General features: G+C 36.4%; 1 pseudogene; it reads left to right on the top strand.

Moving 5' to 3' along the window:
* The first annotated feature begins 53,056 nt into the window (after positions 1 to 53,056).
* Positions 53,057 to 53,794, top strand: LOC123861008 (UMP-CMP kinase-like; annotated as a pseudogene).
* The last annotated feature ends 90,385 nt before the right edge of the window (positions 53,795 to 144,179 follow it).

The raw sequence follows: 144,179 nt of genomic DNA, 5'->3' as shown, positions 1-144,179 counted from the left end.
CCAAATTTGTGGTTATCAAAAATTGTGTAATTTATACCAAGCTTGGATGGATTAGAAAATTCAGAGGTGGTCAAATTTCCAGGAGTGGAAATATAGTTTGTGTTAGCAGCAAAAGTGGGGGAGTTACCATTAAAAATATTAAGAATGGAGGAATTGGTACTAATTTCCAATTCAGGCTCAGGGAGATTAATAATATTGCTAGTATTGGTAGAATTATGAACATTATGGGTATTTGTGGCATCATAATTGGGGTTGGTGACAAGGTTGGATCCAAAAACATGAATTAATCTAGGGTCATGGTTAGTGCCTGAGGCAAAGGTGGTGCCAGCAGTATAACTAGGACTAACGGCATCACTACAACTAGTTGTATTGCTAGTGTCAATGGCATTGACAGTGGTAGCTGTAGAGCTGGGTTTGGCAGCATAACTATTTCTGGCAATATAGTTGGAGTTGAGTAGAAGGCCAGAACCTACTGCATGGGCAAATCCTGAGACACAGTCAAGATCTGAGTCACAGTTTGGGACAGCTGCATAGTTGTGGCCAGTAGCAATGGTGGGTTTTGTATCATACTTGGAATCAGCATACTTGTTAAAACTAATAGCACTACTGTGGCTTGTAGCGTTACTAGGCCTGACATTATAGTTAGAGTCAGGGTCTATTTTAAGGCCAGGGCCATTGTTATTGTGGCCAGGACCATTGTTGTTGGGGCCAGAGACATTCTTAATGGACTCAGAGCTGTTGGGGTTTGATCTGATATTTTGGGGGTCAGAGGCATTGTTTTGGAAGCCAGATCTATTGATTTTAGAGCCAGGTCTATTGTTGGGACCAGTACCATTATTGGAACCAGAAGCATAGTCCAGGCCAGTTCCATTTTGGAGCCCAGAGCTATAGTTTGTATTAGTGTCCCTGTTGGAATTAGCAGTACAATCCTGATCAACACCATTGTCTAGGCCAGAGGTACTGTCTGAATTACTGGTGTGTTTTTCCCCATCAGAATCAGTGCTATGTTTGGAGTTAGCAGCATTGTTAGTGGCGTTATCAATGTTAGAGTCAGGTTCACCGTTGAAGTCAGTTCCATTGTTAGAATCACCATCACTACTGGAATCAGCTCCACTTGTAGGAGGGTCAGCATCACCACTGGGATCAGATCCATTGTTTGTGTCTGCATCTTTTTCGGCATTGCTATCTTTGGAATCACTGTCATCAGAGTCAGACTTATCTTTGGGATCTTTCTTATCTTTCGTGTTGTTGTCATCCTCAGAATCTATTTCATCTTCAGGATCTTTTTCATCTTCAGACTCTGTCTCGTCTTCATGGTCTGTCTCATCTTTGAGAAGAGGCTTCTCTTTGGCATTGGCCTTATCTTTGAGATTTCCAGCACTGGCCAATTTAGTTTCATTGTCAGAATTGACTTCATCTTCAAATTTAGCAGTAAGGTTAAACTTGCCCTCATTTTCAAGGCCGGGAATATTGCTGGTGTAGATAGCACTGTCTGAGTCAGGGGTACTATGGTGGCCCATGGTATTTTGAGGATTCACGGGAAAGGTACTGGTTACAGTAGAGCCTATGAGATTTTGAAGAGCTGAGCAACTTTCACAGTGTAAATAAGAAGTTGAGCCCAAGGAATATTTAGAATCCTCCTGGTGTAAAGGACAGTGGATGCCCACAGGATGCTTAGGATCCAGGGATTGAGATAAAGGGCTATTCCGAGAAGTCTTATGATGTCTAATAGATTTGGGGCTCAGAGAATATTTAGAATCCAAGGGAATTTGGAGATGTAAAGTAGAGTCAGGGTCTGAATCATTATCAGAATTCACAAGACATTTATGGAAGGAATTACTGATTTCCATGAAACATTTGGAACATATAGGAGCTCTAGTGTCCAAAGAATATGTGTTATTTCTGTGAGTCTTGGGGTGTACATCAGGCCAAGGGCTCATGGACATAGGATGGCAGAGAAGTGCTAAGTCTTCGGAGGTATAATCCTCAACATTTAGAGGAGGAATAGGATTCATTTGAGATTGGGAACTCTGAAAACTTTGTGGGAATCTGTAGTCCTTGCAACGAATTTTACATACAGAAGTTTTGTGCCTGGCATTTCTGTGATGTTTATTATCCATGACTGTGTTTGGTTTTAGAGAGAGGCTGTGTCTGTGCTTTTCCTTTAACTTTTTCTGTGAGTTTTGATTGTCACTGAACGTTGGAGATACCTCTTTAAATCTCACAATCTTGTCACCACTCAGATATCTTACAAGTTGAATTCTTGAAACTGCTAGAAAGAGAAGAATAAAACATGAGCAAGAATAACAAAAAATATAATAAAGTTTTACTTTGACATTCACATTACAACACAAATCTCTGCAAAGGAAAAAAACACCATTTCTTTCAATAGATTATTGCTATTTGATATTTCAAAAGGTGGCCATGATCCTAAATTTTCTTCTGTCCTCTTGTGCTCATTAAGACATAAAAAATGAAAGGTGATAATTTATCTTATATTTCTATACTGTCCAGATTCAGAGAGCTTATTCCTTAGGAGATAGGTCATTTAGTAGGAATTCACTGGCACAATGTGGCCAAAATAAAACTTGCTGTACAAAGTTTGGCTACCACAGGTCTATATTTTTTTTTTCATTTTGCTTCTAGAAATACTAGCAGTTTATTATTTCCTGGAATATAATTCCTATAATTTATACAATCTCCCTGTTTAGAGAAAAAAATTTTTCTTTGGCTTGATATGTCAGGTAAATAGGCAGAAATAAAATAAAAATCAACATCACTTAATTTTAAAAACAGCAGGCCTCTTTCTACCATTTCCTTTTTCTTATGTTTTCACATCAAATACAAAATCATACTTGGGAAAGAGTCAAAGAATGCTGGGTGGTAGTTTCCCCTTAGAAATTGATAGTGCCTTTTTAGAGAGAAGGAGATATGTCTTTTCATAAAATTTCCTTTAAGGATATACAGAATCCTCAAGATAAATTTTTAATTGCACACTCATAATCTTTAGGCATTTATAAAAGAGACAACTTTATGTAGATACGTTCTGAAAAGTATTCAATAGGGTATGCTATATATGACAATGAAGCTTTTTTACTGTATAGCCCTCATAGATTTATTTCTATGAAAAGGAGCTCATATTCTTGTAAATACATGAAGTCATTATGTTGCTTTTGATAACATGATAGCATTTAGTGGTGTTCACATAATACAAAAGACATGAGATCTTGATAGTGTTTATTTGCTTTATAGTAAATACTAGAAACACAAATATAAATTTTCTATCCCAAGCCAAGTGTCAACAAATATTGAAGGAAGGTGGTAACTATAATTTTTAATGGCTCTGTTCTTCAATAGCATGTATTATATAATTTACTAATATAGTGCTATTATTATAAATTAGTGACAAAGGCTTAAACCCTGCAGAAACAAAAAAAATGATGTAATTGCACTATTTGTTAAACTCATTCACACTCAAGATAATAATGGAATATACTAAAACAGTTAATAAACAATCTGGCTGTAAAACAAATTGGAAGTATCTGGGCATTCAAGGTATACAAGCTTTTTAAACGCAATGAAAAAAGAACACTGTTTGAAAAAAGTCATATCAAGAATAAGAGTTGTATCACCAAATTGATTAATATCTTATCATGTGATCAGAAGTAAGGCACAACACTAAGAGTGAGATGAAAATCAGACAGCAGTACTCAGGCTGTTCTACAGAGATAGAGAACTTAAATTATAAACAAGATTTTTGTTTGTTTCAAGTTTGTATTTAAATTCTAGCTAGTTAACATATGGTGTAGTATTGGTTTCAGGAGCAGAATGTAGTGATTCATTACTTATAACACCCAGGGCTCACCAAAACAAGTGCCCTCCTTAATACCCATCACCCATTTAGCCCACACCCCACCCACCTCCCCTCCATCAACCCACAGTTTGTTCTTTATAGTTAAGAGTCTATTATGGTTTGCCTCGCTTTCTTTTTTCCCCCTTCCCCTATGTTCATCTGTTTTGTTACTTAAATTCCACATATGAGAGAAATCATTTTGTAAAAAAAATGAATAAATTATAGTCAAGAAAGTATCTCTCAATAAGACTGAAGATGTATCCTTGATTTCAAAAACCAAATGGATATATTCATTTGCATAAGAAAAATAGGGCCTCTATAATGATGAATTTATTCCTACATGATTATCTGTACTTACAGTTTTGGTGTGGCTACAGTACAGAATGCATAAGGCATATGGTAGAGATCTCTATCAGAAATAATCTAGTATTTGGGGCACCTGGGCGGTTTAGTTGGTTAAGCGTCTACCTTCAGCTCAGGTCATGATCTCAGGGTCCTGGGATGGAGCCCTACATTAGGCTCCCTGCTCAGCAGGAAGCCTGCTTCTCTCTTTCCCTTTGCCTGATGCTCCCCCTGCTTGTACTCTCTCTCTCTCTGTCAAATAAATAAATAAAATCTTTAAAAAAAAAAGAAATAATCTGGTTTTTTCTGGGACTGACTGAGCAGAGCATAGAGACTGGAGCAGATCATGGATAACCTGACTACTGCTTTTTGCTGTCTGCCACAATAGATTCAAGCCTCTGCTATAGCTATTCTGGGACAAAGGGGAGTACGGGACTGAGTCAAATGCAGATGGCTGACAACCTGGCTCCAGCTTTTCCCTCAGTGTTACAATAAACTCTAGCCTCTGCACAAACACTGTGACAGATTTTCAGGAATGGGATGGTGCTGGGCACATCCCAAGCCTCCCTGCCTGGGGACAGGAGTGGGTGCTCACATTATGTGGCCCTTTAAAACTTGGAGTTTTGAATCCCAGCCACTGGCCAGAGATAAAATACAGGAAATCTGGGGGTCTGGGTGTGCTGACAACCTGGACACAGACAGGTTAGCGCAGGGAGCTGACAAGGGCCTGGGTCACATGAGATGACTTCCTTTTCTTTTCTTCTTTTTTTAAAGATTTTTATTTATTTATTTGACAGAGAGAGAGACAGCGAGAGAGGGAACACAAGCAGGGGGAGTGGGAGAGGGAGAAGCAGGCTTCCCACCGAGCAGGGAGCCCGATGTGGGGCTCGATCCCAGGACCCTGGGATCATGACCTGAGCCAAAGGCAGCTGCTTAACGACTGAGCCACCCAGGCACCCCGAGATGACTTGCTTTTCTAAGAGGACCTCCTAAGAGCAGCTGCTGGAGTTTTGCTCCCCAGGGACAAGAAGGCAAGGTGATGCCATATTCTACCTTCTCCACCACCCACCCCTCCCCTCTCCTGCCGACCAGCACAGTCAGCCTCCTGAAAGAAACACAGACACTCTAGTGGAGGCTGGAGTGCCCTACACTAAACCCCACCCCCATAACCTGGCAGGGCATCTTTAGGAGGGCAAATCAGATTGTGAGCCAGCATGGCAGGCCTCTCCCTCAGAAGATCAACACAAACCCCCATATCTACCAAGTCTACTGATTAAAGAAAACTCCAAAACATCACCTAATGGCTTAACTTCAAAAACAAATCAAAGCATACCTACTTAAAGGAACAAACATTCCCCACTACAAGCAAGGAGGAACTTGTTAGAGGAAGGACCAGTGGGAAAGAGCAGCCAAAACACAATAGCAGAGTGTACATAGCATACTCCAGAACCACTTCCGGAAGATATTGTTGTTTTGTTGATATTATTATTGCTGCCTTTGCTGTTTTTCTAACTTTTGTTTGTTTGTTTGTTTTTCAAAAAACAAATAATCCTCTCAAGAAACAGGCAGAAGACATGAACAGACATATCTCCAAAGAAGACATATAGATGGCCAGCAGACACATGAAAAAGTGCTCCACATCATTTGGCATTAGGGAATACAGATCAAAACCACAATGAGATTCCCCCTCATACCAATCAGAATGGCTAAAATTAAGTCAGGAAACAATAAATGTTGGTGAGGATGCAGAGAAAGGGCTACCCTCTTGCACTGTTGGTGGGAATGCAAGCTAGTACAGCCACTCTGGAAAATAGTATGGAGATTCCTCAAAAAGTTGAAAATAGAGCTATCCTATGACCCAGATTGCACTACTAGGTATTTACCCAAAAGACACAAACATAGTGATCTGAAGGGGCACTTGCACCCCAATGTTTATAGCAGCAATGTAAACAATAGCCAAATATGGAAAGAGCCCCGATATCCACTGACAGAGGAATGGATAAAGAAGATGTGATATATATATATATATATACAATGGAATATTACTCAGCCATCAAAAAAATGAAATCTTACCATTTGCAATGACATGGATGGAATTGGAGGGTATTATGTAAGCAAAAGAAGTCAATCAGAGAAAGACAATTATCATATGATTTCACTCATATGTGGAAATTATGAAGCAAAACAGAGGATCATAGTGGAATGGAGGGAAAATAAGAAATCAGAGAGGGAGAAAAACCATAAAAGACTCTGAATTATAGGAAACAAACTGAAGGTTTCTGGAGGGGAAGGGGGTAGGGGGATGGGGTAACTGAGTGATGGGCATTAAGGAGGGCATGTGATCTAATGAGCACTAGGTGTTATATGCAATGGATGAATAACTGAACTCTACCTCTGAAACTAATGATACACTATATGTTAATTAATTGTATTTAAATAAAATAAAATTAGAAAAAAGAAATAATATAAAGCCTTTTATTCTTTCTGTGACTTTTAGAGGAGGAAATAAAATGAATAAATGACAACAAAGTAGAATCTTAATGACATTATCAGACAGAACAGTGGTTTCTATGTGATTTAGAGAAGTCAATATTGTATGTGCAAGAAAGAGCATTGGTTTTCAGTCAATAGCCTATGTTTGAGAATTTGGTTCTGTCAGTTTTAGTGATATGATTTGGGAAAGTTATACAATATTCACAAGCCATAGTTTCTTCAGCTCTAAAACAATTATAATTATATCTACCTTTTAAAGTTTTTGTGTGGGTTAAATGAGATACTCTACAAATGTTAGACATTTTTACCTGCCCAAGATAGAAGAGTACAATATTGTTGAGATTGTTGTGCTAAGTTTTTTTACCCTTGTGAATCTTATATACCTAGTGACTAGCAGCCAATTTTGCACTATTACATTAATTCTAATTTTCTGAATATTAGGAAGAACATGATTGTTCAATTACAAAGACTAAATTTTAGGCATTTTTATATAATTATGATACCAATTCTAATTTCATTTATAATTCCAAAAAGTCCAATACCTTTATTTCCCACACTATTGCATATAGTGAAAATAAAGCTGATTTAGGAGGAGCAAGATGGCAGAGGAATAGGAGACCTAAATTTCATCTGGTCCCAGGAATTCAGCTAGATAGTTATCCAACCATTCAGAACACCTACAAACTCAACAGGAGATTGAAGAAAAGAATAGCAACAACTCTCTGAACAGAAAAGCAACCACTTTCTGGAAGGTAGGACATGAGGAGAAATGAATCTGAGGTGATAATATGAGAAGATAGACCGCAGGGGGCGGGGGGCGGGGGGGTGGAGGGAGCCTCCATCAGCCGGGTACAGGCAAGTGATAGAGCAGCAGAGCACAAAATTGGAACTTTTAGAAGTCGGCTCTGCTGAGGAACTTTGCTCCAGTGGCCAAGTGGGGGGATGGAACCCTCACTGGGACAGTGTGGTCGCAGGACCCTCGGGGTCACAGAAAGACCTGGGGTGCCTGAGGGCAGCAGAGCTCCCAGGTATCAGAGTAGGGAAGCCAGCTGCAAAGACAGAGCCAAGGAGTGGGCTCTCAGCTTGGGGTTGCCGTAAACCATGATCCGTGGCACAGGTGGGCCACTGCTCTTCAAGCAGGGACCCAAAAAGCAGCAGATCCAGAGAGACTCCCCTTCCCCCTAGGGGGAGTGGCACAGGAACACACCGCAAGAATCTGCTGGGTTTGGAGACTCCAAACGGGGTTGTGTGCCAGAGATAGAAATGCTTGGTCATAGGCAGGGTGAGCATGGACTGTGGACAGAGACCAGGGAGAGAGGAGTGATTGACTGCTTTTCTATGAGGGCTCACGGAGGAGTGGGGCACCGAGCTCTCAGCATCTCCAGGACCAGAGATTGGGAGGCTGCCATTTTCACTCTCATCCTCCAAAGCTGTACAGAAAGCCTTCAGGAAACAAAAGCTACCAAGAACAAACCCAAGCAGATTACTTAGCCTGGCCCCTGGCAAGGGCAGGGCAATTTCACCTCAGGCAAAGATATTTGAGAATCACTGCCACAGGCCCCTCCCCCAAAAGATCAGCAAGAACGTCCAGGCAAGACCAAGTTTACCGATCAATGAGAAAAGCAAAACCCTAGTGCTAGGGCAATACAGCACATAGAATTCATGGCTTTTTTCCCATGATGCTTTAGTCTTTCAAAGTTAGTTTTTAAAATTTTCTTTATTCTTTTCTTTTTCTATTTATTTAGTTGAATTTTTCTTCTTTCCTTTTTCAACCAACATCTTATCAATTCCTTTTTTAAAATCTTTTTTAATTTTTCATGTTTACAGTCATATTCTATCTCTTCATTGTATTTAACCTTATTTTTGTATATATATAAGATTTTCTTTCTTTAAAATTTTGGGATACAGTTTCTTCTAACAGACCAAAATATACCCTAAATCTAGTGTAAGACATTGTCCTAGTCTCCCACCTGATCACGTTCTTTTTATTTTTTAAATTTTTTTCAACCAACTTCTTACCAATTCCTTTTAAAAAATATATTTTTTTATATATTTACAGTCATAGTCCATCCCTTCATCATATTTACCCTTACTTTTGTATATATATAAGTTTTTCTTTTTTTAAATTTTGGGAGGCAAGTTCTTCTAACAGACCAAAATACAACCAAAATCTAGTGTGTGGCTCTGTTCTATTCACCAGCCTGATCATATTCTTTTTTTTTTTTCCCTTTCTTTCCCCCCTGGTTTTTGGTCTCTTGTGATTTGTTTAGTATATATTTTTCTGGGGTTCTTGTTACTATTTTAGCACTTTTTTAGCATTTGGTTCACTCATTCATCTATTCTCCTCTGGACAAATTGACAAGACAGAAAAACCCACCTCAGAAAAAAGAACAAGAGGCAGTACTGATTGCCAGGGACCTAATCAATACAGACATTAGTAAGATGTCAGAACTAGAGCTCAGAATGACGATTATAAAGATAATAGCTGGGGGGGCTGGGGGGCGTAGTAGTTAAGCGGCTGCCTTTGGCTCAGGTCAGGATCCCAGGGTCCTGGGATCGAGCCCCGCATTGGGCTCCCTGCTCCACGGGAAGCCTGCTTCTCACTCTCCCACTCCCCCTGCTTATGTTCCCTCTCTTGCTGTGTCTCAGTCTGTCAAATAAATAAATAAGTAAATAAAACCTTAAAAAAAAAAAGATAATAGCTGGGCTTGAAAAAAGTAGAGAAGATATTAGAGAATCCCGTTCTGGAGAAATAAAAGAACTAAGATCTAACAAAGTTGAAATAAGAAAGGCTATTAATGAGGTGCAATAAAAAATGGAGGCTCTAACTGCTAGGATAAATGAGGCAGAAGACAGAATTAGTAATATAGAAGACCAAATGATAGCGAAAAAAGAAGCTGAGAAAAAGAGAGATAAACAACTACTGGACCATGAGGGGAGGAATCGAGAGGTAAGTGATACCATAAAGCGAAACAACATTAGAATAATTGGGATCCCAGAAGAAGAAGAAAGAGAGAGAGGGGCAGAAGGCATATTGGAGCAAGTTATAGCAGAGAACTTCCCTAATTTGGGGAAGGAAACAGGCATCAAAATCCAGGAGGCACAGAGAACCCCTCTCAAAATCAATAAAAATAGGTCAACACCCCAACATCTAATAGTAAAATTCACAAGCCTCAGAGACAAAGAGAAAATCCTGAAAGAAGCTCGGAACAAGAGGTCTGTGAGTTTCAATGGTAGAAACATTAGATTGGCAGCAGACATATCCACAGAGACCTGGCAGGCCAGAAAGGACTGGCAGGATATAGTCAGAGCACTAAATGAGAAAAATATGCAGCCAAGAATACTATATCCAGCTAGGCTGTCATTGAAAATAGAAGGAGAGATAAAACCTTCCAGAACAAACAAAATCTATAAGAATTTGCAAACACGAAACCAGCCCTACAAGAAATATTGAAAGTGGTCCTCTAAGCAAAGAGAGAGCCCAGAAGTAACACAGACCAGAAAGGAACAGAGACAATATACAGTAACAGTCACCTTACAAGCAATACAATGGCACTACATTCATATCTTTCAATAGTTACCCTGAGTGTAAATGGGCTAAATGCCCCAATCAAAAGACACAGACTATCAGATTGGATAAAAAAAAACAAGACTCTTCGATATGCTGTCTGCAAGAGACTCATTTTAGACACAAAGACACCTCCAGATTGAAAGTGAGGGGGTAGAAAACCATTTACCATATTAATGGACATAAGAAAGCTGGGGTGGCAATCCTTATATCAGAAAAATTATATTTTAAAGCAAAGACAATAATAAGAGATGAGGAAGGACACTACATCATACTTAAAGGGTCTATCCAAAAAGAAGATGTAACAATTTTAAATATCTATGCCCCTAACATGGGAGCAGCCAACTATAAAAGCCAATTAATAAAAAATCAAAGTAACACATCGGTAATAATACAATAATAATAGAGGACTTTAACACCCCCTCACTGAAATGGACAAATCATCTAGCAAAAGATCAACAAGGAAATAAACTTTAAGTGACACACTGGACCAGATGGACTTCACAGATATATTCAGAACATTCCATCCCAAAGCAACAGAATGCACATTCTTCTCTAGTGCACATGGAACATTCTCCAGAATAGATCACATCCTGGGTCATAAATCAGGTCTCAACCAGTACCAAAAGACTGGGATCATTCTCTGCATATTTTTGGACCACAGTGCTTTGAAACTAGAGCTCAATCACAAGAGGGAAGTTGGAAAGAACTCAAATACATGGAGGCTAAAGAGCATCCTACTGAAGAATGAATGGGTCAACCAGGAAATTAAAGAAGAATTAAAAAAAAATTCATGGAAACCAATGAAAATGAAAACATAACTGCTCAAAATCTTTGGGATGCAGCAAATGTGGTCCTAAGAGGAAAGTGTATAGCAATACAAGCTTTTCTCAAGAAACAAGAAAGGTCTCAAATACACAACCTAACCCTACACCTAAAGGACCAAGAGAAATAACAACAAATAAAGCTGAAACCCAGCAGGAGAAGAGAAATAATAAAGATCAGAGCAGAAACCAATGAAATAGAAACCAAAAAATAGTAGAACAGATCAACGAAACTATGAACTGGTTCTTTGAAAGAATTAATAAGATTGATAAACCCCTGGCCAGACTGATTAAAAAGAAAAGAGAAAGGACCCAAATAAAATCATGAAAGAAAGAGGAGAGATAACAACCAACACCAAAGAAATACAAACAATTATAAGAACATATTATGAGCAACTCTATGCCAGCAAATTAGATAATGTAGAAGAAATGCATGCATTCCTAGAGACGTATAAACTATCAAAAATGAACCAGGAAGAAATAGAAAACCTGAACAGACCCATAACCACTAAGGAAATTGAAGCAATAATCAAAAGTCTCCCAAAAAACAAGAGCCCAGGGCTAGATGGCTTCCCAGGGGAATTCTACCAAACATTTAAAGAATTAACACCTATTCTTTTGAAATTGTGCCAAAAAATAGAAATGGAAGGAAAACCTCCAAACTCATTTTATAAGGCCAGCATTACCTTGATCCCAAAGCCAGACAAAGATCCAATCAAGGAGAACTACAGACCAATATCCCTGAGGAACATGGATGCAAAAATTCTCACCAAAATACTAGCCAACAAGATCCAACAGTACATTAAAAGGACTATTCACCACAACTAAGTGGGACTTATTCCTGGGTTGCAAGGTTGGTTCAACATCCGCAAATCAGTCAATGTGATACAATACATTAATAAAAGAAAGAACAAGAACCCTATGATCCTCTCAATAGATGCAGAAAAAACATGTGACAAAGTACAGCATCCTTTCTTGATTAAAACTCTTCAGAGTGTAGGGATAGAGGATACATACCTCAATATCATAAAAGCCATCTATGAAAAACCCACAGCGAATATCATTCTCAATGTGGAAAGCTGAGAGCTTTCCCCTAAGGTCAGGACTAGAACAAGGATGCCCACTATCACCACTGCTATTCAACACAGAAGTCCTAGCAGCAGCAATCAGACAAAATAAAGATATAAAAGGCATCCGAATCGGCAAAGAAGAAGTGAAACTCTTTTTGCAGATGATATGATACTTTATGTGGAAAACCCAAAAGACTCCACCCCCAAACTGCTAGAACTCATATAGGAATTCAGTAAATTGGCAGGATATGAAATCAATGCACAGAAATCAGTCGCATTTCTATACACCAACCACAAGACAGAAGAAAGAGAAATTAAGGAGTCGATCCCATTTACAATTGCACCCAAAACCATAAGATACCTAGGAATAAATCTAACCAAAGAGGCAAAGGATCTGTACTCAGAAAACTATAAAATAGTCATGAAAGAAATTGAGGAAGACACAAAGAAATGGAAAAACGTTCCATACTCACGTATTGGAAAAACAAATATTGTGAAGATGTAAATGCTACCTAGAGCAATCTACATATTTAATACAATCCCGATCAAAATACCATCAACTTTTTTTTCAAAGAAATGGGACAAATAATCCTAAAATTTGTGTGGAACCAGAAAGGACCCCGAATAGCCAGAGGAATGTTGAAAAAGAAAACCCAAGCTGGGAGCATCATGTTGCCAGACTTCAAGCTCTATTATAAAGCTGTAATCAACAAGACAGTATGGTACTACCACAAAAACAGACACATAGATCAATGGAACAGAATAGAGAGCCCAGAAATGGACCCTCAACTCTATGGTCAACTAATCTTCGACAAAGCAGGAAAGAATGTTCAAAGGAAAAAAATTGGGGAAAATTGGACAACCACATGCAGAAGAATGAAACTGGACTATGTCCTTACACCACACACAAAAATAGACTCAAAATGGATGAAAGACCTAAATGTGAGATAGGAATCCATCAAACTCCTTGAGGTGAACACAGGCAGCAACCTCTTCAGCCTTAGCTGCAGCAACTTCTTCCTAGAAACATCGCCAAAGGCAAGGGAAGCAAGGGCAAAAGTGAACTATTGGGACTTCATCAAGATAAAAAGCTTTTGCACAGCAAAGGAAACAGTCAACAATGCCGAAAGACAACCAACAGAATGGGAGAAGATATTTGCAAATGACATATCAGATCAAGGGCTAGTATCCAAAATCTATAAAGAAGTTACCAAACTCAACACCCAAAGAACAAATGATCCAATCAAGAAATGGGCAAAAGACATGAACAGACATTTCTGCAAAGAAGACATCCAAATGGACAACAGACACATGAAAAAGTGTTCAATATCCCTTGGCATCAGGGAAATCCAAATCAAAACCTCAATGAGATACCACCTCACACCAGTTAGAATGGCTAAAATTAACAAGTCAGGAAACGATAGATATTGGCAGGGATGCGGAGAAAGGGGAACCCTCCTACACTGTTGGTGGGAATGCAAGCTGGTGCAGCCACTCTGGAAAACAGTATGGAGGTTCCCCCAAAAGTTGAAAATATAGCTACCTCATGACCCAGCAATTGCACTACTCGGTATTTACCCCAATGATACAAATGTAATGATCTGAAGGGGCACATATACCCCAATGTTTATAGCATCAATGTACACATTAGCCAAACTATGGAAAGAGCCTAGATGTCCATCGACAGATGAATGGATAAAGAAGAGGTGGTATATATATACAATGGAATATTATGCAGTCATCAAAAAGTGAACTCTTGCCATTTGCAACAATGTGAATGGAACTAGAGAGTATTATGCTAAGCAAAATAAGTCAGTCATAGAAAGACAATATCATATGATCTCACTGATATGAGGAATTTGAGAAACAAGACAGAGGATGATAGGGGAAGGGAGGGAACAATGAAACAAGACGAAACCATAGAGGGTGACAAACCATAAGAGACTCTTAATCTCAGGAAACAAACTGAGGGTTGCTGGAGTGGAGGGGGGTGGGAGGGATGCGGTGGCTGGGTGATGGACATTGGGGAGGGTATGTACTATGGTGAGCACTGTGAATTGTGTAAGACTGATGAATCACAGACCTGTACCCCTGAAACAAATAATACATTATATATTAATAAAAAGAAATTTTAAAAAAGAAAAGAAAGCTGATATATCCTAAATGTTGTTACTAAAAACATTAAATAAAGTGATATTTATTTAAATATAATTTAAGGAAATAGTTATGAAAATAAAGTATAAACACAGCAAAATTATGACAAGTACAAATTCTTACAGTGACCATTTCAGTAATAATAATTGCTAATAGCTTGAATGATACGTAATGATACTCATGTCATTAACTTTGAGAAAAAGTGTTGATATTCACATGAAATGACACAACTTTTTTATGTTATTTTATTTTTTAATTTGATTTTTAAATTTAAATTCAAAATTAACATAGAGTGTATTATTAGTTTCAGAGGTAGAGTTCAGTGATTCATTAGTTATATATAACACTGTTTTCATTACATTATTTTATTTTTTTAAAGGACTAAAAAACTATTGACCACTGTTTACTGGTAGTTATAATAAAGTAAACAATATACAGTTGTATAACATTCTGAATACTACAAATTTATTTTTGCTGGTTTCTGCTGAACCAGTAACTTAAATACAAGATTGAGTTTAGATGTGAGGTATGAGTTGGGGTAAAGATGAAACATGTAGTTCAAGAATTTAGATTACAGATGTTTGTTTACTAACTTATCCTAGCAGGTCTTAAGCTGCCAACATCTCTAACCATCTGATTATGATTAGGTTTCCATGAATGAAGTCTTAGACATTCCATGAATCATGAACTTTTATTAGTCAATGTAGCACAGGAATTTCAACTTCTTGAAAAGGAATGGTTTACTAGAATGAACCTTTAAATGTCCATTTAACTAAGTTCTGGTCACCTACTTAAAACACACCAGAACTTGTTTCGTTTTCTTATTTAGGTGGGGAGGTGGTTGGTAGTGATAAAATTTTCCTTTCAGGGATCTTGCAAATAAACTTGCATTTATATGACTGTAGATATGGCTATGGATTCTGGTATGGCTGTTTTTAAATTGTCCAATTTAAATTGTTTACATTATATTTAAATTGTTCAATTAGTTACAAAACTTGAAAGGCTATAGCTTCAGGAAAAATTACAATTTAACTTTCCATGATTTATTTCTTATGTTGCTGAAAATGATACTATCCCAGAAACATGGGCTTAATGCTGTTTTGTTTTGGTGAATGTTAAACAAAGATAGATAGGAAGGAAGGAAGGAAGGGAAGAAGGAAGGAAGGAAGAAAAGAAAACCATTTATATGTATATTTTTATGTATACACACATACACAAACCCAAATAAACCAAAAACCCAGAATGGTCCTTAGGCATATAGGAGTTAAACACAAAATTCTGACTGAGTAATAACTATGAAGATTTCCCCTAACATTTAGAAAAGGTGTTCTCAAATGCAGGGAATAATATACCATGGTCTCAAATATTTGTATATATATTCTCTCTCTCTCTCTTTCCCTTTGCTCATTTGTTTCTTAAATTCCACATGTGAGTGAAATCATATGGAAAAAATTCCACACTCATGGATTGGAAAAACAAATATTGTTAAAATGTCCATATTACCTAAAGCAATCTATACTTTTAATGCAACCCTATCAAAATACAAACAGAGCTAGAACAAACAATCCTAAAGTTTATATGGAACCACAAAAGACACCAAATAGCCAAAGCAATCTTGAAAAAGCAAAGCAAAGCTGGAGGCATCATAATTCTGGACTACAAAGCTGTAGTCATCAGGACAGTATAGTACTGGCACAAAAACAGACACATAGTTCAATGAAAAAGAATAGAAAACCCAGAAATGAACCCACATCTATATGGTCAATTAATCTTCAAGAAAGCAGGAAAGAATATCCAATGGAAAAAAGACAGTCTCTTCAACAGATGGTATTGGGAAAACTGGACAGCAATATGCAAAAGATTGAAACTGGACCACTTTTTTTACACTATACACAAAAATAAAATCAAAATGGATGAAAGACCTAAATGTGAGAAAGGAAACTATGAAAATTCTAGAGGAGAACACAGGTAGTAACCTCTTTGACATTAGCTGTAGGAACTTTTTTTCTAGCTATGTCTTCTGAGGCAAGGGAAACAAAAGCAAAAATAAACTATTGGGACTTCATCAAAATAAAGAGCTTTTATACAGGCAGGAAACAATCAACAAAACTAAAAGGCAACCTACTGAATAGAAGATATTTGCAAATGATATACCCAATGAAGGGTTAGTATCCAAAATATATAAAGAATTTCTAAAACTCAACAAACAAAAAATCAAATAATCCAGTTAAAAAATGGGCAGAAGACATGAACAGACATTTCTCCAAAGATGACATACAGATAGCTAACATACACATGAAAAGATGCTCAACATCACTCATCATGAGGGAAATACAAGTCAAAACTATAATGACATATCACTTCACACCTGTCATGACGGCTAAAACTAACAACACAGGAAACAACAGGTGTTGGTGAGGATGTGGAGAAAGGGGAACCCTCTTACACTGTGGGAATGCAAACTGGTGCAGCCATTCTGGAAAACAGTATGGAGTTTCCTCAAAAAGATGAAACCAGAGAGAAACTAATCATAAGAGAGTCTTAATCTCAGGGAACAAAGTGAGGGTTGCTGGAGTGGAATGGCAGTGGGAAGGATGGGGTGGCTGGGTGATGGACATTGGGGAGGGTATGTGCTATGGTGAGCTCTGTGAATTGTGTAAGACTGAAGAATCACAGACCTATACCCCTGAAACAAATAATACATTATATGTTAATAAAAAAAAAAGTAGAACTACCCTACGATCCAGCAATTGCACTAGCAAATTAACCAAAGGATATGAAAATACTAATTTGAAGGGGCACATTCACTCTGATATTTATAGCAGCATTATCTAGCCAAATTATGGAAAGAGCCCAAAGGTCCATTGACTGATGAATGGATATGGAAGATGTGTATACACACACACACACACACACACAATATGGAATATTACTCAGTCATAAAAGTGAATGAAATCTTGCCATTTTCAATGACATGGATGGAACTAGAGAGTATAATGCTAAGTGAAGTAAGTCAGTCAAAGAAAGGCAAATGCCATGTGATTTCACTGACATATGGAATTTAAGAAACAAAACAGATGAACATACCAAAACAAAAGAAGGCAAACCAGAAAACAGTCTTACCTAAGAAGAATAAACTGAGCATTACTGGACAGGAGGTGGGGGTGAGGGGAAGATTAAATGGTTGATGCTATTAAGGAGGGCACTTGTGATGAACACAGGGTGTTCTATGTAAGTGATGAATCGCTAAATTCTATACCTGAAAGTAATATTACACTCTATGTTAACTAACTGGAATTTAAATAAAAACTTGAAAAAAATCAATTTTATTTCTATATACTTGCAATGAAGAATACTTAAATAAAATTAAAAATTCCATTTACAATAGAAATAAAAAGAAAACTGCAATAAATTTAATAAAATATGTTCAAAAATCATAATTTAAAAAAGTATAAAACATTTTTAAAAAGATTTTATTTATTTGAGAGAGAGAATGAGATAGAGAGAGAGCATGAGACGGGGGAGGGTCAGAGGGAGAAGCAGACTCCCTGCTGAGCAGGAAGCCTGATGCGGGACTCGATCCTGGGACTCCAGGATCATGACCTGAGCCGAAGGCAGTCGCTTAACCAACTGAGCCACCCAGGTGCCCCAGTATAAAACATTTTTGAAAGAAATTTTAAAAGATCTAAATTAATGAAAAACAGGGCGCCTGGGTGGCTCAGTTGGTTAAGCGACTGCCTTCGGCTCAGGTCATGATCCTGGAGTCCCGGGATCGAGTCCCGCATCAGGCTCCCTGCTCTGCAGGGAGTCTGCTTCTCCCTCTGACCCTCCCCCCTCTCATGTGCTCTCTCTCTCATTCTCTCTGTCTCAAATAAATAAATAAAATCTTAAAAAAAATAAATTAATGAAAAACATTCCATGTTTATGGATCAGAAGACTTAATATTGTTGAATGACAATACTTCACAAATTAACCTACAGATCAACACAATCTCTATCAGAATCTCAGTTGACTTCTTTTAATGAATCAACAAGCTGATCCAAAAACTTATATGTAATTGTAGTGGACCTAAAATAGCCAAAACAGTCCTAAAAAAGAACAAAGTAGGAGTACATATAGTTCCAGATTTCAAAACATACTATAAAGCAATGGTAATTGCACAAAGATAGGCCTATAGATCAGTGGAATAAAATTGAGATCCAGAAATAAAACCATGGATCTCTGATCAACTGATTTTTGACTAAGAGCCAGTATGATTCCATGGGGAAAAATAGTCTCTTCAATACGTGGTATTGAGTCAAATGGACAATCACATGCAGAAGAATGAATTGTTCCCTCACATCATACCATACAGAAAAAGCTAACTTAAAATGCATCAAACACGTAAATGTAAGAACTAAAACTATAAACTTATTAGAAAGTAATATAGCTATAAATCTTCACAATTGTGGATTGAGCAAATGATTCTTAGATATGACACCCAAATTATGAACAAGAAAAGGAAAACAATGGATAATTTGGTATACATTAAAATTTAGAAGTTTTCTATTGCAAAGAACACCATCAAAAAATAAATAAAAAGACAATCCATAATGGTACAACCTATTTGCAAATTATATATCCATTAAAAAAACATGTGTTCAGCATATATAAAGAACACCTATAACTCAATAACAAAAAACAATAAAAATATAAGAATATAAAGGAAAGATGGGAGGAAAAGATGGCAGAGGAGTAGGGAACCCTATTCCAAACTGTCCCCGGAATTGAGCTGGATATCTACCAGACCACTCTGAACACCCATGAAATCAGCCTGAGGTGTAAGAAGATAGATCTGGATCTCTACAAACAGAATATTGCAGGTGGCTGGCTTCGAGGTGTGAAGCGGGGAGCCGTGATTCAGCGGGCACATATCCGAAGATGAAGGGAAGGGGGAGGGAGCTGAGCCATCGGGATCCTGCATGGTCGGTGAGTGATACCCTCCTGCACTGGGGACAGGGCACAGACTCACAGACTGGTAATGGTGGGGAAATGACATTAGGGCAGCTCCCTGGACTGAAACCTGGGGCAGCGGGGCCAGGCATGCAGACAGGGAGCTGCTGGCGGTGTTACAAGTGCAAACAGCAGAGACGTACCCTGACTTGGAGGCAAGGACTGGGAGCGTTGCTAAGGAGTGCACAACCCAGGATGCTGCACTTTTTAGCAGCATAGACAAAAACAGAGAGAGTGTGGCCTGGAGAGCTCACTGAAGAACAGACTGAAATCTCTTGCTCTGAGGCAGAGGAATGGTGCTGTTCTCTTCTGTTCTGACTCTCAGAAGAGAGACGTGGAGAGCTGCCAGGGAAAGCTGCCAGAGAAAAAAAGCCTCAAAAAACAGGTTTTCCCTGCGCCCATTCCCCCCCACAGAGGGCAGGCAACTCTGCCCAAACAGGGTTGCCAGAGTAACAATGAGGCAGGCCTCTCCCCCAGAAGACAGGATGGGAGAACAATAGGCTGGCAACTCTAAGGTCCCTATAAAACAGGTGCATCTTGCTTGGGTTGTGGTCAATAATTTGGACGCTGTACATTCCCTCAACCACTCCTCAGCAGAATGACTAGGAAGAGGAACCCCCAAAATAGGAAAGACTCAGAGACTGTGACTTATGCCACAGATTTACAAGTGGATACAGATATAACCAAGATGTCGGAAATGGAATTCAGGGTAGCAATTGTGAAAACAATAGATAGAATGGAGAATTCGATTAATGGCAACATAGAGTCTCTAAGGGCAGAAATGAAAGCTGAATTGGCAGAACTTAAAAATGCTATCAATGAGATCCAATTTAATCTAGATAATCTAACAGCTAGGGAAAGCGAGGCAGAAGAAAAAATTAGTGATCTAGAAGACCAATTAATAGGTAAAAAGGGAAAAGAGGAGGCCAGGGAAAAACAACTCAGAATCTATGAAAATAGAATCAGAGAAATAAGTGACACCATGAAATGTTCCAATGTCAGAATTATTGGGATCCCTGAGGGGCTGGAGAGAAAGAGGACTAGAAGATATATTTGAGCAAATCGTAGCTGAGAACTTCCCTAATCTGGGGAATGAAACAAACATTGTGTCCTAGAGGCAGAGAGGACCCCTCCCCAAATCAAGGAAAACAGGCCAATGCCCCAGCATGTAATAGTAAAACTCACAAATCTTAGAACCAAGGAAACCATCTTAAGGGCAGTTAGGGGAAGAGATTCCTTACATACAGAGGGAGGAACATCAGAATAATGTCAGACCTATCCACAGAGACTTGGCAAGCCAGAAAGGGCTAGCAAGATATATTCAGGGTACTAAATGAGAAGAACATGCAGCCAGGAATACTTTTTCAGCAAGGCTGTCATTTAGAATGGATGGAGAGAGATGCAGAGCTTCCAAGACTGGCAGAAACTGAAAGGATATGTGACCACTAAGCTGGTCCTGAAAGAAATATTAAGGGGAGTTCTATAAAAGGAGAAAGACCCCAAGAGTGATGTAGAATAGAAATTTACAGAGACAATCTATAGACACAAAGACTTCACAGGAAACATAACAATAAATCCGTATCTTTCAAAAATAACTCACATGAACAGCCTAAATGCTCCCATAAAACAGCACAGGGTTGCAGACTGGATAAAAAGACAGGAACCATCCATATGCTGTCTACAAGAGACTCATTGTGAACCTAAAGATATATCCAGACTGAAAGTGAAGGGATGGAGATCCATCTTCCATGCCAACGGACCTCAAAACAAAGCTGGGGTAGCAATTCTTATACCAGACAAATTAGATTTTAAGCTAAACACTGTAGTTAGAGAGACAGAATGACACTATATCATTCTTAAAGTGTCTACCCAAAAAGAAGATCTAACAATTATAAATATCTATGCCCCCAACATGTGAGCAGCCATCTACATAAGCAAACTGTTAACCAAAATAAAGAGTCACATTGATAATAATACGTTAATTGCAGGAGACCTCAATACTCCACTCTCAGCAATAGACAGATCATCTAAGCAGAAAATCAACAAAAAAACAAGAGCTTTGAATGACACACTCGACTAGATGGACCTCATAGATATATACAGGACATTCCACCCTAAAACAACAGAATACTCATTCTTATCGAGCGCACATGGAACTTTCTCCAGAACAGACCACATACTTGGTCACAAATCAGGTCTCAACCGATACCAAAACACTGAGATTATTCCCTGCATATTCTCAGACCATAATGCTTTAAAACTGGAACTGAATCCCAAGAAAAAATTTGGCAGAAATTCAAACACTTGGAAGCTAAAGACCACTCTGCTCAAGAATGTTTGGGTCAACCAGGAAATCAAAGAAGAACTTAAACAATTCATGGAAACCAATGAGAACGAACACACATAGGTCCAAAACCTATGGGATACTGCAAAGGCAGTCCTAAGGGAAAAATACATAGCCATCCAAGCCTCACTCAAAAAAATAGAAAAATCCCGAATTCACCAACTAACGTTACACCTTAAAGAACTAGAGAAAAAGCAACAGACGATGCCTAAGCCACACATTAGAAGAGAAATAACTAAGATTAACGAAACTAGAAGCTAGTTCTTTGAAAGAATTAATAAGATCAAAAAACCACTGGCCAGACTTATCCAAAAGGAAAGGGAAAGGACCCAAATTAATAAAATTATGGATGAAAGGGGAGAGATCATGACCAAAATCAAGGAAATAGAAACAATTACTAGAAATTATTATCAACAACTATATGCCAATAAACTGAGCAACCTGGATGAAATGGGAGCCTTCCTGAAAAGCTATAAACTCCCAAGAATGAAACAGGAAGAAACTGACAACCTGAATAGGGCAATAAGTAATGAGATTGAAGCAGTGACCAAAAACCTCCCAAAAAGAAGAGTCTAGGGCCTAATGGATTCCCTGGGGAATTCTACCAAACATTAAAGGAAGAAATAATACCTATTTTCCTGAAGCTGTTTCAAAAAATAGAAACAGAAGAAAAGCTTCCAGACTCATTCTATGAGGCCAGCATTACCTTAATCCCCAAACCAGGCAAAGACCCCATCAAAAAGGAGAATTTCAGACCGATATCTCTGATGAATATGGATTCCAAAATCCTCAACAAAATCCTAGCTAAGAGGATCCAACAATACATTAAAAGGATCATCAACCAAAACCATGTGGGATTTATCCCCAGGATGCAAGGGAGGTTCAACATTCGCAAATCAATGTGATAGAACACATTAATAAGAGAAGAGAGAAGAACCATATGGTCCTCTCAATTGATGCAGAAAAAGCATCTGAGAAAATACAGCATCATTTCAGGATTAAAACTCTTCAGAGTATAGGGATAGAAGGAACATTCCTCAAGTTCATAAAATCCATCTATGAAAAACACACAACAAATATCATCCTCCTTGGGGAAAAGCTGAGAGCATTTCCCTTAAGATCAGGAACATGACAAGGATGCCCACTCTCACCACTATTGTTCAACATAGTACTAGAAGTCCTAGCAACAGCAATCAGACAACAAAAAGAAATAAAAGTTATTCAAATTGGCAAAGAAGAAGTCAAACTCTCTCTTTTCGCAGATGACATGACACTTTATGTGGAAAACCCAAAAAACTCCACCCCCAAATTACTAGAACTCATCCAGCAATTCAGTAATGTGGCAGGATACAAAACCAATGCACAGAAATCAGTTGCTTTCTTATACACTAACAATGCAATTGTTGAAACAGAAATTAGAGAAACAATTCCATTTACAATAGCACCTAAAACCATAAGATACCTTGGATTAAACCTAACCAAAGAGGTAAAGCATCTGTACTCTAGGAACCACAGAACACTCAGGAAAGAAATTGAAGAAGACACAGAAAGATGGAAACCATTCCATGTTCATGGATTGGAAGAATAAACACTGTTAAAACGTCTATGCTACCCAGAGCAATCTATACCTTCAGTGCCATCCCGATCAAAATTCCAATGACATTTTTCAAAGTGCTGGAACAAACAGTCCTTAAATTTGAATGGAATCAGAAAAGACCCCGAATCACCAAGGAAATGTTGAAAAAGAAAAACAAAGCTGGAGGCATCACGTTGCCCAATTTAAAGCTATATTATAAAGCAGTGATCACCAAGACGGCATGGTACTGGCACAAAAACAGACATATAGACGAAGGGAACAGAATAGAGAGCCCAGAAATGGACCCTCAGCTCTATGGTCAAATAATCTTCGACAAAGCAGGAAAAAATATACAATGGAAAAAAGACAGTCTCTTCAATAAATGTTGCTGGGAAAATCGGACAGCTATATACAGAAGAATGAAACTCAACCATTCTCTAACAGCATACACAGAGATAAACTCAAAATGGATGAAAGACCTCAAAGTGAGACAGTAATCCATCCAATCCTAGAGAACATAGGCAGTAACCTCTTCGACATCAACCACAGCAACTTCTTTCAAGATACATCACCAAAGGCTAGTGAAAAGAAAGGGAAAATGAACTTTTGGGACTTCATCAAGATAAAAAGCTTCTGTACAGCAAAGGAAACAGTCAATGAAACAAAGAGGGAACCCCCAGAATGGGAGAAGATATTTGCAAATGACACTACAGAGAAAGTGCTTGTATCCAAGATCTATAAAGAACTTCTCAAACTCAAAACCCAAAAAACAAATAATCAAGTCAAAAAATGGGCAGAAGACATGAACAGACACTTCTCTGAAGAAGACATACAAATGGCTAACAGACACATGAGAAAATGTTCATCATCTTTAGCCATTCAAAGCAAAACCACACTGAGATACCACCTTACACCAGTTAGAATGGCAAAAATTGACAAGGCAAGAAACAACAAATGTTCGAGAGGTTGTGGAGAAAGGGGAACCCTGTTACACTGTTGGTGGGAATGCAAGTTGGTACAGCCACTTTGGAAAACAGTGTGGAGGTGCCTCAAAAAATTAAAAATAGAGCTACCCTATGACCCAGCAATTGCACTCCTGGGTATTTATCCCAATGACACAGATGTAGTGAAAAGAAGGGCCATATACACCCCAATGTTCATAGCAGCAATGTCTGCAATAGCCAAACTGTGGAAAAAGCCGAGATGCCCATGATTCTTTAGTCTTTAAACTTTATTTTTTAAAATGGATGAATGGATAAAAAAGATGTGGTCCATATATACAATGGAATATTACTCAGCCATCAGAAAGGATGAATACCCAACTTTTACATCAACATGGATGGCACTGGAAGAGATTATGCTAAGTGAAATAAGTCAAGCAGAGAAAGTCAATTATCATATGGTTTCACTTAGTTGTGAAATGTAAGGAATAGCAAGGAGGACATTACGAGAAGGAAGGGAAAAATGAAGGGGCAGAATCAGAGGGAGAGACGAACCATGAGAGACTATGGACTCTGAGAAACAAACTGAGGGTTTTTGAGGGCAGGGTGTGGGGGGAATGGGTTAGCCCGGTGATGGGTATTAAGGAGGGCATGTACTGCATGGAGCACTGGGTGTTATATGAAAATAATGAATCGTCAATCACTACATCAAACACTGATGGTGTACTGTATGGTGACTAACATAATAAAATAAAAATTTAAAAAAATTAAAAAAAAAAGAAAGGCCAATGCATATGATTCTCACTTGTTCACAGAGAAGGAAGAAGAGCAAGGCTTTTCAACTAGGCTATTACTAGTAAATCACAAGTGGTAGGTGGGGTAGAGGAAAAAAATCTCTCCTTATCTATCACATCCCCAGTTGGCTTGTTTCCTCAGTAAGTGGCTGGGAAATAGCAGGCATTAAACTTTTACCAGAAGAAACATTGAAATGTGGGTTTTGTGAAGGAACAGAAAAGAGGCATGAAAAGCAATAGGGAGGTTGGGGAGGATCAAGATGGTGGAGGAGTAGGAGACCTAAATTTCATCTGATTCCAGGAATTCAGCTAGATAGTTATCAAACATTCAGAACACCTACAAACTCAACAGGAGATTGAAGAAAAGAATAGCAGCAACCCTCTGAACAGAAAAACGACCACTTTCTGGAAGGTAGGATGTGCAGAGAAGTGAATCTAAGACGATATTTGGGAAGACTGAATGCGGCGGGAGGGAACCTCCATCAGCTGGCTACCAGCAAGAGATAGAGCAGCACAGCACAAAATTGGAACTTTTAGAAGTCTATTCTACTGAGGGATGTCACTCCAGTGGCTAAGTGGGGGGTGGAGCCCTCACTGGGACAGTGTGGTCTCAGGACCCTTGGGGTCACAGAATGACCGGGGGTGCGAGTGTGGCAGAGCACCCAGGCATCAGAGGGGGGATGCCGCCTGCAAAGATAGAGCCAAGGAGTGGGCTCTCAGCTCAGGGTTGCCATAAACTGTGATCTGCGGCACAGTCGGGTCACTGCTCTTCAAGCAGGGACCCAACAAGCGGCAGATCCGGGAAGACTCCCCTTCCTCTTCTGGGAGGAGTGGCGCAGGAGACCGCTGCAGGAATCTGCTGGGTTTGGAGACTCCAAACGGGGTCCTGTGCCAGAGATAGAAATGCTCAGTCACAGGCCCGGTGAGCACAGAGTGCAGCCAGAGACCAGGGAGACAGTAGTGATTGACTGCTTTTCTATGAGGGCTCACTGAGGAGTGGGGCACTGAGCTCTTCGCTCTTCCGGGACTAGAGATTGAGAGGCCGCCATTTTCACTCTCATCCTCCAAAGCTGTAAGGAAATCTTTCAGGGAACAAAAGCTACCAACAGCAAACCCAAGCAGATTATTTAGCCTGGCCCCTGGCAAGGGTGGGGCCATTTCACCTAAGGCAAAGACATTTGAGAATCACTGCAACAGGCCCCTGCCCCAGAAGATTAGCAAGAACATCCAACCAAGACCAAGTTTACCGATCAATGAGAAAGGCAAAACCCCAGTGCTATGGGAATACAGCACATAGAATTCATGGCTTTTTTCTCATGATTCTTTAGTCTTTAAACTTTATTTTTTAAAATTTTCTTTTTCTTTTTCTTTTTTTTTTGAATTTTTCTTCTTTCCGTTTTCAACCAACTTCTTATCTTATCATTTCCTTTTTTAAAATCTTTTTTAATTTTCTTTTTTACAGTCATATTCTATCCCTCCATTGTGTTTAAACTTATTTTTTGTATATATATATGTTTTTCTTTCTTTAACATTTTGGGATGCAGTCTTGTCTAACAGACGAAAATATACCCAAAATCTAGTGTATGCTAGTGTATGGCTCTGTATTTTTCACCTGCCTTATCACATTCTCTTTCTTTTTTTAAAAAGTTTTCTTCTTTCATTATTCAACCAACATCTTATGAATTCCTTTTTAAAATTTTTTTAAATTTTCACTTTTACAGTCATATTCCATCCCTTCATTGTATTTAACCTTATTTTTGTATATATATAAGTTTTCTTTTCTTTAAAATTTTGGGATGCAGTTTCTTCTAACAGACCAAAATACACCCAAAATCTAGTGTATGGCTCTGTTCTATTCACCAGCCTGATCATATTCTTTTTTTTTTTCTTTTCCCCTGGTTTTGGATCTCTCCTGACCTGTTTATTAGTGTATATTTCTCTGGGGTCGTTGTTATCCTTTAGCATTTCGTTCTCTCATTCATCTATTCTTCTCTGGGCAAAATAACAAAATGGAAAAACACAAATCAAAAAAAAAAAAAAAAAAGAACAAGAGGAAGTACCGACTGCCAGGGACCTAATCAATGCAGACATTAGTAAGATGTTGGAATTAAAGTTCAGAATAACAATTATAAACATACTAGCTGGGCTTGAAAAAAGCAGAGAAGACACTAGAGAATCCCTTTCTGGAGAAATAAAAAAATTAAAATCTAACCAAGTCGAAATCAAAAAGGCTATTAATGAGGTGCAATAAAAAATGGAGGCTCTAACTGCTAGGATAAATGAGGCAGAAGAGAGAATTAGTGACACAGAGGACCAAATGATGGAGAATAAAGAGCTGAGAAAAAGATAAAATACAACTGGATCACGAAGGGAGAATTTGAGAGATAAGTGATACCATAAAGCTAAACAATACTAGAACAATTGGGATCCCAGAAGAAGAAGAAAGAGAGAGAGGGGCAGAATGTATATTGGAGCAAATTATAGCAGAGAACTTCCCTAATTTGAGGAAGGAAACAGACATCAAAATCCAGGAGGCAGAGAGAACCCCCCTCAAAATCAATAAAAATAGGTCAACATCCCGACATCTAATAGTAAAACTTGTAAATCTCAGAAACAAAAAAGAAAATACTGAAAGCAGCTTGGGACAAGAAGTCTGTAACCTAGAACAGTAGATATATTAGATTGGCAGTAGACCTATCCACAGAGACCTGGCAGGCCAGAAAGGACTGGCATGATATATTCAGGGAACAAAACAAGAAAAATATGAAGTCAAGAATACTATATCCAGTGAGGCAATCCTTATAACAGACAAATTAGATTTTAAGCCAAAGACTATAATAAGAGATGAGGTAGGACACTATCTCATACTAAAGGGTCTATCCAACATGATGTAACAATTTTAAATATCTATGCCCCTAACATGGGAGCAGCCAACTATACAAGCCAATTAAGGGGCGCCTGGGTGGCTCAGCCATTAAGCGTCTGCCTTCGGCTCAGGTCATGATCCCAGGTCCTGGGATCCAACGCCATATCGGGCTCCCTGCTTGGCGGGAAGCCTGCTTCTCCCTCTCCCACTCTCCCTTTTTCTGTTCCTGCTCTCGCTAACTCTCTCTGTCAAATAAATAAATAAAATCTTTTTTTTTCAAGATTTTATTTATTTGCAAGAGAGAGAATGAGAGACAGAGAGCATGAGAGGGAGGAGGGTCAGAGGGAGAAGCAGACTCCCTGCTGAGCAGGGAGCCTGACGTGGGACTCGATCCCGGGACTCCAGGATCATGACCTGAGCCGAAGGCAGTCGCTTAACCAACTGAGCCACCCAGGCGCCCCTAAATAAATAAAATCTTTAAAAAAATAAGCCAATTAATAACAAAATCAAAGAAACACATAGACAATAATACAATAATAGTGGGGGACTTGAACACCCCCCTCACTGAAATGGACAACTCATCTAAACAAAAGATTAACAAGGAAATAAAGGCTTTAAATGACACACTGGACCAGATGGACTTCACTGATATATTCAGAATATTCCATCCAAAAGCAACCGAATACACATTCTTCTCTAGTGCACATGGAACATTCTCCAGAATGGATCACATCCTAGGTCACAAATCAGGTCTCAACCAGTACAAAAAGATTGGGATCATTCCCTGCATATTTTTGGACCATAATGCTTTGAAACTAGAACTCAATCACAAGAGAAAAGTTGGAAAGAACTCAAATACGTGGAGGCTAAAGAGCATCCTACTAAAGAATGAATAAGTCAATGAGGAAATTAAAGAAGAATTAAAAAATCCATGGAAATAAATGAAGATGAAAACACAACTGCTCAAAATCTTTGGGATGCAGCAAAGGTGGTCCTAAGAGGAAAGTATATAGCAATACAAGCCTTTCTCAATCAACAAGAAAGGTCTCAAATACACAACCTAACCCTACACCGAAAGGAGCTGGAGAAAGAACAGCCAATAAAGCCTAAACCCAGCAGGAGAAGAGAAATAATAAAGATCAGAGCAGACATTGATGAAATAGAAACCTAAAGAACAGTAGAACAGATCAACGAAACTAGGAGCTGGTTCTTTGAAGAACTTAATAAGATTGATAAACCACTGGCCAGACTTATCCAAAAGAAAAGAGAAAGGAACCAAATTAATAAAATTATGGATGAAAGGGGAGAGATCATGACTAACACCAAGGAAATAGAAACAATTATTAGAAATTATTATCAACAACTATTTTTCCAATAAATTATGCAACCTCGAAGAAATGGATGCCTTCTGGGAAACCTATAAACTGCCAAGACTGAAATAAGAAGAAATTGACAACCTGAGTAGGCCAATAACCAGTAATGTGATTGAAGCAGTGATCAAAAACCACCCATAAAACAAGTGTCCAGGGCCTGAGGGATTCCCTGGGGAATTCTACCAAACATTCAAAGAAGAAATAACACCTGTTCTCCTGAAGCTGTTTCAAAAAATAGAAACAGAAGGAAAGCTTCCAGACTCATTATTTTTTTTTTTTTAAGATTTTACTTATTTATTTGACAGAGAGACACAGCGAAAGAGGGAACACAAACAGGGGGCATGGGAGAGGGAGAAGCAGGCCTCCTGTGGAGCAAGGAGCCTTATGCGGGGCTCGATTCCAGGACCCTGGGATCATGACCTGAGCTGAAGGCAGACGATTAATGACTGAGCAACCCAGGTGCCCCCTTCTAGACTCATGCTATGGCACCAGTATTACCTTAATCCCCAAACCAGGCAAAGACCCCATCAAAAAGGAGAATTTCAGACTGATATCCCTGATGAATATGGATTCCAAAATTCTCAACAAACTCCTAGCTAATAGGATCCAACAATACATTAAAAGGATCATCGACCATGACCAAGTGGGATTTATACCCGGGATGCAAGGGTGGTTCAACATTTGCAAATCAATCAGTGTGATAGAACACATTAATAAGAGAAGAGAGAAGAACCATATGGTCCTCTCAATTGATGCAGAAAAAGCATTTGACAAAATAAAGCATCCTTTCAGGATTAAAACTCTTCAGAGTATAGGGAAAGAGGGAATATTCCTCAACTTCATAAAATCCATGTATAAAAAACCCACAGCAAATATCATCCTCAATGGGGAAAAGCTGAGAGCATTTCCCTTAAGATCAGGAACACGACAAGGATGCCCACTCTCGCCACTATTGTTCAACATAGTACTAGAAGTCCTAGCAACAGCAATCAGACAACAAAAAGAAATAAAAGGTATTCAAATTGGCAAAGAAGAAGTCAAACTCTCTCTTTTCACAGATGACATGATACTTTATGTGGAAAACCTAAAAGACTCCACCCCCAAATTACTAGAACTCATCCAGCAATTCAGTAATGTGGCAGGATACAAAATCAATGCACAGAAATCAGTTGCTTTCTTATACAGTAACAATGCACCTGTGAAATAGAAATTAGAGAAATGATTCCATTTACAATAGCACCAAAATCCACAAGATACCTCGGAATAAACCTAACCAAAGGGGTAAAGGATCTATACTCTAGGAACTACAGAACACTTATGAAAGAAATTGAACAAGACACAAAAAGATGGAAAGACATTTCATGCTCATGGATCGGAAAAATAAACACTGTTAAAATGTCTATGCTACCCAGAGCAATCTATACCTTCAGTGCCATCCCAATCAAAATTCTAATGACATTTTTCAAAGTGCTGGAACAAACAATCCTAAAATTTGTATGGAATCAGAAAAGTCCCTGAATCGCCAAGGAAATGTTGAAAAAGAAAAACAAAGCTGGGGGCATCACGTTGCTCGATTTCAAGCTATATTACAAAGCAGTGATCACCAAGACAGCATGGTACTGGCACAAAAACAGACGTATAGACCAAGGGAACAGAATAGAGAACCCAGAAATGGACCTTCAACTTTATGGTCAGATAATCTTCGACAAAGCAGGAAAAAATATGCAATGGAAAAAAGACACTCTCTTCAATAAATGGTGCTGGGAAAATTGGACAGCCACATGGAGAAGAATGAAACTCGACCATTCTCTAACACCATACACAAAGATAAACTCGAAATGGATGAAAGACCTCTATGTGAGACAGAAATCCATCAAAATCCTAGAGGAGAACAGAGACAGTAACCTCTTTGACATTGGCCACAGCAACTTCTTTCAAGATTCAACTCCAAAGGCAAGGGAAACAAAAGCAAAAATGAACTTTTGGGACTTCATCAAGATAAAAAGTTTCTGTACAGCAGAGGAAACAGTCAAAAAAACAAAGAGGCAACCCACAGATTGGGAGAAGATATTTGCAAATGACACTACAGACAAAGGGCTGATATGCAAGATCTATAAAGAGCTTCTCATAGTCAACACCCAAAAAACAAATAATCAAGTCAAAAAATGGGCAGAAGACATGGACAGACACTTCTCCAAAGAAGACATACAAATGGCTAACAGACACATGAGAAAATGTTCATCATCATTAGCCATCAGGGAAATTCAAATCAAAACCACATTGAGATTCCACCTTACACCAGTTAGAATGGCAAAAATTGACAAGGCAAAAAACAACAAATGTTGGAGAGGTTGTGGAGAAAAAGGAACCCTATTACACATTTGGTGGGAATGCAAGTTGGTACAGCCACTTTGGAAAACAGTGTGGAGGTCCCTCAAAAAATTAAAAATTGAGCTATGCTATGACCCAGCAATTGCAGTACTGGGTATTTACCCCAAAGACACAGATGTAGTGAAAAAAAGGGCCGTATGCATCCCAATGTTCCTAGCAGCAATGTCTGCCATAGCCAAACTGTGGAAGGAGCTGAGATGCCCTTCAACAGATGAATGGTTAAAGAATATGTGGTCCATATATACAATGGGATATGACACCACCATCAGAAAAGATGAATACCCAACTTTTACATCAACATGGATGGGACTGGAGGAGATTATGCTAAGGAAATCTGTTATGCAGAGAAAGTCAATTATCATATGGTTTCCCTTATTTGTGGAACATAAGGAATAGCATGGAGGACATTAGGAGAAGGGAGGGAAAAATGAAGGGGGTGAAATCAGAGGGGGAGATGAACCATGACAGACTATGGACTGTGAGAAAGAAACTGAGGGTTTTAGAGGGGAGCAGGTGGAGTGATTGATTATCCCAGTGATGGGTATTAAGGAGGGCACATACTGCATGGAGCACTGTGTGTTATACAAAAACAATGAATCGTGGATCACTCCATCAAAAACTAATGATGTATTGTATGGCCACTAATGTAGCATAATAACATAAAATTAAATTAAAATAATATATAAAGGAGAAACTGAATAGACATTTATCCAAGGAAGATATACAATGGTCAAAAAGCACATAAAAATATGTTCAACATTATTAGTCATTAGGGAAATATAAACCAAATAATCAGTGAAATAATATTTCATACCCACTAGGATTGCTAAAATTAAAAAAGTCAATATGGCACCTGGGTGGCTCAGTTGGTTAAGCGTCTGACTCTTGATTTCATCTCAGGTCATGATCTCAGGGTCATGAGAACAAGTCCTCTCTCGGGCTCTGCACTGAGCACGGAGCCTGCTTGAGATGCTCTCTCTCCCTCTGCCCCTCCCCCATTCACGCACGCTCTAAATAGATAAATAAATAATTGCTTTAAAAATAGTCAGTTAATGAAATATGTTTACAAGGATGTGGAGAAAGAGGAATCCTCACACAATGATGGCGGAAGTGTAAATTTATGTTGTAACTTTGGAAAACAACCTGGCAGTTCTTCAAGCAATTAAACGTAGTAACCATGTGATTCAGCAATTCCTCTCCTATGCATATATTTAAGAGAAATGAAAGCATGCTGCATTATGGATTAATCTTGAAAGCATTATACTAACTGAATGAATCCAGTTACAAAGGGCCATGTATTATATTATTCCACTCATATAAAAGGCCCAGGATAGGGATATCTATAGAGACAGAAAGCACGTTAGTGGTTCCTTAGGGCTAGCAGAAATAGGAAGGGTAGGTAGATGAGAACTGGAGGGTACAGGGTTATCTTTTATGGTGATAAAATTTTTCCAAAAGGGATTGTTGTGATGATTGCACATATCTGTGAGTATACTTAAACCCACTGAATTATATAGTTGAATGGATGAATTATCTCAGTAAAGGTGTTTTTTAAAAAAATGCTCTGGATACTGACAATTGAATGGGCTTCCTGGTAGGGAACATTTCACACCTGTTGTCATAACTTGGTGGATAAATTAAATGAATCTTGCGTGACTCCACCGGGAGTGGACACTGGAAACCTTGTACCTAGTTTCTGCTAGTTTTCACTCTATGTGTCTTTTCTCATTACTAATTTTATTTTATTATGTGATCTTTTGCTGTAGTAAATTTTAACCTTGAGTACTACTGTATGCTGAATCCAGTGAATCCTCCTAGAGAATGATTGTACCTTGATATTGCCTTGGGGATCTCTGATACAACAAATTCTGGCTTAAATTTTTCCAAATATTGACAGAAAATATATAAAATCCTTAGACAATTTCTATCAAATATACTCACCTCTGTTATCAATTTGTTGTACAGTTTTTTGTTCTTCAGTTTCCTTTCTTTGGCTAAGTGGAGGTGACTGGAAAACAGGCCTCCAAAAACCTGTAAACGTATTAAATAGACTCAATTATTTTCCAATTCCTAATAAAATAAGATTGTAGAAAGGAAAAGTTTATATGATTCTGCAGTGAAGAAATATTTCTGATAATACTTTTTTCTTCAAATACTATATCTATTAGTAACAGGGATCCTCTTTCCAATTTTCATAGAATTTATTATAGCAATATTGAAAACTGAGTTAAAAATATTCCACCATAGGGGTGCCTGGGTGGCTCAGTCAGTTCAGTCCCTGACTCAATTTCTCCTCGGGTCATGATCTCAGGGTTGTGGGATCAAGCCCTGCATTGGGCTCTGCACTCAGCATGGGGTCTGCTTGAGATTCTCTCTCTCCCTCTGCCTCTGCCCCTCCCCACACCCACACCCACACACTCCCTCTCTCTCAAAATAAGTAAAATCTTTAAAAAAATTCCACCATATACTGGTGATATATTTGACTCATGTAAAAATTCAGCAGATTCTCAGTTCACTTCCTCTAAAGAGTTTTGTAGACAGTTCTTGTCCTAATAAATGAAATACTTGGTGTAAAATTGCATAAGAAGTATCCATTAAGACGACTACTATCAAAAACACAAAAAATAAGTTAGTGGGAATGTAAAATGGTATAGCCATTATAGAAAACAGTATGGCAAATCCTCAAAAAATAAAAAATATAATTATCTTATAATCAAACAATTATTCTTTGATTATATATCCCCAAAATAAAAGCAGGATCTCAAAGAGATATTTACACACTCATATTCTTAGTGGCATTATTCACAGTAGACAAAAAATGACAGCTACACAACACCATCTATCCAGGGACAGATGAATGATTAAGCAAATCTAGTATATCCATATAAAAGAATATTATTTATCCTTAAAAAGGAAGGAAATTCTGACATATGCAACAACCTGGATGAATACAAGGACATTATGCTGATTGAAAGAAGGCAGGCACAAATACACAAATACTATATATGAAGTAAATACTTATATGAGATGCTTAGTCAAATCATAGAGAAGGAAACAAACCAGCATAGGGGAAAAAAGAGAGAGAGGCAAACCAAGAAACAGACTCTTAACTATAGAGAACAAACTGAGTGCTATAAGCAGGAAGTGGGTTCAGTAGGTGATGGGGATTAAGGAGTGCACTCTTGATGAGCACCAGGTGTTGTATGGAAGTGTTGAATCACTAAATTGTACACCTCAAACTAATATTACACCGTATGTTAACCAACTGGAATGTAAATAAAAACTTAAAAAAATCGTAGAGAAAGGAAGTAGAATGGTGGTTGCCAGGGACTGAGTACAGAGGGAAATGGGAGGTTATTGTTTAATGGGTATAAAGTTTGTTTCACAAGATGAAAAGAGTTCTGGAGACTGGTTGTACAACAATATGAATGTACATACCATTGAACTGTACATTTTAAAAATGGTCAAGATAGTAAATTTTATGTAATGTATATTTTACCATATTTTTTTAATGAAAAAATGGCTAACAATAGGCTATGGCAGGGTATGAGGGTGAGAAGATATGGAAATATGTTCATGTTAAACAATGGATATTTCAATTCAATAATGCCAAAATGATAGTACTTGGTATAAAATTTTATTTTATTTATTTATTTTTTAAAGATTTTATTTATTTGTTTGACAGAGAGAGACACAGCAAGAGAGGGAACACAAGCAGGGGGAGTGGGAGAGGGAGAAGCAGGCTTCCCACTGAGCAGGGAGCCCGATGTGTGGCTTGAACCCAGGACCCTGGGATCATGACCTGAGCTGAAGGCAGATGCTTAATGACTGAGCCACCCAGGTGCCCTGGTATAAAATTTTAAAGTGCACCATAAATTCTAAACATCATTATAATATAAGCATAGAAGTTGAGTAAATGAGTTAATATTATTAATGAGCTTTATATTGTCCTCAGGAAAGGCATTTTGTAAAAAAAAAAGATAAAAGAAAAACGTGTTTTGTGGGGTGCCTGGGTGGCTCAGTCGTTTAAACGTCTCCCTTTGGCTCAGGTCATGATCCCAGGGTCCTGGGATCTAGCCCCACCTCTGGTTCCCTGTTCAGCAGGGAGCCTGCTTCTCCTCTCTCTCTGCCCCTCCCCTGCTCATACTCTCTCTCTCTTTCTCTCTCAAATAAATTAATAAAATCTTTTAAAAACATGTTTTTTGTAACCAAGTATTCATTTAAAAAAAACTATTGTCATTTAAAATCCATGGTCAGAGGAATAAAAAGACTTAATTTTCGACCTGGGACATGCAGCAAAGCCATTTTTCCTATCTCTTTACCATAAGACAGCTAGAGAAGGGACAGACAGTGAAAGCTAACTTTAAGAAGAGTGTATTGCTCATTTGGAAGTGAGCATAAGTAGCACAAAGAGTAATTTTTCTATACCCATGGGCTTCAAAATCACATTTAGCCTATCAGTTTATATTTTCAATATACAACAGCTGAAGATGGGTGAAAACAGCTAGCAAAAGTTTGATTTTACGTATGAAAGGGCATCACCTATGGTTGAACCATACCCCAATGCATGTTTTACACTAATAATAATCAACAAATTAGGTACAGTCTAACGGCAAATATTTAAAATGCTTCAAAGCCTTTTATTAAAAAAAAAATTAGACTCAGCTAAAGTGTAATTAATTGACTGGTTTCATGAGGAGTAATATTATTTTCTCAGTTAGATTATTAACTTCATGAAGTCACAGATGTAGTTGAGATACCACTAGACTAGGAGTTTCTATGCTCTAGCTTAACCACTAATTACCTATGTGACATTTAGGGAAGTGGTCTGTTTGAGCCTCAGTTTCCTCAATTTTGAAGCAGGTATAATAATGCTATACTGCAGTAGCTCTTTCTAAACTAGAAGAAGATGAAGTTAAACAACAGTTGAGATATAAGTAACATACTTAAACTTGATTAAGAACTCAGGCTCTGGAATCAGATAAACCCAGTTTTAAAGTCCAGAACAACCCACTTGAATATTTTAGCTTCACTGTTGTCACTGTAAAATTGGGATAATACTTTCTTCTTAGCTGAAAGATAGTATGTCTTCATGTTTAACAACATAGATTTTGGAGCATGGGTTCATGTCCTGTCATTTATTGTGTTACCTTGGTTAATTCTTCTTTGTGCCTCAGTTTCTTCATTGGTAAACTAGAAATGATAATAGTGCCTAACTCCTGGGGTTGTTGTAAGGTTTTAATGAAGTCACATGTGTAAGACTCATCAATTAGCATTAATTAATTTGTGCTGGTGAATTGGTACTAACAAATTAGTATGTGTAAAATGCTTAGAATTCTTCCTGGCAATGCTATATAAAGCTTAGCTATTATCAGTAAAGGATGGGATTAGGTATAGTAATGCATGTGACTTGTGTAGCATAGTGCTTGACACTCAGTATTAGATGGTTTATTATTTTCACAGTAATGGACTTTGAAAGGCTGAGGTGCTATGTAAATATAAGGTATTATACTTTTATGTTTTTATTATAATGTATGCTGAGCATATAGTAAGCATTAGATTGACAAAATTTTATAAAGCACATCAATAACAATGCAGTTGAGTCCCTTAGAAGTAGGTATGCTATTTCAGTGGACACTTATTAGATGTTGTTTGAAAATATCAAAAACTGAAGCTGGGTGAAATATGTAAATCTTTATACCCTCCATGCTAATTAATTCAACTCTTACAGGATTGCTAATATTGCCTTGTTAGAAGAGAATGATACTGGATCAGGAGAGAATTAGTGTTACAAAATTCAAATCCAGTGAAAACATTGGTTTATTATTATTATTACTATGATATGTTAATCACCATACATTACATCATTAGTTTTTGATGTAGTGTTCCATGATTCATTGTTTGCGTATAACACCCAGTGCTCCATGCAGAACATGCCCTCTTTTTTTTTTTTAAAGATTTTATTTATTTATTTGACACAGAGAGAGTGAGAGAGAGAGAGAGAGCATAAGCAGGGGGAGTGGCAGGCAGGCAGAGGGAGAGGCAGGCTCTGTGCTGAGCAAGGAGCCCGATGTGGGACTTGATCCCAGGACCCCGGGATCATGACCTGAGCCGAAGGCAGACGCTTAACGACTGAGCCACCCAGGCGCCCCATGTCCTCTTTAATACCCATCACCAGTCTAACCCATCCCCCCACCCCCCTCCCCCCTAGAACCCTCAGTTTGTTTTTCAGAGTCCATCGTCTCTCATGGTTCGTCTCCCCCTCCGATTCCCCCCCTTCATTTTTCCTCCTGCTATCTTCTTCATTGTTTTAAGGTTTTTTTTCCCCTCTTCATAAAAGGTAATACTTCTTTCACCACCCTACCAATATGTTGGTTTATAAGAGGATCTCAGAAATTCATTTCTGGGCGCCTGGGTGGCTCAGTCATTAAGGGTCTGCCTTCGGCACAGGTCATGATCCCAGGGTCCTTGGATGGAGTTCCACATTGGGCTCCCTCTTCAGTGGGAAGCCTGCTTCTCCCTCTCCCACTCCCGCTGCTTGTGTTCCTGCTCTTGCTATCTCTGTCTCTGTCAAATAAATAAATAAAATCTTTAAAAAAAATTCATTTCTCACATTACTTAATCCTTTCCAATAGAATTGCATTTCTAACTAGAAATCAGAATTTTTGTCAGGGAATATGAAGAATGAGGTGAATATTTTCCTCTGAGTGTTCAAATAAAATATTACACACTTAATCCAACTGAGTTAATGGCTTGAGGATAAAGGTACCTGTCTGACAACTAGGGTGGATCCCAATTTGTGTAGTAAATGCCCAAAAATATATAGTATATTTTTATTGGATTTAATGATCTGCTCTACTTAAAAAAATATGATATGGAGAAGTCAGACCCAAATCTGTTAAAGACAATAGGACAAATTTCAAAGACTTATGTGCAAATAGCATATTAAAATAGGAAACACTGATCATACATTAAATATATATTATTTCAAATACTCTATTTTTGAAAAGTCACTGGAGTTTATTGAAGCACAAAACTTCTTGTTATATTTTTAGAGGGAAGTTTTCTTATGAATGTTTTGGGGTCAAGTTCTTAGTTTTCTTTTCATGCCTTGAATTGTAAGACTCTGTGGAAAATGACTAATATGAAGAAAAACACTTTATGAAATGATAATAGTTCCTTTATATTAAGCATACCTTAATACAATGGCTTAGGAAATGGAGAATTATAATGATTTAGTGTGATAAAGTAAATGTGAGTAAGAAGGTAAATGCCAACTATTTTATGAAAATTATGGAGCTTTTATAATAATTTTGAGAGAAGCAAGTTCAATTGGATGTTTATATAGTTAGGCTTGGATACTTACTTCTTTTCACAGCAACTAATAATAGGGAAAAATTTATAAGCAATCTCTATTCACCCATTTCAGAATAATGGGAACAAAATTTAACGTGTTGTTTTCCAGGCCACAATAACTGTCTTTGCTAATAATTCTCTATTTTTTCTTCTTTTAAGAAGCAGATAACTAAAGAGAGATGATTTGCCTCATTTTTTAAAAAGATTTTATTTTTAGTAATTTATACACCCAACGTGGGGCTTGAACTTACAACCCCAAGATCAAGAGTTGCATGCTTTACTGACTGAGCCAGCCAGGTTCCCCTATTTGCCTAATTTTTAAAAAAGCACTGGGTGTTATATGCAACTTATGAATTATTGAACACTACATCTGAAACTAATGATGTACTATATGTTGGCTAATTGAATTTAAATTAAAAAATAAAATAAAAATAAATAAAAGTGAATGAAAATCTAGGATTAAAATGCCTTTTCTCTGTGTTTCTTATGAAATGATCTCAGACCCAAATCTGTTAAAGCTACTGACATATTGTAAATGTCATCCTGTTATTAATTATACTTGTAAACAAGCTGCTTTCAAAAGCCACACACGTTTAAGCTTACCCTGAGGACGATTACCCTTCTTGCGAGCACCAAGCTGTTGTGCTTCATTTTCTGAGTCAGTGTGGTGTCTTTCATTGTCAGATACAATCTTGTGCTCTTGTTCACTGTCAGACCACATGAGAGATCTTTTCATCTCTTCATCCATTTCAAGTCTCTTATTTTCAAATATCAAACACCGTTCCTTCTCCATCTCTACCATGTGTGTTTCACTTTCAAACTCATTTTGGTATCTTTCACTTTCAGATTTTGCTAGATATTTTCCAGAACTGGAGTCTATTTGATGTCTTTCAAAGCTAACCCAATGTTTTTGAAGATCATCCCTATATTTTCTAGAGCTACGCTGAAGTCTTTCAGACCTAAATTGATATCTTCTAGAGCTATCCCAACATCTACCAGCGTCAAAGTCCAACTTTCGTCCTTCAGAGTCAATCAAGCATCTTTTAGATTCAAACCTGGGGCCCATCTGGAATCCTTCCAAGTCAGAGGCCTTTTGGCAATCTTCAGCCTTCATCATGTGTTTCACGGAATCAGAATCAGAGACCATGCCCAGGCTTTCAGAATCTAAGTCCATTGTACGTTTTTCAGACCAAGAATCCATCCAGTACCCCTCAGTGTCAGCGCTGGCATCCATGACACATTCCACAGCTGCTGAGGCTAGTCCATATCTTTCTGAGTCTGAGTCTATCTCACATGGTTCAGAATCAGAGTCCGTTATATATCTCTTAGATCTAATCTTTTCCTGGTGTTTTTCTTCCATCAGATGTACCTCAGATGCAGAAGCTGAGTCCATTCCATCCCTATCCATTTCTGAGTCCATCACACACTTCTTAGAATCAGAGAGCATCCAGTTTTGTTTGGTCTCCATCAATCTTTTTTCAGATTCCATCAGGCGTTTTACAGAATCTAAAGCTATTTGGCATTTTTCTGCCTTCAGCAGGTGTTTCACAGATGCAGAAGCAATTGGACATTTTTCTGAGTCTGAATCCATCTCTGATCTTTCATTGTCAGAGTTCAACACATATTTTTCAGAGTCTGTCAAGTATTTTTCTGAATCTGAGTCCATCCAGTATTTCAAAGAGTCAAAGTCCATCTGGCATTGTTCAATTCCCTCTAGTTGTTGCTCTGACTCCATCAGGTCTTTCACAGATCCTGAAGCTATCTGGCATTTTTCTGATTCTAGCAGGTATTTCATAGAGTTTGAGGCCATGGGACATTTTTCCGAGTCTGAGTCCATTCCACATATTATTGACTCAGAGTCTTTTGAATGTTCTTCTAAGTCAGAGTCCAAACTAATGCCTCTGTCAGAGTCAGAATCAATCACACATCTTTCCGAGCCAGAGTCCAGTGGGGGGGTGTCATTTTCAATTATTGTTAGGTCTTGGAGACTTTTGTAGTCCAAAGAACCAGCTGAAGTTTCAGAAATTTTTGTATCAGAAGCTTCTGATTCGGACTTGCTTCCTTCATCCTGTGACATCATAACTGCTCTTTCATTACTTAAAGAAAAGACAAACATGAACACCTTAAAAATATTCATCAAATGTTAAATGTCAAATGTTTTCTCTGTTGAAAACCTCACTGTAGGAAAATATTATAGAGTATATATTTCTATCTATTAGAATGCAGAAAGCAAGAAACACCACCAACACTCTTGTGAACAAATTGGAAGAATATCAGTGTGAGCAGATTTTACACTTACTTTCATTTACCCCCACATTAACTGTTCTCCATCACAGCTGAAAGTAATAGCTTGCCTAGGATACTTCCTTGCAATGTACTATTTTCTTGACCTGTCTAATTAATGCATCATTATTTTGGGAATTGAATATCATGTTAAAAATGTAGTGGAAAGTAAAACAAACTATTTCTATATTCTACTCCAAGTTAAGATTGTATGTTTGTAGATCTGGTTATTAGTGAGGCTTACCTTAGAGTATTGAGCCTTTGTAAGGAAAAATATTCAAATTTGTCAGGTGCTATTTCAATTGGAAGGGACACATGTTGAAGTGAAAATATAGGTTCACTTGATGAACTAGTTGTACTTATTGGCTGCAAAACAAAAGCAAAATAAATAAAAAAAACAAGTTATAATTTTTCAGTTGCATTTACCAAGAAACACAGAACACTTAGGAATTTTGATTGGGGGGGATATCACTTAATTAGCTGCACTTGTGCTTAAGGGTAAGTCATGGTGAGAACCTCTTCCAAAGTAAAACTTCAGAATTAATATTTAACTATAAGGACAGACATCATAGATACATTATGAGGTATCTTCCTAGCCTCTAGTTTTCCAAGAACTAGTGGCCATGTCCAATGATGCATTTGTACTCTGTTACCCAGTCCCTTGGTTGGAGGTAGCTGAAATTTGACCCAAATTGGGGCAGATTCTCTTTCCTGGGGATTTAGAGTTAGAATTCAGAAGTTTTTTGTTTGTTTGTTATTGTTGTTTTTCTGCTGGTTGTTTGAAATGGGGATAGGCGATCTCAGGCACCACAAAAAACCAATGTCTGTCACATGCCTAGAGAAGTAGAAAAAAGGTCAATGTGTAGAGAACGTGAAGAATAAAACAGCCATACATAAAGGAAGTTGAAACAAGAGATCAGATGCCTCTAGAGAAACAGATGAAAACATTTTTCTTGATTCCAGCTCCTCCTAAGTATTTACTTTCTACCCTTGAGTTCTCCATGGTAGTCATGATCCTTGACTAGAGTTCTTACCAGACCCTTTTGTTTTTGCTCAAGCTAGTATGAGTAGGGTTTTGTTCTTTTCAAACAAAGGACTCTCATAGACATCATAATTGCTGTTAATATTTTATTGTTAGCTTCAAAGTAGAACATACCTAATAAGTACGTCTTTTAGGCAAAGAAAGTGTCCAAGCACAGAAGAGAAAGTTGAAGAATGATCAAAATGAATTTTATCTATGTAAAAAGATTTATTCCATTTTCAATGAAACCTGAGCAAAAAATTGTAGACTTATAACATGTAATTTAGGTATGATATAAGAAAAACATATTCCATGAGGTTTCCTATACTCTCTAATTGATTATAATTACAAGGTTTGGAATCTTCTGTCTCAGCAGATAATTGTGAAGCTCACATGAAATAATGAGTAAGAGAAAACACTCACTATGGAAACTGGTAAAGACATAAAATGTAAAGGATTAACATAAGAAATAGAAAGGTAATGTTGATTTACATGGCAAACAAACATGAAATTTTCACATCCTAGGGGAGGTAATAACAAATTTCATGTGCTTCTAAACATTGATCTAAAACGTGACAATACTCAGAATTTCTTTGACTCCTATTCTCAAATCATAGTAATAGCTTTTCCATTATTATTGCAATTCACTAGTTTTCATCAGCTTGAAAGTCAAGACAAAAATTAAAGGGTGAGGAAAAATACAAGCAGATTTTATTCAAGGGGCGCCTGGGTGGCTCAGTCAGTTAAGCATCTGCCTTCGACTCAGGTCAGGATCCTGGAGTCCCAGGATCAAGCCCTGCATCAGGCTCCTCTGCTCAGCAGGGAGTCTGCTTCTCCTTCTGCCCCTCATCCTGCTCAGACTCTCTCTCTCTCACTCTATCTTTCAAATAAGTAATTAAAATCTTTTAAAAATATTAAAAGATTTTACTCAACTAGATATAATATATGCCTAATAAAATAATATTTGCCTTTATAAATTGGTAACTAATATCTTTTCATGTATTAGATTTATCAGGCTACCAGGCCTCCTGAGGAACTATACAGATAATGTTTTTACTCTTTCCAAAAGAACCTAGGGCAGCTACATATTCTACTACATTGATAAAAAACTCATATTCAGTAAATATGTAATTCACAGTGGTTATTTAGGATTGGCATACTGCCTGAAGTTTTGGGGACTTTGACTAGAACAAACCTTTATGTCTGCCTTTTGGAGTACTAAACCAAATATCTTCCCTAGCAGGAATACTTTCAAAGATAGTATAGAGCATTAGAAGGTTTAAGTGTTCTTCCAGTAATACCACTTTCCAGAGATGACACTTTTGAAATATATTTTTGGTAGTTAATTAAACTTCACCTAACATCAAAAGAGGGGGAAGGATATTTATAAATTCATTAGAACTCTGTAAAATCTAATCTACCTTTATGTCCAAGACTATCCTTTCCTGAGAACTGTAATTCTGTACAGTATTGAGAAGTTCTAATTGAGAGAAAAAAAAATTGCCGTGAAAACTAAATTCAATTAGATTGTTAAGTGTGTCCAACTAATGAATCTGTATAAAGTTGCCCCCTCTTTCTAGACAGTTGCTTCTTTCCTCTAAAGAATATTAATTCTACAGTTTTTTTTTTAAATTTTCACTTAACCAACATATAGTACATCATTAGTTTTTGATGTAGTGTTCAATGATTCATTAGTTGTGTATAACACCCAGTGCTCATCACAACAAGTGCCCTCCTTAGTACCCATCACCTGGCTACCCCATCTCCCCACCCCCCTCCTTTCTGTAACCCTCAGTTTGTTTCCTGGAGTCCAGAGTCTCTCATGGTTTGTCTCCTTCTCTGATTTCTTCCCATTCAGTTTTCCCTCCCTTCCCCTATGGTCCTCCACACTATTCCTAATGTTCCACATATGAGTGAAACCATATGATAACTGTCTTTCTCCGCTTGTCTTATTTCACTCTACAGTTTTATACTGTACACTAAACCAACTTTCAGTTAAGCCTGTAAGGCTCTGTCTAAAGGTTTATATCCTTGTTTTTCCTTTATTTTTATCTGCTATTTTTACTGCATCTTGTAAAGAACTAAGTTGTAATTTCATTCTATAATCTTAATAGATTAGTCATTAAGATGAAGAAATTTATTAGACAGACCATTTCTTGATCTGATGACATCGGTGTCATGGACACACACACCTATAATATACAGTTGTATCCTAGTTAGTCATTGTTCTAAAAAAAATGGACTCACAGGTTATCTAGGCCTCAGAGTGTAAAAGATGACTCCCAAGTGAACCCCCAGGTGCATGGGGAATGTGAAAATAACAAAAAGGTTACATTAATAAGCTATATTATATAGGAAGCTTTTCCTCCACAATGTGTTTTTTAAGTAGAAAGTATCATTGTATAACTAATGTTAATTTTTAATGCAATTACATGAAAAGGAAGTCATAGCATGTGATTTGCAAAATTTTAAGGATTTTATGGTAAATAGGGAGTTTAAGGGGAGCAGGGATAGTGCAAGGCAAGGAGCCCCTTTATTTTCTAAAAGTAAGGCCTGTAGTTATGAAACGACTCTTAAGTGGTCCTCATTTTGGTAAGCTATCCCCACCATTGTACATTGTACATTTCCCTAGAGGTTTACTTTGGAAAAACATCACTAGTAAAAATGCCCATTTGCAATTTGATGTCAGGGAAAGAAGCCAGAATATCCAAGTATTTTCAACAAGCACCCTAAGAAAGTATAGCCTAGTTTAAAAAAAAGTGAGCTAGATGAAGGGCTGGCAAACTATGCCTTGTGAGCCAAATCCAGCCCACGATCAGGTTTTGTATGCCTCAAGAGCAAAGGAAGACTTTCATGTTTAAAAATTGTAAAAAAGTGAAGTGCAAAAATCTATTAGCCCATCAGTGAGAACAGTTCCTTCAATAGTTGAGAACATAGTGCTGAAAAGCCCCAAATATTTAAGAACTAATTCTTTACAGAAAAAGTTTGCCATCCTCTGAACTACATGAATTCCAATGACTTTTCTGACTCAGAGTCCATGAGCTTATGTTTTTAAGCAAGATTAATAGCCCTTTTTAAGTATTTTGAGATAGTTTTCCCATGTAGAGAAATGATCAATTTGCTTAAATTTCTGAGAGTTCAGAGGCTTCTCTTTGCATCTTTAATGGTGTTAAAGTCATACAGTAGTTTGTCCCTAGAGAAATTTGTGACTTATGCATCTGAAAATGTAATTTGTGAGTTGCCAAAGAGGGATTCTCTGTGGATCCTCTGGACTGAAGAAAAAAAATAACCCAATTAATTCACAAACACTATACATGGAGAAACGTTTTTACATTAAAAGACTTTGTAGAGGGGCACCTGGGTGGCTCAGTCAGTTAAGCGCCTGCCTTCAGCTCAGGTCATGATCTCAGGGATCCTGCTCAGTGGGGAGTCTGCTTCTCCCTCTTCCTCTGCCCCACCTCCAGCTCGTGCTTGTTCTCTCTTGCTCTCTCTTGCTCTCTCTTTTTATCTCAAATAAATAAATAAAATCTTAAAAAAAGACTTTATGGAATTATAGAGTGCTGAACCACCCAAGATTTTTTTTGCCCTACACCCAAAAGCTGATTCTAAGAGATGCCAAGAGAATAAGTGGGTGACTCTTAATAATAGACTCTGTTTCCAGAAGAGTGGGAATGGGGATCTCACATCTAATGGGATGTGGCTACAAAGACAGTGGATAACGAATATCACTCCTCTTTCCTACAAAATGAAAGCTTTCCATTTTAATTTTACAAGCCTTGCAGTGCAACCTTCATCCTGTGAGTGAGATAACTGGATATAATATAAACTAATCACTTCTTCATTTGACAATGTTGTCATCACTCCCTAATAAAATCTTTTAGTCACACATATTTTGTCAAACTACTCTATAATATATGAAATATTACTATTGCCTAAAATGATCACAGATCTAAAAATGTAAGGGAGTATTTCAAGTTACATGCCAAAGAACAATAAACATTATTATGAGATAATTACTTTCTCCTGATCTGATTTTTTCTTATTCCATATACATATATAATTGTTTCCTCAATTTTTTTTCTAGTTACCTATTGCCTTGGTAATATGCTTGAATTATAAGTTCTATATAACATGAATATGATTTTATTATGCAAACATAAACCTTTAAACTAGCAATTCTCAGGTTTCCATCAGCAATACAATATTTCAACCTTTTATAGTTAGTGAGTCATGTTGCACTCTTACAAAATATATTAGAAAGGACACTCCAGAGAAAAATGAATTTATAGTAGGTGCCACATAATCTGTAAGCAAGATATTTATTTATATTTATTTTTAAAAAGATTTTATTTATTCATTTAGAGAGAGAGAGTGAAAGAGAGAGCACAAGCCAGGGGAGGGGCAGAGGGACAGGGAGAGAGAGAATCTCAAGTGGACTCCACACCTAGCATGTAGCCCAATGCGGGGCTCAATCCCAGGACCCTGAGATCATGACCTGAGCTGAAATCAAGAGTTGGATACTTAACTGACTGAGCCACCCAGGTGCCCCAAACAAGATATTTATTTATTTATTGGAATGCTTTTTAGTATTTGTGATTGTGAAAGTATAAGTTTATAAATTAAAATAGATCCATGTTTTATATAAAACATATTTATTCTCTATAAAAATTAAACAGATACATCCTGATAGAAAATTTTAAGTGTGAGAAATCTATTAAAGTAATTTTGATAAAAAATTTCACATCAGTTTTGACTTAGATTTTCTCTCAGCTCTTTCCTAGTATATTTATCATATTATAGGATTCAACCACAGGGATATGATTAACCGTACGGGCTATGAAATTAGACTGAACTGGGTTCAAGTTTGGGCTTTTTTACTTATTATTGTGTAAATTTAGGGAAGTCACTTAACCTCTCTGTGGCTTTGTTTCCTTTTCTATAAAGTGGGGATAAAAGAGTTGATATGGCTTTTGAACAGCAATGGAAACAATCAACAGAACTAAAAGACAACTTACTGAATGAGAAAAGATATTTGGAAATGACATATCTGATAAATGGTTAGTATCCAAAATATATAAAGAACTTATACAATTCAATGCCAAAAAATAATTCAATTAAAAATGGGCAGACATGAACATTTCTCCAAAAAAGACATACAGATGACTAACAGACACATGAAAAGATGCTTCACATCATTCATCATCAGGGAAATGCAAAACTACAATGAGATATCACCTCACACCTGTCAGAATGGCTAAAATCAAAAGCACAAGAAACAACAAGCATTGGTAACAGTGTGGTGATAAGGAACCCTCTTGTACTGTTGGTGGGAATGCAAACTGGTTCAGCCACTGTGGGAGACAGTATGGAGGTTCCTCAAAAAAAATTAAAAATAGAACTACCCTATGATCCAGGAATTTCTCTACTGGGTATTTACACAAAGGATACAAAAAACACTAATTTGAAGGGATACATGCACCCCTACATTTATTGCAGAATTATTTACAATAGCCAAATGTGGAAGCAGCCCAAGTGTCCATAGATAGATGAATGGATAAAGAAAATGTGAGATTCACACACACAAACACACACACACACACACTGGAATATTAATTAGCCATATAAAGAATGAAATCTTGCCATTTGCAACAAAATGGATGGAGTTTAGAGTATAATGCTAAATGAAATTAATCAGTCAGAAAGACAAACACCATATGATTTCACTCATATGTAGAATTTAAGAAACAAAACAAATGAACAAAGAAAAAAGGAGACAAACAGAAAAATGGACCCTTAACTATAGAGAACAAACTGGTGGTTGCCAGAGGGGAGGGGGGTGGGGAGGATGGGTGAATTAGGTGATGGGGATTAAAGAGTACACTTATCATGATGAGCACTGAGAAATGTCTACAATCATTGAATCACTATATTGTACACCTGAAACTAATATAACACTGTATGCTAACTATATTGGAATTAAAATAAAAAACTTCATAAAAAAGAGTTGATGTGAAGATTGTAAGAGATATAATTGGATTATGGGATTATAATTGTTTAACACAATGTTTGGTAAATAATAAAGTGCTTTATATGTGCTTATTGTTATTTTTAATCATTCAGTGCCAAATTATCTTTAAGTTATAATGCAGCTAAGAAAATTCTGCTCTATGGTAATTTGACTGAGTATTGGCTAGTATTTTACTGAGTTAAATAATTAGTATATTATAGGGTAGAAAAAGTTTATAATATTTAGTGACCTAGAACACTCAGTTTTTGTTGTTATATGCCTATTTAGGGAGATAATGGGCTATGTGACCCATGCTTTGCTGATATTACTCAGAACTTTTTCTCTTTCAAGTTAATTTAATTTACATTTGTTTTGTTGGGTTGTTATAATAATTATAGAAGTAATTTTCATCCACAAAATTAAAGAGATTACATTCTGGTTGCTTCCTAGACAGCTTTATATTTTTATATAGTCAATGAATAGCAAATAGCAGGTATGATATACCTTAATACATTTTTTAAGGCTGAGAGGACTAAAATTTTTTAAAAAATAAATCCTCCTTTCCCACTCAAATCAGACAATTCCAAATGAGAAGTAAGATGCAGTAGTTAGACTTCATAGATTGGTGATCTGATGTCATGAACATTGGTTCAACGTGCTTGTGGAAGTTGTCCAACTGTAAATTTCTACAGATGTTCGTGCTTTCTGAAACATAATTATAGGGTCCCGTCTTTCTTAAACGTACTTAAGAGCATAAGACTGATGTAGAAGTAAGTTCTCCAACTGACAATTTATGGTATCTTTGTCATTACATGAAAATGGTAGACTATATGAGTAGCTAAAGATAAAAGATGTCTCATATTCACAAGTACAAAAACATAATTACCAAAGTTATGTAGTGCAGTTATGTTGATTCCACTGTTCAAAATTATAGTTTGTTAGCCTAAATATTTCATTATGACTTTATTACAAGTGTCAATATATGTGTTGATTGAATTTGACTCTCTAAAATAAAATGTAATATTTGTGAACACATAATAAATAGTCCATTTAATTTGGTCATTTATGACCTCAATTAAGGTAGAAGCACTTAAAGGAAATAAATAGTTTTTCTGGTGAAGAAAAGCTAAGCAGTATAACTGCTGAATTTTCTATTTTTCCTCCATGTGTTATAGTTCCTATAATATCTCAGATATAGTTCTTTGTGAATTCTATTTTAAAATAAGTTTACAAAACTTAAATTTGTTACACCAGTTTTTATAAAATCGGGCCCAACTTTGTAACATAATATAGTTTTTGTACTTTTTTCTTTTCTTATTTAAAAAAAAATATTTTTATTTATTTACTTTTAACAATTTTTTTAAAGATTTTATTTATTTATTTGACAGAGAGAGGGAACACAAGCGGGGGGGGGGGGGGGAGAGGGAGAAGCAGGCTTCCCACCGAGCAGAAAGCCCAATGTGGGGCTCGAACCCAGGGCTCTGGGGCCATGACCTGAGCCGAAGGCAGACACTTAATGACTGAGCCACCCAGGCACCCTGGTACTTTTTTCTTTTCACTGCTTTCTTTTGGTTCTTCTGTATTATTGGATAGCAGCAAGAAAGGCTACACAGGAAAGATAATGATACTGAATGCAAGGCCAAGGAATTAAGGCTTGGTATTATGTAGAAAATGTAGATGCTAGGGAACCACTAATCCTACTTCTTCTAGCACATAGTACTTGAGCTCTAAATATAAAAGGACTGTGCTAGCTGCTGCAAAGGAACAGCGAGACAAATCAAGCATGGATCTTCCATCAAATGGCTGCTACACAGGGTTGTGGGAAGGACTAATACAATATATTACTATAGTAGAGATATCAAATATCATAAAGAAGATACAGATAAGTGTAGTAGGGGAAGCAAGGGAACATGGTATCTTGCTAGGGGTATCTTGTATATACTTAGTGGAACAGGTGATATTCAAACTTGAATTTAAAGATGGGTGGAATCTGGGTATGCTTAAATGAGGAAGAGCATAACAAGCAACAAGCATGAGGAAAGGCACAGATGTGACAAAGCACAGAGCATACCGTGTCAAGTTGGCATGATCAAATGGTGAGTGGAGACCAATGTGGGAAATATATTTGGGAAGGTAGGATTAACAATAGATTAGGGAAGACCTTAAAAGCCATTCCAAAGAATTTTGGCTGTGTTCTGTTGACAATTAGGGAAATATTGAAGGTTAAGAAGCACTGACATGATTACGTTTATGATTTGAGTAGATAAACAGCAGCAGAGTATTAAATATACTGATAAGGTATAAAACAAGGGAGAAAACCCAGGCAAATACTTTAAGAGGACTACTTAAAAACTTTTTTTAAAAGGAAAAAAAAAATCTCTACATTTTCTCTGTCAGGCCCATTATCTTCCCTTTCCAAAGGTCAGCATTATCTGGTGTACGTATCCCAATTACATTTTTGTTCTTTTATTATATTTTTTATGTTCTTTAATGGAGTTATGTAATATTCTCCATAAGTGTCTTACCAAATTAAAAAAATATATAAAAAAAAGACTGCTGATTATAGTGGTATGAAGAATTTGGTAATCTCTCTCTGCAAAATAAAAGTATATAAATGGGCAAAATTAAGGAAGATGGTGGCAGAGTGGGAGGATCATAAGCTCATCTTATCCCATGAACAAAACTAGATAACTATCAAATCATTGGCAATACCCCAGAAATCAACCTGATGACTGACAGAACAAACTTCACAACTAAAGGGAGAGAAGATGCCACATTGAAGAAGGTAGGACTTGGGCGCCTGGGTGGCTCAGTTGGTTAAGCGACTGCCTTCGGCTCAGGTCATGATCCTGGAGTCCCGGGATCGAGTCCCGCATCAGGCTCCCTGCTCAGTGAGGGGTCTGCTTCTCTCTCTGACCCTCTTCCCTCTCGTGCTGTCTCTCATTCTCTCTCTCAAATAAATAAATAAATAAAATCTTAAAAAAAAAAAGAAGGTAGGACTTGTGGAGACATGCTGTGTTTCATGCTAATGGAATAAACCAGTATCCTAGCTTTCTATCTTTTTTATCTTAAAAGAAGTCCATGAATCTTAAAAAATCCTAAATTGCATCCATAGTACCCAAAGATTTACTATACCTTTTTCTTACACATCAAATGAACGCCAAGAAGCTTCTTATGACCGGGGCTTTGTTAACAAAAGTTGGATGGCTTTAAAAATGAAAACCTAACTAATGGATCAACTTATTTATTCATGAGATTCAGTTTCTATCAAACTTGGAGAATCAATTTACATTATAAAATGCTAAACCATTAGCATTATAAGCTGCAACCTTAAACCAGTTTCTCAGCTGCTCACCCAAACCCTCTCTCAACCCTGAGAAATGTGGTTTAGGGGAGAAACAGAATATGGATGCTGCAGAAAGGAGGGAGCAGTGGTCACAGAGAAGGGTGGGAGAGAGTAGAGCACACAGGGGGATGCACAAGGAGAATATTTCCCCAAAGCCACTGCCTTAGAAAATGAGAGGGGCTGAATTTCATGAGTTCTTGCAACAAGTGAGGCTTAAAGCCTGGAGTATTAAATTTCAGCGGGCATGGCTGGGATAGAGCTCTGAGGGTACTGCCTTGGCTCTGAGAAGGAAGCAGGCAAGCAAAGTAGTGGCAGACAGCATGGAAACAGCAATTTGAGGAATGCCTGGGGCACACATTAGGGAAATTACTCAATTCTTGGAGACTTTTCCAGAGAGGCAGCATTCAATGAGACACCTCTCTGGGGACAAAGGAGCTGGCTGGAGCCATTTACCTCACCCAACCCCTCAGTATAAACAGAATCGTCTATGGGAAGCAGCAGTGCACCAATGGCTGCTTAATTTGCTTATACCAAGCCTCACACCCCTGTGCTCTAGCGGGACTGCCCTTCTCAGCCAAGTTTGCCTCAGTCCAAGCAAGGTGGACACCTCCCCCAGAAGACCAGAACAAACCCCTGCTCACACATCTCTAAACCTGGAGTTTTAAAGGTCAGCAGGCTTGGCTGGGATGGAGTCCAGAGAGTACTGCTCTGCTCCTGGATAGAAGGCAGGCAAAAAACTCTGAGGCAGACAGCATGGAAACAGCTATCTGAAAAACACCTGGGTAATAGAGGGGGAGATTATTCCCTCTTCTCACAGTGCTTCTCTGAGAGGTGGTATACACAGAAAAAAATGGAAAGACCATAAACACATGGAATTTAAACAACATCCTACTAAACAATGAATGGGTCAACCAGGAAACATAAGAAATTTAAAAATACGTGGAAACAATGAAAATAAAAACACAACAGTCCAAAACCTTTGGGATGCAGCAAAAGTGGCCCTAAGAGGGAAGTTTATAACAATACAGGCTCACCTCAAGAAGCAAGGAATATCTCTAATAAATGACCTACCCTTATACCTAAGGCAGCTAAAAAAGGAATAACCACCAAAGCTTAACGCCAGGAGACGGAAGGAATTTAAAAAGATTAGAGTGGAAATAAATGATATAATAAATGATATACAAACAAAGAACAAACACACAGAAGAACAGATCAATGAAACCGGGAGTTGGTTCTTTGAAAAAATTAATAAAATTGATAAACCTCTAGCCAGACTTGCAAAAAAGAAAGAAAATGACCCAAATAAATAAAATCACAGCGGCTGCGGCACGGACACCTCGGCAGCCACGGCGGCGGGCCGCGGCGGGCGCCGACTAGGCCCGCCCTCTTCCCCCCCTCCCCGCCCCGCCCCGCCGGCCGGGCCACCGTCAGCTCTCCTCAGCGTGGGGCCGAGACGCTGTGAATGCTGATCCGCTGCGACCACAGGCTGCTGCACGTCCTGGGCCTTAGCTTCCTGCAGCTGACCCGCCGGCTGCTTTTCCTCTGCGCTCACAGCCTCATGAAACTGCTGGTCATGTTCGTCCTCGGCGGTCCCGGCGCCGGCAAGGGCACCCAGTGCGCCCGCATCGTCAAGAAATATAGTTACACACACCTTTCTGCAGGAGAACTTCTTCGTGATGAAAGGAAGAACCCAGATTCACAGTATGGTGAACTCACTGAAAAGTACATTAAAGATGGAAAGATTGTACCAGTTGAGATAACCATCAGTTTGTTAAAGAGGTAAATGGATCAGACAATGGCTGCCAATGCTCAGAAGAAAAATTCTTGATTGATGGGTTTCCAAGAAATCAAGACAACCTTCAAGGTTGGAACAAGACCATGGATGGGAAGGCAGATGTGTCTTTCGTTCTGTTTTTTGACTGTAATAGTGAGATCTGTATTGAACGATGCCTTGAGAGGAGAAAGAGTACTGGTAGAAGTGATGACAACAGAGAGAGCTTGGAGAAGAGAATTCAGACCTATCTTCAGTCAACAAAGCCAATTATTAACTTACATGAAGAAATGGGGAAAGTCAAGAAAATAGATGCTTCTAAGTCTGTTGACGAAGTTTTCGATGAAGTTGTGAAGATTTTTGACAAAGAAGGCTAACTCTAAACCTGAAAGCATCCTCAAAATCATGCTTGAATATTGTTTTCATAGCTGTTATCAACCCCTTTTTAAGGCAATTTTAATCTTTCATAATTACATCTCAGTTAATGGCTGGAAAGTATGTAGTAAGACAAATTAAATTTTTTTATCTTAGATTTTTTGGTTATAGGAGTAGACAGTGAATTCAGGTCTAACTTCATCTTAGCTATGGTGGTCACAAAACAAAGAAGGATATTAGCTTAGTTCTTTGTTTTTACTCAAAAAGCATATCCCTTCTATAGTTTGTGCCTTCTGTGAGCAAAACTTTTTATTATGTCTGTATATCCCTTTAATAATTACCACATGTTAGGATTAGGGATTCCCCACTTCCTTGTTTTCTTGCAGGTTTTAAATTTCCAACCTGTTAAGTGAATTTGTGGACCAAATTCTTTTTTTTTTTTTTTTAAAGATTTATTTATTTGACAGAGAGATACAGCGAGAGAGGGAACACAAGCAGGGGGAGGGGGAGAGGGAGAAGCGGGCTTCCCACCGAGCAGGGAGCCCGATGTGGGGCTCGATCCCAGGACCCTGAGATCATGACCTGAGCCGAAGGCAGACACTTAACGACTGAGCCACCCAGGTGCCCCGTGGACCAAATTCTAAAGGAATTTATTGTGTAGTCGGTTCTTGCAAAATGTTTTTGGTAAATGAACTCATAAAATAAATTCCTAGAAGTCTTTTAGTATTTATCAAATAATTGACTATTTCCTATAGAAAGATAAGAAAACTTAGGCTTTGTTTTATTACAACTTACACAGAGTTGTGTGACAGGGCATCTTCTTTGCTTCCAGGGATTGGGATGGGGGTCACTGGGGGTTCAGAGCTTGGCAGAATTGTCAGCTTTTTTCTGACATAAATCTGAGGGTAAAGGGCAAGGATTGCATCTAATGACCTGTGTTCCTGTCCTCTATTATGTAATGTTCTTAGTGATTAAACTGATCTTAACAGAATTCCTAGCAGTGGAACCTTGAAATGCATGTACGAGGTTTATGGTCAATGATTTGGTTAGCGTTTTACTAACACTTCATTCAAAGTGTTTTTGTTTGTTTTCTAGACTAAGTGTAGGGTTGGTATGAAGTAAAAATATCTAATGGTTAATTTCCCATTTGTGTTTTATTTTCTTGAATACTTTTTTTTCAGTTATTTGTTTAAGGAGATTTAAAAATCATTACACTTTGGTCAGAAAAATAAAAAAAATATATCGTATAAATGTTTAAAAAAATAAAATCACAAATGAGAGAGGAGAAATAACAACCAATACCACAGAAATAAAATTATAAGAGAATATTATGAAAAAGTATATGACAACTAGTCACACAACTTGAAAGAAATGAATAAATTCCTAGAAACACATAAATTACCAAAACTGAAACAGGAAGCTATAGAAAACTTGAACAGACTGATAACCAGCAAAGAAATTGAGTCAGTAATCAAAACTGTCCCAACAAACAAAAGTCCGGGGCCAGATGGTTTCCAGGGGAATTCTACCAAACATTTAAAGAAGAGTTAAGACCTATTCTCAAACTAGTCCAAAAAATAGAAAAAGGAAGGAAAACTTCAAAACTCATTCTATCAGGCCACCATTACCCTGATACAAAACCAGATAGACTCCAATAAAAAAGAGAATTACAGTTCAATATACCTGATGAACATGGATGCAAACAATCTCAATAAAATGCTAGCAAAACAAATCCAACAATACATTAAAAAATCATTCACCACAATCAAGTGTGATTTAGTCCTAGGTTGCCAGGGTGTTTCAACATCACAAATCAATCAATGTGATACACCATATTAATAAAAGAAAGGATAAGAGCCATATGATCATTTCAATAGATGCAGAAAAAGCATTTGACAAAGTACAACATCTATTCATGATAAAAACCCTCAACAAAGTAAGGATAGAGGTAACACACCTCAACATAATAAATGCCATATATGGAAAACTCACAGCTAATATCATCCACAATGGGATAAACTGACAGCTTTTCCTCTACAGTCAGGAACAAGGCAGGGTTGTCCACTCTCACCACTGTTACTTAATATTGTATTGAAAGTCCTAGCCACAGCAATCAGACAACAAAGAAAAATGAAAGGCAATTAAATTAGCAAGGAAGAAGTAAAACTTTCACTATTTGCAGATGACATGATACTCTGTATAGAAAACCTGAAAGACTCCACCAAAAACCTCTTAGAACTGATAAATGAGGGGCGCCTGGGTGGCTCAGTCGTTAAGTGTCTGCCTTTGGCTCAGGTCATGATCCCAGGGTCCTGGGATCGAGCCCCGCATCCGGCTCCCTGCTCTGCGGGAAGCCTGCTTCTCTCTCTCCCACTCCCCCTGCTTGTGTTCCCTCTCTCGCTGTGTCTCTCTCTGTCAAATAAATAAATAAAATCTTTAAAAAAAAAAAAGAACTGATAAATGAATTCAGTAATGTCAGAGGATACAAAGTTAACATACAGAAATCTTTTGCATTTCTATACACTAATAATGAAGAAGCAGAAAAAAAAATAATGAAGAAGCAGAAAGAGAAATCAAGGAATCAATCCCATTTATAATTGCACCAAATACCGTAAGATAGCTAGGAATAAACCTAACCAAATAGGTAAAAGACCTGTACTGTGAAAACTATAAAACACTGATGAAAGAAATTGAAGATGACACAAAGAAGTGGAAAGGTATTCCATGCTCATGTATTGGAAGAACAAATATTGTTAAAATGTCTATATTACCCAAAGCAATCTATACATTTAATGAAATCCCTATCAAAATACCACCAGCACTTTTCACAGAGCTAGAACAATCCTAAAATTTGTATAGAACCACAAAAGACCCTGAATAGACAAAACAACCTTGAAAAAGAAAAGCAAAGCTGGAGGCATTATAATTCCAGACTTCAAATTATATTACAAAACTGTAGTGATCAAAACAGTAGGGTACTGGCACAAAATAGACTCATGGATCATTGGAGCAGAATAGAAAACCTAGAAATGAACCCACAACTATACAGCCAATTAATCTCTAGCATAGCAGGAAAGAGTAACCAATGGTAAAAAGTCTCTTCTATAAATGGTGCCAGGAAAACTGGACAGCAACACGCAGAAGAACGAAACTGGACCACTTTCTTATACCATACACAAAAGTAAATTCAAACTAAAATAATAATACATAATTCATTAGGTTGGCACAAAGATTAAACAAATCATCACTTTAAAGTGATTATCATAGTGTCCAGTACATAGTAAACACTCCATAGATGAAAGCTAGTATTATTACTTAGACTTGGCTAATATTATTACTTAGACTTACATTTCATTTAGTGCTTCTTTGGTAACAGATGACAGTCCATGTAACTACACTCAAAAAGTATGTGAAACTGGGATGCCTGGGTGGCTCAGTCAGTTAAGCCTCTGCCTTTGGCTCAGGTCGTGATCCCAGGGTCCTGGGATCGAACCCCCCATTGGGCTCCCTGCTCAGTGGGGAGTCTGCTTGATCCTTCTCCCATGGCCCCTCTCCCCTGCTCATGCTCTTTCTCTCTCAAATAAATAAATATTAAAAAAAGTATGTGGAACAAAGACTTTAGTAAATTCAAAATGGATTAAAGACCTAAATGTGAGACTTGAAACCATAAAAATCCTGGAGGAGAACACAGGCAGTATCCTGCTTGACATTCAGCCACAGCAACTTCTTTCTAGATATGTCTCCTGAGGCAAGGGAAACAAAAACCAAAATAAACTATTGGGACTTCCTCAAAATAAATAAACAAACAAACAAACAAACAAACAAAATTCTGCAGAGTGAAGGAAATATTCAATGAACTAAATGGCAACCTTTGGAATGGAAGAAGATATTTGCAAACGACATATCTGATAATGGGTTAGTATCCAAATTATATAAAGAACTTATAAAACTCAACTCCCACTATATGTTACACCTGAAACTAATATTACACTGTATGTTAACTAAATATAATTTAAATAAAAACTTAAAAAATAATAAAACAAAATATCTTCATTTGAGACTTCATACCAAATTATCTCAATGAAATTATTTTTTTGCGAAAGTGTGAATTCAACTTCAACTTAGAGCTAGAGGGGCTTGAAAGAGAAAAGCATAAACATTTTTTTTTTTAAATATTTGAGAGAGAGAGAAAGAGTGAGAGAGAGAGAGATCACGAGCAAGGGGAAGGGTTAGAGGGAGAAGTAGACTCCCACTGAGCAGGGAGCCCCATATGAGTCTTGATCACAGGACCCTGGGATCATGACCTGAGCTGAAGGCAGATGCTTAACCGACTGAGCAGCCCAGGTGCCCTGAAAAGCATAAACATTTTTATAAAAATATCTCAATAATGAAATTTACAGTGTATTTCCTTATGATATTATTATTGCATACAGATACTTATTCAAGAAAAATACACCATGAATAGATAGTTTCACTGGTTTACCTTAAGCTGTTTAAATGTTAGTTTTTAAATTTGGCCAACTATGTTTATACCCCCTTGCAAATTCAGTTATTCAATGGAAACAATTCTTGACAGCAACTGGATATAATTTTGGGAGGCAGAGTAAAAGTTGTTTTGAATATTATAGATAACAACAAATATTTGCTTTTAACTTGCACTGAGCATACTATTTTTGTAAATTACCAAGAAGACAAGTTTAAAAGAAAGTGTCAGAGATTAAGGGAAGGGACAAGATGAATAGTCTTCCCCTTGCCTATAAGGTCTTACCTCATTTTCTCCATGGAAATCTTCTAAATCCAGATTAAATCTTACTCTATGAAAAATTTTTGGATTAACAGTTTTATTTCTTTTGAATTTCTACAATACTTATTTTTTTTTTAGTTTTGGACAATCATCTATTGCCTTATATTAGTAGCTGGTGAGTCTAACCCGATTCTAAAACTTGTTATGCCTGGCTGGCACAATCTTTTAAAACACACTTGAATTTGAATCCAGCTACTCAAGCCCATGCTTCCTGGTCCACATCTTTCCAAATCACTTCCAATTTTTTTTTAAAGATTTTATTTATTTATTTGAGAGAGAAAGAATGAGACAGAGAGCATGAGAAGGGGAGGGTCAGAGGGAGAAGCAGACTCCCTGCTGAGCAGGGAGCCGGACGTGGGACTCGATCCCAGGACTCCAGGATCATGACCTGAGCCGACGGCAGTTGCTTAACCAACTGAGCCACCCAGGCACCCTCACTTCCAATTTTTATATATCTAGCCTGCTTCAATTATTTAAGATACTTTCCTGGACCCTAAAGTTATCTTATTATAACCCTTGAATTCAAGTTTTGATTTCTATCTATAATGTAAGTTACTAGAAAGGAAAAACTCATAATTTTTACTCTCATTTTTTTAAGTCAATGCCTTCGAATAATACTCAAAACTAAGGAGGAGGCTCCATACATAGATATTGGGTGAATGAGTGGATGAATAATAGATTAAAACAAAGTTAAGGAAATAACAGAAGAATTATATCTCTATTATTTTTGTTCTTTCTAGTAATCAATTTGCTGACAAATCCCCAAGCCATAGCTATAATATCTCTGAATGACATTTGAAAATGTTTTCTATAGATCAGCTAACTAGTCTATGTTAACATTTAGGTATGTCAACTGCGAAAAGAGAGAGTTTGACTTCTTCTTTGCCAATTTGAATACCTTTTATTTCTTTTTGTTGTCTTATTGCTGTTGCCAGGTCTTCTAGTACTATGTTGAACAATAGTGGTGAGAGTGGGCATTCTTGACGTGTTCCTGATCTTAAGGGAAACACTTTACACCAGTTAGAATGGCAAAAATTGACAAGGCAAGAAACAACAAATGTTCAAGAGGTTGTGGAGAAAGGGGAACCCTCTTACACTGTTGGTGGGAATGCAAGTTGGTACAGCCACTTTGGAAAAAACATTGTGGAGGTTCCTCAAAAAATTAAAAATAGAGCTACCCTATGACCCAGCAATTGCACTCTTGGGTATTTACCCTAAAGACACAGATATAATGAAAAGAAGGGCCATATGCATCCCAATGTTCATAGCAGGAATGTCTGCAATAGCCAAACTGTGGAAAGAGCCGAGATGCCCTTCAACAGATGAATGGATAAAGAAGATGTGGTCCATATATACAATGGAATATGACTCAGCCATCAGAAAGGATGAATACCCAACTTTTACATGAACATGGAAGGGACTGGAGATCACGCTAAGTGAAATAAGTCAAACAGAGAAAGTCAATTATCATATGGTTTCACTTATTTGTGGAACATAAGAAATAGCATGGAGGACATTAGGAGAAGGAAGGGAAAAATGAAGGTGGGGAACAGACGGGGAGACGAACCATGAGAAACTATGGACTCCAAGAAACAAACTGAGGGTTTTAGAGGGGAGTGGGGTAGGGGGATGGGTTAGCCCGCTGATGGGTATTAAGGAGGGCATAGACTGCATGGAGCACTGAGTGTTATATGAAAACAATGAATCGTGGATCACTACATCAAAACTAATGATGTATGGTGACTAACATAATATAATAAAATAAAATAAAATTTAAAAAAAGGAGGTATTTAATATTTGGCAGTGTACTTTGGCCATTCAGAAACCTAGCTAACTCTAACATTGCCAATAATCCCACAAACTTGCCTTAATTTAAGATACGTCAATCCCCATAAGCTTTTCTGGCAGAAGAGTGGGGAAACCAAATGGAACTTTGTTTTGGAGTGAGCTAATTATAGCAATTCCATAGGCAAATGCTAGGCAAGATAGAAATAATATAGCATATTGAATAAAAGCATGAGCTCTGTAGTCAGATTGCCTGTCATTTAATAGTTATGTAATTTGGGATATGTTATATTAATTCTATGTGGTTCAGTTTCTTCATCTGTAAAATGGAGAAATAATAATTGAATAAAAGGCACAGCATAGGGAATATTATAATAGTGATGTATGGTAACAGATGGTAGCTACACTTGTGGTAAGCATAGCATAAGATATAGACAAGTTGAATTACTATGCTGTACACCTTAAACTAATACAACATTGTGTACCAACTATACTCAAATTTTAAAAAAAATGTATAATTCATTAGGTTGGCATAGAGATTAAACAAATCATCACTTATAAAATGATTATCGTAGTGTCCAGTATATAGTAAACACTCCATAAATGACTGCCATTATTACTACTTAGACCTACATTTCATTGAGTGCTTCTTTGGCAACAGATGACAGTCTATGTAACTGCACTCAAAAAGTATATGGAACAGACTTCCAGTATTTCTAAAAAGTAAAAATGTGTTTCATTGTTCTAGTGATAAATTTAGTGATTAGATCAATTATTTCTCTTCATATACCCTTAGGTTTACATCTCCTGTGAAGAGACTGTAAAGACAAGTAACTGAGGCATCATCATTACATGTGCATGGGCTTTACCTTTCATACTCATTTACACACATACAGTTAAAAGCTTCCAAGCAAAAAGCACCTCTAAGTGTGGAACACACAGGACTTGGTGAAAAACAAAAATGATTCATGATAATACTTTTTGAATTAGATGTTAATTAGCACCACTTTTGGTCTCGATCACTTAGCTTTTAAAGATTAATAAGCCAATTAGGAATGCCTTATCCGCATTTTCCCTTTAAAGTTGGCTACTTGGCACTGCATAGCCCCCATTTCCTAAGAATAACTTAGGATTTATTTCTACCTTTCAAATGTTTTGTTATAACACTGATAATATGTGGTTTCTGTGTAACTATAATAAACTGTGTATCTTGTTATCTTAGAAATAGATGTTATAAATTACATGATGAGAAAATTGCCAATATGTGTTTATGTGATTCTTTTTTTTTTTAAAGATTTTATTTATTTATTTGAGACAGAGAAATGAGAGACAGAGAGCATGAGAGGAAGGAGGGTCAGAGGGAGAAGCAGACTCCCTGCCGAGCAGAGAGCCCGATGCGGGACTCGATCCCGGGACTCCAGGATCATGACCTGAGCCGAAGGCAGTCGCTTAACCAACTGAGCCACCCAGGCGCCCCTGTTTATGTGATTCTTAATTGAAGATTGAGCTGATTAGACAGAATGATTTGTTATTTCCTAATATGTTATATTTCAGTTCATATTTTATGGGAATATATGTGAGGAATTTCTGGATATTATCTGAAATTGCTCCTATTAAGGTAACTAAATAATTTAATTTTTCTTGTACTTATATATTATTTAATAACCATGTTTCCAAATTGATTAAATAACAAGATTCAGGTAAGTAAATAAGTATGTCAATGTGAGAAACTCACTTTGTGAATGTGAGGTAGAGGCTGGAATAATCTAATTACTTTATAGTCTTGTCAGAGGGGCCAGGAACATTCTAAGATGTAGTCCCTGTACATTTGTGTCCTGGAAGAGTAAATAACCCCATCCTCATTAGGACTGGATTCTGAGATCTCCTTTCCTTGGGCAGAGGGATGGATATGGCTGAATAAAAATACCAGAACCCACTGTGTTTATCAGGATTTTTTTGGACTTACGTTTTCATATTCTCTGAATCTACAGGATGAAATACTATCTCTTGTTTACTCACTCTTGTTTATGATTTTCTGGCCTGGTCTTATTCTTGGACCTTGTCCATTCATCCATTCATACCTACATACATTTAATCATATATTCATTTATTCAAGAAACATTAAAATTCTACTATGTTCAAGGTACAGCGGTATTTGCTGTGATTGCAAAAAACAATAAGAAAATATGCCACAGACTGACTAGAATACAGCGTGACGAGTTTTTTGACAGTATTATTTACAAATTACCACATGATCACACACAAAAATAACCTGATTAATTCTACCTGAGGGTGTCAGGTAAAATATCACAAGAGAAGTGAGATTTGAACTGAATGTTGAAGAATGAGTAATAATTGCTCAGGCAGAGAAGAAAGGGGCAGGAAATCTGAGCACTGAGAAAAATATGAACAAAATGCATAGAGTGACAGCATGTGGAGTATTTGCTGATGCAGGAGTGGAGTAGTATTGCTAGGAGACTTTAGGATGCGGAGTTCCAGGAGATGAGGCTGGAAATTTGGTTGGGATCATATTTTTAAGGGCTGTGTATATCATGCTAAGAATAGGAATTAGTAAAAACAACAGAGAATCAGAGAAGTTAAAAAAATGATTCCAGAAAAAAAATAATTGTTACATTAAGTTTCAAGGAAGAATCAACAGAGTCAAATGTCAAATATTAGCCTACATTTACTTAGAAAGGAAGAACTCAGATAGCTATAAATAACAGGGCATCTGTTCAATAAATTATTAAATGAATGACTAAATCTTGAATTGTTCTTGTAAGATTACTGAAAAGGAATCTTAACTAGAGCTCATGGTGGAATGATTTTATTTGAGTCCAAATATTGTAATGAAACAAATTCTATCTAGGATCCTAAATTCAAGTACATGTAGGATATTACTTAAGTGGTGAAGTTTATGTATTTATTCCTCTAATAGTTAGCTTCTCAATGCTCTCTAATGGAGAATTCAACCCACTCACCATTGATAGATGTTGAGTTGGAGGCACACAGTCAGGTCCATGTTCTATTGAGAAACTCATTGCTTCAGGTTCAGTGGCAATTGGCTAAAAGCAAAAGTGAAAAGCCCATTAAACATTGAGCCTAATGTGCTATAAAAAGGAAACCATAGCTGTTTATAAAAGGCTCAGGCATCTTAGTTAGCTTTTTAATATTTTTATGATAAGGCATCAGATTATAAACTGTGCACATATACAATCATGATTACATAAACAGTTAACATTCATTGAGTGTTTTTTTTTTATATGTCTGGCATTATTCTATGTTAACTTCTTTAATTCTCACAACCACCTTATGAATTAGGTACTATTCCTATGCATATTTAACAGATGAGGAAACTAAGGCCTAGATAATTATATTAACTTGGCCAAAGTCACACAGCTTGTAAAGTAATGGAGCTAGGATTTGAACTCAGGTAGTCTGGTGCTGGAGCCCACACGTTTAATTACCAAAACAGCCTAATAAATATATGTCTAAATTTATATTAAAAAGATATGAATGTATTTATTTAACAATCCTTATACAGTGCTTACTATATAGCCAGGCTGTTTTTAGTGCTTTATAAATATTAACTCTGTTATGGCTGTTGCCTCACTTAATAGGGACATTTGGAGAAATATACTATGTATATATACATAGGATCATTTTAAATTCCCTTCTATTCCTGGAAAAATTTCAAGACTAGTAAACTTCAAAAAGTGGATATAAATGGAAAGAAGATTTGCCAAAAATGGGACATTTTGTGTGTGAAAAATCAACTAGAGGGTATAGAGATAGATCAGATTATTTTATCAATACTTCAAAACTGAGTTTAAGATATTCGCATCTCAGGTTATACGAAAACAATTAATCTGGACACAGTCTGGGTAGATTAGTTCATATCAGAATTAACAGCTCTAAAACTAGTCAATGATGACATTATAAAACAGATAATGTTTGTCTCAGTTGTCTTCTGATTACTTTTTCTATTTACTATCTCCAATATTAACTTCCAGTTTCCCTTAGCCTGTGTTGATGCTAATTCTATCACAGCTGTGATTTCTTTCATGTCACGAGTGATCTGATATATTTATCATAGTCTTATTTCTAAGAACATTTCAAAAGAAGGATTTAACATAGGGAGAGTGTACTATTTATGTAAATGAATACATGCTTAATTGTGGACAAGACACTGGTTTGAAAACCTACTTCACTTGAAAATAAGGCCAAACTTAGAGAGCAATAGTTGCTCAGTATTACATTATGTGGTCAACCAATTTTACTATCTAAGCAGCAATAAAGTGTTTTGTACACACTATTTTGCACACACTCTGGTGTCTATAGACACCACAAACTAACACTTATCAGTATTTGTCCTCAGCATATAAAAAATATTACATAACAAATAAATTCACAAATTGTGAAGAATAGTCATTCTTTAGGAAAGGCCTTAATGATTGTGACAAACTACGCCATAAAAATTATTGGTGGACAATTAGAGAAATATATTATGTATACATACATTGGGAAAAAATGACACCTTTTAATGTTAGAGTGGGCTACATTTTATCTTATTTTAGCTCTGTACAAAAGGGTCATTCTCTTTCATTCTTTTTTCTAATTTGCTCCTTGTAGAAATAAATAATATGGATTGAAATTAAATGTCAGGTCTGTGTATGAATTGGAAAAAAGTCAGAAAGGATCTGTAGTAAATGGTTAATACTGACTACCCCTGGGGGAGAACCTTTCACTTTTTACTTCATATAATTTAAAAAATGTGGTAGTAAACACAACCAATCAATAAATCATTTGAAAATAAACTATGAAGTCTAATTTTAGTTGAGACAGAAATAAAATAATATTCAGGCTAGAAATAAAGCACTTTAAATCCTGTTTAGTGACCATATATAAATATATATATACACACAAACACAATACATGACACATATATAATATATACAATATATACAATACCTATTGTATAATATGTATTATATAACATGCAATATTACATATCATATGATATATATTATACATTAATTGTACATTAATCATATATTTTATAATATAGTTGCATATTATAGTATATTAGTTACTATATATTCATACTATATACTATATTACATATACAATAGATTTATAACCACAAAAATAGACACGTTTTTTCCCTTATATTAGCAGCACAGATTCAAGAATACAAATTAGTACTTAAAAGATGTATGGTTATTAAGGAGGGCATAAGTGTTGTGATGTGCACTGGGTGTTATATGCAACTAATGAATCGTTGAACACTACATCAAAAATTAATGATGTACTATATGCTGGCTAACTGAACATAATAAAAAAAAGATGTATGGTTTTCATTTGGTTAGCTGATGAAGTTTTCTTTTTTAAAAATGTGTAAGCATTTTAAAGAAATGTTTTTTCCTTCTTTCCTTTAAATCTATTATGTTAATTAATAAATATACTGTATTAACAAAACAGTCAACAGAATTAAGGAATTTTTTTCTTAGCTTGTTACAAGGCTAGTTTCTGAATCTTTATAGACATGTGTAATCAGTTATCAAAACCACATTTATTTATTTTAAAATATTTATTTATTTTAGAGAGAGAGTGTGAGAGGGAAAGGGAAAGAGAGAATTTCAAGCAGAATCTCCGCTGAGTGCAGAGATTGATGTGGGGCTTAGTCCCATGACCCTGAGATCATGACCTGAGCCAGTAATCAAGAGATGGATGCTTAACCAACTGAGCCACCCAGGCACCCCTATCAAAAACATATTTAAAAGAGACACTTTGGAAATTAATTTGTATTCAATAGTATTTATCATAAATGAAGAGACAGAAAACATTTCAAAAGAACAAGCCATTTTTTTTTTTAACACGAAGGGGAGGGTAGAAAAGGAACTTTTTTTTTTTTAAGATTTTATTTAATTGACAGAGAGAGCGCGAAAGCAGGAACACAATTAGGAGGAGTGGGAGAGGGAGAAGCAGGCTTCCCGCCGAGCAGGGAGCCCGATGTGGGGCTCGATCCCAGGACCCTGAGATCACGACCCGAGCCGAAGGCAGACGCTTAACGACTGAGCCACCCAGGCGCCCGAACAAGCCATTTTTTAAGAGTAGGCACTAGCCAAGTTTTCACATATCAACCACTAATTAGATTGCCAGCATCTCAAGGGCAGAAGCCATGTTCTATTTATTTTTGCTCTTTATTCTAGCACATAGTAAGAGCTCCATAAACATTTGTTGAACTAAATAATAAAGCCAAAGAACTAAAAATGCACTAATATAAAAGAAATACACCATAAGATTCAGGAATATTATAAGAGCTTTTAATAATAGAAACTTAAAAAAAATCTTCAAATGAAATTTGGAACAGGACACAGTCTCATGGGCCCACAGAAAGTGTCAAAAGTTAATATGTGTGAATATCAGAGCCATACAAAATTTAAGAGCTGAGAGATACTGGACATGACAACCTTAGTTTTTTCACTTTGCAGATAAGAACATTAAGACACAGAGAGAGTAGGCAAATCACTCAAGGTCACATAGCAAAAAATATTACAGAGATGAAAACTTGAGTTATTACATTTTCTAAATTAAATGTAGTACATGGTTTGACAGGGAATAAATACTACACAAAAGACAGGATGTGGTAAGTATAAAAAAAGGTAATAATGTGGTGTTACAGGAATCAAAGCAAGAGCAAGTTCTTTTCAGAGAAGTGATATAGTGTAGTAGTTAAGAATAAGGAACCCAGAGTCTCTCAAGGTTTGTCTCCCTCTCTGATTTCTTCCCATGAGAGACTCTGGACTCCGGGAACCAAACTGAGGGTTACAGAAGGGAAGGGAGTGGAGGATGGGATAACCGGGAGATGGGTATTAGGGAGGACACGTGTGGTGATGAGCACTGGGTGTTATATGCAACTAATGAATCGTTGAACACTACATCAAAAACTAATATGCTGGCTAATTGAACATAACAATAAAAAACAATAAAACAAAATTTTTTAAAAAAGAGTAAGGAACCCAGAACCATACCACTGACATCTAAATCCCACTCAGCTACTTTTTGCTGTATAACCTTGAGCAAGTTATTCAATGTCTGTGTATAAAGTTTCTCATCTATAAAATAGGGATAATAATAGCACATATTGATGTGAATTAACACTGACATCTAAGTCATGTCTTAATAATACATCTTGTGAATTATACTCTCCGAATATGAAAATGAAAATGTAGAAATGCAATTTACTCAACATTAAGTACTGTTATAAATGTTGCTGACTTTGAAAAGAAAAATCTTAATGTTATTTGTAAGTAATTAGAGAATGAACTTCATGAGTTTAGAGGAAATATTGATAAACAGTACTTATTTTAAGCAGGGATACACTTGTCATTCACTTTTGGGCTTTTCCTTGAAGTAGGAAAGTTTATCTCAAGCAACAACAAGGGAGATAAAGAGAAAGAAAGAAGAAATGCATCCTTACTATGAATAAACATTATAAATTATTAGAATGTGGACTCCTTTATAAATGTTTTAGGGAGGATGTCAGCTACTCTTTACTGCTTCATGTAGAATAGTTGCTTACATATTGTAGGTACTCAGTTAATGATGGATAAATAGATAAGTGAATACAGAAGGATAGTGCTGTCCCTTTACAGTCATGTTGGGTCATAGACACTGTAATCACCAGAAGACATCACCAGTTAAACCAGAAATAATACTTGAAAAGTGCTTTCTATGAAAGTCCAGGACATGGACATTTTCCTGGCAGGGGCAAGGAGGGAGAAATCAAGCCTATTTATAAGTAAATATATTAATCAGAAAAGGTTCTAAAAAAGTAGTTTCTGTGGGAAAAAACTGAAACTTAATGTCATTTTATTGTTTTAGTTATGATTTTCATTACACACACACACACACACACATACTTCTTTTGTCCAGTGGAGCTTTTGCAATAAACACTGTATTCAGAAAAGAAAGGGACTCAAATATGGAACTAACTGCCTCTTGTGAATGCCTGGAATTTCTAAAGCTTTAATTTTCCAGAGGAGTCAGTCAGAGAAGTTGTATTATTGAAGGATCTTCTGGAAATGCATTACAAATAGCTGCTTTGTTATCCAAGGCTCCACTTGCTTGGGCACAAATAGGTGTGTAGTAAATATAATCTATTTGCATAATTGAGAAGCAGTACCCTGGTGAAAACAGCTGTCTGTGGATCATCATCTGTATGGCATTATATGGAAGTGTTGATTACTGACCTTTGTATCTACTGATAGGAGTCAATATCCCTCTTTACACCAAAAGTTAAAATTTCCTGCTCACACAGAGGTGGACCCCTATTTCCCACTTCTGCCATGCCCAATTTTCTCTTTCCTGAGTGGCAGCTTGAAAAAAAAAAAAAAAGACTTGTAATGTCCCAGGAATTGAGAAATTGGAAGAGGAAGGAATCAGAGGGCATTTGGGATACTGATTCATTAGGGGCAAAGCAGATGGGTCATATGCCCTCTTAATCTATACTAGATCATTGGTACTTCCACTGGAAACTAAGGAAAATTTCACTACAGGGGCACAAATAAGATATTAATTATACCGTAATTGCTTGGAAAAACACAAGTGGCAGACAGCAAAAAGTGATATGCTGTCAAAATAAATATTACTACAGTTGAGGATACAAACTGGCAGCAATTCAGGAAATGTACTTTTATAAGTAGAAGTAAACATTTTGGGGAGGGGATAATCTTCTAGTTAGGATTTACACATTGGATAAAGTCTGTACTGTGATTTTATTTTTATACTGATGAATTCTTCTTACCTACTAGAATCCACTCCCAGATAAAGCTTCAGAAAGTGATTTTGTTGTTACCATTAAAATTTCTCTTGTTATTAATGAGGAGCAAACATCTGCTCTTAAACTAATTATATGTCATAAGGTACTTCACCTTTCTGAACCACACAATTCTCATTCATATTATAAGTGGATTAGCTTTTAAGGGCTATATATAGACTCTTCCAGATATTAGATGCAGTAGGATTTATTGAGAATCTACTATGAGTTTAGTAATTTGATTCAATAACACATTTGAGTTTTACTCTCAATAATCTACAATTTAGTTAAGATATTTTATTAATCAATATCTTTGAATAATTGATGAGAATAAGGTTCTACACACATGCTAAATTCTACTTAAAAAGAACAATTTTCTTATTAAAAACAAAAACAATTATTGGATTTTATTGAACCAAAGCAAACACAAAAGCATCTTGAAATGATTCTTCCAACTGGGAAATTCAACTAATTATTGGAGTGGGCCTATTTAAATATTTAAATACCAGAGAGTCAATTAAAACTTCCGATATGATAGAAGTTAATTATGTAGTAGATTATAATATATGTGACTTAAAATAAGTGTACTAGGTCAGGTGGATTGGCAATCCTTTTGGCTAACGTCTTCCAGGGGTTATGAATGCAATTAAATGCAACAGATTATGTATTGACTCAAACTGCTTCTTCGAGCTACTAGCAAGATTCATTTCAATTAAATATTTTGTAGGATTCAGTCTTTAAAACTGTAGTGGAACTTAATGTAAAAAATATCACATCACATTAAATATTCACCTTATATGCAAAACTTATTAGAATGATTCCTGTAGGTAAAAATAGGGTAAATAGGTACATTTGGAAACTAATTTCACATTTTTGGTGTATCCAAACCAAATACATATGATAACTGTTTATTTCATGGATGCTTAATATCATATAGGTCCAAGAGGCTAACAAGATAGGACAACTTTAGCTAATTGGCTGACTACGGTGCTGTTACAGATTCCAAGATATTCCAATTAACTATGAAATATTAAAGACATATTGCTTTTGGTAAGGATTTTCATTATTGTGTCTTTCACTAAGGAAAATCAGTAATATCGTATATGTGTAACAGACAAAATCAGAATATTTATTTTACAAGGTCTGAGTTATGCTGGCAAATAATTGAAATAAATTGGTGGTAGAGGTAGAAAAAGAGCATTTAACAGAGAAATGACTATTATATATAATAAGCATAATTTTATTATTATATAGAAGGGGATTAGTTAATATTTAAAACAGTAAAAATATTATGTGCTTTTTATTGCATTCTACTCCCATTCTATGACTGCTGCTTATCTAATTGTATTTTCTATATTAATAAATTAAGAGCTTCCCATGACCTTCAACTTCACTTTGAGTTAGGTCTAATCCTTTCTGTCAAATTAAACAAATAAATGCTAGATCTGTGTTTTGTACCAAGTAGAAACAGCCTTTGTGTGACAAAAATCTAAGTCATATAAACAGAAATAGTGTTTTATTTACTTCCTTTATTTATTTGATATTAGTGCAATCACACCTAGTACAGCCAGAGTGTCAAAAGTGACCTAAAGATAATCTCCATGGGTATTCAGATTTAAAATGCAAAATAATACTCTAATATGCCTTTCTTCTTGTTTGATTCCAAAAAAACCCACAAATTTGTTCTTTCTTTAGAAAACCATTGTCAGAATGAATGACAATTTAAGTAATTTAGTTAGATTCTGAGGTTAAATAGTAGTAAAGAATAAAATTCAAACACCCATAACTCTCTCATAAGAATTGTAAAATATTCTAAAGTTGTTGAATAATATACATGTAGGTTATTGAACTTGAAATTTGAGAACTGAGTTTTCCCATTTAGGACACTGGTCAACCTTAAAGATTATAATAATATTTAAAAATACGTTGTCCAGAGAGTCACATGGGCTCACTAAGTGATTTGCCAGATTTTTCAAACCCTATCTGATCTGCTATTGGATATATAGACAGGATTGAAAGCTTTCATTGTTTTCACATTACTCTTTTCTCATACATTCTCTTTTCTGAATCTAAGCAAGGTAATCTAATGCTTGTGTGATGTGATGTAGTTGTTTTATAGATTGCCAAATTCTTTCCCTTTGGCTAATTCAAATAATAAAATCCCAAAACATATATAGCTGCTTCTTTATAATAACACAAGATATCCAAAACCTTTTATAAAATACAAATATTTAGCCAAAGATTTAGTACTCATTATTATCTAACCTGTGAATAGGACCTAGGTAAGATGACTTTTGATTTAAAAAGAGGATTTATAAAGATCTGAAATGCAGTTTTTTGCTTGGAGAATCAAAGTCCCTGGATCCATTTTCTTGCTTTACCATCACTTATCATTTTTTCTAGGTCAAGACCACACAAACATTTAAATTCCAAAAGATATATCCTGAAATATTATGATTGAGTTATTGGTCCTAAATAATACAAAAACAACAAGTCTAAACCAGTTTAGACCCAAACTCTACCAAAATAGTTATTTTGTGCCACATGAACAAGTTTAGATCTTTATTTTTACCCTCCAACTTCATGTTCTATTAATCAATAATGTAAAAGGTGTATGTAAACCCCATTGATTGTGGATCTCTACAGGAAAATTAATCTGTGTATTGGAAGTTGCCAAACAAGACATTTAAGTTTTAACTTAATAGTAAATTTCTTATATATATTGCATAAGTGAGTGCTACTTAATAAAAATAGAAATATTCTGTCAGTAGAGCTCTCAATTGTAGCACCTTAAATGTCAAATCGAAAATTACCATTGAAAATAGCAAAAAACTCTCGGCACAAAACAACTCCATCCAACCCCAACACTAAGAGACTTGAACAAACTCTAGCAGGTCTTCTAATAGCTTAAAGCCATGTCCCTAGAATGACCCTAGCCTCCTTTAAAATGCCTGCTTGAAAAAGCTTAACATTTCCAGGAGAATTTATGGTTTGTTTCAGCTGGTGACAGGCTGGTAGGCCCCTGAACCCCATGTTAGAACAATTTCTTTAAAAAGCTTGCAAAATATAAATCTTTCCTTTGTCCTTTGAGTTGCAAATCTTCTATCACACAGAACTCTTTTCTCAAGGACCTGGGGGCCATCTTCTTGAAATGCAAATATTTAAGGAGATAGCTTTTACTTCTACCTGCTGTGGGAGGGAAAGGGCCTAACTTTGGTGGGTGCCTTACTCCAACTTGTATCACTACCTCCTTCATAAATATATGAGAAATTTGTTTCTCTTCTAGATAAAGGCCAATTAGCAAACCCAGATGTCTTAGTCACATGGACCAATCCCTACTTAATGCCATTCAGTGCCTTGCCTTTAGCAAACCCTCAGCATTTAAAAAAACTTCCTTTTGGCTGAGTTGAGCACAGATTACATTGAGGTCTCTCCCCTACTTCAATAGGTATTACTGAATAAAATCTGTCTTTACCATATTTTGCAAGTGTCTGGCTTTGTTTATCTTTGACATTATAACCATGTTCTTGGAAAATGGCAGCAAAAGACTTATTTCCAAATTTTCTATTTTGAATGGTATTATAAGAAACCATTTATAATATCATTATCTTTGGAATCACTAGTATTGTCAGTAAACACTAACAAGTACTTAAATTACGATCCTTGCACTGACAAAGATTTCCTTTGGAAATTTTAAGTATACTCATCAAAAGTGTAGCCCAAGATAATTTAAACATAAACTATGCTGCCAACCATGAACTTTGTGATGTATTGTCTCTGATAATTCCCTATAAAACCTGGCCCAGTCCATTAGCATCCTCCATATTATTATACGTAACACTTCTATTTGTTCAAAGCCTTTGATAGCTGAAAAATAATATGTGCAGGTTGCCTCAAAATTATAAGAATACTTAACATGTTGGTAAATTTGAAGAGAAAATAGTTTTAAGAAAATGAATGTTGGTTGGCATGACAGGCTCCAGAACAAGAGTGTGTTGGGAATTTATATAAGGTTATAAAACTAGTATATGATTCAAATTGAAATGAAAGTTAATTTACTTTCCATCTGAAGTGACTGGCCTTTATACAATTTGTAAAAAACTTTTTTTTTTTTTTAAATTCTTGATAGCATGAGTTACTCATGTTTTCCCCCATTTTCATCTGATAGCATGGGTTACTCATGTTTCCCCCCATTTTCATCTGACCTAAAACCTTAGGGAAAAAGGTTTTAGTGAAAAAAATTAGCAGTGGATGTTATTAAAAAAAAGATTCTATTTAATTTCCACATGCAGAAAAAGAAAAAAAATGAAAAAAAAAATACCTCTCAAACTTTGTTTTAGGTTTATGAAGAAATTGCATTTACCCACGTGTATGTTTTGCTTGTTTTTCTTTTTTTAAAAAAGATTTATTTGAGAGAGAGAGAGAGAGCACGCATGAGTGGGAGGGGCAGAGGGAGAGAGAGAGAGAGAGAATCTCCAGCAGACTCAGCGCTGAGCACAGAGCCTGATGCGGGGCTCAGTCTCACAACCCTGAGACCATAACCTGAGCCAAAACCAAGAGTCAGATGCTTAACCGACTGCACCACCCAGGTGCCTGTTTTGTTTGTTTTTCTAATGTCTAGTGGAGATTCGTAAGTCACCCAAATAAAATCAGTAGAAGTATTTACTATTAGTTCTGAGACAACAGTATGATTTCTCCTAGTTTACTATTGTCCACACTGTGTAAAACCAGATTTCTCTCTTGCACCAGAAAGACAATTCCTGCTCACAAACCCGAGTTTAAAATGGCTCAGGATTATTAAGACATCTGTTGATTTTATTTAAAATAAAATGATCAGACAAAAATAACTGTTTTGGAATCAACTACTTAAGTGTTCCTATTTAGAAGTAGAAACATTTGTGAAAACATTATCTTAGGGTATAGAAACATAATTTCATTATTAAGATTTACTGAAATTTATTGGTTGTTGTTGGTAAATATTTAATAATGCTGGACAAACAGTGGAGCTACCACACCATCATATCATATCAGATAAATTATCATAACCACATAAAATGTTGTCTTCTATAAACTACTACTAAATGCCTGCTTTAGAGATGAATTATTGGGTACTCACTTGGGTCATGTACCCTCCAAATAATATTTTCATTGACTGCTATGGTTCTTAACAACCAAAAGAGATCCATGAGAAATTCATTTAGAATGACCTCATGATTAAGAAATTAAATGCTGATGTTGGGGCGCCTGGGTGGCTCAGTTGGTTAAGCGACTGCCTTCGGCTCAGGTCATGATCCTGGAGTCCCGGGATCAAGTCCCGCATCGGGCTCCCTGCTCGGCAGCGAGTCTGCTTCTCCCTCTGACCCTCCTCCCTCTCATGCTCTCTGTCTCTCATTCTGTCTCAAATAAATAAATAAAATCTTAAAAAAAAATGCTGATGTTTTTTCAGGTTAAAATAACAATTATTTTACTTTATAGTCCTTTATTAGACTGTGAATTCCTTGGGAAATGGGTACATTCCCATTATAAGCAGATTGTCTGGCATATAGTAAATACTCAAGACAGATTACTGAATAAATTGATGAAGCAGTCAATGAGTAAAAAAGTTGTTCTAGACTTTCTCTGGAGTACACTAATTTGAGGCAAAATATTTCTTTCTTTTTTTTTTTTTTAAGATTTTATTTATTTTTTTGACAGAGAGAGACATAGCGAGAGCAGGAATACAAGCAGCGGGAGTGGGAGAGGGAAAAGCAGGCTTCCCGCAGAGCAGGGAGCCCGATGTGGGACTCGATCCCAGGACCCTGGGATCATGACCTGAGCCGAAGGCAGACGCTTAACGACTGAGCCACCCAGGCGCCCTGAGGCAAAATATTTCTAAGTCCATCTCACAATTTTTTTTTAACTTCTGTGCAAGCTTATAATGCTTGTTTATCAAATCTAAGTATTTGTAGATTTTGCAGCAAATTTCTATTTCAAAGGCAATCAAATCACACAAGTACATTGTTCTTTAGAACAATTATTCTTCTAGAATATTTGCACATTTAAAAATCACTTTTGAAAATTAGCATGTTTCATTTTATTTATTTTTCTACTTTTTGATAGGAAAGTAAAAAGATAAATATTTTTTTGGAAAGCACTATAAACAAAACCCTATTAAGAAATGAAGTATTAAGACGGCCAACAGACACATGAAAAGATGCTCAACATCACTCATCATCAAGGAAAAGCAAATCAAAACTACAATGTGATATCACCTCACACCTGTCAGAATGTCTAAAATCAACAACACAAGAAACAACAGGTATTGGCAAGGATGTGGAGAACACTTTTGCATTGTTGATGGGAATGCAAACTGGTGCAGCCACTCTGGAAAACAGTACAAAGTTTCTTCAAAAAGTTAAAAATAGAACTACCCTACCATCCAGCAATTGCACTACTTGGCATTTATCCAAAGGATACAAAAATACTAATTCAAAGGGATACATGCACTCTGATGTTTATAGCAGCATTATCTACAATAGCCAAATTATGGAAACATCCCAAGTGTCCATCAACTGATGAATGGATAAAGATGCGGTATATCTATACACAATGGAATATTACTCAGCCATAAAAATAATTAAATCTTGCCATGTGCAATGAAATGGATGGAGCTAGAGCATATTATGCTAAGCTGAATCAGTCAGTCAGAGAAAGACTAGCACCATATGATTTCACCCATATGTGGAATTTAAGAACTAAAACAAATGGGCAAAGGGGGAAAAAGAGAGAGGGAAACACCAAGAGACAGACTCTTAGCTATAGAGAACAAACTGATGGTTACCAGAGGGGAGGTGGGTTGGAGGATGAGTTAAATAGGTGATGGGGATTAAAGAGGGCACTTGTGATGAGCACTGGGTGCTGTATGGAAATGTTGAGTCACTATGTTGTACACCTGAAAGTAATATTACACTGTATGTTAACTAACTGGAATTTAAATAAAAACTTAAAAAATGAAGTATTAGAATATTTACTAAGATTCTTTTTATAATAATAGTGCTATCTCTGGGTGCCTGGGTGGCACAGTCAGTTAAGTATCTGACTCTTGGTTTTGGCTCAGGTTGTGATCTTGGGGTCATGAGATGGAGCCCTGTGTTGGGCTCCACACTCAGCACAGAGTCTGCTTGAGATGCTCTCTCCCTCTGCCCTCTCAGCCTCTGCCCCTCCTGCTCCTGCTGTTTCTCTAAAATAAATAAATAAATCTTTTTAAAAAATAATAGTCCTATCTCTCATTTTTATTGAGCACTTCATATGTGTTAAATGTATTTCAATTTATCCTCACAAATATCTTATTGGGTATCATTAACTCCATTATACTTTTGAGGAAACTAGGAGCAGTTAAGTAACTTGTTCAATGTTACATGGTTTAAAATTTATCTATTATAACCCCTTTATTTTTACAAATGAGAATTTGAAGTTGTGTGGGGTTTAGTTAATTGACAAAGATCACAAAGCCAGTAATTAATAGAACCAAGACTACAATGTAAGTTTCATGACTCTTAGGTGCAGTACTCTTTGCAGTTTGAATAATTAAATTTCATATTATTTATCTATTTTAGAACTTTATAGGTTTTAGCTAAATCACCTTTCTGCCTTCTCTCTCTAGACAGAAAGATTTAATCATAGTTGAGTTTTGACTTGTGGAGAAGTCTAGGTAGAAGTATAGATTGGAAATTATAAGAGTTTCCTTAGGTAAAGGGACAGACAATGCTTCTCAAACACTGGCCTGCATCAGAATCACTGAGAGTTTGTTAAAAAATTCACATTTCCAAGCCCCAACCCTACAGATTCTGATTCAGAAGCTATGGGGGTTCAGTTCAGGAATCTGCATTTTTAACAAGAACCTCTATGTACTTCTGATGTATGTAGTCAAATAATCATAACTTGAGAAACACTGAAGCAGAGGGACCTGGGGAAAAAAAAAAAACATCATTACAAAGTATGGGAGAATAGCAACATGTATGGAATAAGAAACTTAATCCAATCAAGGACACTGAGAAAAACAACCAGATAATTGAGAGAACAATCCAGACAACAGCCAATGGAAGAAAGAGTTTCAAAGAAGCAGTGACCAACTATGTGAAATGTTGCAGATAAATAAAGTAAGTTGAGGACTGAAGTTTCAGTACAGTATTGAGGGCAGAAGTTTGGTTTCTACATGTTGAGTATTGGATGGGATGTAAAGGATTCATAACATAGACTGTCCTTTTAGGAATCCTGGCTTAGCAGTGAAGGAGAAAGGCAATAAAATAGTTAATGGAAGACACAGAATCAAGAACTATTTTATTTGGGGAGATGGGTGAGATTTGAGTGTGACTTTAGATTGAGTGGAAGGAGCAGATGGAAAGTTAAGATAAGTGAAAAGGAATAGAAACAAGGTGCTGGAGGACATGAGAAGATAAGAGGATCATTCTTAGAAACGAGGAGAAACATGTTCTTCTCCGTGACTGGAAGGAGGAAATAAGATTGCCAGTGTAGAGGGTGGAGTAAGATGGTGGAGGAGTCTAGGAGACCTGGATTTCATCTGGTCCCAGGAATTCAGCTGGATAGGGATCAAACCATTCTGAACACCTACGAACTCAACAGGAGATAGAAGAAAAGAGGAGCAACAACTCTCTGAACAGAAAAGCGACCACTTTCTGGAAGGTAGGACGTGCGGAGAAGTGAATCCGAGGTGATATTTGGGAGGATAGAAGGCGGGGGAGGGGGACTCCGTCGGCCGCTACTGGCAAGTGATAGAGCAGCAGGGCACAAAATCGTAACTTTTAGAAGTCGGTTCCGCTGAGGGACGTCACTCCAGTGGCTAAGTGAGGGGTGGAACCCTCACAGTGTGCTCTCAGGACCCTTGGGGTCACAGAAAGACCGGGGGTGCCTGAGTGGGGCAGAGCTCCTAGGTATCGGAGCGGGGAAGCCAGCTGCAGAGACGGAGCTGAGGAGCGGGCTCTCAGCTCAGGGTTGCCATAAACCATGATCTGTGGCCCAGTCGGGCCCTTCTCCTCCAGCAGGGACCCAACAAGCGGCAGATCCAGGGAGACTTACCTTCCTCCCTTGGGAGGAGTGGCACGGGAGCGCAATGCAGGGATCTGCTGGGTTTGGAGACTCCACAAGGGGTCAGGTGCCAGAGATAGAAATGCTTGGTCACAGGCCAGGTGAGCATGGAGTGAGACAGGAGACCGGGGAGACGGGAGTGATTGACTGCTTTTCTCTGGGGGTGCACTGAGGAGTGGGGCCCTGAGTTCTCGGCTCCTCTGGGGCAGAGATTGAGAGGCTACCATTTTCACTCTCATCCTCCAAAGCTGTATGGGAAGGTTTCAGGGAACAAAAGCTCCCGAGAGCAACCCGAGCTGATTACTTAGCCAGGACCGGCAAGGGCGGGGCAATTCCACCTCCGGCAAAGACATTTAGGAAGCACGGCAACAGGCCCCTCCCCCAGAAGACCAGCAAGAACAGCCAGCCAAGACCAGGTTTACAGATCAATGAGAATGGCAGAACTCCAGCGCTAGGGGAATACTGCACATAGAATTCATGGCTTTTTTACCATGATTCTTTAGTCTTTCAAAGTTAATTTTTTTTAACTCTTTTTTTTTTAATTTTTCTTTTTCCCTTTTTCAACCAACATCTTATCAATCCCTTTTTTAAAAAACAATTTTATTTTTTATTTTTAGAGTCATATTCTATCCCTTCATAGTAGTTACCCTTATTTTTGGTATATATATATATATATAAGTTGTTCTCTCTTTAAAATTTTGAGATACAGTTTCTTCTAACAGATCAAAATATACCCTAAATATCTAGTGTATGTCTTTGTTCTAGTCTCCTGCCTGATCACATTCTCTCCCTTTATTTTCTTTGTTTTTAATCCTCTTTTTTCTTTTTTCAAACAACTTATCAATTCCTTTTATAGAATTTTTTATAATTTTCATCTTTACAGTTATATTCCATCCCTTCATCGTATTAACCCTTATTTTTGTACATATATAAGTTTTTCTTTCTTTAAAATTTTGGGAGGCACTTTCTTCTAACAGACCAAAATACACCCCAAATCTAGTGTGTGGCACTGATCTATGCACCAGCCTGATCATATTTGATCATATCCTGTTTTTTTTGTTTTGTTTTGTTCTATTTTTGTTTGTTTTTATCTTTTTCTTTTTCTTTTTTCTTTCTTTCCATTTCTTTTCCCCCGGTTTCAAGTCTTTTCTGATTTCTTTAGAGTATATTTTTCTGGGGACGTTGTTACCCTGTTAGCATTTTGTTGTCTCATTCATCTATTCACCTCTGGACAAAATGACAAGATGGAAAAAGTCACCTCAACAAAAAGAACAAGAGGCAGTACCAACTGCCAGGGACCTACTCAATATGGACATTAGTATGATGTCAGAACTAGAGTTCAGAATGATGATTTTAAAGATACTAGCTGGGCTTGAAAAAAGCATGGAAGTTATTAGAGAAACCCTTTCTGGAGAAATAAAAGAACTAAAATCTAACCAAGTCAAAATCAAAAAGGCTATTAATGAGGTGCAATCAAAAATGGGGGTGCCAACTGCTAGGATAAATGAGGCAGAAGAGAGAATTAGTGATATAGAAGACCAAATGATGGAAAATAAAGAAGCTGAGAAAAAGAGAGATAAACAACTACTGGATCATGAGGGCAGAATTCAAGAGATAAGCAATACCGTAAGACGAAAAACATTACAATAACTGGGATCCCAGAAGAAGAAGAAAGAGAGAAAACCCACAGCAAATATCATTCTCAATGGGGAAAAACTGAGAGCTTTCCCCCTAAGGTCAGGAACGCGGCAGGGATGTCCACCATCACCACTGCTATTCACCATAGTATTAGAGGTCCTAGCCATAGCAATCAGACAACAAAAAGAAATAAAAGGCATCCAAACTGACAAAGAAGAAGTCAAACTCTCACTCTTTGCAGATGATATGATACTTTATGTGGAAAACCCAAAAGACTCCACCCCAAAACTGCTAGAACTCATATAGGAATTCAGTAAAGTGGCAGGATATAAAGTCAATGCACAGAAATCAGTGGCGTTCCTATACAACAACAAAAAGACAGAAGAAAGAGAAATTAAGGAGCCATTCCCATTTACAATTGCACCCCAAACCATAAGGTACCTAGGAATAAACCTAACCAAAGAGGCAAAGGATCTGTACTCAGAAAACTATAAAATACTCATGAAAGAAATTGAGGAAGACACAAAGAAATGGAAAAACGTTCCATGCTCATGGATTGCAAGAACAAATATGAAGATTTCAATGCTACCTAGAGCAATCTACACATTCAATGCAATCCCCATCAAAATGCCATCCACTTTTTTCAAAGAAATGGAACAAATAATCCTAAAATTTGTATGGAACCAGAAAAGACCCCAAATAGCCAGAGGAATGTTGAAAAAGAAAAGCAAAGCTGGTGGCATCACAATTCCGGACTTCCAGCTCTATTACAAAGCTGTCATCATCAAGACAGTATGATACTGGCACAAAAACAGACACATAGATCAATGGAACAGAATAGACAGCCCAGAAATGGACCCTCAACTCTTTGGTCAACTAATTTTTTCAAAAATTTTTATTTATTCATGAGAGAGAGAGGTAGAGGGAGAAGCAGGCTCCCAAGGAGCAGGGAGCCCGATGCGGGACTTGATCCCAGGACCCTGGGATCATGACCTGAGCTGAAGGCAGATGCTTAACCATCTGAGCCACCCAGGTGCCCTATGGTCAACTAATCTTTGACAAAGCAGGAAAGAATGTCCAATGGAAAAAAGACAGTCTCTTCAACAAATGGTGTTGGGAATATTGGACAGCCACATGCAGAAGAATGAAACTGGACCATTTCCTTACACCACACACAAAAATAGACTCCAAATGGTTGAAAGACCTCAATGTGAGACAGAAGTCCATCAAAATCCTAAAGGAGAACACAGGCAGCAACCTCTTCGACCTTAGCTGCAGTAACTTCTTCCTTGAAACATCGCCAATGGCAAAGGAAGCAAGGGCAAAACTGAACTATTGGGACTTCATCAAGATAAAAAGCTTTTGCACTGCAAAAGAAACAGTCAACAAAACCAAAAGACAGCCAACAGAATGGGAGAAGATATTTTCAAGTGACACATCAGATAAAGGGCTAGTGTCCAAAATCTATAAAGAACTTCTTAAACTCAACACCCAAAGAACAAATGATCCAATCAAGAAATGGACAGAAGACATGAACAGACATTTTTCCAAAGACATCCAAATGGCCAACAGACACATGAAAAAGTGCTCCACATCGCTCAGCATCAGGGAAATCCAAATCAAAACCTCAATGAGATATCACCTCACAACAGTCAGAATAGCTAAAATTAACAAGCCAGGAAATGACAGATGTTGGCGGGGATGTGGAGAAAGGGGAACCCTCCTACATTGTTGGTGGGAATGCAAGCTGGTGCAGCCACTCTGGAAAACTGTATGGAGGTTCCTCAAAAAGTTGAAAGTAGAGCTACCCTATGACCCAGCAATTGCACTACTGGGTATTTACCCCAAAGATACAAATGTAGGGATCCGATGGGGTACGTGCACCCTGATGTTTATAGCAGGAATGTCCACATTAGCCAAACTGTGGAAAGAGCCAGGATGTCCATCGACAGATGAATGGATAAAGAAGAAGTGGTATGTATATACAATGGAATATTATGCAGCCATCAAAAGGAATGAGATCTTGCCATTTGCAACCATGTGGTTGGAACTTGAGGGTGTTATGCTGAGTGAAATAAGTCAGTCAGAGAGAGACATGTATCATATGACCTCACTGATGTGAGGAATTCTTAATCTCAGGAAACAAACTGAGGTTTGCTGGAGTGGTGGGGGGTGGGAGGCATGGGGTGGCTGGGTGATAGACATTGGGGAGGGTATATGCTATGGTGAGCACTGTGAATTGTGTAAGACTGTTGAATCACAGATCTGTACCTCTGAAACAAATAATACAATATACGTTTAAAAAAAAAAAGAAGAAGCAGGAGGAGAAGAATGAAAGGGGGGAAATTGGAGGGGGAGACGAACCATGAGAGACGATGAACTCTGAAAAACAAACAGAGTTCTAGAGGGGAGGGGGTTGGTAGGATGGGTTAGCCTGGTGATGGGTATTAAAGAGGGCATGTTCTGCATGGAGCACTGGGGGTTATACACAAACAATGAATTGTGGAATACTACATCAAAAACTAATGATGTAATGTATGGTGATTAACATAACAATAAAAATTTTAAAAAAAGATTGCCAGTGTAGATAACAGTCATTTGGAAGGTTGGAATGCAAGAAGCAAAAAAGGTTCAAACCTTATGCTTTATTTATTTTGAAGCTATGTTATAATTAATTGCATACAAATTTAAAACTGTTCCACCTTTTTAATGAAAGTAAACTTTTATCTTGTAAAATATCCATCTTTATTTCCAATAACGATTTTTTCCTTAAAGTCTACTTAATCTAATATTCAAAGTTTCTTTTGGTGATTGTTTGCATGGCATATTTTTTTCATCATTTTACATTTAAACATTCTATATTTTTATATTTTAGACATGTGTTTTGTAAGCAGCCTACAGTTGTGATTTTTCTGCCTAGTGTAACATCTGTTTTATCTTAATTGAGGCATTTATTTTGTTTACATTGAATACTATTACCGATATATTTGGGATTAAATCCACCACATTACTACTTAATTTCCACTTTTTCTGCCTACTTTTTTTTTCTTCCCTTTGCTTTTCCTTTCTTGCTTTCTTTCAGATTATTATTTTCTGTTTTCCCTTTTATTGCTTGATAGTTATACATTATTTTATTATTCTTTTAGTGATTACCATAAACATACATAGTTTATCAAAGTACTTTTTCACTTCTTGGATAGTGCTAAGACAGAGTACTTTATCTCTATTTACCTCCTTCTTCCTTATTTGTTACTGTTTTAATGAATTTAAATTCTATATATTTTATTTATTTTTAAATATTTTATTTATTTGTCAGAGAGAGAGCGAGCACAAGCAGGGGTAGCAGCACTCAGAGGGAGAATCAGGTTCCCCGCTGAGCAAGGAGCTCAATGTGGAACTGGGTCCCAGGACCCTGGGATCATGACCTGAGCTGAAGGCAGATGCTTAACCAACTGAGCCACCCATGCATCCCTAAATTCTATGTATTTTAAACATCACATTATTATTATTGCTACACATTATTATTTCTATTATTATCATTGATCCAGTCATTTATATTTACATACATATTTACCATTTTTGTTGCTCTTCATTCCTTTCTGCATCCTTGAGCTTCCATCTGGAAACATTTTTCTTCTGCTGAAGAACAACCTTTAGTTGAGTGTACTGGTTACAAATTCTCAGCTGTTTGTCCAAAAAGTCTTAATTTCACTTTCAGTTTTGAAGGATATTTTTTTGAGAAATTGAATTCTAAGTTGGCAGTTACTTTCAGTATTTTCAGTTCACTTTTTGAAACTAGCATTACATTTTCTTTTTTCTTGCACTGCTTTTTGGTTTCAATCTTCTCCCAGATTTTGGCCTCATTTTTAAAAAATGATTGTTAGCTCTCTATTGCCTTTAGAGATTTTTAAAAATTTGTCAAACTTTTCAGGTTTTTTCAGCTGGAAGATTGACACAAAATACCAAGTCCACAATTACTGGAGGTATTCATAACTGATTGGCTCAATATTTTTGCTGAAGTGGGTATAAGGCCATAAGCTGAGATTGAAAAGTGGCTGGATAGCGGACCAACTCCCTTTGGAAGTGGTAAAATTTTGGATTAGCTTTTGAGAAAAGACAGCCAATCACAGATGATTAAATATACAAGTAATACTGACAATCCAACTGAACTTGATAGATAGCAGTGACAGCAGGGGTAGAGAGTGGTATAATGCATCTGGGTTTCAATTTGTTAATTTAAAAAATGAATATGAAAATATTTTCTGTCCTGTTTATCATAGACTCATTTTGAGGACCAAATGAAATGATGGTATGCATTTCAAAAGAAATGATAGATGTGAAAGTAAACTATGAGGTGATATAAATATTGACTACTTATGCACATGCAGATTTTTAAAAAACTGAACAAAACATATTAAATTTGAAATCATCTTTTTTTAAAGTTTTATTTATCTAAGTAATCTCTACACCCAATGTGAAACTTGAACTCAGGACCCCAAGATCAAGAGATGCAAGCTCTTCAAACTGAGCCAGCCAGGTTCCCCTGATATCATCTTTTTTTATTCAAAAGAACAAAATATATGAAAATCCATCTTTATTTTTAGAATTATAAAAATTCTTTAAATTTTCAGGACACCTGTGTGTCTCAGTTGGTTGAGTCTGCCTTCGGCCTGGGTCATGATCCCAGGGGCCTGGGTCATGATCCCAGGGGCCTGGGTCATGATCCCAGGGGCCTGGGATCAAGTCCCATATCGGGCTCCTTTCTCAGTGGGGAGCCTGCTTCTCACTCTGCCTGCCCCCCTGCTTGTGCACACTCTCTGACAAAGAAACAAAATCTTAAAAAAATTTTTTAAAAATTAAATTTTCATTTATAGAACATGCAATTACTGCCACATTCCCACAGCACTGTGGGAAATATTCATGGAGGAAGGCTCTGAGTAGGCAAGTAACTGACCATATCACACTTAGAGCAACTGAGAGAGAGGACCGTGGTAAAGAAGTGAGATAGAATGGGAGAAAGAAGGGAAACAAAAAGACAGACAGGTACTCTGTGAGTTTTAAATTTATACTTCCTTCTTTAAATCTGGGTGTTATACGTGACTAATGAATCATTGAACACTACATCAAAAACATCAAAAACTAATTATGTACTACTATATGTTGGCTAACTGAACATAATAAAAAAAAAACAACTGAGCTCTTGTAAAGCTTCCTGATGAGGATAAATTAGCACAGCTATCTTATCCAGACTTGCTACTTCTGGAAGCCTATTAAGGTCATTGGTCAAAGGGTTACTGCAGAATGGTCCATGAAGAACACACAGCAAGCCTAAAGTCTGATTATGGGTTCCTGGTTTTATCTTCTGGGTCCCATCACTTGAGTGAAAGTAAGATGTCAGCCAAATAGTTTTAGGCTTCTCCTACTGAGCAGAGATGAACTATTTACTCTGGACAATTTTGTAACATAGTTCATTATTTGCAATTTTCACATGGGAATAGATAGAATCTGAAACTTTGTTTTGGAGGGTAGGACAAAGCCACTTTTTTTTTTTGAGCTAAACCATAGATTTTCAGAATATACTGTATAACATATTTTGGGAACACAAAACACTCTTTTTAGATGACCCATCTTTATAATGAAAATACCTTGTGGTCATGCAATATTTCAACATACAAATATGTATTTTGTAATTCTGTTCTAACTTTTCTTACACTTGGAAATGATTCCACTATTGATTTACAACAGAAAGCCCATAAAGTAGCCTATTGGGTTTTTAAATGTTAAAAAATATGCTAAACTTTCCATTAACTAAGATAAATAGCTACTTCTTAGGTTTATCCCTTTGTAGAGCAAAAAGGTGATTTTTCCTGCCATCTAATCATTCTGGGCAGCTTTCTTCTACTGCTAGTCAGTTTCCTCAACAAGGCGCATTGCTTTATACCAACATCTAGTAACCAGAATGCTATATTATATTCCAAGGGCACAATTAAATTTTGTCTTTAATTTTTATTTTGGATTGCTGATGCTAATAACCAGGAGTTGGCACAGATGTCAAAATTTCCTGAAACATGATAGATCTCAAAATCAACTATGGTATCATTGACTAGTCACAGCATTGCAATGTTGTAAAGACATTTTAGGTGGCTGCCAAAAACAGAAGAAACTGATTAAAAGCCATAGCATACAGTAGAAATCTCAGATTGTACAAGACTTCAATCGCTATGATAATGAAAACATTTGGGTCTTTACAATCCTTGATCGAATCAATGATCATAATTATCCACACACCAAGTACATGAAAAGCACAAGGAACAGGCATCTTAGATGAAAGATGAGTATGACAAGTTTTTGGTAGAGATGATGCCAGTGTGCCAGTATACTCCCTGGACATGAAATAATGGTCCCAGGTAAGAAACTTATTACTTATTCTAATTGTGGTTGGTATTGAACCACATTTGTGATTAGGCTCTTTTGCCATTTAAATGAAAGCATCTCATAAGCTTTTCACCCATCCCAGAGAGGTTGTAACTTTGTGGCCAGTGTTTAATACAACATAGCAAGAATAATTGAAGCAGCTGACATAGAGGGAAGCATACTGGCGTGGCACATTCTTTGCTCACACAAAAATCATATCTGTATCATATTTACTGTTTGACCTCCAATGTTGTTTTCTTCTTTCACATTACTTGTGTCCATGGAGTGACAGGAACTGTTAGAGATAAGGAGTAGAACCAAAGAAAAGTACGCAAAGGGAAAAACATGCCTAATCTCAGAGACAGATTTACCATGAAGCCAATGAAGCTTAAGTTTTAGGGTCTCTCACTTGCTAAGCCCCTTCCAAGGCCCTGAAAAGTATTTTGCTTGTAATACTTTCAAATTTTTCAAATTTATATTTGTTGTGATTTTTCTCATTCCAAATTTCAATTTGCATATATATGTATATATATAAAATATATAAATATATACAAATATAAATATAAACATATATACACATATATATTTTAAACAGTGACTCTCAAACTGTATAAGGTTCAGGCTCTTCAAAACCTGGCCTCCCCTGTTAAGCATGCTTCACCAGTAGTCAGTTTGATGAATTTGATTTGATATCCTTCAAACTCATAACACTCTCCCCCTCCCCCCAATATATCTGGATCTATAGCTACAGAACAAACATTTTGATGAAAATCAATAATACTCAATCCATTTCCATTAGGAATTAATCCCTAGGCAGAATATATGAACTAGTTAATGATTTCTTTGAGAGAGCACAACAGGAGGAAATAAAATTGTAGGCCTATGAAACAATATTAGATTCACAGAATTATAAGTGATCTCAGCTGTCATTCACCCAAGTCCTGCATTTTACATATAAGAAACAGGTTTAGAGAGGAAATATGACTTGTTTAAATTTACATCTAGGTTATTAGTGGTAAAGCAGAGATTTCAAGAAAGCTATTTAATCCTTATGCTAATTTATACTATTGTTTGAATTTATTTGCTTCATCGTTAATGAAGTTTATTTCCTAACATGCTTGGATTTGTATATTTTGCAAATCAAGGTTAAAATTCTACCCATCTCTACAACTGAGAGCCAAATTATTATTCAGTATTTTAAATCATTACTTTGTGTACTTCACCATCAACATAAAATGTCATAAGTTTTGCATGCAGTTTAGTTTAATTACATCATTGATACAATTGCACAATAAAGATAACAGTTTCTATTTTGAAGGTCTATCAATTTTTTCAGTCATTAACTGACTATTTCAACCCAAATAATTCTGTATTAAAAATCTCTATCTTGGGGCACTGGGGTGGCAGAGTTGGTTGAGTGTCACACTCTTGGTTTCAGCTCAGGTCATGATCTCAGGGTCATGAGATCAAGCCCCTGCTCTGGCTCCGTACTCAACAGAGTCTGCTTGAGATTCTCCCTCTCCCTCTGCCCCTCCCACTCATGTTCTCTCTCTAAAATAAATAAATAAATCTTAAAAAATCTCTATCCCTTCTCTTTAAATTATCATGCTAAGTTTTCCATGCAACTGTAATAATAATTTTGTTATGTTTACAAAGAGAACAATAAAGTAAGACTTAGCAATAAATTTAAATAATCCTGCAAATATAAGCATGACATTTGAAAGATTACTTCAAATTATAGCTTTAAAAATTTCATGCTAAATTATTTTTTTTCTGTTGGAGCAAGCCTAAAGTTTATTTTTCCTTTTGTTTAAAAAGGAGATATAAGTCATAACTACCTTACTTTTTGAAAGTACTAGAAACTCACATAAATACTAAGACAGATGCAATCATTTGTGATCGGGCTAAAATTATGCACATAAAATATGCTAGCTGACTTCACTGGAAATTAATCTTCAGGCTTCTTATTTTTTTTTCAGGCTTCTTATTTCTGAACTTAAAAATTCCTTACCTTAATGCATTATAAAAATCTTTACAATAAATTTGTTAACATATACATATAAGCAATATAAAATGCAGATAAGTTAACACTAAGACCCAGTGGTTAAATGGAAAAAGGTTATAGACAGTCAATTCAGCTAAAAGGAAATAAAAATGACTAATAAATATAATGAAAAACACATAACCTCATTAATTGTAAGAGCAACAATTGTGACCAGGATTATAGTTAATGACTATTTGTCACCTACATAATTCTATTTATTTAAACAGTAAAAGCACAATGAAATGATTATGCATGCATGCTGCTGATAAAAGTGTAAAATGATAAAATCCTTTAGAAAAGCATTTTTTCAATATATATTAAGAAACTAAAAATATTCATAACCATTGGACAAATTTTTGAAAAGGCAGAAGAACCTAAGAAGAAATCAACTGCCTAAGCAACTAAGACTGAAAAAAGCCTTTGTGTGATGATTCACAATTTTTTTTATGTATATCAAAGCAGTATATATAATAGTAACATAGCAAAAAACTTAAAATAATTTGAATTCCAGCAATGAAGAAGATAACAAGTAAATTATATTCATATGATCAAGTTACATTATATATATACACACACAAGTTATATTATATACATATATATATACACACACATTTTTATATATATACACACACAAGTAAATTATGTTCATATGATCAAGTTATATTATATATATACATACATACAAGTTATATATATATTACTTATACACACACACATAAGTGCATGCGTGTGTGTGTGTGTGTGTGTATCACAATTGTATAAGTAAAATATGAATAGAAGAAACACTGGGGGAAAATACACAAACATTGTTAATGGTTAAAGCAATTCAAATGCTTTTCTATATTTTCCACATTTTAGATAATGAGCAGTTATTGCTTTCAAATTCAAAACAATTAATTTTAATAATAATGATAAAGAAATGTAGAAAATAGGAGAGATATATACAGTGTCTAAGAAAAAATGTCCAAGCAATTAAACACATAAACAAAAATGAGGTTTGATTTTACAATTCTAGTAGGATAAAGAAAAGAGATAAAATCCAATACTGGTGAAAATACAGGTTTTTAATTGGTAGAATTCTTCTGGTAGATAATTTAATAATACAAATAATCTTAAAGCAATTGTACATTCTGTCACCATAATCAGAATCATAAGAATGTAACTGATGAAAAATCCCCTGTAACATTTTCTTAAAGAAAACTTCACTAAAAAAAGAATCATAGAAATGTATTCAAGAAACTTATTTGAATAGTTGAAAAACATTATACTTACAAAGATAATTATATCAGCTTTACTTTTAACAGCTGAAAATTGATGGCAACCTATGTAATCCAACAATAATTGAATAATTAAGTTATAGTATATAAATTCAATAGTTTATGAGGTAGTCACTTAAAATTAATGTGATGACTATATGGAAAAGAAAGATGTGATTACATCATCATATATACTGTATACACTGAGAAACACTGGAAGAAAATCAAAACCCCATAAAGAATTGCTGTGTTAAATTAGAGAGGACTTTATTGACCTTCATAAATCTTTTTAAAATGCTTAATATTAATCATAAATCTTTTTTTTTTTAATTGCTTACCACTTGCACCTTAGATAGCTTCTCTTCAGGGGTAAGAAATTCTGTAATCTGTGTTTCTGGTCCTATAAGATCAGGTGGCAGGGCAACTATGTAATGACAGATTTTAGTCACATTCTTGCACTAGAAAAGAAGAAAACACAGAAACAAGATGCATAAAACTCCTATCAACATCTCTAACTCAATCCTAATATGTAATTGCCATAATTTTCATTTCTCAAAAATGAACATACATATGTATACATATGTTTGCATTTTTATTCAGGGAAAGATATTACATGACTCACCAACAGGATGAAAAAATATATTTGATTCCCGAGTCAATTGTGTAGTATCCAAGTATAAAACTGAGTGAAATTTTTAGGTCCTCTAAACTGTGGTATAGGCAACATGAAGGTGAATAAGAAAAAGTAAAAAATAGGTTTTAAATATTCATTTATTTTTGAAAAGAAATCATGGAAAATTTCATGGAAATTTTTGAAAAGGCAGAAGAACCTAAGAAGAAATCAACTATCACTCACAATCCTGCCCACAGGAAAACAGGGTAAATATTACACTTACTTATCATGACCTCCATAAAGATCCATTTACCGTGGGTTTATTTTAAAAGGCACTTTCGGCAGAGATTTTTATATATGCTGTATTTATGCTTTTAGGGACCATATCATCATTTCCTTTAAATATGGTAAACTCTCTAAAGGAAATTTGAACTGCGTGAATTTTAATATTTTTTTTAAAGATTTATTTTATCTTATTTTATATGTATTTATTTTTATTTTATTTATTTTAGAGAGAGAGGAGCAGAGGGAGAGAGAATCTCAAGCAGAGTCCACACTGAGTGTGGAGCCCTACGTGGAGCTCAATCTATTGACCCTGAGATCATGACCTGAGCTGAAACCAAGAGTTGGACATTCAACCAACTGAACCACCCAGGTGCCCCTTTAATATTTTGATATAGTACACAGAACACATTTCTGAAATATTAGTATGAGTTTAAAAAAGAAATGAAAATTTTAAATAAAAAGTTATAAATAATGGTCCAATAAACCACCTACTTACTTATCTGTAAGTCTCATGGTGGGAATTGTAGCTTATATATAACTCTTCGAATCTCCATCCCTTAGCACAATTCCAAGTATCTAGTAAAGCTACATAGATACTTATTGTTGGTGAGTATGAAGACATAAAATCAATTTTCTAACTTTTCCAAGGAATAAGTAAGACAATTAAGTCTAATATTGGCTTCAGGTAATGGAGTCATGGGAAAGCACAGTGATTTAAATGATTACAGACCAAAATAGCTTACAATCTTAATGACTTAAAAAAAACATATAGGTAAAAAAATTTACATCTGTGCTAGTACCAAATGTATACTTTATCCCTAGTAAATATTTCAATTCAGTATGTAAATTTAAAGTGCAAAGTTATAAATACTGCATAGGTTATATATGCATGAATACGTTGATTTTTTAAAAGCAGAATCAGACATTATCTAGGTTGGCTATTAATTTAAATAACATCTAGTCCAATCCATTCATTTTAAGATGAGGAAACCAAGGCTGTTACAACATAAGATTTGAGGTTCAAGGGGTAAGTACCATGTCATTATGCTCTTTGTATCTCTTTTGCCTAAACTGAATACATGGACCATAGTTAACTGTTTACTGAATGAATTAAATGCATTTCCAACTGGAAATCATGCTTTGACTAGCCAGTTTCTTAATTGTTACATCAATGTGTCACGCTCATTCCTGTTTTCATATTGATCCTTTTGACTGAAATGTCCCTAATTTAACCTCTGTTAAGCCAAATTGTTTCTAGCTTTCAGAACCCAGTTGAGTTACAATTTTATCTGTGAAATCTTACAGGTGATTTTAGCTTTCTATGTACACTATGACTATCTTTCCACTTAATTTATATTGCAGGATAATCTACCATATAAACCCTTAAGTTTGTGCATTACTTATAGTGGAATTAAAATAAAAAATATAGGGGTGCCTGGGTGGCTCAGTTGGTTAAACATCTGACTCTTGATTTTGGCTCAGGTTATGACCTCTGGGTCATGAGATCAAGCTCCGCATCAGTCTCTGTGCTCGGTGTGGAGCCTGCTTAGGATTCTATCTCCCTCTCCCACTGCCCCTCTCCCCTGCTCACATGTGTGTGCTCTCTCTCTAAAAAAAAATAAATTAATTAAAAATAAAACTATCCTATGACCCAGAAATTGCACTACCAGGTATTTACCAAAAGGACACAAAAATACTGATTTGAAGGGGCACATGCACCCTGATGTTTATAGCAGCATTATCAACAATAGCCAAACTATGGAAAGAGCCCAAATCTCCACCCACTGATGATGAATGGATAAAGATATCTATATCTATATCTATCTATATAAGAATATTATTAGCCATATATATGTGTGTGTGTGTGTGTGTGTGTGTGTGTATATATATAAAAGAATATTATTCAGCCATCAGAAAGAATGAAATCTTGCCATTTACAATGACATGGGTGGGGCTGGAGTGTATTATGTTAAGCAAAATAAGTCAGAGAAAGATAAATACTATATGATTTCACTCATATGTGGAATTTAAGAAATAAAACAGATGAACATATGGGAAAAAAAGAGTGAGGGAAGCAAACCATAAGAGAATCTTAACTTCAGAGAAAAAACTGAGAGTTGATGGAGGAAGGTAGGTGGGGGATGGGCTAAATGGGTGATAGGTATTAAGGAGGGTGCTTGGATGAACACTGGGTGTTATATGTAAGTGATGAATCACTAAATTCTACACCTGAAACCAATTTTACCATATGTGTTAATGAGCTAGAACTTAAATAAAAATTGAATTAAAAAAGGAGTATAAATAGATTGATAGGTAAGTAAATAAATGAAAATATATTTGATGTTCATTGACAACAAGATTTAATATTTTGGGGGCACCTGGGTGGCTCAGTTGTTGGGCGTCTGCCTTCGGCTCAGGTCATGATCCCAGAGTCCTGGGATCCAGCCCCGCATAAGACTACCTGCTCAGCGGGAAGCCTGTTTCTCCCTCTCTCACTCCCCCTGCTTGTGTTCCCTCTCTCGCTGCCTCTCTCTCTGTGTCAAATAAATAAATAAAATCTTTAAAGAAAAAGATTTAATATTAAGTGGCAATAATCCCCCATGTTGACCTACATATTCAAAACACTATGCCTCAAAATCCTAACTGGTTTGTACAGCCACTGACAAGCTTATCTAAAAACTCATGGAAAAGAAAGGGACCAAAGGGAGTTTTAAAAGAAATCTTGAAAAAATGAATAAAATTGGAGGGCTCATACTTTGTGATTTCAAAACTTACTAGTGTGTAATTGTATAAGAATAACCACCTAAAGGGGCACCTGCGTGGCTCAGTTGGTTAAGCATCTGCCTTCAGCTCAGGTCATTACCCCAGAGTCCTGGGATAGAGCCTCTCATTGGGCTCCCTGCTCAGTGGGGAGCCTGCTTCTCCCTCTCCTCTGCCCCTCCCCTCTGCTTGTGCTTTCTCTCTTTTTCTCTCAATAAATAAAATCTTAAAAAAAAAGAATAACCACCCACATCAATGGAAGAGAACTGGGTGTTCAGAAATAAGCCCCTCATTTATGGTTGATTTTAAAATAGGGTGCTACAATAAATTTTGAAGGGGAAAGAATAGTCTTTTCAGGAGATAGTGCTGGGACAGTTGGGTATTCACATCCAAAAATAAATGTGGACAATTATCTCCCACCTTTATCTCCCATTTTTATAAAAATTAACTCAACAAAAATTATACAGCTCAATGTAGGAGCTATAGCAATAAAATTTCCAGGAGAAACCATAGAAGTAAATATTTGTGACTTGGCTAACCCGAAGTTTTAGTGATGACATCTGAAGAACAAGTGACAAAAGAAACTACAGATTAAGTTGGACTACATTGAAATGAAAAACTTTTGGGTGAGTGATGTCACCTAAATGGCAGAGTAGACCACAGCCTCCATTTCCCAAGAAAGATTAACAACTGGACAGCTATCCACAAATGAAAATAGTTCTGGAAGATTTGAGGAGTCTACTTAAGAAGCTTCAGCAACACAGTGGAATTAAGTACCTGAGAATAAATGCATAAAATGGGTAGAGGGAATAGCTTAACTTAGTCTTTATCATCCCATCCTCTAGGTCAGCACTGCTCAGTGCCAAGGGGGAATGTCCTAGCTCAAAAGAGTTCCCCTTGCCAACAAAGGAAAAGCAGGCAGTGACAAGCTTCTTCAGCCTATTGGGGCACTACATAAAGGATCCATTTCAGTTCCATTCCATCCAGAGAACAGCAAAACTGAGACATCTGGAGATGGCTAAGAACAAGGAAGAAGGATAGGGGCTACCAGTATCAGCCACACTGCAGGAATGACTGTGGTTCCTAGTGGCTTGTTTGGCAGAGGACCCCAGAACATGTCACTACTGAGGACCTCAAAAGCTTTTGCAGATGCTGTACACCCGCCAAACTGCATCACCATGGACCTCATCACAGACACCAATAGAATGCTCAGCAGCTTTTATCACTGAAGAAACCAATGGCAAGCACAGCTGTCATGCATCCCTTGTAGATTTCATTGCTGAAGTTTTTGTCCCACAGATTTTCATGTTTTCAGATGACAGCCAGCTCAGTCCCTACTCCTGCTGGAGCCCAGAAACATACCAGCAGCCAGCCCTGGCTCTGTAACTGTGATCATGCAAGACACCAGCCTAGACCCTATGGCTGACCTCCATCACTGTGAGCACACTTGTGGCTTGCCTCTGTCAGCTGTGCACCTACAGCATCCTGACTCCAGCCACTGGCCTTTACTGCCATGTGCATGCTTGTGGCAAGTCCCTATAGCTGCACAAATGCACATGGACAGCTAAGATCCCCACAGCTCCTGGTTGACCCAGATCCAGCCCTGACACCTGTCACTAGCATGCACCACTTGACTTTACACTATCCCTGCTGCTGTGCACCTGTACATTGCCAATCTAACTCCTATCACAACCTCCACTGCCATGCATACACCTGGGGTGAGCCCCTACAGCTGAAGAAGTACATTCAGATAGCCAAGGCCTGCACAGCTCTCTGTGGACCTGGATATAGTCCTGACTCCTGTCACTGGCCTATATCACTAAGCTCACCTGTAGGTATTAACAAGCTGTGCATCTGCTCACCAGTGGCCTGACTCTGTCACCAGCTTCCACTGTCATGCATGCACCAATAGCAAGCTGCTATGTCCATGAGTGCATAATGATAGCCAGGGCCCACACAATGGCTGTGGGTTTGGATATGATCCTATTTTCAGTCACTGGCCTGCACTACTGTGCTAACCTTCAGCTATACTCCTGCACTCCTCTGGCCTGAGGGCTGCCATTAGTCTCCACTGCCATGTGCATGCCTGTGGCAAGACTGTGGCTACAGGAGTATAAGATAACAGCCAGTGCCCCTGTATCCGCTAGTGTGCCTACAGTTGGCTCAAGCCCCTGCTGCTGACCCTGGTTCTCAGCACAATGTGTGTATTTGCAGAGAGCCTTTGTCACTACACAGGCACTGCAGCCAAGCATATGCATACCACTAGCATGTTACCACTGCTGCCTTCTCTGGCCCTAACCACTGAATCTGGGGTCACCATTGAGGACCCCAACAACCACAGCAGTCACTGCAGACCCCCCAAAACTTTCATCAAGTATCACCCAGTTGTCAATGTTGTGGACATGAGAGGCCTTAGTCAACATCCATAATGCCTTCTTTGACCCAGAGCTACTACATTCCCCCACACTTGGTGGCATGCATCACAAGATGCGGGGTTACAGCATGCTTTAGCATGTCCCCACCTGCAGGTGAAGGTCTTCCTTTACTGCAGTCAGTCCATAAAATCTGGAAGAGGTAACTCTATGCAAGGCCACAGGGATCACAAAAAAATCAAGAAAATATGACGCCAATAAAGGAACACAGTAAACTTGTAGTAACTGACACCAAAGAAATGGAAATATACAAATTGCCTGACCAAGAATTCAAAAAAATTGTTCTAAAGAAGCTCTATAGCTACAAGAAAAAACAGTAAGTAATTTGACAAAATCAGGAAATTATATAAGAACAAAGTAAGAAGTTCCACAAGGAAAAAAAAACACAAAAATTTTAGAGCTAAAGAATACAATGACTAAACTGAAGAAATCAAAGGAGAGCTTCAACAACAGATTAGACAAAGCAAAGGAAATCAGTAAAGTTGGTGGCAGATCATTTGAAATGATCCAGTCAGAAGAGAAAAAAAAGAATGACGGAATAAAGAAAACCTCTCTAATTAATGGTACATCATTAAAAGAAACAATCTACACATTATTAGAGTCCCAGAATAGGAGAAAGAGGAAGAAAGCTTATTAAAAGAAATAATGACTGAGAGAGAGAAAAAGATGGTGGAGTAGTAGGGGACCCTATTCCAAACTGTCCCTATAATTGAGCCGGATATCTACCAGACCACTCTGAACACCCATGAAATCAGCCTGAGATGTAAGAAGATCTGGATCTCTACAAACAGAGTACCACAGGCGGTTGGTTTCAAGGTATGAAGTGGGGAGCCGTGATTCCACAGGCACATATCCAAAGATAAACGGAAGGGGGAGGGAGCTGAGCCCTCAGGATCCTGCACTGCTGGTGAGCTATAGCCTCCTGCACCGGGGACAGGGCACAGATTTGCAGACCAGTAGCATCCGGGAAAGGACATTAGGGCAGCCCCCCAGACTGGAACCTGGAGCAGCAGGGCTGGGCATGTGAACTGGGGGAAGCTGGTGGTGTTAGAAGCACAAAGGGCAGAGACATGCCCCGACCTGGAAGCAAGGACTGGGAGCGCTGCTGAGGGGTGCAGGACACAGGACGCTGCAGTTTTTAGCCACATAGACAGAAACAGAGATAGTGTGGCCTGGAGAGCTCACTGAAGAATAGACTGCGATCTCTCTGCTCTGAGGCAGAGGGTTGGAAACGATCTCTTCTGCTCTGACTCTTGGAAGAGACCAGGAAAGCCACCAGGGAAAGCTGTCAGAGAACAAAAGCCCCCAAAAACCGGTTTTCACTGAGCCCATCCCCCCCTCCCACAGAGGGCAGGGCAACTGTGCCCAAACAGGGTTGCCTGAGTAACAGCATGGCAGGCCCCTCCCCCAGAAGACAGGCTGGGATAACAAGAGCCCGGCAATTCTAAGTTCCCTATAAAACAGGTGCATCTTGCTTGGGTTGTGGTCAATAATTTGGATGCTGTACATTCCCTCAACCACCCCTCAACAGAATGACTAGGAAGAGGAACCCCCAAAATAGGAAAGAATCAGAGACTGTGATTTATGCCACAGATTTACAAGTGGATACAGATATAACCAAGATGTCGAAAATGGAATTCAGGGTAGCAATTGTGAAAACAATAGCTAGAATGGAGAAATCGATTAAGGGCAACATAGAGTCTCTAAGGGCAGAAATGAAAGCTGAAATGGCAGAACTTAAAAATGCTATCAATGACATCCAATCTAATCTAGATAATCTAACAGCTACAGTAAGTGAGGAAGAAGAACGAATTAGTGATCGAGAAGACCAGTTGATAGAAAAGAAGGAGAAAGAGAAGCCAGGGAAAAACAACTCAAAATCCATGAAAATAGAATCAGAGAAATAAGTGACACCATGAAACATTCGAATATCAGAATTATTGGGATCCCTGAGGGACTGGAGAGAGAGAGGACTAGAAGATATATTTCAGCAAATCATAGCTGAGAACTTCCCTAATCTGGGGAATGAAACAAACATTAGTGTCCTAGAGGCAGAGAGGATCCCTCCCAAGATCAAGGAAAATAGGCCAACGCCTGGCATGTAATAGTAAAACTCACAAATCTTAGAACCAAGGAAATCATCTTACGGGCAGTTAGGGGGAAAAGATTCCTTACGTACAGAGGGAGGAACATTAGAATAACATCAGACCTATCCACAGAGATCTGGCAAGCCAGAAAAGGCTGGCAAGATATATTCAGGGTACTAGATGAAAAGAACATGCAGCCAAGAATACTTTATCTGGCAAGGCTGTCATTTAGAATGGATGGAGAGATGCAGAGCTTCCAAGACTGGCAGAAACTGAAAGAATATGTGACCACTAAGGTAGCCGTGCAAGAAATATTAAGGGGGGTTCTATAAAAGGACAAAGACCCCAAGAGTGATATAGAATAGAAATTTACAGGGACAATCTATAGAAACAAGGACTTCACAGGAAACATGGTGACAATAAATCCACATCTTTCAATAATCACTCTCAACGTGAACGGCCTAAATGCTCCAATAAACTGGCACAGAGTTGCAGATTGGATATAAAGACAAGACCTATCCATATCCTGTCCACAAGAGACTCATTTTGAATCTAAAGATACATCCAGACTAAAAATGAAGGGATGGATGGGCGCCTGGGTGGCTCAGATGGTTAAGCGTCTGCCTTCGGCTCAGGTCATGATCTCAGGGTCCTGGGATCGAGTCCCGCATCGGGCTCCCTGCTCGGCAGGGAGCCTACTTCTCCCTCTGCCTCTCTCTCTCTCTCTGTCTCTCATGAATAAATAAATAAAATCTTTAAAAAAAAAATGAAGGGATGGAGATCCATCTCCCATGCCAACGGACCTCAAAACAAAGCTGGGGTGGCAATTCTTATATCAGACAAATTAGATTTCAAACTAAAGTCTGTAGTTAGAGACACAGAAGGATACTATATCATTCTTAAAGGGTCTATCCAACAAGAAGATCTAACAATTGTAAATATCTATGCCCCCAACATGGGAGCAGGCATCTATGTAAGCCAACTGTTAACCAATATAAAAAGTCATATTGATAACAATACGTTAATTGTAGGAGACCTCAATACTCCACACTCAGCAATAGACAGATCATCTAAGCAGAAAATCAACAAAGAAACAAGAGCTTTGAATGACACAGTGGACCAGATCGACCTCATAGGTATATACAGAATGTTCCACCCTAAGACAACAGAATACTCCTTCTTGAGAGCACATGGAACTTTCTCCAGAATAGACCACATACTGGGTCACAAATCAGGTCTCAACTGATACCAAAAGACTGAGATTATACCCTGCATATTCTCAGACCATAATGCTTTAAAACTGGAACTCAATCACAAGAAAAAATTTGGCAGAAATTCAAACACTTGGAAGCTAAAGACCACTCTGCTCAAGAATGTTTGGGCCAACCAGGAAATCAAAGAAGAACAATTCATGGAAACCAGTGAGAACAAAAACACATGGATCCAAAACCTATGGGATACTGCAAAGGCAGTCCTAAGGGGGAAATACATAGCCATCTAAGCCTTGCTCAAAAAAATAGAAAAATCCTGAAATCACCAATTAACTCTACACCTTAAAGAACTAGAGAAAAAGCAACAAGCGATGCCTAAGCCACGCAATAGAAGAGAAATAATTCAGATTAGAGCAGAGATCAATGAATTAGAAACCAGAAACACAGTAGATCAGATCAACGAAACTAGAAGCTGGTTCTTTGAAAGAATTAATAAGATCGATAAACCACTGGCCAGACTTATCCAAAAGAAAAGAGAAAGGACCCAAATTAATAAAATTATGAATGAAAGGGGAGAAATCACGACTAACACCAAGGAAATAGAAACAACTATCAGAAATTATTATCAACAAATGTATGCCAATAAGCTAAGCAATTTAGATGAAACAGATGCCTTCCTGGAAACCTATAAACTCCCAAGACTGAAACGGGAAGAAATTGACAACTTGAATAGGCCAATAACCAGTAACGAGATTGAAACAGTGATCCAAAACCTCCCCAAGAACAAGAGTCCAGGGCCTGATGGATTCCCTGGGGAATTCTACCAAACATCAAAGAAGAACTAATACCTATTCTCTTGAATCAGTTCCATAAATAGAAAAGGAAAGCTTCCAGACTCATTCTATGAGGCCAACATTACCCCAACCCCCAAGCCAGGCAAAGACCCCATCAAAGAGGAGAATTTCAGACCAATATCCCTGATGAATGTGGATTCCAAAATCCTCAACCAAATTCTACCTAATAGGATCCAACAACACATTAAAAGAATCATCCACCACAACCAAGTGGGATTTATCCCCAGGATGCAAGAGTGGTTTAACATTCGCAAATCAATCAATGTGATAGAGCACATTAATAAGAGGGGAGAGAAGAACCCTATGGTCTTCTCAGTTGATGCAAAAAAAAAAATGACAAAATACAGCACCCTTTCCTGATTAAAACTCTTCAGAGTATAGGGATAGAGGGAACATTCCTCAAGCTCATAAAATCCATCTATGAACAACCCACAGCAAATATCATCCTCAGTGGGGAAAGGCTCTCAGGAAAGCTGAGAGCCTTTCCCTTAAGATAAGGAGCACATCAAGGATGTCCACTCTTGCCACTATTGTTCAACATAGTACTAGTATTCCTAGCAACAGCAATTAGACAACAAAAAGAAATAAAAGGTATTCAAATTGGCAAAGAAGTCAAACTCTCTCTCTTCACAGATGACATGATACTTTATGTGGAAAATCCAAAAGACTCCACCCCCAAATTACTAGAACTGATACAGCAATTCAGCAATGTGGCAGGATACACAATCAATGCACAGAAATCAGTTGCTTTCTTATACACTAACAGTGCAACTGTAGAGAGAGAAATGAGAGAATTGATTCATTTACAATAGCATCAAAAACCATAAGATACCTCAGAATAAACCTAACCAAAGAGGTACAGGATCTACACTCTAGGAAATACAGAACACTCATGAAAGAAATTGAAGACACAAAAAGATGGAAAAAATTCCATGCTCATGGATTAGAAGAATAAACACTGTTAAAATGTCTATGGTGCCCAGAGCAATCTATACCTTCAATGCCATCCCGATCAAAATTCCAGTGACATCTTTCAAAGTGCTGGAACAAACAATCCTAAAATTTGTATGGAATCAGAAAAGACCCCGAATCACCAAGGAAATGTTGAAAAAGAAAAACCAAGCTGGGGGCATCACGCTGCCTGATTTCAAGCTATATTATAAAGCAGTGATCACCAAGAGAGCATGGTACTGGTACAAAAACAGACATATAGACCAATGGAACAGAATAGAGAGCCCAGATATGGACCCTCAACTCTATGGTCAGATAATCTTAGACAAAGCAGGAAAAATTATGCAATGGAAAAAAGACAGTCTCTTGAATAGATGGTGCTGGGAAAATTGGACAGCCACATGCAGAAGAATGAAACTTGACCATTCTCTAACACCATACACAAAGATAAACTCAAAATGGATGAAAGACCTCAATGTGAGATAGGAATCCATCAAAATCCTAGAGAAGAACATAAGCAGTAACCTCTTTGACATCGCCCACAGCAACTTCTTTCAAGATACATCTCCAGAGGCTTGTGAAGCAAAAGCAAATGTGAACTTTTGGGACTTCATCAAGAAAAGAAACTTCTGCACAGCAAAGGAAACAGTCAACAAACAAAGAGGCAACCCACAGAATGAGAGAAGATATATGCAAATGACACTACAAAGGGCTGATATCCAAGATCTATAAAGAACTTCTCAAACTCAACACCAAAAAACAAATAATCAAGTCAGAAAATGGGCAGAAGACATGAACAGACACCTCTCCAAAGAAGACATACAAATGGCTAACAGACACATGAGAAAATGTTCATCATCATTAGCCATCAGGGAAACTCAAATCAAAACCACATTGAGATTCCACCTTACACCAGTTAGAATGGCAAAAATTGACAAGGCAAGAAACAACAAAAGTTGGAGAGGTTGTGGAGAAAGGGGAACCCTCTTACACTGTTGGTGGGAATGCAAGTTGGTACAGCCACTTTGGAAAACAGTGTGGAGGTGCCTCAAAAAATTAAAAATAGAGCTACCCTATGACCCAGCAATTGCACTACAGGGTATTTACCCCATGACACAGATGTAGTGAAAAGAAGGGCCAAGGTTCCTAGCAGCAATGTCCGCAATAGCCAAACTGTGGAAAGAGCTGAGATGCCCTTCAGCAGATGAATGGATAAAGAAGGTGTGGTCCATATATACAATGAAATATGACTCAGCCGTCAGAAACGATGAATACCCAACTTTTACATCAACATGGATGGCACTGGAGATTATGCTAAGTGAAATAAGTCAAGCAGAGAAAGTCAATTATCATATGGTTTCCCTTATTTGTGGAACATAAGGAATAGCATGGAGGACATTAGGAGAAGGAAGGGAAAAATGAAGGGATGGAATCGGAGTGGGAGACCAATGATGAGAAACTATGGACTCCAAGAAACAAAATAAGGATTTTAGAGGGGAGGGTGTTGGGGGATGGGTTAGCCCGGTGATGGGTATTAAGGAGGGCACGTACTGCATGGAGCACTGGGTGTTATACAAAAACAATGAATCATGAATCACTATATCAAAAACTAATGATGTATTGTATGGTGACTAACATAACACAATAAAAAGAAAAAGAAATAATGACTGACCACTTCCCAAATCTGGGAAGAGATTTGGATATTCAAGTTCCTGGTCCTCAAACAAATTTCAACTCAAAGGGATCTTCTCCAAGATACATGATAGTATAATTGTAAAACACAAAGACAAAGAGAAAATCTTAAAAGCAGCAAGAAAAAAGAAAAGCTTGTCACTCATAAGGGAACTCCCAAAAATTTATCAGAGGATTTCTAGGAATAACATAGGTGAAGAGAAATTGTGATGATATATTCAAAGTGCTGAAAGAAAAGTGCCAGCCAAGAGTACTTTATCTGGCAAAGTTCTCCTTCATAAATGAAGAAGAGATAAACATTTTCTCAGAACAACAACAACAAAAAGGCAGCAGAAGGACTTCATCACCACTAGGCCTGCCTAGAGCTGACTTACAACAATTGCTGAAAGTTGTTTTTCAAGCTCAAATGAAAGCATGCTAATTAGTCACATGTAAACAAAAATATAAAACACACTGGTCAAGGTATATAGTAAAATTCAGAATACAATACCATAATATGGCAGTGTGTTAATCACTTAACTCTAGTGTAAAGGTGAAAGGATAGAAGTATTAAAAATAGGTATAGCTAAAACTAATAGCTATAAGCTACAGTTATTTGTGAATGGATATACAGATACACAATATAAAAAAGAGAACATTATGACAGCAAAAATATAAAATAGGGAGAGCAAAAGAGTAAAGTTTTTGTTCAAAATTGAAGTTGTTTTCAGCTTAAAATAAATCTTTATATCTGTAAGATGTATTAAATCTCATGGTAACCACAATGCAAAAACTTGCAGTAGGTACACAAAAGATAAAGAGAAGGGAAGGGAATCAAAGTACACAAATATGGAAAATCAACAGACCACCAAGAAAGACAGCAAGAGAGAAATGAACAAATTAACTACACAACAGCTAGAAAACAATAATAAAATGACATTAGTAATTCCATACCTATCAATAATTACTTTAAATGTGAATGGATCAAATTATCCAATCAAAAGACATAGAGTGGCTGAATGGAATTAAAAACAAGACTCAACCAAATACTGCCTACAAGAGACTTAATTTAGCTTTAAATATATACACAGGCTCAAAGTGAAAGAGTGTAAAAAGATATTCTATGCAAATGGAAACCAAAAAAAAGCAAGGGAAGCTATACTTAATCAGACCAAATAGACTTTAAGTCAAAATCAGTTACAAGAGACAAAAAGACTAACTTTATTATAATAAAAATGTCACCGTATCAAGAGGAAATAACAATTGTAAAAATATATGTATTCAACATTGCAGCACCTATTATATTTAATGAAAACATTAACAAAAATGAACAGAGAAAGAGATAAAAATACAATAATAGTAGGTAGATATGATACCCCACTTTCAACAATGGATAGACGATCCAGATAGAAAATCAATTAAGGAACATTGGACATGAGCTATACTTTAGACCAAATGGATCTAATAGACATACACAGAACATTCTATCAAACAGCAGCATGATACACTTTGAAAACAAGCACCTACAGAACATTCTCCAGGATTCATCATATGCTTTGTCACAAATCGAATGTCAGAAAATTTTAAAAAATTGAAATCATAATAAATCTTATCTTACCACAGTGGTATGAAAGTAGAAATCAATAACAGAAAGAAACTGGAAAATTCAAAAATATGTGGAAATTAAACAAAACATTCCTGGACAACAAATGGATCAAAGAAGAAATAAAAAAGGAAAATCAGAGTAACTTGAAAAAATTAAAGTGGAAAAACAATATACCCAAACTTATGGAATGTAGCAAAAACAGTTCTAAGAAGGAACTTTTATCACCATTTATGGTGATAAATGCCTACATTAAGAAAAAAGAAAAATCTCAAATTATAACCTAACTATATATCAAAAGGAATTAAGAAAATAGTAATAATAAAACTAAGTTGATGTTAGCAGGATAAAGGAGATAACAAAAGATCAGAGGAGAAATAGTGAGGCAGAAGATAGAAATGACCAACAAAAAACTAAATGTTGATTTTTTGAAAAGTAAACAAAATTGACAGAACTTCAGTTAGACTTTATATAGGAAAAAAGAGAGAACACAAATAAAATTATAAATGAAATACATTACAACTGATACTAAAGAAATGCAAAGGATTATGAGAGACTACTATGAACAATTGCATGTCAATAACTGAATAAACTAGAAGAAATGGATAAATTTTTAGAAACACCCAACATTCCAAGGCTGAATCATGAAGAAATAGAAAATCCAAATAGACCAATAATGAGTAAGGAGATTGAACCAGTAATTTAAAAGCTTGCCCCAAAGAAAAACCCAAGGACCAGATGGCTTTACAGATGTATTCTAACAAACATTTAAAGAAGTACTAACACCAATCCTTCTCAAACTCTTCCAAAGTGTTGGAGAGAAGAGAACGCTTCCAAAGCTATTTTACAAGGCCAGCATCACCCTCTTATCAAGATCAGATAAGGATACTACAAAAAAAAGAAAACTTCAGGCCAGTATCTGTGATGCATATAGATACAAAAATTCTCAATAAAATACTAACAAACAAAATTCAATAGCACATTGAAATGGGTCATACATCTTGATCAACTGGGATTTACTACTGGGATGCACTGATGATTCAAAATCAATAAATGTGATATACCACATTACAAAATGAAAGATAAAAAATCATAAAATCTCAATAGATGCAGAAGAAATATTTGACAAAATTCAACATGCTCTTATGATAAAAATTCTGAACAGACTGGGGATAGAAGGAACATACTTCAACATAATAAAGGTCATAAATGACAAGTCCACAGCTAACATGATACTCTGCAGTGAAAGGTTGACAGCTTTTCCTCTATTATCAGGAAGAAAAGCAGTGTGAACTTGGACAAGTTAATTAATCTTTGTGCCTCGGAACCTTCATCTGTAAAATGAAAATAATTATAAGCATAGAATATTTGTGAGGATTAAATAAGTAAATGTATGGATAGTGATTAGAATATTGTGTGGCATGTGATAAGCACTATAGAAATATAAGCTGTTATTCTCTTTAACAAGGCACCACCAATGCAGCTTTTGAAAACATATGTACATTTGCTATTGCTCTGCTTTTCATTAGAATCTGACCTTTACTTAGAATTACTTATTCTCAAATAAAAGATAAAAATTTATTATCACTTTTTGTTCTTGCCTTCTTGTTCCAAGTCACAAAAACTGTCAGAGATGTTATTAATCAACTACATTTTTCATCTGGTTTATGGTGCTGATGTGCCTACCAACTCTTCCAATCAAAAGATAGATTATTTGCTCCCAAGAGTAAGATTTTGGGAAAATAAATAAATATTATGAATTTAAAATAATCAAAGCACAACATTTAGTTAGACTATACAGTATGAAAGAGATTAGATAATGTGATAAATTTAAAAAATACCAGACACCACCTTCAAAAGCCAGTCATAAAACACTCGTTTTTTAGCTTTTAGAAATTATGATGCATGCATAGAACTTCTTTCAGAATTAATAGTTTATTTTACTCTAGAAGTAATACAAGTAGTTGTTTTTGATGATGATTAAAGAATGAGCTCTTTCTTCATCTACTATGCCCTTTGATGTACCTCAGAACAAAGCACCTGGGTAATTACAAAGGCAAATAGGGAAAATGACTTTCCAATTATGGTAGAAATATCACTTCATAGTTTCTTCTATATTTTTTTTTCAAACTAGGTACTATTATACACTAGACTAGACAGAATCTCAGGATTGGCTTCAGACTGCACCTGCCTCCTTCCTCTTCCTCTGCTCCATTCTACCCAATTACAAACATACAAACAAAATAAGCAACAGTTTGTCTAAATGGTGCTAATACATCAGTGGGAAATAATGTTAATGCATTACTGTGCACTGTACAATGAGTTAACATGTATAGTTTCAACAGGGTCTTTCTAAAAATCTAACATTTGAATCCAAGTATGATAGTGTGATACTGGCATAATGATTGACTAACAGGTAATGAAACAAAATAGACTGGTCAGTAACAGACCTTCACTTACACAGTCATTCAATTTTTGACAAGGGAACCAAAATAATCCAATCAAAAAAGGAAACTCTCTCCACAAATGCTACTAAAACAACTTAAAATCCATAAGGAAAATACAATGATCTATAACTCCTATATTAAACCATACATAAAAAATATTTTGAGGGGCGCTGGGGTGGCTCAGTCATTAAGCGTCTGCCTTTGGCTCAGGTCATGATCCCAGAATCCTGGGATCGAGCCCTGCATCGGAGTCTCTGATCAGCAGGAAACCTGCTTCTCCCTCTCCCACTCCCCCTGCTTGTGTTCGTCTCTCGCTGTCTCTGTCAAATAAATAAATTAAATCTTTAAAAAAATATTTTGAGATGGATCATAAATCTAAATATAAAAACTAAAATTATAAAACATTTAGATGAAAACAGAGTATCTTCACAACTTGGGGCAGGCAAGGTTTTATTAGACATGACACAAAGCAATTGCATAAAAGAAAAAAAACACATTAGACTGCATCAAATTAAAAACTGCTACTCACCAAAAGACTCCATTAAGAAAATGAATAAGCAATCTCCACTGGGAGAAAATACTGTAAATGTAAATATCTGACAAAGGACTGGTATCCAGGCTATATTAAAAACTCCAATAGTTCAATAATAAAAATACAAACAACTCATGTTTAAAAAAACAGAAGTTTTGAACAGACACTATACACACAAAAAATGATATATGAAAGGACAAAAAGCACATGCAAAAGTACATATCATATGTAAAACTGCTTAACATAATCTGTAACACAAAAATGCAAATTAAAGCTACAATGAGATACCACTATACACTCACCAGAATGACTAAAATTGAGAAGCCTGACAATATCAAATTTTGGCATAGATGTGGAGCAACTGGAAATTCTGTATATTTATTATTGGAGTATAAAATATAGCTGCTTTTGGAAAAGTTCTGGAAAATTCTTATAAAATTAAACACGGCATCTTCACCAGCTGTTTTATTCCTAGGTATTTCCAAAAAGAAATGAAAACTATGTCCACAAAGACTATAAAAATATTCACAAAGCAGATAGGATTTTTAGGGCAGTGAAAATACTCTATGATGCTATAATGATGGATACACATTGTACACTTGTCCAAACTCAGAATGTATAACACCAAGGGTGAACCATAATGTAAACTATAGACTTTGGGTGATTATGAGGTATCAAAGTATGTTCATCAATTGTAACAAATGTACCACGCTGGTGGGGGATGTTGATAATGTGGGAGGCTATGCATATGTGGGGTTAGGGAGTATATGGGAAATCTCTGTACCTGCCTTCCAATTTTGCTGTGAACTTAAAACTGCTCTTAAAAGAATTGTCTTAAAAAAATCCTTCCATAGGGGCACCTGGGTGGCTCAGTCAGTTAAGTGTCTGCCTTAGGCTCCGTTCATGATCTCAAGATCCTGGTATCGAGCCCCACATCGGGCTACTTCCTTGACAGGGAGTCTGCTTCTCCCTCTCCCTCTGCCCCAGCCCCCACTGCTCATGCTTCCTCTCTCTCTCTCTCTCAAATAAGTAAATAACATCTTAAAAAAAATCCTTCCATAAAATATGTTCAGAACAACTTTACTCATAGTTGCCTTAACTGGAAACAATAGGAATGTCCATCAACATAAGAAAGGGTAAACTATGGTATAATCATATAGTGGAATTCTACATATCAATATAAAGGGAAAAATCAACTGAAACCAAAAATTGACTTAAAGAGCATTGATTGCTGAATGAAAAAAAAGTTACAAAAAACCATATAATGTATAATTCCATTTATATGAATTTCCCGAATTGTCAAACTAATCTGAGGTGGAAAAATTCAGAACTGTAGTTGCCTCTTGGTGAAAGTGTGGGGACATGGGGGAGAGGCATCAGAGATGACTCAGAATGAACATGAGGGAACTTCCTGAATGAGGGTAATAACTTATATCTTCACAAGTGTTGAAACTTGTATCTTCACAAGTGTTAAACAGGTGTGTGTATTTGCCAAAACTCATAGAATAACACACTTAAGATTCCTGCATTTTTTTTAAGATTTTTAATTTATTTATTTGAGAGAGAGAATGAGATAGAGCATGAGAAGGGGGAGGGTCAGAGGGAGAAGCAGACTCCCTGCTGAGCAGGGAGCCCGATGCGGAACTCTATCCCGGGACTCCAGGATCATGACCCGAGCCGAAGGCAGTCGCTTAACCAACTGAGCCACCCAGGCGCCCAGATTCCTGCATTTTATTTTTTGTAAATTTTATCTGTAAAATTAAACTGAAAACCAGTACTGAAGCTTCATTAATGACAGCCACAGTTAAGTATTTGGGGTGATGTGTACTGATTTCTGCAAATTACTTTGAAGCACATCATAAAAAATAAGACTGGTGGGTAGACAGGGATGGACAGATTATGGATATTTCATAAAGGAAACACAGTAAAATGTTATTTATAGAATCTAGGTGGTATGGATATGGGTTTTACTAGAGAGTTCTTTCAACTCTTCTATATGTGTGAAAATTCACATAATCATATGTTGAGGGATAAAAAGTTAAGTCTTTACAGTGGCCCACTACCTATATAATGCCCCCTTTGTCCATTTGCTCTTAGACCTCAGGTTTGATTATTCTACTTCCTACTCTCCTATCTACATTTCACTCCAACCATGTTGACCTCCTTGTTATTTTTTTTTTTTAATTTTAGGCATTCTCATTATTCTTAGAATACATGAAGTATGTGCCTTTCTCGTAATCTTTGCCTTGTATGTCCTCCACTTAGAACACACTTTTTCCAGATTGCCACATGATTAAAGGCCTTTCACTTTCTTCAGGTCTCTCACTTTCTTCAGGTCTTTGCTCTCAATTCACCTTCTCAGTGGGGCCTCCCCTAACATTCAACTCTGATTGCCAGTACCTGATCCTATTTCCTCACCTTATTTTTCTCTATAACATTTATCACCATTTGACATACCATATATTTCACTTACTTGTTTAGTTTAAACTTGATGACAACAGGGATATGTGCCTATTTTGTTCCTAGTATATTGAACAGTGAAGGCCATATAATGTTTGTTTGGGAAATATTTGTTGAATGAATGAATTATAATTGTAAAAAAGCTGAATAAGTGGTAATAGTGAAATTTAATAGGGTCAACTATATAACTTCTATTTTTTTCTCCAAGATCTTATTTAAATTCCGGTTAGTTAACATACACTGTAATATTAGTTTCAGGTGTAGAATTTAGTGATTTATCACTTACAAATAGCACCTTGTGCTCATTAAAAGTGCCCACTTTAGGACCTATCACCTATTTAACCCATTCCCCATCCACCTCCCTTCCAGTAATCCTCAGGTTTTTCTCCATAGTTAAGAGTCTGTTTCCTGGTTTGCTTCTCTCTTTTCCCCCCCACGATAGTCATCTGTTTGTTTCTTAAATTCCAAATATGAGTGAAATCAAGTAGTATTTGCTTTCTCTGACTTATTTCGCATAGTATGATACTCTCTAGCTCCATCCCTGTCATTGCAAATGGCAAGATTTCATTCTTTTTTATGGCTAATATTCCATTGTATATGTATAACACATCTTCTTTATCCATTCATTAGTTGATGGACACTTGGGATGTTTCCATAATTTTCCAGCTATTGTTGATAATGCTGCTATAAACATCAGGGTGCATATATCCTTTCAAATCAGTATTTTTGTATCCTTTGGGTAAATACCTAATAGTGCAATTGCTGGATGATAAGTTAGTTCTATTTTTAAATTTTTGAGGAACCTCCATACTGTTTTCCGGAGTGGCTGCACCAGTATGTATTCCCACCAACAGTGTGAGACAGTTCCTCTTTCTCAACTGTATAACTTCTGAAAAACAAATATTAAAGTATAGGGAGGGGGAAATACAATGGCTATGGAAAGATAACTAAAGAATTTTAGTTAAATGTTCTATATAAAACACTTAGAAAAGTGTCTACACATACTAAATATTATGAAAATATTTTTTTCTTTTTTATTATTTGGGCAAGAAGCACAATCTTTGTCAGCAATGTGATGGGGAATGTCCAAACAATACAAAAATAAATTCCATCTTAGGAAGCATCCAAAATAGTATAGCATTTAGAATAAGAGAACTGACAGACTAATGCTCTATATTGGCTCTCATGGTTCTAAGCATGAATACATCCTGAGTATCTTTTTAAAATGATTATGGATACCTTGTACCATATTCACACCAGAGCAACCATACTGATAAGAGGAACTGAGAGTGTTTATCTGAGGAAAAGAATATTGCTGTATTGAAATATATGAGCAATCATGTGGAAGAATAAATTAGTTCTGTCAACCTTTGGGAGTAGAAGTAAGAACAATGGATGAACACTAGAATAGAAGATCTTATATCACTCTAAGAGAGGACTTTCCAGCAGTGAGAGCTGTCCAGATAAATAGGATTCCTAGACTGCAGATACATGAGCATAGACTATAAATGTGTGGATAAAGGAAAGAACATGGGCTTTAGTGTCACAATAACTCCAGTGCAAATCCCAAATGAGCAACTTATTAGTTGTAGGATCTTGAGCAAGTGGCTTAAATTCTATGAGCCTCAGTTTCATTATCTTTAAAAACGTACTTCACATCAAAGGGATTAAAAGAATAAAATGAAATTAAATGGATTTTAAGCAACAAACACAGTATTTGGCACATGTTAGGCCCTCTTTGATGCATGAGAAATATTTAAATACTAGAGTGGATGGTTGGACCAAAACTAAAGTGCTTTCAAAGTCTAAGTATATATGATTACATGATATTATTTATTTTACTAGAGGTATAACAAAAATTGGATCCCAGAGCTGACATCTGTGCCAATATATAATCAATTTGTGGTTTTCTAAATTGAACCCAATAACAGTATTGGATATTAGGCACTTAAAAATCTTAAACAGATTACCCTATAGAAATAGATGAGGATAATACTTCCTTTCTCCTGTACGTCCATCCATTACTATAATGTCAGTATAATTTCTAAAGAAGAAATATTTCTTAGAGAGAGAAGACATAGATATAATTGTAGATCCCAAGCAATGTGGCCAGAGACACAAAAATCTTTTAGACTTTAAGGGCTTTCTCATTTGTTTCTGAAGTCTGGCATGTTTTAACATCATGTACATTCTCCAAGTCTATAAATATTTTCTGTATTTCACACCAGTAGTTTACTTTCAGTCCTCATATGGAACAGCAAGAGAAAATAGATGTGGTTAGGAAGAGAAAATCTGAAGGATAAACAAAGTAAAATGGAAGGGGAGGGCAAGGAATGCTTGGAGAAAACAGGGTGAAAAATAAAGAAAACACTTGTTAAAATATTAAGGAAAGCCATTTAAAAAATGTATTTCTCTATATTTAAGAAGTAATGACAATAAAAATGCCAAAATTTGTTCCATTTTTATGACAGGATTCGTGTACAAAACCATGAAGAATGTAATAATTTGTCTATTTCATTTCTGAAATAGGATAATCTCAACCACAAGACCTCCTCTGAGTGGATAATAAGAAAGATGTGATGATGATTTATGGTAGATACAGAATGCAGACTAACTCTACCTTTGGTGGTTCCTAGTTTGTTACTGAGGTTAAATTGAGTTTATATCTGACTAAAACAAATGCTTCAGGACTGAAGGAGTGAAGTTCTTGCCCTAGGAAAAATTATCAAGTAGCCTATTTACTTTCTTCTTATCCAGTATACCCCTCTATGAACAAAATGCCTTCATGTTTTATTCCAACTTGCCCTTATCAAAACCTATTTTTCAGAAAGGACCCATAGACTTTCACTTGAAAAGAAAAGATGACCTTGTTTAACATTGTATATTTCACTGGAAAATGTTCATTCTGACAAACATCAGCAAACTATAAAAGGAGCTAGTTTTTAAGGCAAAGAGGTCCTCCCTTTTGCTCCAGATATAATGTTAAAAATGGAGGGGTGTCTGGGTGACTCAGTTGGTTAAGCATCTGCCTTTGGCTCAGGTCATGATCTCAGGGTCCTGGGATTAAGCCTAGTGTCAGGCTCCTGCTTAGCAGGGAGTCTGCTTCTCCCTCTCCCTCTGCCCCCCTCCCCCATTCGTGCTTTCCCTCTTTCTCTCGCTTTCAAATAAATAAATAAATAAAATCTTTTAAAAAATGGAATTAGTATTAGATGATTTCTTCTGGCATGAAACAACTATTTAAAAAATTTTTCTTTTTTAATGTTGTTTTAATTCCAGTATAGTTAACATACAGTGTTATGTTAGTTTCAGGTGTAAAATACAGTGATTCAACAATATTATATATTACTCAGTGCTCATCAAGACATCCCCTTCACTTATTTCACCCATTCCCGCTCCCACCTCCCCTTTGGTAATCATCTGTTTCTTCTCTATAGTTGAGTCTGATTTTATTTTTTGGTTTGTCTTTTTTCCCCCCTTTGTTCATTTGTTTCTTAAATTCCACATATGAGTGAAATCATATGGTATTTCTCTTTCCCTGGCTGACTAACTTATTAGCAATGAACAAAACAAACAAAATTCCCAAAAGCTAAAAACTATTCTTAAACTGTTTGCAATTATATGTTTGAGCCTGTTAAACTTCCTTAAAATGGAGAGAGTTTGACTTCTTCTTTGTCAGTTTGAATAATTTTATTTCTTTTTGTTGCCTGATTGTTGTTGCTAGGACTTCTAGTACTATTATGAACAATAGTGGTGAGAGTGGGCATCCTTGCCATGTTCCTGATCTTAAGGTAAAGGTTCTCAGCTTTTCCCCATTGAGGATGATATTCGCTGTGGGTTTTTCATAGATGGATTTTATGAAATTGAGGAATGTTCCCTCTATCCCTATACTCTGAAGAGTTTTAATCAGGGAAGGATGTTGTATTTTGTCAAATGTTATTTCTGCATCAACTGAGAGGACCATATGGTTCTTCTCTCCCCTCTTATTAATGTGATACTTTATGTGGAAAATCCAAAAGACTCCACCCTCAAATTACTAGAACTTGTACAGCAATTCAGTAATGTGGCAGGGTACAAAATCAATGCACAGAAATCAGTTGCTTTCTTATACACTAACAATGCAACTGTAGAAAGAGAAATTAGAGAAACAATTCCATTTACAATAGCACCAAAAACCATAAGATACCTCGGAATAAACCTAACCAAAGAGGTAAAGGAGCTATACTCTAAGAACTACAGAACACTCGGGCACCTGGGTGGCTCAGTTGGTTAAGCGACCGCCTTCGGCTCAGGTCATGATCCTGGAGTCCCAGGATCGAGTCCCACATCAGGCTCCCTGCTCAGCAGGGAGTCTGCTTCTCCCTCTGACCCTCCTCCCTCTCATGCTCTCTCTCATTCTCTCTCTCTCAAATAAATAAATAAAAATAAAATCTTAAAAAAAAAGAACTACAGAACACTCATGAAAGAAATAGAAGAAGACACAAAAAGATGGAAAAACATCCCATGCTCATGGGTCAGAAGAATAAACATTGTTAAAATGTCTATGCTGCACAGAGCAATCTATACATTCAGTGCCATCCTGATAAAAATTCCAATGACATTTTCAAAGCCCTGGAACAAACAATCCTAAAATTTGTATGGAATCAGAAAAGACCCTGAATCGCCAAGGAAATGTTGAAAAAGAAGAAGCTGGGGGCATCACGTTGCCTGATTTCAAGCTATATTACAAAGCCATGATCACTAAGACAGCATGGTACTGGCACAAAAACAGACATATAGACCAATGGAACAGAATAGAGAGCCCAGATATGGACCCTCAACTCTATGGTCAAATAATCTTTGACAAAGCAGGAAAAAATATGCAATGGATAAAAGACAATCTCTTCAATAAATAGTGCTGGGAAAATTGGACAGCTATATACAGAAGAATGAAATGTAACCATTCTCTAACTCCATACACAAAGATAAACTCAAAATGGATGAAAGACCTCAATCCATCAAAATCCTAGAGGAGAACATAGGCAGTAACCTCTTTGACATCAGCCACAGCAACTTCTTTCAAGATACATCTCCAAAGGCTAGTGAAACAAAAGCAAAAATGAACTTTTGGGACTTCATCAAGATAAAAAGCTTCTGCACAGCAAAGGAAACAGTCAACAAAACAAAGAGGCAACCCACAGAATGGGAGAAGATATTTGCAAATAACACTAGAGAGAAAGCTCTGATTTCCAAAATCTATAAAGAACTTCTCAAACTCAACACCAAAAAACCAAATAATCAAGTCAAAAAATCGGCAGAAGACATAGACAGACACTTCTCCAAAGAAGACATATAAATGGCTAACAGACACATGAAAAAATGTTCATCATCATTAGCCATCAGGGAAACTCAAATCAAAACCACATTGAGATACCACCTCACACCAGTTAGAATGGCAAAAATTGACAAGGCAAGAAACAACAAATGTTGGAGAGGTTGTGGAGAAAGGGGAACCCTCTTACACTGTTGGTGGGAATGCAAGTTGGTACCGCCACTTTGGAAAAAACAGTGTGGAGGTGCCTCAAAAAATTAAAAATAGAGCTACCCTATGACCCAGCAATTGCACTACAGGGTATTTACCCCATGACACAGATGTAGTGAGAAGAAGGGCCATATGCACCCCAGTGTTCCTAGTAGCAATGTCTGCAATAGCCAAACTGTGGAAAGAGCCAAGATGCCCTTCAACCAAGGAATGGATAAAGAAGATGTGGTCCATATATACAACGAAATATTCCTCAGCCATCAGAAAGGATGAATACCCAACTTTTACATCAACATGGATGGCACTGGAGGAGATTATGCTAAGTGAAATAAGTCAAGCAGAGAAAGTCAATTATCATATGGTTTCCCTTATTTGTGGAACATAAGGAATAGCATGGAGGACATTAGGAGAAGGAAGGGAAAAATGAAGGGGGGGAAATCAGAAGGGGAGATGAACCATGAGAAACTATGGACTCTAAGAAACAAACAGGGTTTTAGAGGGGGGGGAGATGGGTTAGCCCAGTGATGGGTATTAAGGAGGGCACATATTGCAAGGAGCACTGGGTGCTATACAAAAACAATGAATCATGGAACACTATATCAAAAACTAATGATGTACTGTATGGTGACTAACATAACATAATAAAATAAAATTAAATAAAAAAATAAACTTCCTTCAAATGAGTACTAGATTGGTCTAGAAATAAAGAAATATAATTTAAAAATTCTAGTTGTCCCAGCCACATCTAAAAAAAACTTCAGGTAATCTGTAATTCTAAAGAGTGCCAAAAGATTTTTTTCTAAAGAATGAGCACAGGTACTCAAAGCAGTAGGTACAGGTTCAAGATTTCTTTTTGTGGAACTTAACTAAGGAAAATATTTCCTCAACAGTGGCATTTTATGAATATTAATTTCTCTGTGTCAACATTTGATGTACATAATTTCATGAACTTTGACTTATTATTTTAAGATCTGTTCTCTTGGGTAATTAAAAACTCCAAAGAGCAGTTATAGTCTCCACCAAAAGAAAGCAGTACACATGCAAATTATTTCTCAAGGGAAGAGTGTTCCAAATCAGAAATGTCAATAAAAGAATTATTTTTTATTCTTTCAGAATATGCTGAAAAGATACCACTCATATTTGCCCATTATAATTACACCTTTTTCAATTAATTCATGGTTTATTTTTGTCTCAAATTTTAGATTATATTTAATTTTTAATTTAAAATATTTAATTTTTCCTTCTTGCATCCAATTTTGTGTGACAGAAAAAAGAAACCAAAATATTCCTTAAAGATTCACTATATATGTATGCCTCTCTACTTTTAAATAGAGTACTAAAGAAAATATAATTACTTAACACTCTAGTATCAAAAATAATATAGTATATGTGAAATATTTTATTTTATAAAACAAAATCTGAGAAGGCCACTTACCACATCTATTATATCAGATTCCATTTCATGGCTGAGATCAGACTATAAGAAAAAATAATAAAGAAGTTAGTGTTGAACTGTTCATATAAAATCTGTTATTCCTTTAACGGTACAGAATAAATATTGAATGATAATACCAATGTGTTTCAAATAATCTATCCAAGTTATAGAAAGGCATCTTTCAGAATCTGAGGGAATAGCATCAATCTGAGAGCCTCTGTTTTTTAACAGATGGATTTTGTACATTTATATTTATTGTAATTATGATATATCTGGACTTATTCTACCATCTTATTTTGTCTTCTGTGTACCACATTTTTGTGTGCTCCTTTTATCCATTTTCCATGTATTTTTTTCGAGACTTGTTTACTTTAGCGAGCACACAAGTGGGAGGGGCAGAGGGAAAAGGAGAGAGAATCTCAAGCAGACTCCATGCTGAGCGTGGAGCCTGATGCTGGGATCCATCTCATGACCCTAAGATCATAACCGGAGCTGAAACCAAGAGTCAGACACTTAACCGACTGCACCACCCAGGTGCCTTGATCTTCCCTGCATTTTATTAATTTTTTTTTTTATCTTCTACTCTAGTGGTCAGGACATTACACATTCTATGCACATACCTTAAACTAGTTTTAAAATGCGTAGCAGATAATCTAGTCAATACCTATATCCTCCCCTGATCAATAAAATGACCTTAAAACCTTTATTCTCTAATCTCCCCTCTTACATCTTTTATATCATCATTGTCCTGTATTTTGGTTCCAATTTTTCTTCAACTGCAAAATTAGTCTTAACTGTCAAATCTTACAAGATAAATGACGTATTTAATGACTTTCCTGCCAGCAAGAGTCTCTTTTTAAGAAATTCATTTATTTATATTGTAATAAAGAACATGCAAATATCATATATATACATATATATATAGGTTGATGATATCTTTACATATGTATATACCTGCATAATCACAACACAATGATGAATATAAAACTTTCTAGCACCCCCATAAGGTTCTGTCATGCTCCTTCTCCATCTATATTACAAGTGGTAACCAATATTCTATTGCATAATCAATCATATTTATCTACTTAGAGGCTCATACAAACGAAAACATATAGTATATACTCTTTTGATTCTGTTTTTTTTTGTCTTTATACTATCTGTAAGAATCATGCAGGTTGAACACCACTTTTTTAAAAAAAAGTTTTCATTTAAGTTCCAGATAGTTAACACACAGTATAATACTAGATTCAGGTGTACAATATAGTGATTAAACACTTATATACAACACCCAGTGCTCATCATAACAAATGCACACCTTAATTCCCATAAACTATTTAACCCATCCCCCACACACCTGCCCTCTGATAACCATCAGTTTGTTCTCTATAGTTAAGGTTCTGTTTCTTGGTTTGCCTCTCTCTCTGTTTTTCCCTATGCTAATTTGTTGTTTCTTAAAATTCCACATATGAATGAAATCATATGGTATTTGTCTGACTGACTGACTGATTTTGCTTAGCATAATACTCTCTAGCTCCATCCACCTTGTTGTAAATGGCAAGATTTCATTCTTTTTGTGGCTGAGTAATATTCCAGTGTATATATATATGCCACATCTTCTTTATCCATTCATCTGTCAATGGACATCTGGGCTCTTTCCATAATTTGACTATTGTAGATAATGCTGCTATAAACATCGGGGTGCATGTATCCCTTTGAATTTGTATTTTTTATCCTTTAGGTAAATATGTAGTGGTGCAACTGCTGGATCATAGAGTAGTTCTATTTTTAACTTTTTTGTGGAACTTCCATACTGTTCCCCAGAGTGGCTGCACCAGTTTGCATTCCCACCAAGAATGCAAGAGGGTTCCCCTTTCTCCACATCCCCACCAACACCTGTTCTGTCTTCTATTGTTGATTTTAGCCATTCTGGCAGGTGTGAGGTGGTATCTCATTATAGTTTTGATTTGTATTTCCATGATGATCAGTGATGTTGACCATCTTTTCATGTGCTTGTTGGCTATCTGGAGGTCTTCTTTGGAAAAATATCTATTCATGTCTTCTGCCCATTTTTAACTGGATTATTCAATTTTGGGGTGTCAATTTTTATAAATTCTTTATATATTTTGAATACTAACCCTTTATTGGATAGATCATTTGCAAATATCTTCTCCCATTCCATAGGTTGCCTTTTAGTTTTGTTGATTGTTTCCTTCACTGTGCAGAAGCTTTTTATTTTGATGAAGTCCCAATTGTTTATTTTTGCTTTTTTTAATCCATTCTGACACCCTATGATTTTTGATTGGAGCATTTAGTCTATTTACATTCAGAGTAATTATTAATATATATGTATTTATTGCCATTTTATTACTTGTTTTGCCATTGTATCTGGAGATTTTTTTTTAAAGATTTATTTATTTATTTGAGAGAGTGAGAATGAGAGAGAGAGAATACATGAGAAGGGGGAGGGTTAGAGGGAGAAGCAGGCTCCTTGCTGAGCAGGGAGCCCGATGCAGGACTCGATCCAGGGACTCCAGGATGACCTGAGCTGAAGGCAGTCGCTTAACCAACTGAGCCACCCAGGAGCCTCTCTGGAGATTTTTTCTGATCCTTTCTTGTCTTTGTCACTTTTGACCTCTCCTTTCCACTCAAAGAATGCTCTTTAATATTTCTTGCAGGGCTGGTATAGTGATCATGAACTCCTTTTTTTTTTGTCTGTGAAATTATTTTTATCTCTCCTTCTATTCTGAATGATAGCCTTGCTAGATAGATTATTCTTGGCTGTAGATTCAGCATGTTGAATAGATCATGCCACTCCCTTCTGGCTTGTCAAGTTTCTGTTGAGAAATCTGCAGCTAGCTCTATGGGTTTGCCCTTGTAAGTTAAGGACTTCTTTTGCCTTGCTGCTTTTAAGATTTTTTTCCTTTATCACTATATTTTGCAAATTTAATTATAATATGTCTTGGTGTTGACATGCTTTTAGTGATTTTGAAGGCAGTTCTCTGTGCCTCCTAAATCTGGATGTCTGTTTCCTTCCCTGGATTATGGAAATTTTCTGTTATTATTTCTTGAAATAAGTTTTCTTCCCCCTTTTCTCTCTCTTCTTCTGGGACTTCTATAATATGAATGTTATTGGGTTTGATGAAGTCGCTGAGTTCGCTAAGTCTATTATGTTGCATAATTCTTCTGTGGTCTGGTAGGACTGCCCTTCTCAGTCAAGCTTGCCTGAGTCCCAGCATGGTGGGCCTCTTCCCCAGAAGACCAGCACAAACACTTACCCACACCATATCTCCCAACCAGAAATTTCTGCAGGGCCTCAGTTCTGGTGGAGTTGGTGTCAGTTCTCATTTCACAATCAGACCAAAGCACACTTAGTTAAAAGTCACCACATTCGGGTCAAGGGCCCAATACTGCCCACAGGAGGCAAGAGGAAACTCTGCAGATGCCTGGTTGAAGGATAGAGCAGCCAAAATACAAGAGCAGAGTGCATGCAGCAGACATTGGAGACACTCCCTAAAGTGGCAGGCCCTGGGCACTATATGACTTCTTCTTCATAAAGCCATTACTTTCAGCAGCAGGAGACATAACTGGTTTTTCTAACACAGAGAAGGCACAGACTTAGACAAATGCCAAGACAGAGGAATTTATCCCAAATGAAAGAACAATATAGGGCCACAGCCAGAGATCCAATCAAAACAGATATAAGTAACATGACTGATGGAGAATTTAAAGCAGCAATCATAAGATGTTAATTGGGCTTGAGAAAAGAAGACATCAGTGAGACCCTTACAACAGAGATAAAAGAGTTAAAAAAGAATCAGTTAGAGATTAAGAATGCAATAAACAAGATTGGAAACAGGCTTGATTGGCAGCCTGGAAAAAGCAGAGGAACAAATCAATGACCTAGAAGACAAAATAATGGAAACTAATGAAGCTGAAGGAAAAAGAGAAAGAATTATGCAATACAAGAATGGATTAAATTTCTTTTAGAGAGAGAAAGAGCACACACACATGAGTTGGGGGGAAGGGTCAGGGGGAGAGAGAGAGAGAAAATCTTAAGCAAGCTCCACATCCAGCATGAAGCCCTGACACAAGGCTAGATCCCACAGCCCTGAAATTATGACCTGAGATGAAATCAAGTTGGACGCCTAACTGACTGAGTCATCCCCGTGGCCCTAGTTTGAATTTTTAATGTGGAAGTTATCAATAATTTATCCTACATAAACAAAGCCCCATTGCTGTCCAAAATAATTTTTAAAGATTTCAATATTTCTTCAGACCAAATAATTTAATAACTGCTGCACTAGAGATTATACTATGTATCTGATTTATTTCAGTCCAAATTAAATTAGTAATTTCACCACCTCTTAAATGACATCTAGCATTTTATTAGAGGGGTGCATCATTGTCATTTTCTTACTATTATAAATGTTATTCATTTTATAAGACATTAATATTTGTTCTTATTTTATACAAATAAGATTCATTTATATTTTATTAACATATTTTCCCTTTCTGGGACTGTTCATTATTACTGCAATTTTTTACTTTCATCTGAGAATATTTTCTTTCTGACAGAAAAACTCCATTTATCCTAGTGCAAGTCTCCTGTAACAAATTCTTTTAGCATTTATTCTTATTAAAATATTTTCATTTTGCCTTTATTTTTGAAGGATATTACATATATTCATTTTTCTTTACAATTATGTAGAATACAAGTTGACAGGAATTTTTGCCTTTCACTCATTTAAATATATAATAAAATTTCATTCTGGCTAGAGTGACCAATCATTCTGGTTTGCCTCAAACTGTTTCAATTTAAACACTGAAAGTCTTGCTTCCCGGTACATCCCTTAGCCCAGAGGAAATTAGAATGTTTTGTCATCTCACTTTTGGCTTCCATTGCTTCTGCAGAATAGTTGGCTATCAATATTATTGTGGTTTTTTTGACGAATGTTTTCTTTCTCCAACTGATTGTTGTAAGGTTTTTTTGGTCTGTTTTTGATTTTTCAATAACTTGAATGATTTGACTGTGATGTGTGTAGGTAAAGTTTTGTTTGTTTATGTCCTGCTTGTTCTTTGATGAACTCCTTTAGTCTATGTTTTATGTATTTCATCACATTTGAAAAAATATTCTTGGCCATTATTTCTTTAAATAATTTTCCTGCCCGATTCTCTCTATACTTTCTTTTTAGAATATGAATTACATGTATGTTAGAATGTTTGAGCTCTGTTCTCATTTTTCCATCCTTTTTTTTCTTCCAGTGCTTTAGATTATTTTCAATTGACATATCTTCAAAGTAACTAATATTATCTATTGTTGAACCCATCTGTCCAAATAGCTTTTAATTTCTGAGATGATATTTTGCAGCTCTAGAATGTATAATTAACTATATTTTTATACATTTTAAATACTTTTTTGTAATTGTTCATATTTTCATCCATTTTATCTACATTTTTCTCTATTTTCTGTATATATTCAACAGCTTGGGCTAGTATAACAGATTCCATAGAATGGATGACTTAAACAAGCATTTATTTTTCATAGTTCTGGAGGTTGGGAAATCTAAGTTTGAGAAGTTGGCAAATTCCATTCCTGGTGAGAGCCCCTTTCCTGGTTTGAAAATAGCCATTTTCATGTTGTATCCTCACATGGCATAGAGAAAGAGAGATAGAAAGCTCTGGTCATTTCATCCCCTTATAAGTGCACAAATATCATCATGGGGCCTCCACCCTCATGACTCCATCTTAACCAAATTACTTCCTAAATGTTTTATCTCCAAATGCTACTACATTTGGTATTAGGGTTTCATAATATGGATTCATGCTATGGGTTCAGACCATAGCAATTTAATATAATAATCAAAATTATTTTGAAGCCCTTTTATGATAACCCCAATATCTGGATAATTTCTAGTAAACTACTATTGGACACTATTTCTCTTTCTTATTAATAATTTACTTATACATTTGCCTATCTAGTAATTTTTATTATGTTTCAGGGATTGTAGATGATACATTGCAGATGCTATGGATTATGTCACTTTCCTCTAGAATGTGTTAGATAATATTGTGGCAAACAGTCAAATTACCTTGAATCATCTTGATTCTGTTGAGATTTGGTTTTAGAGTTTATTAAGATGATTCTCCTGGAGAATGGCCCTTAACTATAAAATAAGGCCTTTCTGAGGTCTTAACTGAAGACTATGGGTGTTCATAATACCCTAGTGTTATCTAAACTCAAACTTCCATCTCCCAAGAACTGTGCAGCCTCTGAAATATCACCCTAGCATTCCAGTCTAGCAGCTGTTTTCTGATAGACCTACCAGAGTCTTACTCTGAAAATGTAATGCCTAGAAATTGGTTAAATAACCATAAGAAACTTTATTCATCTCTTTTTTTTTGTGGCCTTTTCCTCTCTTGGAATCACTTCTTCCCCTAAGTCCAACTACCATGGTGGTCCTGAAATTATCTTCCCAGTGGGGCTGCTATCCTGTACTCCTGCTCTATTTCTCTGAACTGTGGTTCTGAAAACAACCTCATTAGGAGAAAATCCAGGGTAAATTCCGAGTTCACTTCATGTATTTTCCTTCTCTCAATATTGTAGACTTGCTTGTTTTCCAATGCTTGCAAACAGTTATTTTATATATTTTTCCCAGGATTTTTAGGGGTTTTTTTTCTTAGTAGAAAAGGGTAATTCTGATACCAGCATCACTCACCATAGCTTGTTCCCTTACCATACCTCTTGCTTCCTATTTCTTCCTTCAAGTTTCTTTTAATTATTTTTCAATGAAGCCATGTTAGTAGTAAACTTCTGCAATCTTTTTCTGAAAATATTCCTATTTTGTCCTTCTTAAGTTAAATAATTCTAACAACATATTATTTTTGTCAGAATTTAAGATATTTGATTATCTTCTGGTATATTGTTTTGGTGATAAGACTGCTATTACTCTGTCATTTATTATGGTTGATTTGTCTTAATACCTAAAATAGATATTAAGATTAGTTTATTTTTGATGGTATGAAATATCATTATTCTGTATGTTAGTATGCATGTAATTTTTTTTTTGTTATTTTACTTTATTCTGTTGGGGATATGCTTACTTTCTTGAATCTAATGTTTCAAACTTTCATCAGTTCTGTATGCTTTTTAACCAGTATATTTTCAAAAATTGCTTCATTTCCATTTTCACTGTTTTCACCTTGGGACTCTAAATTAGATGCATGTTGAAACTTATTAAACTGTACACATTTTAACCTATTTTTCATCTCTTTCTACATAATACATTCTGGATTATTTCCTCTTTAGATGTTTTTAATATGCATTTAAATCATCCTGTGGATGCTTAAATTTCAATTACTAGAAGTTTCCTCAAAATTCTATTTGGTTCTTTTTTCAGCTATTCCTGTTCTTTTCTTTTTTTTTTTTTAACTTGCTCTCTACTTACTTATATTATGGTTTTTTTAGAATAAATTCTCTTTTCTCTTTAATCATTTTAAGCATACTTAATTTATAATGAGTTCCATGATCTATATTTTCATTTGTGGGGATGTCAATTGTTGTGAGGCAATTTTCCATGTGTCTCTCATGTGGTCTGCATTTATTGTGAGCAGAAGCTCTGACTACATTTGCTCTGCATGATCTTCACAAGGATGCTAATATAGCAAATAGCCTTTCATGAAATAGATGGTCTGTAATTCTGTCATAAAAAGCAGGCATGCTTACTTTCTATCATAAAAGATTCCTGTTCCTTAAGCTCAGTTTTTTTTTTCTTATAATATAATCCACTTTGTGTGTAGGTGTCACCTGACTCTCTTCACATCACACTGTGAGAATTGGGGCTCGGGGAATTTGCCAAAGAAAATGATGGTACTCTGGCTATTGCTATTGTTGTGAGTAATAAAGTCCACTGTCTCTGACAAGGAGTCTTATAACTTCTGCTGAGATCTATAAATAGGTTAAAATCTGACAGTTCCTTCATAGTTTTGGTAACAGAGTTGTGTCACTGATAGGCTTTCTGGACGAATTTTAGGATGAAAGTCTTGTAGACCAACTAAAGTTATTTGAGGGAAATCCATAAGAATGGTCACAAACATATTGACCAAAGTTCATAGTCAAATAGGCAATAAATTATTCTCCACTTTATAGGTCCTGGAATGTGATATACCAATTTTATAGCAGTAGAAGGAGAGCAACAACCTTTCACCCAGGAAGAAATACCTCAGATATCAGGAGTACAGGAGAGGAAGATACGGCAATAATTTTTGTCTTTGATAATCACCATTAGCACCTTCCTCACAAAGAAAAACATTCTGGTATGGTTATCCTGAACTTTTTAAAGCACCTTAAATTTAACTGATATTTCTTGCATTTTTAGGGTAACCTTAAAGTGTAGTTTTACTTTTGTTTCTGCAAAGGTCCAAGGGGTTTTACTGGTCATGGATATGTTTTGTGTTAATTTCTCAGCTTTCTGTTCTCACACCACACTGGTTATATAGTTCATATTGTATGTATGAGTGAGGCACAGGCTAACAACTTTATAACTAAACTAAAAGGATCATATATCACGATCAAGTGGGATTTATTCCAGGGGTACAAGGATCATTCAACATATGTAAATCAATAATCATGATATACCACATTAACAAAATGAAGGATAAAAATAATATGATGGTCTCAATAGATGCAGATAAAATATCTAAAAGATTTAATATTCCTTCATGATAAAAATTCTCAACAAATAAGATATAGAACAAAAGTACCTTGAACATAATAAAGTCCATAAATGACAAATCCACAGCTAACATAATACTAAATTGTGAAAAGCTAAAAGCTTTTCCTCTAATCAAGAATGAAATGAGAGTGCCCACCATCACCACTTCTATTCAACGTAGTACTAGAAGTTCTAGCAAGAGTAATCAGTCAGGAAAAAGAAATAACAAGCATCCAAATTAGGAAAGGAAGAAGCAAAAATTGTCTCTGCAGATAACATGATCATATATATGGAAAACCCCAAATACTCCAAAAAGACACTGTTAAAATTAATAAATGAATTCAGTAATTTTGCAGAATATGAAATCAAAACACAAAATAAATTGAATTTCTATACACTAACAATGAACTATCTGAAAAAGAAATTAAGGAAATAATCCCATTTACAATAGCATTGAAACCAATAAAATAATTAGGAATAATTTAACCAAGGAGATGAAAGATCTGTACACTGAAATCTGATGAAAGAATTGGAAGAAGAGACAAATAAATGGAAAAATATCCTATATTCTTTGATTGGAGAATTATCATTATTAAAATCTCCATATTACACAAATGATATATAGATCCAATGCAATCCCTATCAAAATTCCAATGGCATTATAAAAGTTAAAGTATACGTCACATATAATGTTATATAAAATTCAGGTGAACAACACAGTGATTTGACAATTATACATAATGCTATGCTCACCTTGGTAAGTGTTACTATCTTTCAATATACATTGCTGTTACATTATTATGACTATATCTTCGAAGCTGTAGTTTTAATCCCTATGACTTATTTATTTTATAACTGGAAGTTTGTACCATTTAAACCCCTTTACCTATTTCACCCATTCCCCAAATCCTTTCCTTCTGGCAAACACCACTTTGTTCTCTGTATTTATGACTTTGTCACTAGTTTTTGTTTGTTTTAGATTACACATGTAATAAAATCATATGGTATTTGTCTTTTTCCTTCTGAATTATTTTACTTAGCATGCTACCCTCTAGAACCATCCACATTATCACAAATAGCAATATCTCATTCTTTTTTATGGCTGAGTAATATTTCATTGTGTACACACACTCACACACTCACACACACACCACCTCTTCTTTATCTATTCATTTATCAGTGAACACATAGGCTGTTTCCAGAGAGAGAGAATGGGGGAATGGGGGGTGGCAGGGGCAGAGGGAGAGAGAGCATATATCAAACAGACTCTGTGCTGAGTGTGGAGCCCCACATGGGGCTAGATCTCATGACCCTGAGATCATGACCTGAGTTGAAATCAAGATTTGGATGCTTAACCAACTGAGCCACCCAGGTGCCCCTGTTTTTGTTTTCTTTGGGTAAATACCCAGTAGTGGAATTACTAGAACATATGCTATGTCTGTTTTTAATTTTTGAGGAATCTCCATACTGTTTTCCAGAGTGGGTGCACCAATTTACATTCCTACCAACAGTGCATTAGCTTTCCTTTTCTCCACATCCTCACCAACACTTGGTATTTCTAGTCTCTTTGACACTAGACATTCTGACAGATGTAAGGTGATATCTCATTGTGGTTTTGACTTCCATTTCCCTGACGATTAGTGGTGTTGAGCACTTTTTCATGTGTCTGCTGACCATCTATATGTCTTCACTGAAAAAAAAAATCTATTCATGCCCTATCCCCTTTATTATTCCTCTATCCACTTTTTAATTGGATTGTTTTTCTGGTGCTGGGCTGTATAAGTTCTATATATGTATTTTATATATTAACCCTTATCAGATATATCATTTGCAAACATCTTCTCTCATTCAGTAGGTTCTTTGCTTTGTTGATGATTTCCTTCACTGTGGAAAAGATTTGTATTTTGGTATAGTCCCAGTAATTTATTCTCATTTCCCTTGTTTCCCTTGTCTGCAGAGATGGATCAAGAAAAATGTTGTTACAGCTAATGTTCAAGAGATAAGTATGTTTTCTTCTAGGAGTTTTATGATTTTAGGTTTCACACTTAGGTCTTTAATCCATTTTCAGTTTATATTTGTGTATGGTGTAAGAAAGAGGTCTCTTTTCTTTGTAGCGTCCCATTTTCCCAGCACCATTTATTGAAAAGAATGTATTTTATTCATTGTGTATTCTAGCTTCCTTTGTTGTAGATTAATTGACCATATAAGTATGGTTTTAATTATGGATTCTCTATCTGTTCCATTGATCGTGTCTATTTTTGTTCCAGTACCATACTGTTTTGATTACTATGGCTTTGTAGTATATTTTAAAATCTGGGATTGTGCTACCTCCAAATTTGTTATTTTTTTTCTCAAGGTTGTTTTAACTATTTGGGATTTTGTGGTTCCATAAAAATTCTAGGTTTATTTATTCCTGTGAAAAAAACAATTGGCATTTTGATAGGGATTGCATTGAATTTGTAGATTGCTTTGAGTAGTATGGACATTTTAACAATATTAATTCTTCTGAACCATAAGCATGGTATAGCTTTCCATTTCTTTGTTTTGTCTTTAATTTTTTTCATCAATGTTATATGGTTTTCAGAGTACAGGACTTTAACTTCCTTGATTAAATTTATTCCTAGGTATTTTATTGTTTTTGGTGAAATTGTAAATGGGACTGTTTTCTCAATTTCTCTTTCTACTACTTTGTTATTAGTGTATAGACTTACAACAGATTTTTTATATTAATTTTGTATCCTGCTATTTTATTGAATTCATTTATTAGTTCTAAGGTATTTTTGGTAGAGTCTTTGGGATTGTCTATGTATAGTATCATGTCATCTGCATATAGTAACAGAATAATTTCTGTTACCAATTTGGATGCCTTCTATGTCTTTTTATTGTTTAATTGTTGCAGCTAAGACTTCCAGTGCTATGTTGAATAAAAGTGGTGAGAGTGAACATCCTTGTTGTTTCTGATCTTAGATGAAAAGGTTTCAGTATCTCACCACTCAGTATGATGTTAGCTTTGGGTTTGTCACTTACAGCATTTATTATCTTGAGTATGTTCCCTCTAAACCCACTTTATTGAGTTTTTATCACGAATGGATGTTGAATTATAAAGTACTTTTTCTGTACTTCTGAGATGATCATATGATTTTTATCCTTCATTTTGTTAATGTGCTGTATCATACTGATTGGTTTTTGTGGATACTGAACCACACTTGCATTTCTGGAATAAATCTTACTTGATCACAATGAATGACCTTTTTAGTGTATTCTTGAATTCAGTTTGCTAATATATTTTTGAGGATTTTTCATCTATGTTCATTAGGAATATTGGTCTGTAGATTTCTTTTCTTGTAGTATCTTTATCTGATTTTGGTATCAGGGTAATTCTGGCCACATTAAAATAATTTGGAAGCTTTCTTTTCTAAGTTTTGGAATTGTTTGAGGAAAGTAGGTATTAACTCTTTGAATGTTTGCTAGAATTCACCTATGGAGCCATCTGGTCATGGACTTTTGTTTGTTGGGAGTTTTTCAATTACTGATTCAATTTCATTAGTAGTAATTGGTCTATTCAAATTTTGTATTTCTTCCTGATTCAGTTTTTTTGGAAGATTGCATGTTTCTAGGATTTATCCATTTCTTCTAGGCTGCCCAATTTTTTGACATACAACTTTTCATAGTAGTCTCTTATAGTCCTTTTTATTTCTGTGGTGTTGGTTTTTGCTTTTCTTTCATTTCTGTTTTTATTTAGTTGAGTCCTCTCTTCTTTATCTTGATGAGTCTGGCTAAAGTTTTATCAATTGTATTTATCTTTACAAAGAACTAGTTCTTGGTTGCCTTGATTTTTTCCATTGTTTTTTAATCTTTATTTCATTTATTTCTACTTTGATATTTATTCTTTCCTTCCTTTTACTAACTTTGAGTTTTGTTTCTTCTTTTTTTCTCTTCAGGTGTAAGATTAGATTGTTTATTTGAGATTTTCTTGTTTGTTTGTTTGTTTGTTTTGAGATAGGCTTGTACTGCTATAAACTTTGCTTTTGGAACAGCTTTCCCTGTGTCCCAAGACTTTGGACTGTTGTGTGTTCATTCACATTTGTCTCCATGTATTCTTTTTCCTCTTTGATTCCTTCATTGACTCATTGGTTATTAATAGCATGTTATTTAGCCTCCATGTCTTTGTGTTTTATCCCTCCAGGTTTTTTCTCATAATTGATTTCATACTATTGTGGTTGGAAAAGATACTTAATATGATTTCAGTCTTCCTAAATTTATTGAGACTTGTTTTGTGACCTAACATGATCTCTCCTGGGAAATATTCCATGCGCACTTGAGAAGAATGTTTTTTGTTGTATTTGAATGAAATACTCTGTATATATCTCTTAAGTCCATCTGGTCTATTGTGTAGGTCAAAGCAACTGTTTCCTTACTGATTTTCTGTCTGAGTATTCTGTGCATTGATGTAAGTAGTGTGTTAAAGTCCCCTACTAATATTGTCTTACCATCAATTTCTCCCTGAATGTCTGTCAACATTTGCTGTATGTATTTAGGTGGCCCTAACTTGGGTGCATAGATATTGCAATTATTATATCTTCTTGATGGATTGATCCCTTTATCATTATCTAATGCCTTCTTTGTTTCTTGTTATAGTCATTACTTTGAAGTATATTTTGTGTGATGTTAAGTATTGCTACCCAACTTTATTTTCACTTCCATTTGCATAGAATATCTTTTTTCATCCCTTCACTTTCAGTCTGTATGAATCTTTAGGTTTGATATTAGTCTCTTGTTGGCATTATATAGGTGTATCTTGTGTTTTTCATCCATTAAGTCACCCCATGACTTTGGATTGAAATATTTAGTCCATTTACATGTAAAGTAATTACTGATATTTATAACTAAATGCCATTTTGTTAATTGTTTTCTGGCTATTTTCATAATTCATCTCTGTTCCTTTCTTTTCCTGCTCCCTTTCCTTAAAGTTTGATGACTTTCTTTAATGTTATGCTGGAGTTCTTTTGTTTTTGTTTATGTATCTATTATAAGTCTTTGGTTTGTGGTTACCATAAGGTTTCTATATAACATCCTAAGTGTAGAGCAGTCTACAGTAATCTAATAGATGCTTAAATTCAATCACATTCTTAACAAAACTTAATTTTTATGCCTCCACATTTTATGTATATGATGTCATATTTTACATATTTTTATTTTATGAATCCCTTAAATAATTTTCTAGATACAATTGATTTTACTACTTTTACCTTTTAAACTTCATACTAGCTTTATAAGTGATTGATCTACTATGTTTGCTTTTACTTGTGCAATTATTGTTCCTTTCATAATTTTCTTTTAATTTTGACCTTTTCTTTTTTGTTTAAAGAAGTCCCTTTAACATTTCTTGTAAGGCTGGTTTACTGGTCATGAGCTCCTTTCACTTTTGTTTGGGAAACTATCTCTTTTTTAATTTTATATTATTTTATTATGTTATGTTAATCACCATACATTACATCATTAGTTTTTGATGAAGTGTTCCATGATTCGTTGTTTGCATATAATACCCAGTGCTCCATTCAGTACGTGCCTATCTATTTCAATTCCGTATGATAACCTTACTGGGTAGAGTACTTTTGGTTGTAAGTTTTTTTTTTCCTTTTATTACTTTGAACATATCATGCCACTCCTCTCTGGTTTGCTAAACTCTTGATGAAAAATCAGCTGCTAGCCTAAAAGGGTTTTCCTTATATGTAACTATATTTGCATCCTTTTTGCTGCTTTTAAAATTTTCTCTTAATGTTTAATCTTTGACCTTTTTTTATCTTTGACATTTTAATTATCATGTGTCCAGGTGAACATTTATGGGTTCATCTTATTTGGGACTCTCTGCACTTACTGGAACTGGATGTTTCTTTTCTTTCCCCCATTAAGGAAGTTTTCAGCTATTATTTCTTCAACTAATTTTTCTGCTCCTTTCTGTCTAATTCTGGAACCACCATAATGCAATGTTATTATGCTTGATATTGTCCTAGAGGTTTGTTAACCCATCCTTGTTTTTTAAATTCTTTTTTTTTTTCTTTTTGCTGTTCATCTTGGGTGTGTTCCCTTGTCCTGTCTTTGATGTAGTCAATCTGGTCTGAATTCTCTAATCTTCTGTTGATTCCTCCCAGTGTTTTTTTTTTTTTCATTTCAGTTATTTTATTTTTCAACTATAATTGGTTTTCATATTTTGTGTCTTTTTGTTGAAGTTCTCACTGAGTTCATCCACTCATGTTCAGTGAGCATCTTTATGACCATTATTTTGAAATCTTTATCAGACAGATTGCTTATCTGTTTCATTTAATTCTTTTTCCAAAATTTTATCTTGTTCTTTCATTTGAAGTATATTACCTTTGTATCCTCATTTTGTTTGACTTCCTGCATTTGTTTCTACCAATTAAGTAAAACAGCTATTTCTTCTAGACTTGAGGAAATGGACTTCCCCTCTGTAGACTGCATGTGTCTAGTAGGTTTGGCTGGCTGTCTGGAGCTCTAGCATGTGTTGTTTGGGGTTCCTAGAGTACTCTATGCTGGGCCCACCCTGGTGGGATGGCTGGAGCCAAAGGAAGCTTGGGCCAGGAAGGCTCATGGTGCTCTGTTCAGGGGGAGGGGGCTGAATGGGCAATATCAGCTGAAGTAGGTGTGGGCTTGGAGGTCCTAGGGCACTTTTCACAGAATGTACCCTGGCAAGTCATACAGAGCTGATGTGGGTATGAGCCTAGAGTATTCTGAGATGCTTTATGCCTGTGCTGCCTTGGCAAAATGACTGGAGTTCTACTGGCTGCTGTCCAGGGGTGTTCTGGTGCATTCCACCTGGGATTACCTTGGTGGGACAGCTGGGACTTGGTGGGTATTGTGGAGGGGCATCTTGGAGAGATGGCTGAGGCTAATGTGAGCTAGGGGACTAAGCATGCTGAAGGTGCAGGCTGGCTAGGGCACCCAGACCCTACTTTTGGGTGCATTATCTAGTTGGAGCTGCAAAATAAACTGGCACTTGCCAGCCCCTCTGGCCCCAGAGAGAGTTCCAGAAGCTCCCCCACCATTTGGCAAAGCTCTAGGGTTGGGGTTTCTTTCTAGTTTATTTAAACTGCAGCTTTTTTTCCCCTCTGCCCAAGGGATTTTGAAGCTACAGTGGGATAAGGGTCTAGGGAAACTCTGAGGTGGTGGGCAGGCTAGGGCACCTGGATCCTGCTCCTATCTACACTGTCAAGGTGGAAGGGCAATGTAAACAATGGCACTCATCAGCCCCTCTGACACTGGACAGAGTTCTAGGAAGATTCTGATGTTTGGTGGAGGATTAGTTCCTTTATTTTCTTGTTGCCCTTTTGAGCCACAGCTTTTTTTCTGTGCCCATGGAAGATCAATTTGCTCCTGGTCCTGTAGTACTCTCTCTCCCCACTGCAGTTCACAGTACTGGATTGGGGGTGTTCCTATCATTATTGTGTCTGCATCTTTCCTGCTATTCTCTATGCGGTCCCTCTAATCTTTGTGGTATAGAAGCTGCTCAGTCAGCCTTTAGTTCTTCAGGAGGATTTTTTCTATATGTAGGCATAGATTGGGCATGTCTGTGAAGGAGGTTAGTTCAAGGTCTTCCTGAACTTCATCATCTTGGATCCTCCTAGTTTTTTTATTTCAGCCTGATAAATAAATCTACAAAAACCTATACCTGGGGGTGCCTGGGTGGCTCAGTCTATTAAGCATCTGCCGTTGGCTCAGGCCATGATCCCAGGGTCTTGGGATAGAGTCCCGCATCGGGCTCCCTGCTCAGCGGGGAGCCTGCTTCTCCCTCTCCCCTCTACCCCTCCCCCTACTTATGCTCTCCCTCTCTTTTGCATGTACTAGCTCTTTCTCTCAAATAAATAAATAAAATTTTTAAAACAAAAACAACCTATACCTGAAATCATACTAATGGCAAGAAAGTAGATGCTTTCCCTTTAATATCAGGAATAAGGCAAAGACGTCTTCTCTTACCACTTTTTTTTTATTCTTATGTTAATCCCCATACCTTACATCATTAGTTTTAGATGAAGTGTTCCATGATTCATTGTTTGTGCATAACACCCAGTGCTCCATGCAGAATGTGCCCTCCTCAATACCCACCACCAGGCTAACCCATCCTCCCACCTCCCTCCCCTCTAGAACCCTGTTTGTTTTTCAGAGTCCATCATCTCTCATGGTTCGTCTACCCCTCCGATTTCCCCCGCTTCATTCTTCCCCTCCCGCTACCTTCTTCTTCTTCTTTTTTTTTTCTTAACATATATTGCCACTCTTATTCATCTTTGTACTAAAAGTCTTAGTTAAGGCAATAAGAAAAAATGAAGTAAAATGTATACAGTATACAGTTTGAGAATGAAGAAATAAAACTTTGCAGATGACATGATTGTCCATGTAGAAAAAAACAATTGACAAAAATTATTTGAATTAACAAGCAATTGTACCAATTTTATAGGATACAAAGATAATACACAAAAGTCAATTACTTTCCTATCTACCAGCAATGAGTGGACTGCAATCTGAAATTTAAAAGGCAACGCCATTTACATTAACACCAAAAAATCAATATTTAGGTATAAATCTAACAAAATATATACAAGAGCTATATGAGGAAAGCTTTAAAATGCAGATGAAATAAACCAAAGGAGATGTAAATGACTGGTAAAATATTCCATGTTCATGGATAAGAAGACACGATATTGTTAAGATGCCAATTATTCTCCACATTATCTCTAGATTTAACACCATCTCAATAAAAATACAAGAAAGGTACATTGTGGATAAAAACAAACTGATTCTAAAGCTCATATTAAAAGGCAAAAAAAGGTCCAGATTAGCCAACATAGTATTAAAAAGAACAAAGTTGAAGGACTGACACAATTCAACTTAAATGCTTAATATGAAGCTACACTGATCAAGATAGTGTAGTACAAGTAAAATAACAAGATAAATAGATCAACAGAACAGAATAGAGAGCCAAGAAATAGGCCCACACAAATATAGTCAACTGATCTTTGACAAAGGAACATGGTAATTCAATGGCAAAAAGCATTTTCAACAAATGGTACTAAAGCAACTAGACATCCACATGGCAAAAAATCTATATACTGACCTTACACTTTTCACAAAAACTACCTCAAAATGGATCACAGATCTAAATGTAAAATTCCAAACTATAAATGTCTTAGAAGATAAAATAGAAGAAAATCTAGGTGACCTTACATTTGGCAATAAGTTTATAGACAAACACCAAATGCACAAGTGAAATAGAAATTTGAAAATTAGACCTCTTTAAGATTTAAATCATCTGCTGTTCAATAGACACTATTAAGAGAATGAAAAGAGAAGCCACAGAGTGGAAGAAAGTATTTACAAAACACATATGTGATATAAAGAACTCAAAACTCTACAATAAAAAAAAACAGATCAAGGGACTCAATCAAAATGTAGACAAAAGATCTGGATAACTCATGTACATAGATATAGAGGTGGCAAATAAGCATCTGAAAAAAATAAAAGCCATATATGAAAAGCCAGTGAACATGATACTCAATGATGAAAAACTGAGAGTTTTTCCTCTAATCAGAAAAAAGACAAGAATGTCCACTATCACCACTTCTTTTGAACATAGTAATGGAAGTTTTAGCTGCAGTAATCAGAGAAAAAAGAAACAGAAGGCCTACAAATTATTAAGGAAGAATTAAACTCTCACTATTTGCAGATGACATGATATTACACATAGAAAATCCTAAAGACTCCACCAGAAAACTATTCAAACTGATAAAAATTCATTAAAGTTGCAGGGCACAAAATTAATCTACAAGAATTGCATTTATATATAATAATAATAAAGTAACATTTCTATATAATAATATTTCTACATAAAAATAATTATTTATGTAATAATAATATAATTTCAATATGATAGAAATTTGCATTTCATATAATACTAATATAATAATAAAGTAGCAGAAAGAGAAATTAAGAAAACAATACCATTTAAATTCCCCCCCCACCAAAAAAAAAAAAAAACCTAGGAATAAACTTAACCAAGGAGGTGGAAGACCTATATTCTGGAAACTATAAAACACTGATAAAAAAATTGAAGAAGACAAAACAAATGGAAAGGTATTTCATGCTCAAGAACTGGAAGAATTAATATTGTTAAAATGTCCTTACTACAGAAAGCAATCTACAGATTCAGTGCAATCACCATCAAAATACAAATAATGTTTTTCACAAAAGTAGGACAAATATTACTAAAATTTGTATGAAATTGCAAAGGACCCTGAATAGCCAAACCAATCTTGAGAAAGAACAGCAAAGCTGGAGGTATTACAATTTCAGATTTCAAGATATACCACAAAGTTGCAGTAAACAAAACTATGGTACTGGCACAAAACCAGACACATAGATTAATGAAACAGAAGGAAGAGCCCAGAAATAAATCAAGACTTCTATGGTTAATTAATCCATGACAAAGGATGCAAAAATATACAATGGGGAAAAGACAATCTCTTCAATAATTGGTGCTGAAAAACACTGACAGCTACATGCAAAAGAATTAACCTGGACCACTTCCCTACAAGTTACACAAAAACAAGCCCAAAATTGATTAACAGCCTAAGTGTTAAGCCCAAAGCCATAAAAATCCTAGAAGAAAAAATAGGCAATAATCTCTTGGACATTGACATTAGCAGCATTTTTCTAGCTATGTCTCCTAAGGCAAGTGAAACAAAAGCAAAAATAAACTATTGGAATTATACCAAAATAAAAACCTTTTGCATGGCAAAGGAAACCATCAACAAAACAAAAAGGCAACCTACTGATGGGAGAATATATCTGCAAATGATATATCTGATAAGGGGTTCATGTCCAAAATATATAAAGAACTTGCACAACTTGACACCAAAAAAACTCCACATAATCCAATTAAAACAGGAGAGGACCTGAACAGACATTTTTCTATAGAAGTCATACAGATGGCCAATAGATATATGAAAAGACGGTCAACATCACTAATCATAAGGGAAATTCAAATCAAATCTACAATGAGAGTTGGTGGGGGGATGTGGGTAGGGGATAGGCAAAGTGGGTAATGGGTATTAAGGAGGGTGCTTATGATGAGCACTGATTGTTATATGTAAGTGATGAATCACTAAATTCTACTCTGGAAACCAATATTACACTATGTTAACTAACTAGAATTTAAATAAAAATTTGAAAAAAAAAAACCAACACAATGAGATATCACCTTACAGCTATCAGAATGGCTAGTATCTAAAAGACAAGAAAGAACTAGTGTTGGTTAGGGTGTGGAGAAAAAAAAGGACCCTCAAGCACTATTGGTGGGAATGTAAATTGGTGCACCTACTGTGGAAGACATTATGGAAATGCCTCAAAACATTAAAATTAGAGATACCATATGATCCAATAAATCCACTACTGGGTAGTTGCCCAAAGAAAATGAAAACACTAATTCAAAAAGATATATATACCCCTATGTTTATTGCAGCAGTATTTACAATAGCCAACATACAGAAGCAAACTAAGTGACCATTGATAAATGAGTAGATAAAGAACTGGTAAATATACACAATGGAATATTACTCAAGCATAAAAAAGGATGAAATCATAGTATTTGTGATAACATGCATGGACCTAGAGTGTATTATACTGAGTGAATTAAATCAGTTAGAGAAGGGAGGAGTTAAGATGGAGGAGGAGTAGGGGGACCCTATGCTTGCCTCATACCTCCAAAACAGATAAATATTGAATCATTCTGAACACCCAAGAAATTGACCTGAGGACTGAGAGAACAAACTTCACATCTAGAGGGAGAAGAAGGGCCACATTGTGGAAGGTAGGAGCTGCAGAGTGTTGATTTGGGGGAAAAAAGAACTGTAGGTGCTATGGAGGGGTGGGAGTCCTGATCTCGGGGGGGGGGGTGGAGAAAGAGAATAAAAGCAGGACACAGGGGATTGCACAAGATAAACTCTTCCCCTAAACCATTTACTGGGAAAAGGAGAGAGGTTGACTATCACAAGTTTTCATAAGCAGTAAGCTCAAAGTCTGAAGTTTTAGAAGTCCGTGCCATCTCAAGGGTCATACCTGGTGGGCTTAGTGGGGCTCCTGTGGGGAAGGATGGCAGAGGCCCATGAGTGGACAGTGTGGTCTGAGGATCCCCTGGGTCACAGGGGGTGGAACAGATCCCCTTCTTGGTGTACATTTGGAAGAGGTGGCACTGCCTCTCAGAGGACAAAAGAGAAAGTGGGTGTCAGTGAGCAGCAGAAGCATTGCTGAAGGCAGCTAACCTGGAAGCCAGTTTTCTGCTGTGCTTTAGTGTAAAATCTTAGCCCTGCACAGTTGTGTGACTACTTTTCTGGGAAAAACCTGCATCAGACATAGCATGGCGAGACCTTACCCCAGAGGATCAGTGCAGGTATGTGCCATGCCGGGCCCCTAAAATTTGGAGCTTCGAAACCCAAGTGCATGCCTGAAATAAAACACAGGACTACTTTGCCACCAGGCAGACAGATGGCTTGGACACAGATAGGGTGAAGGGACGGTTCTGAAAGGAGCTTGGGACACAGAGGGGAGATTGTTCACTCTTCTGTGAGGGCTTCGTGAATAGCAGTGGGCACGAACTCCCCTCTCCAGGGATGAGAGAGTGGAATGACACTCTTTTCTGTCTGTCCATCAGGATGGACAGACTTCAGTGAGCAACACAGCATCCTTAGTAGATGCTGGAGTGACATACACCAAGCCCTGCCCCACAGTGCCCTGCAGATGCATCCTTAGAAGTGCAAGACACCCTGAGAACCAGCACAGCACGCCCCTCCCCCAGAAGACCAGCACAAATCTCCTGCATGCACCAAGTCTACTGATCATAGAGTGGTGCAAAGCTTCAGCTCTAGCAGAAATAGGATCTAGCATTTTTAAACAACACGCCTTTTTTTTTTTTTAACACACCTGGTTAAAACTCACCACACATTGGATCAGGTCCAAACACTCCTCACTGCAGGCAAGGAGAAACTCTGCAGAGGACTGATCTGAAGGCAAGAGCAGCCAAACATAGCAGTAGAGTGCACACAATATACACCAAAAAAAGTTCCTAAAGGGCTAGGCCCTGGACAATATATGACCTCTTCTTAATATAACCGTTACTCTCAGGAGCAGGAAATGTAACAGCTTTCCCTAAAACACTGTAGACAGAGTTCTAAGCAAAATCCCAAGATGGAAGAATTCATCCCAAAAGAAAGAACTGAAAGAGATCATGGTCAGGGATCTCATCAGAACAGATAAAAGTAAAATGTCTAAATCAGAATTTAAAACAACAGTCATAAGGATACTATTTGGGCTTGAGAAAAGCATAGACGATGCTAGAGAATCCTTTCTGCAGAGATTAAAGAACTAAAAACTAGTCATGCCTAAATAAAAAATGCTATAACCAAGATACAAAAATGACTGGATGAAATGACAATGAGGAAGGACAAAGCAGAAGAACAAATAAGTGATATAGAAGATAAAGTTATGGAAAATAATGAAGTTGAAAAGAAGAGGGAAAGAAAAGTATTGGATCGCAAATGCAGACTTAGGGAACTCAGCAACTCCACAAAGTGTAATAATATTCATTTCATAGGCATCACAGAAAAAAAAAAAAAGAGAGGGAAAAACGGGCAGAAGGTTTATTTGAGGAAATTATAGCTAAAAACTTCCCTAATCTGGGGAAGGAAAAAAACATCCAAATCCAGGAAGAAGAGAGAACTCCCATCAAATTCAACAAAAACCAGCCAACACCAAGACACATCATTGTACAATTTGCAAAATATAGAGATAATAAGGAAAGAATCCTGAAAGCAGCAAGGGAAAAGAAATCCCTAACATACAAGGGAAGATGAATCAGCTTAGCAGTAGATGTCTCCACAGAAAGCCTGGGAGTCCAGAAGAAAGTGGCAAGATATACTCAATGTGCTGAAGGGGAAAAATATGCAGCCAAGAATATTTTATCCAGCAAGGTTCTCATTCAAAATACAAGGAGAGATAAAATACTTCCCAGACAAAAAAATCAAACAAAACAAAACAATGAAAGGAGTTCATGACCACTAAACCAGCCCTGCAAGAAACATTAAAGGGGCCACATTAAGTGGGAAAGAAAGACCAAAAGTGACAAAGACAAGAAAGGAACAGCGGAAATCTCCAGGAATACTGACTTTACAGGTAAAACAATGGCACTAAGTTCCTATCTATCAAGAATTACTCTGCATGTAAATGGACTAAATGCTCCAATCAAAAGACATAGGGTATCAGAATGGATAAAAATGCAAGACACATCTGTATGCTGCTTACAAGAGACTCATTTTAGACCTAAAGATGTCTCCAGATTGAAAGTGGAGGATGGAGAAACATTGCTCATGCTAATGGACATCAAAAGAAAGACAGAGTAACCATACTTATATGAGACAAACTAGATTTTAAACCAAAGATGGTAACAAGAGATGAAGAAGGGCATTACATCATAATAAAAAGGTCCGTTCAATAAGAAGATCTAACAATTGTAAATATTTATGCCCCCAACTTGGGAGCAGCCAAATATATAAATCAATTAATAACAAACATAAACTCATTGATAATAATACAATAATAGTAGGGGTCTTTAACACCCCACTTACAGAAATGGTCAAATAATCTAAGCAGAAAATCAACAAGGAAATAGTGGCTTTGAATGACACACTGGACCAGATGGACTTCACAGATATATTCAGAACATTTCACCCTAAAGCAGCAGAATACACATTCTTTTCAAATGCACTGGAACATTCTCCAGAATAGATCACATACCGGGTCACAAAGTAGCTCTCAAAAAGTACAAAAAGATTGAGATCATACTATGCACATTTTCAGACCACAATGGTATGATGCTTAAAGTCTACCACAAGAAAAAATAGGAAAGACCATAAATAGATGCAGGTTAAAAAACATCCTACTAAAGAATGAGTGGGTTAACCAGGAAATTAAAGAAATAAAAGAAAATACATGGAAGCAAATGAAATTGAACACATGACATCCAAAACCTCTGGGATGCAGCAAAGGTGAGCATAAGATGGAAGTATATAGCAATATAGGCCTACCTCAAGGAGCAAGAAAAATCTCAAATACACAAATTAAACTTACACGTAAAGGAACCAGGAAAGGACTAGTAAACAGCCTAATGCCAGAAGAAGAAGGGAAATAATAAAGATTAGAACAGAAATAAATGATACCGAAACAACAATAACAACAAAAATTCAGTAGAACAGATCAGTGAAAGTAAAAGCTGGTTCTTGGAAAGACCTAATAAAATTGATAAACCCCTGCCACACTTATCAAAAAGAAAAGATAAAGAGCCCAAATAAATAAAATCACTAATTAAAGAAGAGAGATCAAAGCCAATACCACAGAAATACAAACAACTAGAGAATATTATCAAAAATCATATGCCAACGAATTGGGCAATCTGGAAGAAAAGAATAAATTCATAGAAACATATAAACTAACAAACTGATACAGGAATTCCAAAATAGAAAATTTGAACAGACCCATAACCAGCAAAGAAACTGAATCAGTAGTCAAAAATCTCCCAAGAAACAAAACTGAAGGCCCAGATGGCTTCCCAGTGGACTTATACATTTAAAGAAGAGTTAATATCTGTTCTGTTTCAAAAAATATAAATGGAAGGAAAACTTCCCAATTCATTCTATGAGACCAGCATTACCTTGATTCCAAAACCAGACAAAGACCCCACTAAAAAGAATTATAGTCCAATATCTCTGATGAACATGTATGCAAAAATTCTCAACAAGATACTAGGAAATCAAATCCAAAAGTACATTAAAAGAATTATTTACCACAATTATGTAGGATTTATTCCTGGGGTGCAGGGCTCAATATTTACAGTCAATCAATGTTGATACACCACATTAATAAAAGAAAGGATAAGAACCATATAATCCTCTCAATAGATGCAGAAAAAAGTATTTGACAAAGAACAGCATCCATTCTTGATAAAAAACCCTCAACAAATTAGGGATAGATGGAACATACCTCGACATCATAAAGGCCATATACAAAAGATCCACAGCTAATATCATCCTCAATGGGGAAAAACTGAAAGATTTTCCTCTATGGTCAGGAACAAGACAGGGATGTCTACTCTCACCATTGTTATTTACCAGTACTGGAAGTCTTAGCCTCATTAGATAACAAAAAGAATAAAAGGCATCCAACTTGGCAAGAAAGAAGTCATACTTCCACTATTTGCAGACTACATGATACTGTATGTAGAAAACCACAAAATTTCTAGAACTAATGCATGAATTTGGCAAATCACAGGATATAAAATCAATGTACAGAAATCTGTTGCATTTCTATACACCAGTAATGAAGAAGCAGAAAGAGAAATCAAGGACTCAATCCCATTTACAATTGTAGCAAAAACTGTAAGATATCTAGGAATATATCTAACAAAAGAGGTAAAAGATCTGTACTCTGAAAACCATAGAACATTTATGAAAGAAACTGAAGTGAACACAAAGAAATGGGAAAAAATTCCATGCTCATGAATGGGAGGAACAAATATTGTTACAATGGCCATACTACCCAAAGCAATCTATACATTTAAAGCAATCCCTATCAAAATACCACCAGCATTTTTCACAGAGTTAAAACAAGCAATCCTAAAATTTGTATGGAACCACAAAAGACACCTAATAGCCAAACTAATCCTGAAAAAGAAAAGCAAACCTGAAGTCATCACAATCCTGGACTTCAAGCTATTATCACAAAACTGTAGTGATCAGGACTGTATGGTACTGGCACAAAAACAGACACATAGATCAATGGAACAGAACAGAAAACATAAAAATGACCCATAACTATATGGTCAACTAATCTTTGACAGAGAAGTAAAGAATATCCAGTGGGGAGAAAAATAGTTTTCTTTCACAAATGGTGTTAGGAAAAGTGGACAGCGACATGCAAAGGAATGAAACTGGACCACTTTTTCACATCATACACAAAAGTGAATTCAAAATGGATGAAAGACCTAAATGTGAGACAGGAACCCATTAATATCCTACAGGAGAACACAGGGAGCTACCTCTTTGACCTTTACCATTGCAATTTCTTACTAAACATATCCTTGGAGACAAGGCAAACAAAAACAAAAATGAATTCTTGCGACTTCATCAAGATACAAAGCTTTTGCACAGTGAAGGAAACCATGAAAAAAAGCTAAAAGGGAACTTACGGCATGGGAGAAGATATTTGCAAATGACATATCTGATAAAGGGTTAGCATCCAAAATCTATAAAGAATTTATCAAACTCAACACCCAGAAAACCAATAATCCAGTTATGAAATGGGCAGAAGACATGAATAGACATTTTTTTTTTCCAAAGAAGACATACCGATGGCTAACAGACACAGGAAAAGATGCTCAGCATCATTCATCATCAGGGAAATACAAATCAAAACTACAATGCGATACCACCTCACACCTGTCAGAATGGCTAAAATTAACAACACAAGAAACAACAGATGTTGGTGAGGATGTGGAGTAGGGGAACCCTCCTACACCGCTGGTGGGAATGCAAACTTGTGAAGCCACTCTGGAAAACAGTATGGAGGTTCCTCAAAAAGTCAAAAATAGAACTACCCTACTACTCAGCAATTGAACTACTAGGTATTTACCCAAAGGATACAAAAATACTGATTCAAAGGGGCACATGCACCCCAATGTTTATAGCAGCATTATCAACAATAGCCAAATTATGGAAAGAGCCCAAATGTCTATCGACTGATGAATGGATAAAGAAACTGTGGTATATATATATAATGGAGTATTACTCAGCCACCAAAAGAATGAAATCTTACCATTTGCAATGACAAGGGTGGAGCTGTAGTGTATTAGGCTAAGCAAAATAAGTTAGGGAAAGACAAATACCATGTAATTTCAGTCATATTTGGAATTTAAGAAATAAGATAAACATATAGGAAGAAAAAAAGAGAGAGGGAAAGAAACTAAAGGAGAGTCTTCACCATAGAGAACAAACTGAGGGCTGATGGAGGGATGTGGGTTGGGGATGAGCTAAATGAATGATGGGTATCAAGGAAGGTACATATAATGAGCACTGGGTGTTATATGTAACTGATGAATCACTAAATTCTACTCCTGAAACGATTATTACCCTGACTAGAATTTAAATAAAAACTTGAAACAAAAAAAATAAAAAAATAATCAGAGAGATAAATACTGTACGATATCACTTATATGTAGAAACTAAAAAACAAAACAAATCAATAAACAGAAACAAAGAACAAATCAAATTATTAAATACAGAGAACAAACTGGTGGTTGCCAGATGGTAGGTGGGTTCGGGTATTCATGAAACAGATAGAAGAGATTGAGAGGTACAAATTTCCATTTATAAATAAATAAATCACAGACATGAAAATTACAGCATAGGGAATATATTCAATAATATTGTAATAATGTTCTATGGTGACAGATGGTGACTACACTGATCACAGTGGGCAGTGAGTTATTATGCACACAATTCTTGAATAAATATGTTGTATACCTGAAACAAATATAACATATGTTAATTATATTTGAATAAGAAAAAAAGTAGACAAAAGATCTGAACAGACATCTCACCTAAGAAGATATAGAGATGGCAAATATGAATGTGAAAAATGCTCAATATTAGTATATGCTATTGGGGAATTGCAAATTAAAATAATGAGATAGCACCAAACACGTATTAGAATGGCTTAAGTCCAAATAATTGGCACTGCCAAATGCTGGTAAGGATACTGAATGACAGAGACTCTCATTCATTGCTGCTGGGAATGAAAAATGGTGGAGTCACTTTGAAGATAGTTTGTATTATGCTAAGTGAAATAAGTCAAGCAGAGAAAGGCAATTATCATATGGTTTCACTCATATGTTGATCACAAGGAATAATG

Source organism: Mirounga angustirostris, unplaced genomic scaffold (genome assembly GCF_029215605.1).
Source record: "Mirounga angustirostris isolate CCGP_5_RB_7025 unplaced genomic scaffold, mMirAng1.0.hap1 SCAF_11, whole genome shotgun sequence".
In the NCBI taxonomy this organism is placed as follows: Eukaryota; Metazoa; Chordata; class Mammalia; order Carnivora; family Phocidae; genus Mirounga; species Mirounga angustirostris.
This window is presented reverse-complemented; position numbering and strand designations above follow the sequence as displayed.